General features: G+C 44.2%; 5 protein-coding genes across 13 annotated transcripts; 2 read left to right on the top strand and 3 right to left on the bottom strand.

Annotated features, from left to right (window-relative positions):
• Positions 1-43,940: 43,940 nt before the first annotated feature.
• LOC122752545 (tubulin gamma-1 chain-like) lies at positions 43,941-50,724 on the top strand. Of its 3 annotated transcripts, XR_006356194.1 has the most exons (12): positions 44,121-44,283; positions 44,665-44,777; positions 45,018-45,185; positions 45,570-45,638; positions 45,953-46,032; positions 46,579-46,705; positions 47,236-47,322; positions 47,786-47,935; positions 49,037-49,189; positions 49,350-49,511; positions 49,772-50,019; positions 50,636-50,724. XR_006356194.1 is itself a non-coding variant. In XM_043999365.1 (11 exons), the coding sequence occupies exons 1-11, from the start codon at positions 44,235-44,237 to the stop codon at positions 49,967-49,969; spliced, it is 1,356 nt and encodes a 451-aa protein (XP_043855300.1). In that variant the 5' UTR covers positions 43,941-44,234; the 3' UTR covers positions 49,970-50,192. The 3 variants fall into 3 exon arrangements, 2 of the variants coding, with proteins under 2 accessions (XP_043855300.1, XP_043855299.1); XM_043999365.1 differs by lacking the exon at positions 50,636-50,724 and having other exon boundaries at positions 43,941-44,283; positions 49,772-50,192; XM_043999364.1 differs by lacking the exons at positions 47,786-47,935; positions 50,636-50,724 and having other exon boundaries at positions 49,772-50,192.
• A 281-nt stretch (positions 50,725-51,005) lies between these two features.
• PLEKHH3 (pleckstrin homology, MyTH4 and FERM domain containing H3) lies at positions 51,006-62,468 on the bottom strand. 5 transcript variants are annotated; one of them, XM_044000791.1, is made up of 13 exons: positions 59,694-62,468; positions 57,757-57,812; positions 57,219-57,298; positions 56,917-57,108; positions 56,617-56,774; positions 56,368-56,488; positions 55,747-56,119; positions 55,010-55,217; positions 53,785-53,912; positions 53,387-53,510; positions 52,723-53,178; positions 52,197-52,388; positions 51,008-52,082 (listed from the first exon to the last, which is right to left on the bottom strand). In XM_044000791.1, the coding sequence occupies exons 1-13, from the start codon at positions 59,853-59,855 to the stop codon at positions 51,939-51,941; spliced, it is 2,394 nt and encodes a 797-aa protein (XP_043856726.1). In that variant the 5' UTR covers positions 59,856-62,468; the 3' UTR covers positions 51,008-51,938. The 5 variants fall into 5 exon arrangements, with proteins under 5 accessions (XP_043856729.1, XP_043856726.1, XP_043856725.1 ...); XM_044000790.1 differs by having other exon boundaries at positions 51,009-52,082; positions 53,776-53,912; XM_044000792.1 differs by having other exon boundaries at positions 51,010-52,082; positions 53,776-53,912; positions 55,747-56,053.
• Positions 62,469-62,588: 120 nt separating this feature from the next.
• On the bottom strand, positions 62,589-64,705 carry CCR10 (C-C motif chemokine receptor 10). Of its 2 annotated transcripts, none has more exons than XM_044000798.1 (2): positions 64,562-64,705; positions 62,589-63,822 (listed from the first exon to the last, which is right to left on the bottom strand). In XM_044000798.1, the coding sequence occupies exons 1-2, from the start codon at positions 64,583-64,585 to the stop codon at positions 62,761-62,763; spliced, it is 1,086 nt and encodes a 361-aa protein (XP_043856733.1). In that variant the 5' UTR covers positions 64,586-64,705; the 3' UTR covers positions 62,589-62,760. The 2 variants fall into 2 exon arrangements, with proteins under 2 accessions (XP_043856733.1, XP_043856734.1); XM_044000799.1 differs by lacking the exon at positions 64,562-64,705 and adding an exon at positions 63,906-64,010.
• Positions 64,706-65,278: 573 nt separating this feature from the next.
• On the top strand, positions 65,279-83,874 carry CNTNAP1 (contactin associated protein 1). The gene is made up of 24 exons (XM_044000789.1): positions 65,279-65,491; positions 66,046-66,147; positions 66,306-66,499; positions 66,724-66,871; positions 67,378-67,581; positions 68,376-68,560; positions 68,936-69,079; positions 69,588-69,849; positions 71,487-71,636; positions 71,761-71,932; positions 72,573-72,679; positions 72,852-72,971; positions 73,538-73,741; positions 74,772-74,928; positions 75,128-75,255; positions 76,263-76,448; positions 77,133-77,354; positions 79,212-79,451; positions 80,229-80,582; positions 80,789-80,916; positions 81,082-81,175; positions 81,724-81,969; positions 82,076-82,123; positions 82,701-83,874. Exons 1-24 carry the CDS (start codon positions 65,428-65,430, stop codon positions 82,946-82,948), a joined length of 4,107 nt encoding a protein of 1,368 aa, XP_043856724.1. The 5' UTR covers positions 65,279-65,427; the 3' UTR covers positions 82,949-83,874.
• A 395-nt stretch (positions 83,875-84,269) lies between these two features.
• On the bottom strand, positions 84,270-128,316 carry EZH1 (enhancer of zeste 1 polycomb repressive complex 2 subunit). Of its 2 annotated transcripts, none has more exons than XM_044000795.1 (21): positions 128,230-128,316; positions 118,601-118,652; positions 117,857-117,977; positions 117,531-117,659; positions 116,252-116,371; positions 114,752-114,872; positions 113,079-113,258; positions 111,976-112,123; positions 110,891-111,054; positions 110,028-110,119; positions 97,535-97,715; positions 96,476-96,672; positions 92,669-92,760; positions 91,445-91,485; positions 90,777-90,902; positions 89,160-89,338; positions 88,572-88,667; positions 88,077-88,158; positions 87,492-87,572; positions 87,139-87,223; positions 84,270-86,863 (listed from the first exon to the last, which is right to left on the bottom strand). In XM_044000795.1, the coding sequence occupies exons 1-21, from the start codon at positions 128,231-128,233 to the stop codon at positions 86,803-86,805; spliced, it is 2,352 nt and encodes a 783-aa protein (XP_043856730.1). In that variant the 5' UTR covers positions 128,234-128,316; the 3' UTR covers positions 84,270-86,802. The 2 variants fall into 2 exon arrangements, with proteins under 2 accessions (XP_043856730.1, XP_043856731.1); XM_044000796.1 differs by having other exon boundaries at positions 111,976-112,078.
• Between the last annotated feature and the right edge of the window lie 13,347 nt (positions 128,317-141,663).

Below are 141,663 nucleotides of genomic sequence, written 5' to 3'. Positions count from 1 at the left end.
AAGAAAGTTCAGATAGTAATACAATAGGCTGCAATATAAGTTGCAGTCAGGGTTGATTTTCCCCCCCTTTACTCTCTACTCCCCCATTTCTCCTAGCCAATGGTCAGGGGAGGAAAGGAAAGCAAAGTAGTAGTCAGGCAGCTAAAGAGAGCTTCCTTAGTGTAGCATTCCATGAAAGCAGAGGTATGAAAGCATGTAACCTTGTCAGCCCCATCTCTCCTTTTCTGAACCGAACTCTCCTCCATCCTTGTCCGCACTCCCCTCTAGTCGGCCCCCTCTCCTAGTCCATCCCTGCTCCTCCTTTTTGGCCCCTCTCCTCTCTAGTCTACCTCCCAGGTCTATATATACCTTTTCTTCTCTCCACTCAAATCTCGGGGCTTCCTGTGCCCCCACAGACCAAGCTAATCTGCCAGTCAAGGCTGCAGCTGGGGCTGGGGGGGGTGGGGTGTGGAAATGCTCTAGCATCACGTGCCTCACCAGAGCCCAGCCTGCACAAGCCCAGTATCTCTCGGATCCCTCCGCTCAGGTTGGAGGGAGCTGGGGCTTTTTCCCCCAGCTGTCTGACCTGGCATCTTGTACAGCCCACGGGGCTTTTTCACTCAGCTGAAGCTGAGGAGGAGGGGGAGAGACCCTGAGGGCCTAAGGCTTTCTAATCTCAGCCTAAAGGTAGGGTCCCCAAATCAAAATAAATTTCCACATGCAGAAAGGAGCCATGAACTAGCCTTTACTCATTTCACAAACTATCTTGTTTTTGCTACTAGATCTATTCTTGACTCCCAGTCCATTTACTAATATCAGCTCCTACTCTTGCTCTCATCTCCCTTTTTCTCCTACCTGGCTCACTAAAATCTCTTGTCTTTTGATTTTATCTGGTAGATACCTTGCTTCTGTCCCCAGCTCCCAGTATCATCACTTCTAGCTATTCCCTTCCTTTGTGGAAGGATGGGCATGTGACCAGTGCAAGCTCTCTGCTGGGCTTGGCAAGTCAAGCATGGTACTAGACTTGGCCATGCTTCCTCTTTCTTGCATCTGTAAATTTTCTCAAATAGAAGGGTATCCCAGCAAGGCCAAGGCCCTTATAATCCTGGAGAACTCTGGGTAATATAAATATCATTCCCATGTGTCACACTCTAGCCTACCAAGTCTCCAGGGCAACATCTCTGGGAAGAGGTGTTACATAAGTTTATCAAGTTTTTTGCATCCTACTCTTTGCCACTAAAGTCCTGTGCTTGAGACCAATAAACATAGATATTCATTCACTCAGAACTATCTGACTTAGCATTTGTTAAGGTAAGAAGTTATGTCTGAGGGCAGCTAGGTGGCACAGTGGATAAAGCACCAGCCCTGGATTCAGGAGGACCTGAGTTCAAATCCGGCCTCAGACACTTGACACTTACTAGCTGTGTGACCCTGGGCAAGTCACTTAAACCCTGTTGCCCTGCAAAAAAAGAGAACTTATGTCCAATAAATACCAAAATCAAGGTTTTTTAACTAATTTCTATTTCTTGTCAAATAATTAGAATATTGATTCATCCCACTGAGTTTTTTTGCCTTACAGGTGGTTGTTTGTGATGCTATGGGATCCAAACTGTATGTCAGATAGTCTAAATATAGAAGATAGAAAAATATTTTAATATTCATTAATTCATACATTAACAAATACTTGTTGAATGGTTATCTCCTTATCCCTTAACATCACTGAGGGCAGAAAACTGTGCTGTTTTTTGTTTATATCCCCAGTACCTAAGAAGTACCTCATATATAAGTTGGTATTTAATAAATGTTTACTGAATTATTCATTAGTTTCAGCAGATGAAGTTATAACAGATATTTGGGGAGAAATCCTGACTTCCATGAAAGGGATCATGGATCTTATGGTTCACAAAAGGATGGTATTCCAGATAAATAAAATTTTTCATTGATAGAGTTTTATTGTGGTTCTAAATCTATTTCAATTGATAATTTTGTGTAATGTACACCACCTTGCACCAGAGGGCACTCAGAGATTTCAGCCAGGTTACCTTTGCCTCTCAGGCTCTCAGAGTAGCTGGTTGTCACATTTTGGCTTTGCCTCTATATGGGTGGTATCTACTTCCTACATTAGTCTAGGGGTTGGGTCTTCACCATCCAACCAAATCCAAGGCCAAGGGCCCCTATCCTACTGGTTACTCTCATTTGAACTTGACCTGTTACATTTCACTTAAATTCACTTAGAACATGCCTTTAATCAAAATGGCAGAAACAAATCATAGCAGGTTAATATCAATACACCCAGCATAAGTATTTCCAAACCATGACTCTTCCAGCTGCTCATATCAACCTTAAATTCAAATCTGGCCTCAAATATTTAGTGGTCATATGACCCTAAACTCTGTTTACCTCAGTTTTTTTTAACTGTAAGGTAAGGATAATAATAGCACCTATCTCCTAGGTTGTTATGAAGATCAAATGAGATATTTATAAAGAGATTAGCACAGTGCCTGGCACAGAGTAGACACTCTGTGTGTGTCTGTGTGTCTGTGTGTGTATATATGTGCTTATTCCCTTACCCAGCTTCAATCCTTCAAAATGGCAACAGTAAAATCCTGGAAGTTCAGTTCTCTATTGCTCCTAGCTAGGGGTGGACCAAAACTGGCACCACATATTGACTCTGCTTCTAGGACATTGTAGTTCTGCTCCCTTTCTCCATCTCTTTTTCTCTCTTGTTATGAAGTACACGCATTTACTTCTGTCTCTGTTCCTTTAACACAAAGCAGGGGGGTGGCACATTTCTCCATGGAACATGCACAGTTAGCTATCACACACAGTTCCATCAAGGCAGCCAGAGGGAGCAGTGAATGGGTTGTTGTGAGCAGGGTGTCATTTTTCCATTTCTTTTCACGTTCAATTTTTTTTGGGGGGTGTGTGTGAAGCAATTGGGGTTAAGTGACTTGCCCAGGGTCACACAGCTAGTAAGTGTTAAGTGTCTGAGGCCGGATTTGAACTCAGGTCCTCCTGAATCCAGGGCTCTATCCACTGCGCCACCTAGCTGCCCCTGAAAGACTAAATTTGAACACGGGGGGGGGGGGGGGGGAGGGGGCAGCTAGGTGGCACAGTGGATAGAGCACCGGCCCTGGAGTCACGAGGACCTGAGTTCAAATCCAGCCTCAGACACTTAACACTTACTAGCTGTGTGACCCTGGGCAAGTCACTTAACCCCAATTGCCTCACCAAAAACAAACACACACACACAAAAAAACACAAACAAATTTAGTCTTTCATTTAAAAACAAACAACCTATTCCATGCTTGTGCCCTGGGCTCTGTGGGAAAAGCACCAGTGGTACAGTTGTAACATGCCGGTTATCTGAAGGATCCTAATCCGGAAATTCTAAACAAATGGAGAATGGCCAAGAACCAGAAAGAAAAAAGAAGGCCTATGAGCAACCCAAATAGATGTCACGAAGCACACGTGCCAAAACTCATGCATGTTACTCATAGGGAAGTCCCTCAGGCCCTCACTCAGTACCTGTTTTATAAACAATTCTAATAAGCTTGATTATCCAGTTTCCCAGCCCACAGCAGTTTAGAAGCAACCAATTATAAAGTTAAGGAGGAAACAGAAGAAAACTAAGAGGTAGGTATGGTGATGATAGCAATAAGTGACAAGGAAGAAGATATAAAAGGCATAGAAAGCAAATGTAGCATACCCTTATGACAAAAACTCAAAAATATGATCCACCTAAAGCATTGGAACAAACAGCCTCACACACATCTATAGTACCTAAGGGCATCAATGTATTCAACATGCTATATATCATAAATTATGACCCTGAATCAATTTAGTTCAAGAAAACATCTAAATATATACAAGACACTGTATTAGGTACTTAAAGAGATACAAGGGGGCAGCTAGGTGTTACAGTGGATAAAGCAATTGTGAGATTTAAAATTGGATATTAGATCATAAATCTCCCCTACTTAACCCTTCCCTTAATTCATCTCCCAGACTAGTAAATGGAAGAAGCTTCTGGTTTTCTAGATAGAGCCTTTATTGTATATAAGGTGTTGTTGATTAGAAGGATAGGAAAACAGAAATACAGTACAAATCGTCTTAAATCTAGGCTGTCTATATTCCTTATAAAAACTCACCAAACCGATTTAGGCCACCTTTGGAGTGAGTCAGACCGTCTGTGCCGCGCCGCCCGGAGTCCCGCCAAGCCGGCAAAAAAGGCTACTCCCGTTCTCCCCACCCCGGAAGTCAAAAAAAAACCCGGCAGGCAGTCTGACATGCGCAGCAGGCGCACTGTACCTGGCAGGCAGTCTGACATGCGCAGCAGGCGGACTGTACCCGGCAGGCAGTCTGACATGCGCAGCAGGCAGACTGTTCATCTCCTCCCCAAAAGGGTGGTCCTTGAAAAACTGGCGTCTTTCACTTATCCTAACCGACTGTTAAAAACTTTCATATTTTACCACATTTCCCCCCTTTGCTTCCTCAAGAAACGGAATGTTTCCTTGATGGAACAGTAAAAAGAATATAATAACTTTTGCTGACTAATAATATGCGAACAACAATACAGAAAAGGAAGAGAGGAAAGTTTTGTCCAGAGGGGCGATTTTTTTTCTTTCCTCATGAACCGACGCTTTGACATTAGTCTTGCAAAGGGAGAGCCTCTGCAGAGAGTACATGTTACAGATAGTATATAACAGAAAGGAGATAGTAAAAGCTAATAAAGCAAAACAGTTCATATAAAGTCTCTGAGTTCTCTTGTCTTCTTGAAGTGGTAAGATATCATCAGGAGGAAACTGGATTCTGGTCTGGAAAACTGGATTCTGGACTCTGGTCTGGATTCTGGATTCTGGACTCTGGTCTGGAAAGCTGGATTTCTTCTTTAACTGTTTGAATTGCTGTATTTTTTTTTTTTTTACTAAACCTTAGCATAGCATTTTGAAATCAGTAACACTTTTTACCACCATGTGTCTGGATCAAAGTCAAATTTAGTATGTGTTCATGACACCTGAAAATGTTATGGAAAGGTTATCATACCATATCTCATGGTTCCGATACAGCCAGTGATTGTGCTAGGCCACAGGTGAATTCAACTGAGTGAGATAAAAAGATAAGTAAGTTCAGTTAAATTAGGTTAAATTAGGAGGGAGAGAGGATGAATACTGGACTGTGCCTAGTAATTGTGCTCTACATAGTCACCATCACAAGCAAACCATGGACTTATGTATACCTGTCTCTCCTTTTGTTGCACATATATTCTCTCCAGGGCCTGCATCAGAGTTCACAGCAAGTTAGTCTCTGAAATGATAAGTTTCCATATTTCTGAAATCTCATTAATTTCACCAAAGACAATATGATGGTAAAAATGTGTGCTATGCTGCATAACTGAGAATATATTAGTGATATATACAATAATTCCAAACCATACCCAGAGTATAATGACATATAAATAATAAACGAATGTAAATAGCTGATTATATTAGACATTGTTACATAATCTTCTTTTAGACATTATTACATAATCTTCTTTTAGCAATTAGACCACATCATCTTATACATGAATTCTCTAGTATAACAGTAGCAGATACTTAAAGTGGTGATTAATTCATCAAAAAGAAATAAGACTTCAATAAGCAAGATTCAATATTCAATAGCATATACTTAAAATGCCTTTGAAAAGTCACCTGGCAATTGTAAGGAGACAGCCCCATCTGGAGCACAAGATATGGTTGCTCTAAGCTTGCAAAGGAGATCACGACCTAATAAATTTACAGGGGCATCAGGCATGAGTAAAAATGAATGTTCCACTGTTAAGGGCCCCATAGATACCATGCGAGGATTCAATTTTGCCACTCTCTGGCTCTTTCCTGAGACTCCCACTACATTCAAAAATCCTACAGGTCTACACCCAGCATCTGGTTTGCTTACTAATACTGATTTAGAGGCTCCTGTGTCTAGCAGACAATCATAATAAGTCTCCCCCACTTTTAAGGTGACATGTGGTTCATTACTCTGGGGAGGTGAATGGACTGGCACAAGTGCATTCAAAAAATCTGGATCTGGGAATATATGGCTTTCATTATCTATGTTCCATTCCTCCCCAAGACACCATCATTCCTGTGTCCTCTTCTGAGGGGGGTCTTGGTTACCATTATTCTGGTACTGCCTTTCTGTATTCCTCCAAAAAGATCTATTTCTATTTTGATTTCGCCTGTAATTAGAATTAGAATTTCTTCTCCAAGTCCTACATTCTCTCAATTCATGCCCCTCCTTACGACAGTAACAACACACCTTAGTGTCCTTGTTCCGGTGTCCACATGGCTGACTAGGAATCGCTGGTGCCAGAATGCTCTGTTTAGGGTGATCTGGATCTTCCTCACGTGAGTCAAAGACATAATTTGCAAGTTCCTTAATTCTATCTACTGAGAGATTTCTCCAGTCTGGACATTGTTTCAGAAAGTATCTGCGTATTTCTGGCAGTGAATTATAAACAAATGTGTTGAGAATGATACAGGAATCTCTTAAATCTACTGGATCCAATCTGGTGTACTGTCTAGCGGCCTCACAAAGTCTATCATAAAATCTGTTTGGTCTTTCATTAGCCTCCTGAGGTAGGCTTAAAAATTTCTGCCAGTTTTCCGGTTTTCTAGAGCAAGATTCCATTCCCTTCAGAAGTGTTTCTCTAGCATCTTTTAATCTTTGGAAATCCCTATCATCATTATAATTCCACTCTGGATCCTTTAGAGGCCATTCCACATCGGCCTTACCTTTCGCAACAAGGGCATTTCCTGCTGAGATAATATCTGTAATCTCAGTTGGGGACAGTAAAGTTTCCAAAAGGCAAGTAACATCAGCCCAACTGGGTTGATATGCATTAAATATAGTCCTTAACTGTGAAATTACAGTGTTTGGATTTTTCTCAAAACTAGGGATGATTGATTTCCATGCGCTCAAGTCACTTGGTCTAAAGGGGCTATATTTTCTGACTTGAATTGGCACTCCCTTCTTACTATGTTCTATAGCTTCCTGCAGAGGGAGTAGTTTCTGCTGATCTGATTCTGAACTTGGATCATCTCTAGTAGAAACAGCCATTTTGAGGTCTCTCTCCATATGTGAGAGTTTCCCCCACATCATAACAATGATAATAACAAAAACAATGATAATAACAAAAACAAAAAAAAAACAACAAAAAAAAATAAAATCCTTAGTCGTATGAACTATGGATGTGGTATTAAAAGGTATTTCAATTGCAGGCATAAAATTTCTACTTATATTAAACGTATTTTCCCAAAGATTCTCACGTATACTATTATACAAAAAACTTTTTGCTGCCTGAATGAGGAAAAAACCAATAATGTTATGAAGGACCATTGAATAAACTATTCCTCTAAGTCGGGATGTTATGCTGTCCCAATACATTCCGATGAGAAAAATCAAAGGGATGGTAGAATATTCGAGCATCTTGCCCTTTAAACTGGGCTGGCTTTTCTGTTTAAAGCAAGACTTTTAGAGGCTTAAAGTCTTTAAGGGAGATTAGACAAAGGGAAAGTCCGCGGGGGGGGGGGGGGGGGGGTGGTAATTTGGAAAATCCACCGAATTAGCCGGCTTATGGCCAAACTAGGGAGGGTGGGAGGGTCCTTAAGGTCCCTTCGGGGTCGCCAAACTGTGAGATTTAAAATTGGATATTAGATCATAAATCTCCCCTACTTAACCCTTCCCTTAATTCATCTCCCAGACTAGTAAATGGAAGAAGCTTCTGGTTTTCTAGATAGAGCCTTTATTGTATATAAGGTGTTGTTGATTAGAAGGATAGGAAAACAGAAATACAGTACAAATCGTCTTAAATCTAGGCTGTCTATATTCCTTATAAAAACTCACCAAACCGATTTAGGCCACCTTTGGAGTGAGTCAGACCGTCTGTGCCGCGCCGCCCGGAGTCCCGCCAAGCCGGCAAAAAAGGCTACTCCCGTTCTCCCCACCCCGGAAGTCAAAAAAAAACCCGGCAGGCAGTCTGACATGCGCAGCAGGCGCACTGTACCTGGCAGGCAGTCTGACATGCGCAGCAGGCGGACTGTACCCGGCAGGCAGTCTGACATGCGCAGCAGGCAGACTGTTCATCTCCTCCCCAAAAGGGTGGTCCTTGAAAAACTGGCGTCTTTCACTTATCCTAACCGACTGTTAAAAACTTTCATATTTTACCACACAATGGTCCTGGATTCAGGAGGACCTGAGTTCAAATCCAGCCTCAGACACTTGACACTTACTAGCTGTGTTACCCTGGGCAAGTCACTTAACCCTCATTGCCCTGCAAAAGAAAAAGTAAAGAGATACAAAGATGAACAGATAATGGTCCTTACCCTTAAAAGCTTATATTCTAGTAGGGGAGCTAGCACATGTATGCATTTTTTTATAGGTAGCTTAGAGGAAAGAGAGATCATTTCTAGCTAGAGAGAATCAAGGAAGACTTTATAGAAGAGGTGACATTTCAGATGGGCCTTTAAGGCTGGGTTAAGATTTGGACAGGCTGAAATATGTGTAAAAAGCATTCCAGGTATAGAAAATAATAGGTACAAAGATAGCTAGCTAGGAAAGCAAATGGCATAATTTGGGATGGGGGGGAGTTCACAGTCTAACTTGGTTTGAGTTCAAGGTGAACAAAGGGAAGCAGTGTTGGAAAGGGGTACTGGGACTGCATCATGGATCTTTGAATACCAGGTTGAGAAGTTGGGACTTTATTTGGTAAGCAATGAGGAATCACTGAAGACTTCTGGGAAGGAGAATGACATGACTGAACCTATGCAACAGGAAGATTACTACATTGTTCTCTTGTATGAATTCTACCATACTGCTATACTGGCTTATTTGCTGTTCCTCATACCTTCCACCTCCTTTCTCTTTTCTCTGCCTTTGTACTAGCTGTTCTCCAGGACTGGAATGCTCTCCCTTACATTCTCAAAATCTAAAAATCCCCAGATTTCTTTAAGACTCAGCTCAAGGAGCACCTCCTAAGAAGGCCTTTCCAGGCACTCCCTAGATACTAATGTCATATCTCCAAGGTTACTTCCCAGCTACTCCAAATTTTTCTTGTCTTCATGATGTCTATGTTTTTCTTTTTCCTCTACTCCCAATAAAATGTGAGCACCTTATGGGCAGAGACCATTTTTGCTTTTTCTTTGTATCCCTAGTGCTTAGCATAGTGCTACATAGTAGTCTCACAGTAAGTGGTACATATAGTAAAAGCTTAACTTCTTTTTTTTTTAAGGGGCAATGAGGGTTAAGTGACTTGCCCAGGGTCACACAGCTAGTAAGTGTCAAGTGTCTGAAGCTGGATTTGAACTCAGGTCCTCCTAAATCCAAGGCCGGTACTCTATCCTCTGCGCCACCTAGCTGCCCCAAGAGCTTAACTTCTTGTTGACTGACTCAGAACTAAACACAGCACAGTACTCCGAGGGTGTTATAATTATGTACTTGTCTCTTCCATTAGAATGTAAGCTCCTTTCAATTAAACTCCTAATTCAGTGAGTGACCATGAGACCCTCTTCCCTATGCATCAGTTTTCTCTGCTTTTAACTCCTAGGTAGGAGACAAAGGTTATAAAAATAGAAAATCAGGTCATATTCCAGGAGTTCCCTGGAGACAGAATCTCATTGGCAGGTATTAGTGCTTGAAGTGACTCTGGGGAAGGAGATGACTAAGTTTGAAGCTGGACGCTTGTTCTCTTTTCCTCAGTTTCTCAGATTTCAGTCTTGCACACTCAATACTAGGGTTCAGTGATTCCTTGAAGTCAACAGTTCTCCTCTGTACTAATTCAGAAGTGGTAACCAGGGTAGGAAAGGTTAAAGGGTCATCCTTTCTCATTCCACCTTGCCCAAGGAGCCGGGGTAAACACACTCAGTGTTTCCTAATATCAGGTAATCTGGTGCCATAGTCCAATAATCCACTGATCATTCTCAAGCAGTTAAATCAAAGTAGATCATGAAATCTGCCTGGTGAACCCTGAGGAAGGAAGGCAGGGCCCCTCACCATTCCTCACATGTTTTTGTTATAAGTTTTAGATTTCTATCTTAAAATAGGAGTTCCTAATCTTTGTTGAGAAGCTCCTTTTGAGTTCTCCCAAATATTATGAGGGATAGGGTAGGGTCTTGCTGATAGTGATTACATAGTGTACCACATTCCTTCTCAAGAATTATACTATATCCAAGGTCCTGACCACAATTTCCTGTCTTTCCATCTTTCCCAGTCCTTTCCTCACACTAAACCTAGTTTTTTATTCTTTACTGGGACCTCTGGTACCAAATGTCTGTTGCTGAATGAACATCCCTGAGTTATTCTCCTATTCTCCAATTCCATTGCCATCATTCTGGCTTCACTGACTTCTAAAGCCAGACTTTGCTCCATGATGTGCCATTATGATGACTAATCACCACTGTAGAAGTTTTTACCCTCTGACTTTCCATTCCCGATAAATCCTACATCCTGCATGACCCTCAGCCTCTCATTTTGTTACTCCTGAAATGAGGCTGCTAAAGGTCACTGGAAAAGACAAAGAGAGCTGATTCTACCCATGCTAAGCATACGGTGAATAACTTAGATTAGTCCGAACTTCTACCTAGCAACTTTTAAAATTTGAATTTTTATTGATGTAAGTGTGTGAGGCTTTACATAGTCCACATATGAAAAGATCAGGGAATGTAAATGATGAATGGCTGAAACAATGGACTTGGTCTAGGTGTGGATGCCCTGATGGGAACAGCCCATCAGTGGTGGTTGGAAGACAGAAAGCTCAGCAGGGGAAGAGAGGAGAAAGAGGAAGGGACTAAGCATTTATTAAGTAAGCACTTACTATGTGCCAAGCACTGTGTTAAGCACTTTGCAGATATTATCTCATTTGGTCGCCTAAAGCTGGGGCTACTGCTGAGACTCCTGCTGCTGAGCCATTCATTAAGGGAGCACAAGTAGGGAGGGTTCCTGATTTTCTGTGTTAGTAGTACTCTACTCAAGGACTCCAGTGGAGCCTGATGCTGGAGGTGGAGGAGACTATATCCAAGCAGTAAATGGATGGATGAATGAATGAAAAAGCACTTACGTGCTTACTATAGGCAAAAGACTGTGCTAAGTGCTAGTGATACAAACACAAATGCAAGATGGTCCCTGCTCAAAAGGAATGTATATTCACTGTGATCAGAAATGAGCAGCACCAGGATGTCATGAGAAGGCATCAGGGCTCTGTCCTTCTGCTTGATCTTCATATTTGCTCACTCTCCCTATTAATGGTATATATGTTGGGGGCGGCTAGGTGGCGCAGTGGATAAAGCACCAGCCCTGGATTCAGGAGTACCTGAGTTCAAATCCGACCTCAGACACTTGACACTTACTGGCTGTGTGACCCTGGGCAAGTCACTTAACCCCATTGCCCCGTAAAAAAAAAAAATATATATATATATATATATATATATATATGTGTTGTAGAGAGAATGTGCTCCAGGTTTTAGAGAGTGATGCTCTAAAATTAGGACTCTTACTTTAGTAAATGCCCTTACTCTAAGCTGTGTCTTGTGGCTCTCTACTGAAATGTAAAAACACTGGTCAGGGCCCATGACCTATTATTTTAGGATTGGCTCCCCAGAGTAGCTTGAACCAAGGGTAATAACCCTTGACAAATGGGAACTACATTGATATATTTGGGCTTTTTAAAAGCATATTACACACAAACTTTTATTATTGCTTGCTTCAAATGTAAATTCAGAAAAATCTCATTTCAATCATACCTTTAGTTGGAGGGAAGAAAAAAACACCTTAAAACTTTGCTTTCTGAAAAGGACAGGGAGCCTCTTCTGTTGTTGTTGTTTTTTTGGTTTTTTAGTGAGGCAGTTGGGGTTAAGTGACTTGCCTAGGGTCACACAGCTAGTAAGTGTTAAGTGTCATAGATCGGATTTAAACTCAGGTACTCCTGACTCCAGGGCCGGTGCTCTATCCACTGCGCCACCTAGCTGCCCCTGGGAGCCTCTTCTGAATAAGCAAAATGCCTGAATTCTAGGAAACTAATTTTTTTTTTGGTGAGGCAATTGGGGTTAAGTGACTTGCCCAGGGTCACACAGCTAGTAAGTGTCAAGTGTCTGAGGCTGGATTTGAACTCAGATCCTCCTGACTCCAGGGCTGGTGCTCTATCTACTGTGCCACCTAGCTGCCCCAAAACTATTTTCAAGTAGCACTAGAATGGGGGAAAGGAAGCTAGAGTGCTACTTGTACAAAGCAGACAACAAAATTACCTGAGCCTAATCAGAAAGGAAGATGAACATTCATATATTCAACAACAATACATAAGATTTAGGATGAATTTTCAGAGTAAAATGGAGCTCACTTTTGTTTGTGTATCCCAGTTTGTGTATGCATACCTGCATCCTTAGGATGCCAAAATATCTCAAAGTTGTAGCTATTAAATTAGATCCAGCTTTTTTTTTCTTTTCTGTTTCTAAACAGTGAACATAGCACCTTCTACTGAGGTTTCAGAACAAAAAAGAGGGGCAGCTAGGTGGCACAGTGGATAGAGCACCGCCCCTGGAGTCAGGAGTACCTGAGTTCAAATCCGACCTCAGACACTTAACACTTACTAGCTGTGTGACCTTGGGCAAGTCATTTAACCCCAATTGCCTCACTAAAAAAAAAACAAAAACCAAACAAACAAGAAAGAAGCATACTTGATAATGTTATTATTTAAGTGCAAGTTAAGTCACTGTCTTGATTCTGGATAAATTGAAATAAACTCTGCTTTTGTTCATTAATAAAGACATGATCTTGAGTTTCTTCCTTTTCTTCTCTGGTGCCTTTTGATCTGGGGTTGTTGCTAGGACTAGTGATAACGCAATATGTGATTCATCTTCTGTGGATGAAACTTTTCTCTGCAGAGGGGACATTATTCCTTGGTGTTATGCCACTTAGTGATACGCTCCCAACAGAACAGGTGGCCATAGTGTGTGGCTACCGCATGCCTTTGCTTCTCTATGCAAAGAGTACAATTCCAAATTCCTGGAAACAGATTTCTCTTCCACATGACTCTTCTGTTAGGAGAGATTGCAGTGTGGTTTCCATTCTTTTCCATACTGGTGCCTCTTAATGAAGTCACAGATCTGTACTTTAACTGAAAGCATCAGATGGAGCAAGGGCACCAGTTAATCAATCAATAAACATTTGTTAAGTAGCCACTATTTGCCAGGCCCTGACCTAAGCATAGAGGATAGAAAAAGAAGCAAAAGCTCCTTTTGATGAGCTTTCAGTCTAATGAGGGAGACAACATGCAAACAAATGCATACTATATACAGGATAAATAGGAAATAATCAACAGAGGGAAGGCACTGAATTAAGAAGAGTTGGTGGGGGAGCAGCTAGGTGGCGCAGTGGATAAAGCACTGGCCCTGGATTCAGGAGGACCTGAGTTCAAATCTAACCTCAGACACTTGACACTTACTAGCTGTGAGACCCTGGACAAGTCACCTAACCCTCATTGCCCTGCCAAAAAAAAAAAAAGGGGGGGTTGGGAAAGGCTTCCTATAGAAAGTGGTATTTCAGTTGGAACTTTAACAGAACCAGGAAGGTCAGCAGTCAGAGCAGAGCAAAGGAGGAAGAGCATTTCAGGCATGGGGGACAGCTAAAGAGAAGTCCAGCGCCAAGAGAGATGGAGTGTCTTTATTTGTAGAATAGCCAGAAAACCAGTTTCACTAGATGAAAGAATAAATGGTGGAAAGTAAGGTGTAAGAAAAATGGAAAGGTAGGAAGCAGCAGGCTATGAAGGGTTTTGAATGCCAGAGCATTTTGTGTCTGCTCCTACAGGCAATAGGAAGTCAATGGGTTTTTTTGAGTAGGGGGAATGACATGACTGCACCTGTGTTTTAGGAAAATTACTTTAGTGACAGAATGGAGGATGACTGGAGTGGGAAAAGACAGTCCCATCAGCAGTCTATTGCAATAATCCAGTCATGAAGTGATGAGGGCTTGTTCTAGAGCAGTGGCAATGTCAGAGGAGAAAAGGGGATATATTTGAGTGATGTTGCAAAAGTAAAAATCAGCAGGCTTTGGCAACAGCTTAGAAAAGGGGTATGTGAGACAGAGAGAGTGAAGGATACATGATGGTTCCTACATTGCAAGCCTGAGAGACTAGGAGGATGTTTTGCCCTCTTCAGTAATGGGGAAAGTGAGTAGGACAGAAGGGGGAAGAGGGAAAGATAATAAGTTCTGTTCTGGACAGATTGAGTTTAAGATACCTACTGGACATCCAGTTCAAGATGTCTGAAAAACAGTTAGAGATTCAAGATAGGAGGTCATGAGAGAGCCTGCGGCAGAATAGATAGATTTGAGAATCATCAGCATAAAGACGGTAGTTAAAGCCATGGGAGCTGATAAGATCAGTGAAGTAGTAGAGAGGGAGAAGAGTCCAGGGCAGAACCCTGAGGAATCCCTAAGATTAGGGGGCATGACCTTAGAGAAGGCTCCAGCAAAGGAGACGGAGAAGGAGCAGTCTGATAGGTAAGGGGAGAACCGGGAGAGAGAGAGACGCCCTGAGAACCTACAGAGAAGAGACTATCAAGGAGGAAAGAGTGATCAACATTGTCAAAAGCTGCAGAGAGATCAAGGATGGAATGAGATCACCTGAACAAGTAAAGGGGGTAGCCTTGGTAAAGAGTAAGGCCACTTCAACACGAGATGGGGAAAGAAGGCAATAACAGCAGATGGCACTTGAGTGATGGGGACTGAGGAAGAGAGGAGAAGAGGGAGTGCATGGCAAATGGTCTCCATTTTTTCTGTAAAATATGAGGCATGGTTCTTGGATGAGAGAGCAAGGAAAGGGAGAGACATGGGAGGTTTGAGGGATAAAAAGGTTTGGAAGAGCTGCTAGGGAGAATAGGATAGTGAGTTGATAAGAAAGGTATGGTAGAATTGTCTAGCAGCAGTGAGGGCCCAATAGGGGCTGTGTAATATAAAATTGTAATAGACCCTGTCAGAACCATTTGCGTGGTTGTTTCCCCCCCCCCACACACACACCTTTATTTAGCAGTGTAGGTGCAAAGGTGACAAATGATAGGAACAGTCTGAGGCTGAGGCTTATCTGGGCATAATTGGCTATATGATAAAGAGGCTGGGGATTCAAAAGAGGAGAACAATGTGAAGTTGAATTGGTTCACCAAGGGTTCAAGATAGGGAGGAGAGTACAGGTGAGAAGGCCTTAGAAGAGCTCATAACTTGAATAAACATTATGATCATCTGCAGGAAAATAGTACACATGGAGATAAGTGATTTCCATGAGTCTTTTGGCAAGGTGACTGAAGATGTAATTGATATAGAACATGGAGGCAGGTGATGCTTTGTGGTGATAATGTTACAAGTAATTTAGTTTCTGTAGACAAAACTTTTCTCTGCAGAGACATTTTGCCTTGGTGTTATACCACTGGGTGATTGTTGTTGTTCAGTTGTTTGAATGGTATTTGACTCTCCATGACCCCATTTGGGGTTTTCTTGGCAGAGATACTAGAGTAGTTTGCCATTTCCTTCTCCAGCTCATTGTAGAGATGAGGAAACTGAGGCAAACAGGGATAAGTGACTTGATCAGGGGTTATAGAACTAGTAAGTATCTGAGGCCAGATTTGAACTGAGGTCTTCCTGACTCCAGGTACTCTAACCACTAAGCTACCTAGCTGTCTAGGTGATATACTCCTATGAGAATGTAGCCACATTGTGTGGTTGTCACATGACCACATTTGCATTTTCAAGAAGTATAGTAGGCATGGAGGTGTCTTCTTCTGCCACTTGGTCAGGTAGTTGACCCATTTATGAACCTACCACAGCACCATTGACTTGACCCTGAGGCCAGGCATTGAACTGTTCTGTGTTTGGCTCTTCTGACCTCTGCCTGTCTCTAATGTTCTAGATGCCCTAAGGTTGGTAGGGCATGGTGGCATAAAGGAATTCAGAACCACTCAATGAAACCAAGAAGGGACTTAACTTTTGGATGGGTCAACATGGACGATATTCCCATATTCTATATCAAATCATGTACTGAAAATATAAAGGTGCTATGTCTGACAATGACTTGCTTTCTTTCCTCCATTCTGGGCATTTTTTTGGGTGGGGCAATGAGGGTTAAGAGACTTGCCCAGGGAGCAGCTAGGTGGCACAGTGAATAGAGCACCGGCCCTGGATTCAGGAGGACCTGAGTTCAAATCCAGCCTCAGACACTTAACACTTATTAGCTGTGTGACCCTGGGCAAGTCACTTAACCCCAATTGCCTCACCAAAAAAAAGAAGGAAAGAAAGAAAAAAAAGAAAAAGAAGAGACTTGCCCAGGGTCACATAGCTAGTAAGTGTCAAGTCTTTGAGGCCTGATTTGAACTTAGGTACTCCTGAATGTAGGGCCTGTGCTTTATCCATTGTGCTACCTAGCTGCCCCTGATTCTAGGCATTTCTTAGTATCCACCAGGCTATGCAGCATTTTATTCTGCAGGCCACCCTGGTAATTATCATCCCTTTGTATTGTGTGGATCACCTCTGGCTGGTTGGCAGGTGCCAAAGCCATGGACACAGAGGTGCTCACAGATCTTTAAAGCTGCCTGGCTCCAAGGTGCTCACCAATATATTTTGTCTTCCTATGACCTTTATTTCCATATATTTCCCTCTCCCAACCAGAAACCATCCTTTTTAGTAAAGAATTTTGCAACAGGGGAGAAAAACAGTTTAGAAAAACTAAACAAACACATGAAAAAAGTCTGACAGTATATCCTATATTCCATTCCTTGGTTCTTCACTTCTTTTTTTTTTTTTTTTATGGGGCAATGGGGGTTTAGTGACTTGCCCAGGGTCACACAGCTAGTAAGTGTCAAGTCTCTGAGGTCGGATTTGAACTCAGGTACTCCTGATTCCAGGGCCGGTGCTTTATCCACTGTGCCACCTAGCCGCCCCCTTGGTCCTTCACTTCTGCAAAGAAGGGAAGGAGTTGTATTTTTTTTTCAACCCTTCTCTAGAGTCAAACTTGGTTGATATAATTACATCATATTCAGTATGGAGTTTTTTTTTCTTCTTCCCATTTAAATTTTTCATGTGTATATTGGTTCAGTTTATTTCACATTACATCAATTCATATAAATCTTCCTATGCGTCTCTGAATTCATATTTTAAAAATGTATGACAGGGGCAGCTAGGTGGCGCAGTGGATAGAGCACCAGCCCTGGAGTCAGGAGTACCTGAGTTCAAATCTGGCCTCAGACACTTAACACTTACTAGCTGTGTGACCCTGGGCAAGTCACTTAACCCCAACTGCCTCACTTAAAAAAAAACAACAAAAAAACAACTGATACTGTGTGTAGATAAAATGTATGACATTTTTGTTTTAGTCTTTTTCTCAAGTAATGAACATTTAAAAATTAACATCTCCTTCCCATTTCCCCACCTCCTCAGCAAATTTTTTTTAAAATTATGTATTTCGGGGCAGCTAGGTGGCGCAGTGGATGGAGCACTGGCCCTGGAGTCAGGAGTACCTGAGTTCAAATCCGGCCTCAGACACTTAACACTTACTAGCTGTGTGACCCTGGGCAAGTCACTTAACCCCAATTGCCTCACTAAAAAAAAAAAAATTATGTATTTCCACCTAGTCCAGCAAAACAAATTCCCACATTAGTCATGTCTGAAAATTCATGGAGTTTTTTTGTTTTGTTTTGTGGTTTTTTTGGCATCTTAAGTTCACCTCTGTTGGGAATTCAGTGTCATGTTTTGTCTTTATTCTTGGAACTTGTGATTTATCACTGTGTTGATCAGAATTCTAAAGTCTTTCAAAGTTTTTTCCTCTGTAATGCTTTTGTCATTGGATAAATTGTTCTCCTATTTCTATTCCCTTTGCTCTGCGTGAATTCATAAAAGTCTTCCCAATTTTTTCTGAAACTGTCCATCTCATTTCTTGTGGCACAATAATACTCCTATTACATGCATCTTCTCTAACTGGTTTAACCCATGCCTAACTCCCTTAGTTTCCAATTTGGGGTTATTATGAAATAAGCTGCTATAAATATTTTTGTACATATAGATTCTTTTCCTTTTTCTTTGATTTCTTAAATATAAGCATGGGAGTGGAATAGCTGAGCCAAAGGGTATGTAACAGTTTGGTAACTTTCTGGACAAAGTTCTAAATTGCTTTCTAAAATGGCTGGACAGGGGGGCAGCTAGGTGGCGCAGTGGATAAAACACAGGCCCTGGATTCAGGAGGACCTGAGACTTACTAGCTTGTGACCCTGGGTAACTTAACCCTCATTGCCCTGCAAAAACCAAAATAAACAAATAGCAAACAAACAAATGAATGAGTGAATGAATAAATAAATAAATAATAAAATGACTGGACCAATTAATCCACAGTTTCACCAACAACATGCTAATATGCCTATTTTCCTACAACCCTTTCAAAATTTGTCATTTTCCACATTTATGTTCTAAGTCTGATAGGTGTGAGGTAGGACTTCAAAGTTGCTTTAATTTGCATTACTCCAACTATTAGTGATTCATAGTATTTTTCATATAATTGTTGATACCTTAGATTTCTTCCTTTGATCATTTATCACTTGGGGAATGGTTCTTAGTCTTATAAATTTGAATCAATTCCTCATATAGCTTAGAAATGAGATCTTTATCAGAGGCATTTTTTCAGAATTTTCCCCCAGTTATCTGCTTCCCTTCTAATTTTTACTACATTAGATGTTTATGGAAAAAATTTTAATCTTACATAATCAAACTGGTCCATTTTATCTTGTGCAATATCATTACTTTTTTAGTTATGAATTCTTCCTCTAGTCATAGATCCAAAATGTAATTTATTCTTTGATCCTTTCATTTGTTTATGATGTGCTTTTGCATATCTAAATCACGTATCCATTTGGAGTTTATCTTGGCATATGGTGTGAGGTGTTGGAATGTAATTATTGCCAGACTCCTGCTGTCAGTTTTCTGACAGTCCTAGTCAGTGAGTCCTTTCCCCAATAACTAGTCTTGGAGTTTATCAAACACTATGCAACTGTATTTTTGTGATTCTATGTTATGTACCTAATCTACTCCATTTACTGACCTCTCTCTTTTATGTCAGTACCAAATTATTTTAATAATTACTGCTTTGTAGTATGGTTTGCAATCTGGTACTGATAGACTTCATTCCTTCTCACTTTTTTCATTTTTACCCATGAGATTCTTGATTTTTTGTTCTTCCAAATGAATTTCATTATTATTTCTTCTAGCTCTACAAAATATCACTTTCAGAATTTTGAATTTAAGTTAATTTACGTAATGTTGTCATGTTTACTATATTAGCTCATACAGATTTCCTGGGTGAATCTTGGAAAGTATACTCCCATGTATTTTCTAGCTTTTGTAGTTATTTTGAATGGAATTTCTCTTTCTAGTTTTTCTTGCTGGGCTTTGATGGAATATAGGAATGTTGGTAGTTTATGTGGATTTATCTTATATCCTGCAACTTTGCTGAAGTTTTAATTATTTCAATTAATTTTAGTTGACTCTTTATGGCCCTCTATGTATAACATCATAACATCTGCAAGAGGCAATTATTTTGTCTTCTCTGCCTATCCTTATTCCCTCGATTTCTTTTCCTTATCTTATTGCTATATCTAGCATTTCTAGCACAATGATAAATAGTTATGATCATAGTGGGCATGCTTGTTGTACATAAGCCTCTAATATTTTTCTACTATATAAAATGTTTCCTCTTAGATTTGAACAAATATTCATTAATATGTTAATCCTATGTTAATGCTAATTCTAGGGTAAAACTGAATGTTGTATTTTGTCAATAGTCCTTTTTGTGTCTATTGATATGATCATATAGTTATATTATTATTTATTAACATGGCTTATATTTATGGTTTTCCTTATGTTGATCCAACCCTGTATTCTTGGCGTAAAGTCAACCTAATTATAGTGCATAATCTTTGGAATATGTTGTTGTAACTTACTTGCTAACCTTCTATTTAAAATTTTTACATCAATACTCATTAGGGATATTAGTCTACAGGTTTCTTTCTCAATGTTGTTTCTCCCTGTTAGGTATCAAGACCATATTTGAACCATAGAAAGATATTAAAATGATGCATTCTTTTCTTAGAAATATAAACAGTTTATCTACCACTGGAATTAGTTGTTCTTTGAATATTTCATAGCATTTCATTTGTAGCTCAATCTTTTCTTAAAGTTACTTTTCTTTTGGGTATTCATTTATAACCTGTTCAATTTCTCTCTCTTTTTTGTTTTGTTTTGGTTTTTGTGAGGCAATGGGGGTTAAGTGACTTGCCCAGGGTCACACAGCTATTAAGTGTCAAGTGTCTGAGGCCAGATTTGAACTCAGGTACTCCTGAATCCAGGGCCGGTGCTTTATCCACTGCGCCACATGGCTGCCCCACAATTTCTCTTTTTTTTGACATTAGGTTATTTAAATAGTATATTTCTTTTTGTTATCTGTGTATTTTATATTTTTGTCAGTGTTCATCTATTTCTTCTAAGTGTTTAGCTTTGTTAGCAGATAATCAGGCAAAAGAGTTTTGAATAATTTCCTTTATTTTCTCTTCAATTGTTTTAATTTTTTTTCCTTCTTGATATACGAATTTTGTTTTCTTCTCTCTACTAAAAAAATCAGGTTAGGTAATTGCTTACCTATTTTATTATCCTTTTGTCCAAAGAACCAGCTCATAGTTTTATATAACAATTAAATGATCTTTTTTTTTTTTTTTTTGCGGAACAGTGGGGGTTAAGTGACTTGCCCAGGGTCACACAACTAGTAAGTGTCAAGTGTCTAAGGTCAGATTTGAACTCAGGTACTTCTGAATCCAGAGCTGGTGCTCTATCTACTGTGCCACCTAGCCACCCCCTTCTTTCTCTTTTCACTTTTATTAATTTCTCTTTTAATTTTCAGAATTTCTATTTTATTTTTTAGTTGGAGTTTTTTATTTGCTGTTATTCAAGTTTTTAAAATTGCACACCCAATTCATTTAGTTGTTCTTTCTTTTTATTAATGAAAGTATTTAGAGACATAAAATTCCCCCCAAATTTCTCTGAATTTTTGGTATGTTGTCTTAATATTGTAATTTTCTTTGATGAAATGCTCTATTATTTCTATAATATATTCTTTGACCCACCAATTCTTTAGAATTTTGTTAGTTTCAAATTACTTTTAAATTCTTTCTTTGAGGGCCCTTTATTGAATATAGTTTTACTGCAGCATTATCAGTAAATAGATTGCTATGTTTATCATTTCTTACAGCTCATTAATATTAAATTATGTTTACATACCACAATTTGGCCATTAACTAATTAATGGTTTCCTGGCAATCCTATTTGACTTTAATTAATTTAACTCATTCCTCCTTATAATTATTCAAAACTTTACCCTCTTTCAAGCCCTCATCCACTTCCTTAACCCTTATACATAGAGTGGATGTTTTAGCCTTCTACTTCAGAGAGACTACCACAGGCAGGGAAACTCAATTCCTCTCCTCCAAAAATCTTAATATCATCATCTAGTCTCTTCTTCTGTCCCATCTCAGAGGAAGAGGTAACCCTCTCCCTCTCCCCTTGATTCCATGTCCTCCTGTTTCTTTCAGTATCTTACTTCAGCAAATATTCCTTCTCTCCTATGCATCTTAAACTTCTTTGTCCCCACTGCTACTCTCTCTCATCTACCTTAAACTCTGACTCCGACTAAGTATGGTGTCCCCAGTCCTTTAAAAAAGTTATTCCCTTGATCCTTTTACCCTAACCAGTTACTGTCCTATCTCTTCAACTCATTTTCATGGCTAAACTTCTGGAAAGAGCGGTCTATAATGACACCCCCACTTTTTTCTCATCACACATTTTCTTAAGCCACTTGCAATCTGTCTTCTGTCCCCACCATTTTATTGAAATTGTTCCCTCAAAGGACACTTGAATCCAATAGACTTTATCCCCCTCCAATTCTCAACCTTCTCAAGCTTAAAGAATTTGCCTTTGTTGTCCACCACTTCCCTTCAGATACTTTCTCCTCCTTTGGTTTCTGATACAGTGCACTTTCCTGGTTCTCCTCCTTTTCTACTTTTTCTGCTCTTTTTTATATGTTTTAGTAGTTCCTTATTCTCTTCCTAGCTCCTTAAGGTAAATGTTCCCCAAGGTTGCATCCTCTTTTCACTTCTGGGAGGGAAGACCCTCATGGCTTCAACCAGCATACACATGACTGACTATCAAATTTCTATCTTTCTCTTTGACCTCTCGCCAGTTCAAGATTCACATTTCCACCTGGAAAGACTTATATGAGCTGATGCTCAGTGAAATGAGCAGAACCAGGAGAACACTGTACACAGTATCAATAACATTGTGTGATGATCAACTGTGATCGACTTAACTCTTCTCAGCAATACAATGATCCAAGATAATTCCAAAAGACTCATGATGGAAAATGCTCTCCACATCCAGAAAAAATAACTGTGGGATCTGGATGCAGATCGAACCATACTGTTTCTACTTGTTTGGTTTTGTTTTTCTTTTTTAAGGTTTTTCCTTTTTGTTATGATTCTTCTTTCACAACATGGCTAATGCAGAAATATGTTTAATGTTTTGTTTATATATAACCCATATCAGATTGCTTGCTGTCTTGCGGAGGGGGGAGGGAGGGAGAAAAATTTGGAACTAGAAATCTTATAAAAACAAATGCTGAAAACCATCTCTACATGTAACTAAAAAATAATAAAATACTTTTATGATAAAAAAGATTCACATTTCCAACTCCTTATAGGATCTATATGTCCCAGAGACAGCTAAAATTTAACCTTTCCAAAATCTATTCTTTCTAACTTCACTATTTTTGTCAGTGGCATCATCATTCACCCTGCATCATATGTTCAAAACCTTGATATTATTTTTTACTCTTTCCCATCATTTTTTCACAGCCAATCAGTTGCCAAATCCTGTTGATTATACCTCTATGATATCTCTTATAGTATTCCTTTCTCTCTAATCATAATACCAAATGCCTTAGTTAGTTATTGCCTTAATTACCACCTCTCTAGACCTACTATAATAGTCTACCGACAGGTCTTTCTCCTGCACCATCCTTCTTCTTCCCCCTTCCAATGTATCCTTCATGTCCCTTCCAGAATCATTCTTTTGCTGCACAGACCTGGTGGAGCCTCTCATCTGCTCAGAACCTTCTGGTAGCTCCCTTCTGGCTACTTAAATTCCTAGTGGCTTTTTCTGGTATTGTACGTACAGCTCTAAAGTCAGCACCTTCTTAGTTCAGTTTCCATATTGGACAAAATGAGGCACTTGTGAATCACTGAAATAAAGAAATGTACTTTGGAGGGGCAGAGCCAAGATGGTGGAGGAGAGGCTGTGACTCCCACAAGCTCCAGATAAACCCGTCCATTCACGCCCAAATAATGCGGTAAAAAATCAAACCCCAGAATAGCCTAATGCACATAAGAAATGTACTTTGTTTTAACACAGCGAGGAATACATCGAGGGGCATGAAGCCCCTCATCACCATCTGGGTTTGGTGACTCACACAGTCTTACAGGCACCCACCAGCTCTGAAAGGTCTTGACTATATGAGCCTGGGACCTTTTATGGCCCCAAATCATGAAGGTGTGTCAGGGAAGCCCGGGCCAATCAGGATGCAGGAGAGCAGGAAGCTGTCAGGGAGGTCAGGAAAGCTGCACCAGGAAACCACTGGTGCTACAGCACTTGGCATCTAAGATCCCCTACGACTTGGTGCAATTCTTTCTTTTAAACTCATCTCATAATTCTTCTGCTTACCTCATTTTCCAGGCAAACTAGGCTATTTAGGTCTCCTGGTACATGACCTGTGTACATGACCTGTGCTTCTATTCCTTTACTAACACTACTCTTTATGCCTGGAATGTCATCACTCCCCTCCTCCCCAACTTTCTGCATGTTGAAATACTACACATTCTTTAAAGTCCAAACGAAATACTATCCCTTGCATAAAGCCTTTCCTGATCCTTCAGTCAATAATGATCTTAGTCCCCTTAGGCAATATAGAGCACTTTGTTCATACCTCTTCTCATGTACCTTTGGGTTATTTTGTACCATATATATATATATATATATATATATAAAATGTATAATATTTTATATAGATATACACACATAACTACTAAGCTGTATAAACTTTAGGACAACAGTTTGTCTTTTAAAAGAGGAGGGAGGGAGCAGCTGGTGGATAAAGCACCAGCCCTGGATTCAGGAGGCCCTGAGTTCAAATCCTGCCTCAGACACTTGACACTTACTAGCTGTGTGACCCTGGGCAAGTCATTAACCCTCATCGCCCTGCAAGGGAAAAAAAAAGGTGAGGGAAAAGCAGACCAGTAACCATTTGATAATATAGGCAATATTCCACACCCATACCACTGAACCTCTGCCAACAAGGGAAGGAGGTGCATTTTCTCAAAACTTCTACTGTCTACCAGCAGTTTGATGGTACCTGTTTCTTTTGTGTTTATTCTTTCCTAATCTTAGATAAATGAGTATCCAGGGCCAGAATAGATGAGATTATGACACTATGAACTTCAGAGAGTCAGATGAACCATAACTAGTTCCCTTAGCAAGTGGAGTCAGTAACAGAGATCACTGGTGCCAGTGAAAATAATAGCTGAGTCCAGTGAGGAGTACCCTGCTTGATCCAGCCCAGCAAGAAATTATCCCACTAACCCAAGATTCCATGTGCTGCAATGAGCTAGCCCAGCTGTGTAAGGTAGCAGCTTACTCATCATTGATGCTGCATCCAGAAATGAACTTAGTAGAGATTTGGTAGGGGAGAAAAGTCTCTCACAGTAAGAGGTGTCAAGGCATAGCTCACTCACACATGTTCCTTGCCTATGTGCTGCAAGTTTAAATCCACTCTCCTCTGGGGAGACCGAAGCCTTGAAATGATGGGGAGGAGATGTTTTTGGACTTCAGTCCTTGCCATACCTTCCCAATAAATATTCTTTTGTAAAAGATAACTGATATTGAAGAGAACGCACCAGATGGGGGCTCATGTGCAGCAGTGCTAGAAATCCCAACTCTTCAGACTTACCCCTATAACCATGAAGGGAGCAGTAGTCAACTACCCTTTGAAGTCTCAATCTGTTGGTCTTAAATGGGAAGGGAATATGCATTTATTAAGCTCCTACTATGTGCCAGGCATTATGTTAAGCACTTTGCAATACCCACTCTAAGTGGGTATGGAGAGAATGAACCCAAGTGGAATACTATACTTGGTAACTAATTAAATGCTGGATATGAGGAAGAGGGCAGAGTCAAGGAAGATTAGAAGGTTATAAACCTGAGATGTCAGAGCTTTTTTTTTTTTTTAATTTTTTTTTTTTAGTGAGGCAATTGGGGTTAAGTGACTTGCCCAGGGTCACACAGCTAATAAGTGTTAAGTGTCTGAGGCCAGATTTGAACTCAGGTACTCCTGACTCCAGGGCCAGTGCTCTATCCACTGTGCCACCTAGCTGCCTGATGTCAGAGCTTTTGACAGAAAAAGGGAAGTTTGAATAAAGCATGAATTTTGAAGGAAATATGAATTTTACACTTTGCATATGTTGAATTTGAGACACTAATAAAACATCTAGGTGGAGATGTCAGTGTCATGCAAAAGAAAGAGCACTGGCTTTGCAGTCAAAGAACCTGGCTTCACATCTCACCTCTGTCACTTACCTCTCACCACTCCGGGCAAGTCTCAACCTCTTTGCACCTTAATTTCCTCATCTGGAAAATGAACCAGCTGGACTCAGTTTCTGAGGTAACTTCCAGGTCTAGATCCGCAATTCTATGATTCTCAAAGAGCCATTCCCAGTTAAGCTTCTCCCTCTCTAGGGACCCCCTGTCCCTCAGCATCTTCAGGAGACAATCTGACTTCTCAGTCAAATTTATCTTCCCCAGCCCACCTCCCCTAGGCTTCTGTCAGGATCGGTGCCTAGAAGGAAGTGCCTGAGGAAGCTTCGAATTTAAGCCCACTCTCATCTGGAGACACTGAGCCCCTTTAATGAAGGGGGGATGTTTTCAAACTTCAGGCCATGCTATACCTTCTCAGTAAATATTCTTCTGTAAAAGCTACCTGATGTCTATTAGTTAATTGACATTGCAGGAAGGATTACACCAGATGGGGATTTATCAACAGCAGTCTTCGAAATCACAATTCTCTTTCTCTTATTCTCCCAATTCCCTCTTTTATCCTCTGCCTCAAGAATCCTAGCTGATAAGTAGGATTAAATGGGGAGGAGTAGGAAGAAGGAAGAGGGAGAGTTTTAGTTTGCTGGGCTGATGACACTGGAAAACAGTCCTCTACTTATCAGGCCAATCCTGCCTCTCAGGGGACAGATTATAGGTGGTATAGCACCAGTATACACCACATACCTTAAGTAACCTTCCCTCTTGCCAACCTCCAACAGGGAGCCAAAGGACACTGAAAAAATAAAGCCCATTATAGTTACAAAAGACTCCATGGAAAGTTGTGGCCAGTCCTGAGGGCAGTCTGTAATGTGTCCAACTAATTATGGCCAGGTAGCCCTCTGCATGTGCAGTTTTTTCTGGCATATCTTAGCTGAACACTGGCTACTCCAGACTACTTCCACATCCTGATTCTGCCCAACAACTCACCCAAGTTCCTAAAAGCCTGAAAGTGACCTAGGGATGAAAGTATACCTTCTGCCTTTGAGTGGGCTTAAAAGAGAAACAATAAATTGTTACTTCTAGTGAAGAAAGATAACTATGGGAAAAGTATCATCCAAGCCCAGCAAAAATGAAAGAATGCCAGATGAAGAAATGAAGCAATAAAATCAAAGAGGAATACCAGTAAGCTCCTCCACCCAATTCAAGACAGTACAAGAAGATGGCCTAAACCTGTAGGTATTTGGTCAGAGGCATGGAGGCCACTTGGACATCAGTCCCTGCTCACAAGGCAAACAGTAAAGAACAAAGCTAATTCTCAGTAGGCAGCTGTGCCTCAGGGAAATCTAAAGCCAGCAAGATCTTTCTTATGACTAGGACTTGTTTGGGCCATGACAGAGTACAAAGCCAACTCTCTGTAGAATACTTCTCAAGGACACAGAGACGAGGCAGAGGCCAACTCACAGTCAGGCCATGAGGAGATGGAGACAGAAGGCAGGGATTAAGGCAGAGGATGAGGCTTGGTTCTAGCTCAGGGTGTACCTCCCCATCCCTAGCTAGGTGTGTTGAAAAAGGCAGAGATGAGAAAAGGAGATGCCTTTCATAACTATAAATAGGAGATTTTGTAAATGAAACGATAATAGGAATTGAAATGGGCAATTTTGATTTAAAAAACTGAAAAGGTTTTGCACACAGACACAATTAAAATTAGAAGGAAACAAGAGGGGCAGCTAGGTGGTGCAGTGGATAGAGCACCAGCCCTGGAGTCAGGAGTACCTAAGTTCAAATCTGGCCTCAAACACTTAACACTTACTAGCTGTGTGACCCTGGGCAAGTCACTTAACCCCAATTGCCTCACTTTAAAAAAAAAAAGAAGAAGGAAACAATAAACTGAGGGAAAATGTTTGCAGCACATTTCTCCAATATCTCTAAGATATATAGGGAATGGATGCAAATATATATGTATAAAACATTCTCCAACAGATAACCAGTCAAAAGATATGAACAAATAGATCTCAAAAGAATAAAAGCAAACGTGTGCCCCCCTGCAATTTAACAAAGCTGAAAGTTGGAAGAGGCAAAAGACAGAAACATTGAAATGTAAAAGGAAGGCCCTTTCAGGCCTGAATGAAGCACTCCATACCTAAAAAAGTATGAGCTTAGGATAGCTCAAATGCCTAGGAAAAGGTCAGAAGAAATAATGAACTTGTTTCTAGGGCATAGACCACCTCTCCATGCCTTTGTCTCCAACCACACATCTACCTAAGATCTAGAGGAAATATAGGAAGAGTTTTTGGACTGATCATCATAAGTAAAGGTGGAGTCTTCCATTGAAGGAAGCCACTTCTGAACCCTGAAGGATTGTTAAACTGGAGAAACTAGACCTCTTCCATCTCCTGCTTAGGGTAGCAAGCCTGAAGGCTATAAGGGAATAAAAAAAAAGAAGACAATTTTGCCAATCTTGGCTTAAGGCAATATTGGTCTTGCTAAAAAAGAGAATTATAACACCCAGCTGAGCCAAAAGTTTGAAGTGGTGAAGACTGAATTTGTTCATCAAAGAGGACCCAAGCAGCAGAGATGCTACACCCTATAAAGAGCCCAGTGGCTAGGCTAAGCAATCTGTCAGGCCCAGTAAAGAGACAGCTCAGCAGATGAGCAATCTGACACAGCCCAAAAGTGAACTATCCCATCTGGCTATGATGCCACACCCTACCAGGAGCAAGCCCGGCTGAGCTATCCACCAAGTAGAGATGCTGTGCCCTGCAAGGAACCAGCCCAGTCTAGCAGTGAAGTGACTCATACATTACTGACACCAATACCCTGCCCCACAATGAACTTCTTCATGAGGAATTTCTGGAGAAATAAAGGGCAATGAGGCCCTGCTGTCCAGAATGGTGACTTACCAGTGCAAGTGGGAACTGGGGAGTGAACCCAGAGAGGCTGCTACTCAATCTAGCAACAAATATATGAAAAGGGTCCAGATTAAAGTAACTCTGACATTCCTGCTCACAGTCATTGGGTTGGCAAAGAAGACAAGACACCAAAAATAATTTTGGATAGGATGTGGGAGAATAGGTACACTAATGCATTGTTGGTGACTGCATCTAGCCATTTTGGAAAGCAATTTGGAACTATTTCCTAAAAGTTACTAAAGTATGATCAATAAATGACACCATCAGGCATATATACCAAAGAGATCAAAGAAAGAAGGAAAGAACCCACAGGTCTGAAAATATTCATAACAATGCTTTTTCTGTAGCAAAAAAACTAGAAACAAAGGGAGTACCCATCAATTGGGCAAATGGCTGACCAAACCATGGCATATATATGTAACAGAATACTGTACATGGTAATAAGTGCCAAAATGGAAGAATTCAGAGAAACCTGTGAGGACTTTATGAACCCTTAAAGAATAAAGTGAGTTGAAAGAGGAGAATAATTTATATAAAGACTGTTTTAAAGAAAAACAAGACTTAAGAACTGTGATCGGGGCAGCTAGGTGGCGCAGTGGATAGAGCACCGGCCCTGGAGTGAGGAGGACCTGAGTTCAAATTCGGCCTCAGACACTTAACACTTACTGGTTGTGTGACCCTGGGCAAGTCACTTAACCCCAATTGCCTCACAAAAAAAAAAAAAAAAGAACTGTGATCAACATAATGGTCAACTACAATTCTAGAGGAAAGAAGTTGAAATATAGTTCCCACATCTTATTAGATATTGGACTAAGAGTGTAGAATGAAACATACTTTTTTCAGACATGGGCAATGTGAGAATTTGTTTTGCTTCATTTTCTTGTTAATTATAAGGGAAAAGATTTTTTTTAATGTTGGGGGAGAGAAATAGAGGTAGGAATAATATAGTGATAGTGATGCAAAAAAAAAAGGGCAAACATATCAATTAGGAATTGGGGGGCAGGGCAGTTGGGGTTAAGTGACTTGCCTGGGGTCACACAGTTAGTAAGTGTCAGGTATCTGAGGTCGGATTTGAACTCAAATACTCCTGAATCCAGGGCTGGTGCTTTATCCACTGTACCACCTAGCTGCCCCCTTAGGATTTTTTTTTAAAGCACAGAAATCAACCCTGAGGTTTCACCTCACACTCAACAAACTGGCAAAGATGAAAAAAGGTTGGAAATAAATATTAGAGGGGCTGTGGAAAGACGGGCACAATAATGTATCATTGGTAGAACTATTCATTGGTTCAATCATCCTGAAAAAGATCTAGAATTATGCAAAAAGGTGATTAAATTCTGTACACCCTTTGACCCAGCGATTACACTGATTAGTCATATATTTCCAGAGTTTAGCATAGTGCCTGGCACATGATAGGTGCTTAATACTTAATAAATGCTTACTGAATTGAATATCAAGGAGGGCATTGGTAAAAAGAAAGGCTCTAAACACACCATAATATTCATAGCATAACTTTTGGGGGGAGCAAAGAACTGAAAACAAAGTGGCTGTCCATTAACTGGAGAACAGCTAAGCAAATTGTGGCACAAGAATATCATGGAATAAAATTGTGCAGTAAGAAATGACAGATATTATGAATACGGAGAAGCCTTGGAGACTTACATGAACTATAGCAAAATTTATAAAGTAAGCAGAACCAGGAAAACAATATATAATGGGGGCTTGGCCAATGCAACCCCATTCTCAAAGCACATGGATATCCTCTGCCTGTTACCCGTCCAGGTGGAGGAGGCTTGGGAGACTTCCAGATACCCATAATGTGTTATCTTCCCCCACTAGAATATAAACTTCTGAGGACAAGAACTGATTTGCTTGCTTGTATTCATAATGTTGGCATTTACACAGTACCTGACACAGAGGAAGTGCTTGAAAAACGCTCACTCACTCTATCAAATGGTAATATAAATTGTAAGGAGATATTCAGATAAAGATTCCAAAGAGATACACATATAGATTTATAGAAACAAATGAAAAGAAAGGATGGGCTCTCCGAGATTCTGTACATACGATCAGAGCTCTTGAGCTGGAAGGAACTCAGACCACATCAGGTCTGACTCATTTTCCAGATAAAGAAACTGACGTCCAAAGGGGTTAAATGACTAGTTCAAGGTCACACAGATGTCAAGTATCAGAGTCTGGGATTTGAATCCAGGTCCTTTGATATTAGAGGACCATGCTCTTAACACTGTTTTCTATTATACCACGAAATAATCTTTTTCAGAAGTACAGTTTTAATGGAAATGGAAATAACAACAAAAAATGAAATGTAACTATAGTAACCAAACTTGATTACAGAGAACACTTGAGCAAATACACCTTCCCTTCCTTCTTTGTGAGGGGATCCCAGGTGTAGAATATGTCATATACAGACACAGTTGAAATGTTGGTTGGCTTTGCCAAACTTCTTTTATTTTTATTGATTTAAAATTTGTGTTGTAGTGATGATGTGATCTAATGTTGAGAGCCATTTAAGTACTCCTATTTGTCCCACTCACTCTAATACTGACTCATTGACTAGATGGGATTTTCCTGTATATATACTTCTCTGTTCTGAGAAATTATATCAAAGGATTTCCAATATTCTCTCTTCCCCCCTACCTCTCTCTCCTGCTCTCTCTCACACGTGTACACACACATACATACATATACAGAACTCCATCCATATATTTGTGTATGTGTATAGACACAGTATACATGTGTACGTGCATGTACGAATACAGGTATGTGTGTACATATGTATGTGTACCTGTGTGGATGGATGGATGGATGGATGGATGGATGGATGGATGGACCTCTGAGCCCCTAGTCTCTGGGGTAGTTTCTACCCTCAATGTTTCCTCTCAACTGCATTTCCAATAAATAAATCCAAACAAGTAAAAGCTTGTGGTTAATACTGTTTATAAAGACAAAGTAAATGTTTAAAATGAAGAAAGATAAACAAACTTTGCCCAGGCTCAAAGGAAAAGGTTTCAGGCTTCCATGAAAAAGCCTAGGGGATAAAGGAGATATAAGATTACTTCCTTGGGATGTTTAGGGGTGGGGGGTAGGGAGTAGGTTTCAGCAACATAGCACCTGCCCAAATACTCATGCCCCATAGGTCTTGGTTCTTTTTTTTTTTTTTAATAGGTCTTGGTTCTATAGCCTCTTTATTTGTGATGAATACTTCTGACCTCTTGTCCACTCTCCCAGCTCCCTACAGAGATTTTCCTAGCCTTTTCCCCAGGTCCCTGAATCTCCTGTGTTTCATCAGGAGCTAGGTTCCTCTTGAAGTCTGACTCAGTCCAGAACTGGATGAACTAACTTTTAAAGGTTACCTGGGGGCACAGCTGATCATTGAGATAATATATGTAAAGGGCTTTACAAATCTTAAAGAGCCTTATAAATGCTAACTATTATTATTATTATTACCATCATTACTTATTCTGTGTTTGCTACCTTTCTAATTTATTCACGGAACTTGTTCCCACCTCATAATGATGGGACTGGATTTTTGCCCTCATCATTGGCTCCCTTTCTCTGATTACATCCTGGGCTTTCAAAGATCAACTCCCTTACGTTTGTTACAAAGGAGGGTTCCTTAGGTGGGATGAAGTGAGATGGATATATTCACAAAAGATAACAATAAAAAATTTAAATCTGAAAAAATGGGTATAATAGAGAATTATATGTGGAACAAAACAACATGAAATACCAATATTTAGTTCTATTTTTATTAATCAATGACCTACATAACAAAAATAACAAAAACACACATCCCTTCTTTTCTCTCCAAAAATGTCTTTAATGGGAATTACATGTAATGAAATTCAAGAAAAACATATTATTTAAAGAATGCTGTTAGCAGCAAACATTAATAATCAATCAATAAGCACTAATTAAGACTACTATGTGTGAAAGCATTACCCTAAGAGCTCTGAATGTTTTAAGACTAGAACAGTCCCTATCCTCAACCAGCTTATATCCCAGTGGGGGAAACAACATGTAGAATATACAAAATGAATACAGGGGGCGGCTAGGTGGCGCAGTGGATAAAGCACCGGCCCTGGATTCAGGAGTACCTGAGTTCAAATCCGGCCTCAGACACTTGACACCCTGGGCAAGTCACTTAACCCCCATTGCCCCACCAAACAAAACCAAACAAAAAACAAAACAAAATGAATACAGGTAGTTTTAGAAGACTGAACCTCTACAAGAAAGATTTCATAAAGAAGCCTTTAGCACTTGAGCTAAATACTGAAAGAAATTAGGGGGGAAAGAATATATCTCCAGGCTGGAGACAGGAGACCAGTATGAGAAGAGGAGTAAAGTAAGAAAGGGGCCAAGTTGTGAAGATCTTTCAGTGCCCACCATGTTAATATTTTATCTAATATCCAATAGGGAGCAATACATGAAAAGTTTGGTTACTAGCTGTGTGACCCTGGGCAAGTCACTTAACCCTCACTGTCCTGCAAAATAAATAAATACATAAAATAACGTGAGACAGTATAAAATACCTGGGAATATGCCTGCCAAAACAAACCCAGGAACTATATAAACAAAATTATATATAAAAAAGAAAAGTAACAGATGGGAATAGTCATAAACACATGTTAGAAATGATACATAGAAGAAAAAAGAAATGATACATAGGGAAAAAACTGTGTCATTATAAAATCCTGTGAAAAGCAGCATGAGACAGCACAGCTATTCTCAACCTTTGACCATATGGGGAAGCTTATGGACTCCTGAGAATAATGTTTTTAAATGTATAAAATAAAATCCATAGAATTGATTCCATAGAAAATTAATAATATTGAAATATGGTTCTCAAAATGTTTTAAAAACAAGTTTGAGGTTCCCAGATTAAGAACCCTGTATTGCATGAAGATCTGGCCTTGAAGCCAGAAGACCTGGGTTCAAGTCTCATCTCTGACAAATACTGTATGACCCTGGGCATGTCAGTGAGTGAGCTTTAGTTTCTTCTCTTGGCAACTCTATGAATCTAAGTTGCAGAGAAGGTGAAGACCTTTACTGGTCAAGGGAGTTTTGTCATCTCGAAGCTCCCTCTACAAGAAATCACAGATCCAAACCCTATCACTATGGAATCCTACATAAAAAAATAACAGGGGAAAAATCTATTATATTTTAAAAAAATTTTTCCCCATTTCACTTGATCTCATCAGTTCCCATGGATTAAACCATCATGCCTGTGCAGATGATTCTCAGATCATTTATCCAGCTCTAAATTCCCTGGGCATCTCAAACTGGATATCCCGTCAGCATCATGGACTCAAAGTGTACAAAACTGAACTCATTATCTTTCCCCCAAACTCTCCCTGCTTCTAAGTTCCCTATTACTGTAGAGAGTGCCACCAGCCCCCAGGTCCACAATCAAGGTATCATGTTCAACTCCTCACTCTCTCTCATCTCCCATATACAATCTGGTGCCAAGGCCTGTCTCTTTCACTTTTGTAGCATTTTCCCCACATGCCCTTCTCTCCTCTGGCACTACCATGCCACCACAGTGGTTCAGGTTCTCATTGCCTTATGCCTGAACTACTGCAATAGTCTTTTTTTTGTTTGTTTGTTTGTTTGTTTGTTTTTTAGTGAGGCAATTGGGGTTAAGTGACTTGCCCAGGGTCACACTGCTACTAAGTGTTAAGTGTCTGAGTCCGGATTTGAACTCAGGTACTCCTGACTCCAAGGCCAGTGCTCTATCCACTGTGCCATCTAGCTGCCCCAAAATGGTTTTTATTTTTTGTTTTGGTTTTTTTGCAGGGCAATGGGGGTTAAGTGACTTGCCCAGGGTCACACAGCTAGTAAGTGTCAAGTGTCTGAGGCCGGATTTGAACTCAGGTACTCCTGAATCCAGGGCTGGTGCTTATCCACTGTGCCACCTAGTCGCCCCCTAAACTACTTTTTAAAGAGAAACATCATAGACACTTAATATATTTCTGATTAGACTATGAACACTGGTCTTCATTTTGAAACTTAAACTACATAAGTAAAAAACCAAACCACATAACTAGCTTCCTTCCCATCATATATCCATTGGTTTCCTTTCCAACCCAGAGTTACACCCTCATTGTGCCATCTGTCCCATATACTTACTCAGTGGTGGGAATGTAACAAGAGTAATAACTATATTTTGGGCACACAGAAGGCAAGCTACAGGGAAATGTCAAATAAAAGGTAAAATGAAGGTGGGGTGTCATATCAGATGACCACTTTAGGAGATGATTTTCAACTGCAAAATTCTATGACCCAAGCCTCAGTGTAATTTCATTTTAAAAGACCCAGGTAATCCAAGAAGCTCTAAATGAAATTCTGAACACGAACTATTAGTTCCTTAAGGCAAACATAAGTGAAGCTTATAACTACTAAAATTTGATCACCAAAGGGGCCTCAGAGATCATCTATTCTAACTAACCCCCAGAGTTTAGAAATGAGGAAACAGAAGCCTAAAGGGCTTAAGTCAGAAGTGTCAAACACAAATCATCAACTAAATTAAAATGCAATTCGGAAATATTTAACAAAATAAATAAAAATACAATAAAACACAGAAAATGTTAACATGTGGTTTTCTAAGTCATATATGCTTGCAAGGAATATGGTTTAGTGGCCCTCATTTCTATTTGAGTTTGATACTACTGGCTTAAACGACAAAGGTAAGTCTAACTTGATGTTTATCAATGACCTCTGTCAAAGTACTCACTCCAAGTAGGCTACCAAATAATTCAACAGCCACGCCTTTGGAAATAAGTAAAGGGGATCACTACATACCAAGATGACATAGGTCACCTGAACTCTGAAATATCTGTTCTGCTCAATTTCACCAAAACACTGATTTCGAAATTCAATCTACAAAACAGTGACAAGCAGTTTATACTTTATAGATTTTTACATAAGTTGTTGAGAAACTTCAAAAAAACCAAACATATTTTGTTTCTTCAGAGATGACCCTGCAATAATTCCCTGACTCCATAGTGGGAGCTAACCTGACCTCTGTTCCACTTAAATGGGATCAATTAAGGCTAGAATAGGAGAAGCCAGGTTCACCACAGCTGATAGTATGTAAACAATTATGACAACAGCACCCCTATCTACTACCATTTTCTTTTTTTAAAAAGTTTGATTGTTAGCACTTGATGAACTAAAACATTTCTTATAAAAAGAAAAGGAAAATTAAGAGCCATTGGAATTTATTGAGTAGGGGGGTGACATGGTCAGACCTGCACTTTAGTTAGATCAGTTCAACCGCTGAACAGAGGATGGACTGGAATGGGGAAAGCCTTGAGGCAGGGAGACCAACGATAAGACTATTGCAATGGTCCAGGCATAAGGCAATAAAGGCCTGAACCACGGTGGTGGCATGGTAGTGCCAGAGGAGAGAAGGGCATGTGGGGAAAATGCTATAAAAGTGAAAGAGACAGGGCAGCTAGGGTCCTGGATTCAGGAGGACCTGAGTTCAAATCTGTTCTCAGACCCTTGATACTTACTAGCTGTGTGACCCTGGGCAAGTCACTTAACCCCAATTGCCTCACCCCAAAAAAAAAAGTGAGAGAGACAGGCCTTGGCAGCATATTGTATATAGGAGGTGAGAGAGAGTGAGGAATTGAGCATGACACCTTGATTATGAGTCAGGGGACTAGTGGTACCTTCTACAGGGAGGTGAGAAAGGGGGCAGTTTGGGGAAAAGATAATGAGTTCAGTTTTGGACACTTTGAGTTTAAGATGTCTATGAGACAGTTTGAGATACCCAGTATATGGAGATGAGAGACTAGAAGCCAGCAGAGAATACAGAGCTGGATAAACAGATCTGAGAATCGACTGCATAGACATGATGGTTGAATCGTTTAGTCTAGCTAATAGATATCTACTAATAATGGAAGAAGCACACAGGGGGCTCCTAAGTGAAAGGATTAGAAAAATAGCTTCTCAGTTCCAGGGAACTCATGATAGAAGAGGATCTCCAAATCCAAGAAAAAAAAAAAAAGAACCGCGGAGTATAGATGCTGAATGAACCATACTATTTCTTTTGGTTTTGATGCTGTTGTTTTTTTCTATTTTGAGGTTTTTCATCATTGCTCTGATTTTTTCTCTTATAACATGACTAATGCAGAAATAGGATTAATGTTATTGTGTGTGTATATATATATAACCTATATGAGATTACCTGCTGTCTAGGGGAGGGGGGGAGGGAGGGGAGGGAGGGAGAAAAATCTGAAATTGTAAAGCTTGTATAAACAAAAGTTGAGAACTATCTTTACATGTAACGGAAAAAAAATAAAATACTTTATTAATTAAAAAAAAAAGAAAAAGAAAAATACCTTCTCCCCCCACCTCCCACAACCCTTCAGGGTCTCCTGGAACCCTGAAAGTATCTACCTCCTGGGGCCCTCACTCAACAGTGCAAATAAGGGTTGGGAGAGTAGATCCAAAGTATGGGTTACATATACAAATTAAGAATGGGGAGAGGAGGATATTAACTACTGGGAAGGCCACTTAAAGAAGGTGACACTTGACTGAACTTTGAAAAAAGCTAGGAATTCTAAGAGGTGAAGGTGAGAAGGTAGTACATTCCAGGCACAAGGGATGATAACCTGAGTAAAGACTCAGAGATAAGAAAGAGAATGTTGTGGACGGGAAACCGCATGTAAGCCAGCTTGGGTGAAGTGGAGAATTTATGAAAAGGAGTAATGTATAATAAACCTGGAAAGTAGACTAGAGCCAGACTGTGAAGGGCATTAATTAATTTTTTTTTTTGTGGGGCAATGGAGGTTAAGTGACTTGCCCAAGGTCACACAGCTAGTAAGTGTCAAGTGTCTGAGGCCGGATTTGAACTCAGGTACTCCTGAATCCAGGGCTGGTGCTTTATCCACTGTGCCACCTAGCTGCCTCTGTGAAGGGCTTTAAATGCCAAAAAGAGGAATAGTAAAAGGAAGCCTAGTGGATCAGAAATGGCATTATACTTGGAGTCAGGAATAACAATAAACATTTTTATTTAGAGTTTTGGGTTCCAATTTTTATCCCTCTTTCCCTCCCTCCCCTGTCCCCTCCCTGAGGTGGCAAACAATTATTTATGGGTTATACATGTTTGATTATGTAAAACCTTACCATATTTGTCATTAGAGTCAGGAATAACTAGGTTCAAATCCTGCCAGCCTGGGCAGGTCCCTCACCTTCATCAGCAAAATGAAGGGGATGGACTCGGTGACCTCCTTTCCAACTCTAAATCTAGGATCCTATTTAATACTAGAGGCAATAGGAAGTCATTTGTTGGACATCTCCTGGATGAATATCCTATAGGTAACTCAAAATGAAGACTTCCAAAAGAGACTTCATTATCTTCTGCCCCTCCCGGCCCTCCCCCAACTTCTGCCTTCTCTGTTTATCAAAGGGAATCATTACGTTTCCAAGTCATGCAGATTCAAAACCTTGGAGTCATCTTTGACCCTTCCCACTCTCTCAACATACATATTCAACAATTTGCCAAGCCTTGTCAATTCCACCTCCACAAAATCTCTCCTATCCATTTCCCTCTCGCCACATACCTAGACCAGGTCTCTCATCTGGACTATTACAACTGGCTCCTAATTAGATTTCTGGTTTCTTCTAGTCTCTCTCCTTTTATCTTCCATATAAGTTTGATCACATCCCTCTTGCTATTCAATGACTAAATACCTTCAATGACTCCCTATTATCTAATATAATAATAACAAGCATTTATGTAGCACTTTAAGGTTTACAAAGTTATATATATATGTGTATATATATATACATATAAAAGCTTTCACATAGTAAGTACTTAATAAATGCATTATTCATTCATATCATCTCATTTGATCCTCACAATGACCCTTTGATGGTAGGTACTATTATTATCCCCACTTAACACATGACAAAACTAAGGCCCAGAGAAGTAGAATGACCTACCCAGGGTCCCACATCTAGTAAGTGTCTGAGTTGGAATTTGGTTTTGTTTGTTTTTTGGTTTTATTTTTTGTTTTTTTGCAGGGAAATGGGGGTTAAGTGACTTGCCCAGGGTCACACAGCTAGCAAGTGTCAAGTGTCTGAGGCTGGATTTGAACTCAGGTCCTCCTGAATCCAGGGCCAGTGCTCTATCCACTGCGCCACCTAGCTGCCCCCTGAGTTGGAATTTGAAGTCAGAATTTTCTGACTCTTAAGTCCAGCCCTATATCTACTATGTCTCACCAGCTTGGCTTCACCTTTTTAGGCTTCCTCCACTCACCCTCTATTCCAATCAAACTGGCCTATTCACTGTCCGCCAGACTCAATAACGTATCTTCTACCTCAATATTTTTATATAGGCTGTGCCTCATGACAAGAATGATTTTTTTATTTGCTTCTGTTTCTTAGAATCCCTAGTTTCCTTCAAGGCTCAGTTCTAATGGACCACCTGGTATGCTAAGCCTTTACTGTTCCTAGTTGTTAGAATTCTCTCTTTATTCAAATTATCATTCACATACTAACACTTACACACACACACACACACACACACTTACCTGTTCATGTGTGTATCTCTTCCCCTTTCCAAGTGTAATGTAAAATCCTTGAAGACAAGAACACTTTTTCATCTTCTTTGGTATCCCCAATACCTTACACATGACAGGCAATAAGTAAATACTTATTAGATGAATAGACACTATGGTTTTATTTTTATTTTTTGCCTATAAACTGTAACTTAAAATATTTCTATTCTTCTTGGAAAAGGTAAAAGTTATGCTCATAAGGACAGGATAAGGAGATCTTCCTAAGAAAATAAGGAGAGGATGTAAGGAGCAGTTACCTAGCTACTCAGTCTCACCATCTGTAAAATGAGAATAACATAGACATCGCTTACCTCACAGGGCTAGCATAGGGAAAGGTCCTTATAAATTGAAAAGTGCTATACAAATTTGAGTTATTACTGTTGGGAGAGAAAGGCAATAAAGTTCAAAGTGAATCCAGAGGATTCTGGGAGGGGAAATATAGCATTTCATGAAGGGATTTCAGAGGCTATCTAATCCAACCTGTACCTGGACAAGAATGCCTCCTATAACATACGTGACAAGTAGTCATCTAGCTTTTGCTGGTACCTCCTTCAGTAATTCTTTTGTGTATTATTTTAAAAGGAAAACAGTGAAGCTTTATCTACTCATACCAAAGCTCAAATTATATAATCTTCCTTTGGGTTAGTAATGTCCCAGTTCATTTTTGTATCCTCAGTGCCAAGCACAATGCCCTTCTTACACATACCTAGGGTTTAAATGTTTGCATATATAAGAACAAGAGCCATCTCCCAATAGATAAATTGGTCAAATGATATGAACAGGTGGTTTTCAAAAAAAAGAAAAGCAAGCTACTATCAATAACCATATGAAGGGGGCAGCTAGGTGGCGCAATAGATAAAGCACTGACCCTGGATTCAGGAGGGCCTGAGTTCAAATCCAGCCTCAGACACTTGACACTTACTAGCTGTGTGCCCCTGGGCAAGTCACTTAACCCTCATTGCCCCACAAAACAAAACAAAAAAAATATGAAAAAATGCTCCAAGTCACTAATAATATAAGATATGTAAAGTCAAACTATTTTGAGGCTCCATTTCACATCTATTAGATTGGTAAAGATGGCAAAAAGGAAAAAGGCAACTCTTAGAAGGATTTGGGAACGGAGGTACACTAATGCTCTGTTGTTGGAGTTATAAATCAGTACAGCCATTCTGGGAAAGCAACTTGGAAAAATACCCAAAAAATTACTAAACTCTTCATACCCTTTGACCCAATGACTAGGCAAGAGATAAAAGAAAGAAGGAAAGGTCTCATGTACAAAAATATCCACAGCAGTGCTTTTTTGATATAGAAAAGACCTAGAAATGTAGTGGGGGTGGGAGTGGGGGACATCCATTGAGGAATGGTTAAACAAATCATGATATGTGAATGTAATGGGATATTATGGTACAAGAAATGACTAAAGGGATGGACTCAGACAAACATGGGAAGACTTATAGGACCCGATAAAGAGGACAGTGAGCAGAACCAGGAAAACAATTAGAAAGATATCTCCTAAGACCTTCCCCTAGGATCCTAAGGAGAGAAGTGTTTACTATATGACTACAACATTGTAAGGGAAAACAACTTTGAGAGACTTAAGAACTTAGATTAATGCAATGAACAACCATGCCAAAAAACCAAAAATCAGTGTTTTTTATCTTGTGACAGAGAAATGCTAGACTAGAATGTGCAGAACAAGGCATCCATTTTCAAACATGCTTCTTTGCTACAAGGGAGGGCTTTTTTGAGGTGGAGGAGGGGAAGATAGTGATTCCAATAAAAAAGATAACAGATATTTGAAACAGTGTAATAATTCTTAGAGGAAAACATATGAGGAAGTTCAAAATGAAACAAAAACAGGCAAGACAGTTTTGGAACTATAGTTTATTATATGCTTAAAAAAAGAACTGTACCTAATACAGATCCAGTCTCACGAAGAAAATTTTTTTGTGGGGGGGGCAGGGCAATGAGGGTTAAGTGACTTGCCCAGGGTCACACAGCTAGTATCAAGTGTCTAAATTCAAATTTGAACTCAGGTCCTTCTGAATCCAAGGCCAGTGCTTTATCCACTGCGCCACCTAGCTGCCCCCTCACATAGAAACTTTTTCTGTTCTTTGTATACATAAAGAAATGATCATTTTTGTTGACATGTAAAGTTTATAATAAAAAAGACTTTTAAGAGTTTGCTAAATTTAATTAATATACCTCTTCAGAGCTTTCTTTACCCCATATCTTAACTCTGGGCATTTTTACTGTCTTCCATGCCTGGAATGCTCTCTCTCTTCACTGACCTCTGACTCCTGGCTTCCTTCAAGTTCCAGCTGAAAATCCTACCTTTTGTGTGTGTGTGTGTGAGACAACTGGGGTTAAGTGACTTGCCCAGGGTCACACAGCTAGTAAGTGTCAAGTGTCTGAGGCCAAATTTGAACTCAGGTCCTTCTGAATCCAGGGCTGGTGCTCTATCCACTGCACCACCCAGCTGCCCCCCAAATCCTACCTTTTAAAGGAATCCTTTCCTGATTCTCCTTAATCCTAGTACTTGTATGCTGTTGATTATTTCCAATTTGGTGTGTGTGTGTGTGTGTGTGTGTGTGTGTGTGTGTGTGTGTGTGTGGAGAGAGAATATATGTATATAGAGTATATATGACAAATATGTGTGTATATGTGTACGTGTGTGTGTATAGATATATATATATGTCTTGTTCTTACATCATTATTTACGTCTCCCCCACTGGAATGTAAACTCCTGGCGAGCAGGGACTAACTTTTCTTTGTATCTTCAGCCCTTAGCACAGTGCCTATGAGCCCTAGTACACTATGTGCTACTAAGCATGTAGTAGGTGCTTAATAAATGTTTACTGTCTGGTTTACCCTCTCTTGGGCTTGGTGCCACGTCTATAAAATGAAGGAGCTGGACTATGTAACCTTTAGGGACCTTTCTAATTCTAATCCTAGGATGCCCTCTCTGATGATCAGCTGTGAGACTGAAACTCTGTATAGGCAGCAAAAAGAATCAAAGGGCATGGGCTAGTCCCAACCCTCCACTTGGTAGCTTCTTATTTTAACTATTCTTGCTAAGTTCAGTTGTTGCTACACTGCTGAAGGACATCAAATCCTTATTGTAAGCACCCTCTAAACTCCTTGCTTTGGAACAGATCACTGCCCACTCTGGTTGCATGTCTGAGGAAGAAGAAGAGAGGAAAACCTCCAAAGCAGTGTACTTATCAACTTCAGGACCTGGAGGGAGATAAAGAGAGGTTGTAAGGGGCAGTTGTGTAATCTCTTGGTCTCTCTATTGGTAAAATAAGGATAATACATGCATTGCTTACTGCTTAGTGCTAGCATTGGGAAAGTTCTCTGTAAATTTAAAACTGCTATACAAAAATGTGAGTTTTATTATGGGAGAATAGCTATGGAGAAGAGTGGGGGGAAAAGGAATGGAGTTGGAAGTCAGAAAGAAAAAGCGTTTATTAAGGGTTTATGATGTGCCAAGCCCAACTCTAAGTGCTGGGAACACAAATAGAAAGGCAAGAGGGTCCTTCTGTTCTCAAGGAGTCCACATTCTAGTGGGGGAGGGTCTTGGAGGGGGTGTGTGTGACAGTTCATATTGGAGTTTTCAGCTGCAAGTAAGATAGAAGAGTCCTATGGTTCTTCGGGCATAGAGGCAAGGCAGATAAATGCAGATGTTATATACTTTGTTGTTGTTGTTGTCGTTGTATACTTTCTATTTGATGAGGCAATTGGGGTTAAGTGACTTGCTCAGGGTCACACTAAGTGTCAAGTGTCTGAGGCCAGATTTGAACTCAGGTCCTCCTGAATCCAAAGCTGGTGCTTAATCCACTGTGCCACCTAGCTGCCCCATTTTTTAAAAAATTATTATTTATTTATTTATTACAGGGCAATGAGGGTTAAGTGACTTGCCCAGGGTCACAGAGCTAGTAAGTATCAAGTGTCTGAGACGATATATATATTTTTTTGAGGTCATATTTGAACTCAGGTTCTCCTGAATCCAGAGCCGTGCTTTATCCACTGCCCCACCTAGCTTCCCCTTGTCATTTCCATTAATAAAATCTTTATCTGTTTATGAACTGATCCATCTGACAAACTCCAGGGACCTAAGTTTAAATTCTGTCTCTATCATTATTTGATCTATAATTTAATGCAATTTCTATAGTGTCATTTTCATTGATAAAAGCATTTGTTTCTGAAGTGGATCCACCTGTCAAACTCCAGAGACCTGAGTTTCAATCCTGCCTTTATCACTATTTGGTTTATAACTGTGTCGTTTTCATTGATAAAAGCATTTGTTTCTGAAGTGGATCCACCTGACAAACTCCAAGGACCTGAGTTCAGATCCTCTTTTTTTGAAGTGCTTTAACCCTGCTACAGAAATCTCCAATAACACTTCCTTTTGGAAATTATTGTTATAATACTTGGCCCTTGCGGGGGGAGGTTCAGGGGTGACTGCGTCTCAGTTTCCTCATCTGTAAAACACAGGAGTTGGTCTAGGCTGGACTCAGGGTCTTTTCTAACGTGAGAGGACCCAGACGATGGGCGGAGGGGATAGGGCACGTCTCAAGAGGGGCACAGGCAAGGCTCGAGGCCTTCCCCCCCTCCCCCTCCCCTTCTTCAATACCTACCGGGTTGGAATCGCGAACCCTAAGAGTCAGGCCTGACCCCCTCTTCAGCCTCCACCCCACGCCCGGCGTTCCCACCATCGCTATTGCGCAGGCGCCGACCCCAGTCCACGTTCTCCTAACCGCGCTTGCGTGGATCCTGGCCGGTCCAGGATATAATTACAGTGCGGTCCAAATATATCATAGACAGGAAAAGGAAAGAATGGGGGGAGAGGGAGAAGGGGAAGGGAGAAAAGAGACTGACACATGCGCAGTGAGTCACCTTGGGTCTTCTTCCCCTGGCCTCTCGAACTCATCCTGACTAGCTGGATGAGCTAGTCAGCTTCTAGTACTTTGCAGCTGGAGGGGCGGCTGGTTTCGGCGCATGCGCCCATCGAGCAGCTGGCCGGGGGCCCCGCGGGCGGTGGCTCCTTCAGACCCGAAGCGCAGGGATGCCACGGGAGATCATCACCCTGCAGCTGGGCCAGTGCGGCAACCAGAGTGAGGACCAGGCCCCTTGGTCATCCAGCCGATTTCCTCTGCCGGCCTGCTCTGAAATCGGCCGGGTCCCCCTAAGTCCTTGGGAGCCTCCTAGGCAGCATCCATCAGTGGTCTCTATCCCATCTGCATTCTGCCTCCCCCCACCCCCGCCCCCCCGGACTCGAGAATCCCGAGTCCACCCCTAGGGGGAAGCATTCGTCCTGCACTTGGGTACCTTGTTCCCCCGGTCCCTATTAACTCAAGGACCCAGCATCCCATCTCTCAGTGGAGGGAGAGGGGAGGGAGGAGGAAGTGTGACTGGTCCCATCAGGACCCAAGGGTCCTATATCACAACCCAAATTGGCCCATTCAGAGGATGTTGGTATTCTGTCATACCCACAGTTGGGTTCGAATTCTGGAAACAGCTCTGCGCTGAGCATGGCATCAGCCCGGAGGGAATCGTGGAGGAATTTGCTACTGAAGGCACTGACCGAAAGGATGTCTTTTTCTACCAGGTGCCTCCCCAAGTGCACTGGGACAAAGAACTGGGCACCTAGTGGGCATCGGAGTTTAGAGGGGAAGGAGGGTATCTGACCAGAGGGAAGCAAAGCATCTGCCTTTTAGGTGGTTAAGAAGTCCAAAGTGGCTGACATAGAACAGAGAAGGGCCAGAGCTATAAAGGAATTGAAAAGATAGAGATTAGGCAGGTCCTGGATGATAAGGGTCTCTTTTGTCTTGTGTTTTTTCTGTGACAGGCAGATGATGAGCACTACATCCCAAGGGCTGTGCTGCTGGACCTGGAGCCGCGAGTGATCCACTCCATTCTCAACTCTCCCTATGCCAAACTCTACAATCCTGAGAACATCTACCTGTCTGAACATGGTGGAGGGGCTGGTAACAACTGGGCCAGTGGCTTCTCACAGGTACCCCATGGAGGATCACATAGAAAAGTTATACATGGCCATCTTTTCTGGGGATACTTCATATCCTTTCCCTAAAGCTAGATGTCCCCTAGTAACACCTCTCTATTTAGGGGTGGGGGAAAACCCAACACATTGTTCTCAGATGGACTTAAAAGCCAAATGGGGATTTTGCCAGACCTGCAGGAGGCATAATACTATGGGAGAGGGACAGACACTAAGCTGGAGTTTTCTGCAGTAAATATCTCCTACTAGGGATCAACAGCTCAGGCTTTTGTTGCAAGGAACTCAATTGTGTCTGAAGGAGGTGCTCTGTGTACTGTGAGGAGAAATTGAAGATGGATACTCTGTGTCCAAAAGCCTCTGACCTTCCCCATGTCCCTACAGGGGGAGAAGATTCATGAGGACATCTTTGATATCATAGACCGGGAGGCAGATGGCAGTGACAGCCTAGAGGTAAGGGTCCCCAAAGAACCTAGTAGAAGCACAACAACATGATAATGGCTTAGGAGGAATGGGCAACACCCAGTGGTGTCATCCCTGGACTTGCAGGATCTTTCTTGGGACCCCCAGAGATGTTCTTGAGTCTCCAAACCTTTCCCACTGAGTAGGGTTAGAAACAGGGCCATGTTCCCCATGTACTTTGAGGCTTGCTAGAAGTAATGTTGGGTTTTGGCATAAGATCAAGAAGCTTTTGGAAGGACCATGATTTAGGTCCCCTCCATTTCTTACACAGAAGATGATCATCTCTCCAATCCCTCTACATCCAGGGTTTTGTACTGTGTCATTCCATTGCTGGTGGAACTGGCTCTGGCTTGGGCTCCTACCTCCTAGAACGGCTGAATGACAGGTTAGTATGTGTAAGGGTGCATCTTGTCCTTTTATGGGTAGCTGGTTGGGGAGAAAACCAAGCCCAGACCTGGTTCATTGAATGACCATAGGGGCTGGCACATGCCAGGTTTATCTTGGATTAAAGGAATAGTTCTCCCCTTTCCAAGTAGGGGAGTTGAAGTTAGCAACAGAAAGGTGGGCTGGGGCAGCTAGGTGGCACAGTGGGTAGAGCACTGGCCCTGGAGTCAGGAGGACCTGAGTTCAAAGCCAGTCTCAGACACTTGACACTTACTAGCTGTGTGACCCTGGGCAAGTCACTTAACCCCAATTGCCTCACTTTAAAAAAAAGAAAAGAAAAGAAAAGAAAAGAAAAGCAAGGTGGGCAGTCCCCTCCAGAAACTCCCAGGAAGCAAGCTTTCCAGGAGGGGTAGATGACTTCCAATTTCTCCCCTTTCCTTGGGTTTCTGAATACTTCTTTCTGACCTCCCTTAACCCTTCTCCTCTAACACAGTCAGGGAATGTAGAAGTTGATCTTTACTTACTCTTCCCCACCACTACCTCCCAGATACCCCAAGAAGCTGGTGCAGACATACTCAGTATTTCCCAACCAGGATGAGATGAGTGATGTGGTCGTGCAGCCCTATAACTCACTGCTAACCCTCAAGAGACTGACACAGAATGCAGATTGTGTGGTGAGCCTGGGGGAGAGAAGCCAGGGGCTTCCTATCCATCGAGTCAGCAGTGCCCCCTCTCAGTAGTCACTGAAGCAGAAGTTTAAGATTCAACTTCCCTCTCTTCCCCCCACCATAAAGAGCTTAAAATCTTGTATGAGAGGCATAATACAACAATAGAGAATATATATAAGTAAGGCGGCCCTGTGGGTAGAGTACCAGGCCTGGAGTCAAGAAGACTCAACTTTCTAAATTCAGATCTGGCCTCAAACACTTAGTAGTTGTGTGACCCTGGGCAAGTCACTTAACCCTGTTTGCCTCAATTTCCTCATCTCTAAAATTATCTGGAGAAGGAAAGGGCAAAGCTTTCTAATATCTTTGCCAAGAAAGCCCTAAATGGGGTCATGAAGAGTTGGACAAAACTGAAAAAAAAAATGACAACAACATTTAGTAAGCCTTCACCATCACCACCGTGGAAGAGACCAACATGCTTTCTGTTAATTTGGATTTAGCCCGAAGTAACTTTCCTCTGATCCTCCACCCCTCCTCAGGTGGTCCTGGACAACACAGCCCTGAATCGAATCGCTACAGACAGACTGCACATCCAAAACCCATCCTTCTCCCAGATCAACCAGCTGGTAAGCCCTCTCCTCCAACCACCCACATAGAGCTGCTTGGTTTCAATTGTTCCATGTTGTGGGATGGTGCTAAGATCCTTCGTGGTCTGTGGCCAATACTGCAGCTCTCCCTTTATCTGAAAGCTCAGCTCTTCCTCTCCTTCAGCTCCCTTGGTTGTTGCCTTCCCCACCCCCATTAGAATGTAAGCTCCTAGAAGGCAGGGACTGTCTTTTTGTTTGTATGTGTATTTTAACCCCCACCCCCACCCCAGCACTTAGCAGAGTGCACCTAATTAAGTGCTTACTCCTCCCTCCTTTCCTTCCTCCCTCCCTCCCTTCCTCTCTTCCTTCCTCCCTCCCTTCCTTCCTTCCTTCCTTCCTTCCTTCCTTCCTTCCTTCCTTCCTTCCTTCCTTCCTTCCTTCCTTCCTTCCTTCCTTCTTCCCTCCCTCCCTTTCTTCCTTCCTTTCTTGTCTATGGCCACAGGTGTCCACTATCATGTCGGCCAGCACCACCACCCTGCGCTACCCTGGCTACATGAACAATGACCTCATCGGCCTCATCGCCTCCCTTATCCCCACACCCAGGCTTCACTTCCTCATGACTGGCTACACCCCCCTCACCACTGACCAATCTGTAAGCAGCTGTGCTCGATCTTGACTCCCCCTCCACTCTCCATCCCATCCTCCCCACTGTATGTCAGGATCATTGCCCAATAGGCAGAGACTGAGTGGGCCTGAACACTGCTGTTCTCCTCCCTGCTGTGTACCCTGATCCTGCCTCTGGAAGCAGACCCTAGTGGCTATGGGCTCAAAGCCTGGAACAAAGTGTGCGCCTTTCTTCCCATCCCCTCCACCTTTTTCCTCCTTGGCAGGCAGAAGGGCCACACTGGGGAGTTTGTCTTTTCCCTTCTAGTTTCTGAGTCTCAGACCTTGGGCTAACTAAATTTCTGTCCTATGCCTGACTCCATGGCCTACAGTACCAGCTATAGGGAATCTAGTCCCAGTAGAACACTTGGGGGCCTTTGTTACTTAGTATCTGTGGAACATTGGGCGTCTTTTTTTTTTTGGTGGGGCAATGGGGGATTAAGTGACTTGAAAGTAGACTAGAGCCAGACTGTGAAGGGCTTTAATTAATTTTTTTTTGTGGGGCAATGGAGGTTAAGTGACTTGCCCAAGGTCACACAGCTAGTAAGTGTCAAGTGTCTGAGGCCGGATTTGAACTCAGGTCCTTTTGAATCCAGGGCCAGTGCTTTATCTACTGCGCCACCTAGCTGACCCCTAAATATCTTATTTGATTCTCACGACAACCGTGGGAGATGGGTACTATTATTATCCCCATTTTACAGTTGAGAAAACTGATTCTTGGAGAGGTTAAATGACTTGCCCAGAGTCATACAGCTGATTAAGTGTCTGAGGCTGAATTGGAACCCAGATCTTCCTGACTCCAGGTCCAATGCTCTGTTCACTACAATACCTGGCTACCTCTGACTGTTAATCCACTAATACTGGGCCAAGGGACAAATTGAAGATACTGGGTTCTGATGAAGTCCATTTTCCAAATCCTGAGGTCTGAGCCTCCTACCACTACTTATGTATTCTGAACTGGGCTTAGGTAAGTCACAGGAACTCTCACCCCAGTATGTACCTTTGTTCAGACTGCACTTAGATTTCCTGGCCAGCCCCCCATATCTCTTCCCATACTCCTGGAATGGCCTCTTATAGCCTCTTCCCTCAGGTGGCCAGTGTGAGGAAGACGACAGTGCTGGATGTGATGCGTCGGCTGCTGCAGCCCAAGAATGTGATGGTGTCCACGGGCAGGGATCGCCAGACCAACCACTGCTACATTGCCATCCTCAACATTATCCAGGGAGAGGTGGACCCCACCCAGGTGAGTAATTTCCTCACCTAAACAATGCCCCCTAGCCCCTCCACATGATATTGTATAGAGCTAAGGAAGAGTCTCAGGACCTTCAGGATATTCAGGGGCTGAGACCAGCAGCTGAAAGTACCTCCCTCATCCCTTGATTCTCCCCCATTTTACGCCTCAGGTCCACAAAAGCCTACAAAGGATCCGGGAACGAAAGTTAGCCAACTTTATCCCTTGGGGCCCAGCAAGCATCCAGGTGGCACTGTCTCGGAAGTCACCCTATCTGCCATCTGCCCACCGAGTCAGTGGACTCATGATGGCCAACCACACCAGCATCAGCTCTGTGAGTCCCATCTCGATCTCTCCCTCTGCCCATACCCACGTTTCCTCTAATGATTCTGTTTCAAGCTACCTTTCTCACCCTTCTTCCTTTTACCACCTCACCCTCCCCCCACAAAAAATGTTTGGTTCTGCTTCCTAAATTGTGGGAGAAGGGAGAACAAGATAATTTCAGTCCCACCCTTCCCACCCTCCCAGACCAAGACCAAGACCATGCTGCCCACTTATTTCTCTGTGCCCCTTTCTCTACTATTCCCATCTCAGCTGTTTGAGAGCACATGCCACCAGTATGATAAACTGCGGAAGCGGGAGGCCTTCCTGGAGCAGTTCCGCAAGGAGGACATCTTCAAGGAGAACTTCGATGAGCTGGACACATCGAGGGAGATTGTGCAGCAGCTCATTGATGAATATCATGCCGCCACCAGGCCCGACTACATCTCCTGGGGGACCCAGGAACAGTGACCTCCTCACTACTTCAAGGACAACGGTCCCCACATTTTATGGATTTTAGTGTATGTGCCATTGTGATCCCTTCAGAGACCTTGAACTCCAGCATGGACACATCAATTTTTTCAGTTCCCCATATCCTTCCCCCTTAAAGATGGATACAGGAAAAACCCAAGAGTACGATTACGTAGTCTCCTGTGTTGATCATCAACAATAAAACACTTACTGAGAACTATGAGGTGTCCATCGATGTGCTTTGCAGGAGGGGTCTTTGGGTCCTGTCTTATCTGTCATGCATAAGTATTGGGTTTGTATTCAGAAGGTCCCTATCTGAATCTAAATTCTGGAAGAGGCTGGGCAAGTATCTCCCCTTTTCCAAGCCCCAGTTTCCCTTTTTGTAACAGAACTAACCTCAACCAAGCCCAGAATTTATTATTTTTTTGGAGATAGAGCAGGTCCATGACCTTCAAAATAGTCTAGTCTGGGCTTCAAAAAAGAATCCCCACTCGAATAAATCCAACAAATGTTCATTCAGCCTTTGACTGAAGACTTCTAATGAGGGAGAGCCCCCTACCTTTTGAAATGACCCATTGGGGTTTGGAAGAACTAGAATTGTTAGGAATTTTAATTTTAAGTTGAATCTAATTTGCCTCCCCTCTGCTCCTATTTGTATCTTTCCAGGTCAAATGGAACACATTCAGTCCCTCTTTTACAAGAAAGACTTTTGAGTACCAAAACTCTCTCTAACCTCCCAGCTTCTTCTTCTCCAGGCTCAGCATCCTCAGAATTCTTTCAATTGATCTTCTCATGGCAAATCCTCAACTATAAATTCTATGAGCCAGTGATTCTGCAGGGATGAGGATGTGGACAATGTGGGAGTAAGGGAGAATGGGTTAAGTAAGAGGCAGCCAGCTGAGCCCAGACTGGGAGTCAGGAACACAGGCCAAATCTGGCCTCAGACCCTAGCTTTATGAGCCTGGGCAATCACTTAATCTTGTTTGCCTCAGTTTCCTCATCTGTAAAATGAGCTGGAGAAAGAAATGGCAAAGCACTCCAGTGTCTGCCAAGAAAACCCCAAATGGGCTCATGAAGACTTGGACATGACTGCAAAACAGCTGAACAACAACAAAGGGGAAAAGGCTGACCACATACCAAGCGAACTTCCTCTCATTGATGGGGCTACCCACTGTGTCCCCATCCATGCCTTTGACACCCCTTCCCAATCTAGTGTTTCCCTTCAGCATATGGTGTTAGTACTTCCCTGACCTTTTTTCTAATAAGGAGAGATCAGAGGTGCTAGAGATGGACCAGCAGGGATGCTGATCATGATCACAGGGTGTGGGGAGAGACTGGACACCTGTGCAGGAATTTGAAAGTGTCAATGCTGGTGACTCAGCCTCCCTCCAGCCTCGGGGACGCCAAAATGTCGCCCCCACACCCGAGGAGAGGGGAAGGGGAAGTAATTATCAGCTTCTGCTACTGGCCTATTGCTCCACCCACTACCCTTGAGGCAGCATCTTGGGCTGTCAGGGGTTAAAGTCAGAAGGTCAAGATGGGTGGTGCCCCAGTGGTGTCCAGGCTCCTGGCAAAAGCCCAGAACATGGGGGTGGGAGGTGGGGCCTGATCCCAAGGGAGGAACCATGGGTCACAGCTTAGACTAAGGCAGTCATGGGCTACTGACATCACTCATAGGAAGAGTTTGTGTAAATAAAGATTTTTTTTCTTTTCTTCTACAAATAAATTAAGAAACATACTAGAAAATTGTCCGTGCCTGTCAAAATCCTGGCCCCTGAGTGCAGGGAGAAGGAGATGACAAGGGGGCCCTGTCCCCGCAGGGCTAGTGTGTGTGGTAGGGTGAGTCAGTGGTTCTCAAATCCCAGAGCAGTCCAAAGCTCAGGTACTATGATAGATATTCATGTATAGGCAAGCCATGATTCTACCACATCCCCAAGTCTCGCAGCTGCTGCTGACCAAAACAGCCAGATTATACTTGGTGGTCATCAAGGCCTGGATTCTGGCTGACAGGAGAGGGTGTTGTTGGCAGGTCTGGTGGGGTGACAAGATTGCAGGATCTGTCAGGAGTGGAGCTAGCCAGGTAGGCATTCACTAGGTGCATGATCTCTTCCACCTTGAGAAAATCAGAAAGTTAAGGGCATTAGACACCTGTCTTTCCTCCTATCTTTCTGTACTCCCATTTCTTGGCTACCTTTGCATCCCTTTTATCCTTTCGCTTCCAGTTTACCTGGGGGCTCTGTAGGAGCAGTTGACTGTCCCCAACCTTTAGTGCCAGAGTGTGTGGACCAGTCAGCTGGCAGGCTGCCACGTGACCATAGCTGACACTGTGGATGGGTTCGGTCTCCCCTGGTCTAGACAGGGACATGGTCTTGGCCCCCACTCCAAGGCAGAGCTGCTGTGGGACACCACCCCCAGTCTCCTGTTGGACAAAAGAGGGAGTAAAGTCAAGGATGAAGGAACTCTTTTGTGGAGGCCGCAGCAGGGAAATGGCTGTCTAGAAGTGACAGATTCAAGGAGGAAGTAATCCTGATCCAAACGGAGAGGGCTCTTACAGTAGGGTGGGTACCCAGGCAGGAGTATTCTGGGGACAGAGAAGGACTTCTTGCTCGTTCCCCCCCCTTTTATGAAGGAAAGGGCATCTCTGGAAAGTAGGTACTGGGCACCCATGGGACTGTGGTGGGAGAGCGGGAGTCTTGAACAAAGTAGAGAAGTCTGGGTGAACTTCAGGTGTTTTCTCCGCCCTCTCTTCTCACCGTGCTCAGTTCCAGGACGTCATACCGGGCAGCACCGAAACCTGGACACTGTGCGGCTACAGCCAAGTAGGTCGCCATCGCCTCGGCCTGGCCCATTCCCCGCAACTGCTTCCACCCTCCCAGGACAGCCGCAGCAGCCCCAGCGCTTCCCCCATCGCGGGCCCCGGGACTCCCACTCCGGACCGTGCCCCCACGTCTGGCCCGCTCTGCCCTCCTCTTGGCTAAGCCTGGACTCCAGAACGCCCCGGCCAGCAGGGCGGCGGTAGGAGGAGCTCTAGGGGCTGGGCGGGGTGGGCTTTCTCGGGTCAGGGCTGAAGCGGGCAGCAGGCGGTCTAGACGAGGAAGAGGAGCCAGAGGAGAGAAGTCACGGTGGAGACTTTGTAGGCGCAGGGCGGCCAAGGCCCTCAGCGTGTCTTCGGGTGGGGGCGGCCGGCCCCGCAACAGCAGAGCGTGGGCCTGTAGAGGTGACACCCGTGAGGGGATGGTGAGGATCTAGGAGGCGGAGGGAGCCCGAGAAGCCAAGCGTAGCAGAGGTGACCCTTGGGTAGAATGAACTACCAGCTAAAGGGGAGCTTAGGGAAGGGTTCTCTGATGTGGGTGTGTGTGTATATGTGTGTGTCCACGCGTGCTTACGCGAGCGGTGCCAACATTCAGGGATCCACACCTGCTCAAATAGGAAAGGTAGTTCATGCCCGTCTGGAGGCAGGCCCTCGGGATGCAGAGGTCCGTGGAGGCGCAAACACAGCCTCCAGCTCGAATCCGAACATTCTGCGTCCTCTGCAGTCAAACTGCGAAGCAAGAGCCAAAGACTTAGGCGGCGGAGTCCAGACGACCCCAACCGCAGAAAAGAGCAAAGCCAGGAGTGGGGGCGAGGGGAGGGGCCTACCTTGGATGAGGGTGGGGTAGATGTGGAATTGAAGGACCGGCTAGTGATTTGGAAATGTGATTGGTCTAGGGGAAGGCGCGGATGGGGGAGGGAAGGAGGGGCGTGTGATTGGGAGGAGGGGCGAGGACTGGAAAAGGCAAATGCTAGGACAAGCACTGGACATTTACTTCTCAAACCTGGTGAGCACGTCAGCCACTAGGGCCCCTCCAGCCAGGGCCCGCTCCTGTGAGCCCCTCTGTTCGTAGAGCGCGAACGCATTTCGGCTCCGAGCCAAGCCAAGCCGCCCTACGAGCTCCCGCGCCACCTGGTGAGGGGTAAGGCAGGCGAAGAAAGGTGGGCATTCGAATGTTTTATCGCAACCCAGGACCGGGAAGTCGTACGTCATTAACAGGAAGGTCCAACTCCCTCATTTTACAGAAAAATAATGTGAGACCCCAGAAAAGTTAAGTGACTAGACCAGGGTCACACAAAGTACTTAAGAGGAAGGAAGAGACAGGAGGACTCTTTCTTCATGTCACCTAACCGCCCCAGTCTCAGAGATCAGAAGTCCTAGGGTTAACTGACTGACAAGGGAAGGTAGTGTGAAAAATCAGGTTCAGAGATTTATACCTGGAAGGGACCTTAAAAATCATTTAGTACAGGGACGGCTAAGGTGGTGCAGTGGATAAAGCACCGACACTGGATTCAGGAGGACCTGAGTTCAAATCCCGGACATTCTGCGTCCTCTGCAGTCAAACTTTACTAGCTGTGCGACTCTGCAGTCAACCTGACACTTAATGGCTGTGTGACTCTGGGCAAGTCACTTAACCCTCTTTTCCCGGCCCTCCAAAAAAATTTAGTACAAATTCCCTCCATTTTTCAGATGAGGAAACTAAGGCAGAGAGGCGACAGACACAGACACAAACACAGACAGACACAGACACAGACACAGAGAGGAGTCAGTCCACCGGCTAGTAAACAATAGAACCAAAATCTTAAAAATATATTCAGGGGCAGCTAGGTGGCACAGTGCATAAAGCACCGGCCCTGGATTCAGGAGGACCTGAGTTCAAATCCAGCCTCAGACACTTGACACTAGCTGTGTGACCCTGGGCAAATCACTTAATCCTCATTGCCCCGCAAAACAAATATCTATTGGGGGGGGGCGGTTCTTGGACTCCAGGTTGAGAGAGAGAGAGAGGAGTCAGTCCACCAGCTTGTAAGCAATAGAACCAAAATCTTAAAAAATCTATTCAGGTGGGGGGGGAGGGGGTTCTTGGACCCCAGATTAAGAACTGTCAGTCTATCATCTGTAAATTTCCTTCCAATCCAGAACTTCAGGAGTGCAGAACTTCAAGGTAGCTGCTTCCTGTTGGGTTAAAGGGGGTTCCGTCAATCCCAGAAAGCTGTCCCAACACTCACCTCTGAAGCAGTAGTGTGTGAGTCAATGGCCACGCTACAGGCTCCTGCTCCTGGACAGTGCACCGTACACAGAAGCTCCTGACGCTGGCTGAGAGCTGAGATTTCGGCCAAAGACGGCACCAGCTCCCTGCCCCGAGTCCGCCCCAGAGCCTTCCTGATGAAGCGCGTATACTCAGCCAGCTCGGTGTCAGGAAAGGCTTTCTCTGTCCTGGGAAGGACATTCGGGCTCAGAGCACTGGCAGGGATCCATTCCCTCCTTGCCCACAGGGTCCCCTCATTCTCTCTCTCTCTTTTTTTTTTTTTTTTGGCAGGGCAATGAGGGTTAAGTGACTTGCCCAGGGTCACACAGCTAGTAAGTGTCAAGTGTATGAGGCCGGCTTTGAACTCAGGTCCTCCTGAATCTAGGGCCGGTGCTTTATCTACAGTGCCACCTAGCTGCCCCCACACACACCCCATTCTCTATTATGCCTGCAACCTTCATGGTCGGCTCTCACCCCAGACATTCTTGTTTTCTCTAAACTTCCCATTCTCTCCGTCTGTCTCCCTGACACCCTCCTCCACATTCCCAAACCTTAGTATGACATAACCATTACATGGGGGCTAGATTCTTGTTCTAAGATTAGCTGAGTGGCCCTACCTCAAGGGTCTCCTTTTATTCAGCCCTCATCGTGCCTCTAAGGTACCTATCCTTCTCCGGCTGCCCTGTCCCACCCTCAGTCTCCTGCTCCCTCCCTCACCTCTCCAGGTGGCCCAGTAGATGCCCCCGAACGGCCCCCCCAGGCCTGAAGGTGCAGCTCATGCAGCAGAGTAGCTGCCAGTATCGCAGGGCAGCCGGGCTGTTAGGGGCGGGGGACTCTGGGGGCCCTGCGGGGCCCGAAGTCTGCTTGGCCAGCTGCAGGAAGAGTTCGTCCCGGAGCGCCGGCAGGTCCCGGCAGGTCTGGAGCACGCCCTGCATCAGCGGCCCCGGGCGCCTCGCCCCCTCGAGGGCCTGCAGGGCCAAGAACAGCCGGACCGCCTCCTCTCGAAGTGGCGCATAGCCCGGACCTGGTGGGGAAGCGAGGGGGGTGGGGGGTGGGGAGGTTGGAGGTAGATCAGACTGGCCTTGGGGACCTATAGGAGGAGATACAAGGGATCTGAAGGAACGCAGGGCGAAATCTGGAACAGACTATACAGGACTGGGCAGGGGTGACACCCTAAGAGAAATCAATCATTTCCAGCGACTATAATCGTAATAATTCAACATTTACAAAGCCTTTCCCTAACGTCTCTGTGAGGTTGTCCCAAATTGTGCAGTGCCATTTTTTTGGGGGGTGTCATATTTCCCTGTCTCCCACCCTTTGAAGCCCTAACCAGCTCACCTGGAGGACCAACCCCATAGGGCAGAGGCAGGAGTGGGGCATACAGGGCACTGCTTGTGTGCCTCAAGATTGGGTTCCGTCGATAAATCAGGGCCACAGCCTCAGAGTCTCCACCACTCTCCTGGGGATTGGAGAAAGGAATGGATCACTAGATGGGTGTATAATGGGGAGGGGGGGTCACTTTGACCCTTCCTTACCCTCTCTATTTGGCCTCGATGACCCGAAAGATCGGTCTGGATTCTCCCATACCTGAATATCCCGAAGTAGGAGCTGGGTGGGGGTCTCTAGGGGCGCCTTCCCTGCAATCACACTCCGAAGTGCTGCACCCCAGCGCGCTGCCTCGGCTAGCCGAGAAGAGCAGAGCCGGACACTGTGTTTGCGGCCTGACACCGTCACTGACCAGAGGCCTGAGAGAGGAGGGTAAAGAGGGATCAACATCCACTCACTCTTCATAGAAGAGTGCTGGGAATGTTCAGGCTGAGAGGGAAGGGTCCCTGGGGAAAGGAGGAAGATGTTTGGTAGGCGGAAAGTATCTCTTAAGGAGCTCACCTGTTTCCTTGGGCTTTCGCTCAGGGCCCGACACAGAACACAGACTGGTCAATACCAGGCTTCCCAGTCGCCGGGCCCCGCGGCCGCTCCCACTAAACTGGTCCAAGGAGTCACGAGTGAGCACGAACCAGGACCTGCGGGGGGGCAGCCAGGGCCGCGCCCCCCCTCCCCGAGGCTCCCGCTGCAGCCAACCTGGTGGGAAGGGAGGAAATCAGAAGGATGGGAATTCACTGGTGAAAGTGTTGGGAATTCAGTTAGGAGTGTTGAAGTCGGGGTTCCGACTGATGGAGGGGATCCCCCACCTTTGACGATAATGTCCGGCTCCTCTTCAGGGGGACCGCGCTCGGGTATAAGGCTTCTCGTCTCCTCTGATCCCTGCAGCCTAGGGAAGGTGAGGGGAGCGACTAGTAGGTCTGAGGACCTCCCACCTCCCAAAAAGAGGTCGCACCTAGTCCAGTCGGATCCCATCCAGACTCAGTGCTCCCTTGGCAAGAAAAGGATCTGGAATTCCCGTAGTGGGCGGGGGAGGGGCGGAGACAGCAATGTCTCAATCCGAGTCCCTCCCCTCCCAGGCTGTGGGAACCGCTAGGCAGTTCTGACCTCGCTCCAGAAATAGTTCAGACCACCAGCCCCCCTTTCTATATCCCCCGCCAGACCGCCTGCCTTACTACCCGCCCACCCCCCTCCCGGACCCCAGCCAAAACCACAGCGTCCGGCTTGGAGCAGTTTCCTTATTGCGTAACGCAGTGGGAGGGTGAGGGCTAAGAGGAATGGGGGTCTCGGGGATCAGGGATCTTGGAAAGATAAAATGGAAGGACAGTGCGAAAGGAATGCGCTTACCTGTCCGAACCCGGCCCGCTTCTCCCGGGCTGTGTTAGCGTCACCTCCAGTGGGCCCTGCAGCGGTGGGAAAGAGATGCCGAGGGATCAGAGGCCTGGCTACACCGCATCCCTAGACTTTGCCTCAGAGGCTCCACAAGTTAAGGGATTAATCAACGAGAAGTACGTGGGTATCGCTTCTCCCTGGGTAGTGCGGATATGGAGCTCCTCTGCTTCCCCCCTCCCTTCAGTCAGAATATGCTACAGTCGTGGGGTCTGGAGTGGGACAATAAAAAGAAAGTTTAGCCCACTCTGCTCTTTAGCTTTCTAAGATATATTCAGTTACCCCTTTACCAGTCTTCCCTTCCCTCCCTCTGAATGGGTCGGTGCAAGTTGCTGTTCAATCTCAGGGAAGGGAAGAAGGCAGACATGGGGAGAAGGGACTCTTTCATATAACCCTTTCAGCGTTTCTTATTTCACCACCTTCCACCACCCATGGCCCAGGTCTGGGAAGGATTCCTCTGCTGGAGACAGCAAGTGAGCATTGGGTTGGGACAGTAGGAGTCCCCCCCCCTCCCCCGCCATGAGTCTGGGCTTCTAGCTCACCGGCCCATGACACTTCCCTCGGTTGTTCCTGGCGCTTCTGTCAAGACAGGGGCTCAAGAAAGAGTCCATAAACCCGCCCGGGAACCTCGCCAGGCGGGAACCGCGCCACGGTACCAGTGCGCCCCGGGCCTGGCAGCAGCGAGAGAAAGGAGGGAGGGGGGAAAGGGGGACGGATAGGGGTGGGAGGGGGGACCTGGGACACCTGTCCCCGGAGCTCCAGGGGGTGGAGGGTGGAGAAAGAGAGTGGAGAAGGGAAGAGGGACGACCCCATCCGAGCTTGGGGACTTCTGGCTCGATCCTCTCTGAGATTGCTTAGGTCCCCTATCCTTCTAGGAGGACTCCTTTCCTTCTAAGGTTCTGGGTGAGGATCTCAGCCGTGATTTTGGGGGGCAAAGCACAACCTTGCCTTCAGTTCACAACCTCTCTCTCTCTCTCTCTCCCCCTCTCTCTCCCCCTCTCTCCCCTCTCCACCCCCTGTCACTCCCCGCCCCTCTATATTTATCCTCCCTCCGCCTCCGCCAGGTGCTGGCGCCGGCCCCGCGGTGCAACCCGCCCCACCCGGGCACTCAGCCACCGGGCCTGCCGGGGACCCCAGGGCGGGTGGGAAGAAAACACTGAGGAGAACGGGAAAGACTGCTCGGACCCCCATTGTAGAAGGGAGACTCTTGGTTTATGGCAGTGGTATGGGAGTGAAGATTCAGTCTACCCCTTCCTTGCCTCAGTTTCCCCACTTGGGGAGAGTCAAGTGAGTCTTCCCTCATTCCCTGGAGGTTTTCCACTGGCTCAAGGAGGGAGAGGTTGGGGGAGGAAACCTCTGTACTGGTTGGACCAAGAGTGTCCAAGGACCTACGATAGTAGGACCCTAACTCAGCACAAAACTCAATCTCAAGTTCCCTCCTACCCCGCCTAGATTCCCCAAGGGAATTGCTGCTTCTGGCCCCAGCCCTGGCAGGCTGGGAGCGGAGCGGACTCAGGAGTCCGAGTCGCCCAGCCGGACTCTCCACATTCCTCTGTGCTGGCGGAGGCGGAAGGAGACGGGACGGGACGCGGGCCAGGAGAAGGGAGAGGCCGGGCCAGGCAGGGCCACGCGTGACGCCTCCCCTGCCTCTGGGCCCCAGCAGGTGGACAGCGCCCCAGAGTGCCGCGTGGGGCCGTCAGAAAGGTCCCGCCTGGGATTGCCCCTATGCCCCCGTGAGTGAAGAGGACAGAAACCCTGAGGCTGGAAGAGAAGATTCCCTTCCCCCGCCCACTTTGGCCTCTCTAAAGCGACCGGGATGGCACAAGGGTCTGGAGGAGTAGGAAAAGACGCCCGGCTGGAGAGAAAGAATAGAACTGCAGGCCTCCCTAACTTACTCTCCCGCAGCTAGCCGAACCCGGGGTCCGAAGCTCAAAGGTCTCCTCGTCTTCGTCCTCGTCCGCGTCGCCGCCAAGCTCCCCGTCCCCGTAGTCCCTCCGCAGTAGTGTGAAGCCCCGACGGCAGCAAAGGAGCCACCAGAGCCCCCCCGGGAGAGGCATCCGGGCAGCAGGGAGCTCGGGGGCGCAGGCGGCCTTGTCCAGCCGCAGGAGGGGTTGGTGGTGGGGGGTGGGGATTCGAGGAAACAGTCAGGTCGCGGGACTTGAGCCAAGGAAGAAGGAGGCAGCGTGCGGGGCCAGGAGAGGTGGAGGTATAGGGCAGGGTCTGAGGTTGGGGTGCAGTAGGACTCTATCCAGAGCCAAAAGGAGATTCAGTATCTCGGTCTGGGGGGGGGGCACTCCAGCCCGGGGGGGAGGAGGTAGCAATGTCCGGGGCTGGGAAGTAGTGTCCGTTGTGGTGTCCGGCCCAGTGGGGGGCAGTGTCCGGTGCGGTGTCCAAAGTGGGCAGTTATCCAAGCTCCAGGGACGGTCGTGTCCGGTGCAGCGTCCGGTGTCCGGGGCCCGGGCCGCGCGCGCTGCGCTCCCTGCAGCCCCGGGACTGGAGCGCGGGGGGCGCGAGCGCAGCTCCTGGGCTCCGCCCCCCCCGCCCCCCCCCCGCGCGATTCTTTTTGCCTCCCCCCTCTTCCCTTCTTTTTTCTCTCCTCCCCTCTCCCAGAACAAGGCAGGGTCTGGAAGTCGTCACAGACTCTTCCGACCAATTCCGGTGCCTGGCGCCGGGAGCTTCAGCCAATTGGGTGTTGGAGGTAGCGGCGGGTTGCATCATGTGCCCCCTGGCTTAGTGACAGCCGGGAGGGGCGGGCAAAGGCGAATGAGAAAAGGAGCGAAGAGATGTTAACCACGCCCCGGTCTCTGAGGTCCTGAGCAGGGAGTTCGACGCCAAGACCGCCCCGCCTCCACGCTCTCCTTTTAACCCTTCAACTTCCCTCTCAAAGAGCTTGAACTTGATGAGGGGGGCGCGAAAAGTGATGGATTCAGGGTGTAGATTGAGAGATATTTTCTGCACATGGCAAATACAGCATTTTGTTTATGAGTATTTTTCATTATGCATATTTGTTACAAGGTTTTTTACCCCCTCTTTTTCAGAGGGGGAGGGGAGGAGGGAGAGAGAGAAGGTCGTTTTGCTTTTTTTTTAAATGGAAAAAATTAAATTAAAAAAATAAAATGACAAGCTGAAAAAAAAAACATGGAAGAGGGCTCTTCTTGCAGTAGCTTCCCCAGTAGCAGGGGGATAAGGCGCTTGGGGGACAAAAAGATAGGTAGCCTAGAGGGAGTTCAGGGTACTTCTTTCTGATCCCACGAGAGATCTGTGCCTTGGTCCCAGGGGCAGGTGTGAGAAAGCTTTCTCGGTACTACGGCCGGCCTAAGTAGGAAGGGTGTTTCCCTCGATCTTCTGCAGAAGGAAGAAAACATTGCTCTCTGCCCATGCCTACCTCCTTTCCAGACGGGGGAAACTGAGGCAAGCACTTAAGGCTACGGAGGGCAAGAATCAAAATCAGAATTTTCAAGTTCAAAACTCCCCCTAAAACTCGGGCTGGGAAGTTGAATCCTGGATGGCGGAGGGGGGGGTGGAGGGAGGGAATGGAGGGACGGGAAGCCCGGGAGCTCTAGGCTAGGCGTAAGGATTACTTCCCCGTACCTCCACCTCTACTTCCACCCCTGATACCAATTCTGCCTCCTCCTCCCCCAGCCTCAATCGGTTCAGGGTAAAAAGGGGTTAACCAAGTCGCTCTGTTGGGAGAAGGGGGAAGGAGAGGATTCTGAGGGAGGGACCCAGACAGAGACCAGGAGTGCACAGGCCGAGGGGTCGGGAGCGCGCGCTGCTGACTCAGCAGCGCTTCCCGCAGTCTCTGGGTGAAGGGTTCGGGACTCGAGCCCCCAGCGGCTGGAGTGCTGTGCCCTCCCTGGGAATCAGCACCGCCTCCCCCAGTCTTTATCTCTCTCCCTCGTGACCCCTGGAGGAAACTGAAGCCGAACTTGGAGAGACGCAGGCTCCACTCCGCCGTAGGGGTTCCCAGGAGGATAGACTGGCGGGGGTGGAGAGGGAATACTGGGGAGGGGCTCCGCCGGGGCTCCGCCCAGACTCCACCCCAACCCGACCCTCCTCCGTCCTCTGTGGAGAGCAGGCTTGGCCCTAAGCACTGAAAAAATACCCCTGGGGTCGGTCACGTGTACCTTGGAGATTCGCCTCTGGTTAGAAAGAGCAGGATTTAAAGGGACTTTCCCTAGAGGTCACTGACTGACCTCCGCCAATAAAATCCTTTCTTAGCTTGGACAGACAGAAGGTGGTCTCCTGGGATGGACACACTCCTCACTCTTCCCGCCCCACCCCCCTTCCAGACCTTCTACTCTTGACAGTCAGGAAGTTTTTCCTCTCTCCTGCAGGCTCATCCCGTTTCCTCTGGCCCAGTGCACTGAAAAGATGGAGAAAGAGCCGCGGGCACTCCGGCCCTCCCTAATTAAGACTTTGGAAGCTGGCACTTCCCTCTCTCTATCTCAATTTGCTTCTTTGTGAAATGAGAATGGAAGACCCTTTCCAGCTCGAATAGTCTATAAGGCAGTCTATTCTAGAAACTTGAAAGCTCCTAACTGTAAACTACTTGCTTTCAACTTTACTATTTTGTTTTCTAGATGAAGCAATCTCTCTCCCTCGCTCATTGCAGTTTCCACCCCACCTCAACAGTTTCTCCGGGGAATTTACACCTTGGTGCCTTTCTCTACCGGGAGTGAGGGGAGAGGGGCGGGGCAGTAACCTGCCAGTAAATCATTTCCAAGTTAGTGAAAGAAAATCCTGACAGCTGTTGGTTACATCTAATTTTCAGGTAACCTTGCGCTTAATCAAGTTTGAATTAAGTTTTAATCTCAGAATAAACAGAAGAAATTGCCTTCAACTCTTACCTTTCTCCCCATCCTCTCCATTGTCATCTCCGTTTCCCCATCCCATCCAATCCCTTGCCCTATTCTCCATCTATATCTATACGTCCCCAGTTCCTTGAGAACAAGAGTCCACTTAAAAGGAGAGGCTGTGGGTCTCTGTGTGAGCTGAGCATGAAGAAAGACGGGGTCGGCGAGGACATCGGCCTCGTTGACTGGCGCTGTGTCGGAAGCACCCACCTCGAAGCAATCTCCTGAGGTCCTGGCGAAAGCGTAACCCTAGGAAGGCGTAAAGTACAGGATTGAGGCCACAACGAGCCAGGGCCAGGCCGCCGGTCACCAAGAGTGCCATATCCTTGCGCTGGCTAGCGGAACAACTTCTTTCTCTGGCAGTCAGCAGGTCTGTGGTATCCAACAACAAGGCCAGGCTGTAGGGTAACTGCAGGACCACGAAAGCCACCACCAAGGCCACCACGACGCGCAGTGCTCGGCGACGCTCTGGCCCTCTGGCGGCCAACAGTGTCCGGCCCAACAGAGCGTAACAGGCCACCATGACTGCGAGGGGCAGCGCAAAGCCCAGGATCACTTGAGCCACAGCGCTGGCCCCCTTCACTGCTTGGGTCAGCCCCTCAGGAAATACCAGTCGGCATCGCCTCTGCCCATCTCGCTGCCCATCTTGACCATAGAGGAGAGAGGGCAGCGCCAGGAGCAGGGAAAGCAGCCAGATTGCAACGGAGACCACATGGGTCCTACCAGGAGCTGGGGGTCTGTGGCCCCCTGGCGAAGCCTGAGCTATGGCCACGTAGCGATCAGCACTTATGCAAGCCAAGAAGAGGAAGCCTGCATGGAAGGAAGCTGAGTAGAGGCCCGAGACTATTCGGCAGAGAATGCTGCCCAGTGTCCATCCCTGTAGGGCTCCGACTGCTGCGAAGGGCAAGGTCGATGCCAGAAGCAGGTCCGCTAAGGCCAGTTGGAGCAAATGAGCTGAGGTTGGTGAGCGGGCTGCCCGGTGGGCAGCGAGGTGAGTGGCCAAGACAAGGCCATTGCCCGCCAAGCCAAAGGCTGCTACTATGAAAGAGATACTTGGCTGAAAGGTCCGGCTGAAACTCTGGACGTCAGTTTTATGGCATAGCTCTGGTAGAGACACCGAAGGGTACACGTCATCACTTTCCCCAGAATAGAGGGTCCACAAGGTGACCTAGGGAAGAAAGGGAAGGAGATAGGGATAGATCCGATAAGACATCCTCCCCCAACATATTTACTAGCCCTTAAGAGATGCACCTGACACATTGTAAGGTAGGGACAGTATTAGGATATTCTCAAAACTAGTCCAAAACAGAGCCCCCTTTGCCAGACCACTGGGTGACCGTGTCTAGAAACATAAGGCTGTGGAGCAAATAGGACTCAATTAGCTCTTGTTGATTTGGCTTAATGTTCAATCTCCTTTCTTGATAGGGGGTCAATGACGCCGGGTTACTCATTAAATTTCAGGCAGGAGGCTCACTGTGGTCTTGGAGGGGGTGGGGAATTATGCATATTCTGTTTTTGTCTCTGGTTGGCTTTGTCTTTCTGCTCCTCCCCTCACTCTAACCCCAAGACAGCTGTGCTGACCGCTCTTGGCCTGGTTTTCTCCTGGGAATCACTTGACCAAAATGTTAGGGGATTCCCAGGGCTCTGGCCTCTTCAGATACCTAACTGCTGTCTTGATCAGGGTTCAGTGGCACCTCTCACTTTCTTATAACCCTTAGATCTAAATGGTTCAAGTGTCTGGGAGCAATACTGGTGTCCAGGATCAGGAGGTGGTGACAAGAAAAAAAGTATCCACAGCCCCCTGCCCAGCTGAGCAGCGCGGGGAGCACCAATAACCAACCTCTGATCCTCTCTATACCCCAGCCCAACCCCCATTTCCATCCCCCTAGCCTCACCCCGAGTCCCACCTGTTCCAATGGCTCAGTCCCCATCTCCCCGCGAAACCGGTTTCCGAGGTGGTCCGGTTGGGGGAGAAGTTAAAACTTGTGGGACAGGAAGGAAGGGGCGGAGAGTGAGGGTGAGGGCGGGGAGGCTAAAGATGAAGGGCCCTTTGGTCCCGTTGTCCCCATCTCTTTCTTCTTTCCCCCCTTTCCCCTGCGTTATCCACTCCCCCTCCCCTTCCCCTTCCTCTTCCTGTCCCTGATCCTGGCAACCTGTTCTCCTTCCAAACCTGATCCCTTGTCACCCCGCCCCCATCCCACCTTTTTTCTGAGCCTCCTAACATTGTGTGTACTCTGCTTCTATCTCGCAGGTTTTGCCCCCTCAAGTTGTTCTTCAGGAACAGAAAGTGCTATGAATCCAGCTATTATGGTTCTTTTCAGAATCCCATGCACTGCACTTTGACAGGGATGCTGCTCTCTCCTACAACTTCCCCTATTTTCCAATTCCCTTACGTGCCCCGGTCTTTCTGTTTTTCTCTATATTGTTGTCTTCAGAGATTTCCCCGCAGCAACTACCCTATCCTTCTCTCACCCGGTTTCCTGCTAGTCCGCGTTGCGTGCGCGCGCGCGCGGAGTCCTGGGAAGCGGCGCGTGAGGTTGGAACGCGAACCGGGCGGGGGAGGCTGGGGGGTGTAAGAGGAGAAGACGGGGAAAGGCTGGGAGGGGGGAGAGAGGTAAGGGTGGGCAAAAAAAGGACAGAGAGATCGGAAGAGAGGGAGAAGGGGAGAAGGGGAGAAGGGGAGAAGAGGGGAGACGAGAGAAGATTCTGGACCCTTAAAAATCGCGGGGGAACAACTGAGAGCTGGGCAGAGCCCAGGGCCCTTCTGGGCACTATGGGCACCCCGTTCTTCTGCATTTTGCTTGCAGCGGTCACTGGAGCCAGAGGCTGGGGCTGGTGTGAGTATCCGGCCGAGAGGAGGTGCAGGGAGGACCAGCAACCAGGGAACCGAAGGATGCTGGCGGGCGGGTCTGAGATCCAGCCGCATTGCGGTTGGGGGTGGTGGTGGCGTGCCGATAATATAGAGGGGAGTTCTTGAGTCTCTTTCCCAATTTCGGGGCCCTTTCCCAGTGCCTCCGCAATGCAGCTCCGAGACAAGGACCCCAGTTCTTCCCCACCCCTCTATTCTCTTTCTCTACCCTTTCCTATTGCTTCCAAACCCCCTGAGTCCTGGGGCTCTCAGGTCCTAGGTGTCGGGTCTGGTTGGGAAGTGAGATGACTGTTAATCCTCCCAGTCTGTAGGGGTTCTGCTGCAGCAGCGACCAGGGTAGGGTGGGGCAGGCAGGTAGGGCTCCGATCTCAGACTGGCACTGGACGCAGGGAAGTAAGAAACTGCCTGACCCTTGGAGCAGCAGCACTAAGGGAGGAAGGAAAGGGCACTGACTGAAAGGAGAAAATTCGGTTTGGGAGTGGAGGACTGACACTGACTGTCTCCGATCTCCGGGTCCCCTAGATGGCTGTGATGAGGAACTGGTGGCCTCGCTGTATTCTCGATCGCTGGGAGCCTCTTCTTACTACGGTTTCTTCACTGGGCCTCGCTTCGCCCGGCTCCACGGTGAGGAGTACCGGGGCTTGGGGACACGGAACCTCTGGTGCATGCAAAACACCTAAGTGCACGTGTGGGAAATCTCCCTGAGTGGGGCTGGCGGGGCGGGGAGGGAGAGAATCAGGTGGCCTCCTGGTTTGTGACATGCACTTTCTTGGGGTCTGCAGGGACAAGTGGATGGTCGCCTGCCATTGGAGACCGGAACCCCTGGCTACAGATTGATTTGATGAAGAAGCATAAGATAAGGGCTGTGGCCACGCAGGGCGCCTTTAACTCATGGGATTGGGTCACACGCTATATGCTACTCTATGGAGACCGCGTGGACAGCTGGACCCCTTTTTACCAGCGAGGGCACAATTCGGTATGGGTGGTGGGAGCAGAAAGGCAGAGAGGGCTGTCCAGGGGAAAGCATTCCGGTGTCCCTAGTCCCTAATTTCGGTGCCTCCCTGCCCACCAGGTGGCCCCAGGGTGGGGTCTGCTGGTGGAGGGTAGATGGAGACTAGGGTCGCCTGTAAGACTGTGAGGGACTACAGACTCCGTTATTAGTTCTCTCAGGGTTCCGCTCCTACTCCCTCTCTCCCCCAGACATTCTTCGGGAATGTGAACGAGTCCGCGGTGGTCAGGCATGACCTCCACTACCACATAACTGCCAGGTACATTCGGATAGTGCCCTTGGCCTGGAACCCACGGGGCAAGATTGGCCTGAGACTTGGACTCTATGGATGCCCTTACAGTAAGGGGGAACTGAAGAAACGAATACTCTAAGGGTCTCCAGACTTATGAGCCATGGTGGGGGAGGGGGAAGGAAAGAGGGAAAAGGCAAAAAAGAATCCAGCGGAAGAGGACCAATTGAGGGCCCCAAGGCCTTTGAGAAATGGGAGTTCCTGGGCTAAGATTGGAGACTCTGGGTGGGTGGGGGATGGGGGAGAAGTATAGACAGTGGATTGGGTCCCTGTGTTTAGGAATGTTGCAACAATTAGGGAACAGAAAAGGCATGGGGGAGTTGGAGAGGACCAGCTGCTGAGGCAGCCCTAGGCTTGGAGTCAGGGCAGACTAGCTTCCTAGCTGAACCTACATACTTGTATGACCTGTATGGGCCCGTTAAACCTCTCAACTTTCTCATCTGTAAAAAGGATCAAACTTCTCTCACTGAGTCGTTGTGAGGGTCCAAGATTAGGTCCTGAAAACATGTTGTAAACATTCCAGTGCTAGATGAATTCAGTTTACTGTTCCTTTCAGAGTCAGACGTGCTATACTTTGATGGGGATGATGCTCTATCCTACCGATTTCCCAAGGGCGTGAGCCGGACCCTATGGGATGTCTTCGCATTCAGCTTTAAGACAGAGGAAAAAGAAGGGCTCCTTCTGCACTCAGAGGGCATTCAGGGCGACTATGTGACTCTGGAACTCAAGAATGCTCAATTGTGGCTGCATATGAGCCTCGGTGAGCCTACTACACTGCCCGTTCAGGACTGGCTTCCCTAGCTCATCCCAGAACAGCTGAAGCTGTGTCTTCTCTACCCTCTCTCTCTCAGCTTTGACTGGTCACACTTGACCTCTGACCTCTGACTCAACCTCCTTCATCCAAAACCAAACCCCTGTTTTTCACTCAGTTTCTGACCTTGGCCTCTTTACTCACCTTTTTTTTTTTTTTTGGTCACTCTCTAGGAACCCCATGGTCCCAAATAGTTCAGGCAACAAGTCAAGTGTAATGGAAGGAGCATGAGGTTTGGAGTTAGAGGACCTGGTTACAATCCTGCCTTGGTTCCTTATAAGAGTTTGGCAAAATCACTTCCCAGCTCAGAGCCTCAGTTTCCTCCTCTGTAAAATGACAGACCTGGACTAAATGATTGCTAAGGTCCTTTCTAGTTCTACACCCTTTCTCTCTTTGTATCTTCAGCACCTAGCACACAGTTTGGCCCAAAGCAGGAGCTTAATAAATACTTATTGATTGATTAATGGAATGTGAAACAATTAATGATAATATCTAGTATTTTTCCTTTCAAGATTTGCAAAATGCTTCCCCGGCATTTTTGCATTTGATCCTCACACCGACCCCAAGAGGTAAGTGCTGTTTTCCACATTTCACAGATAAGGAAACTGAGGTTCAGAACTGTTAAGTGACTTGCCCTCAGGCTGGATTGAAAGCAGGTCTTTCTGGCTCCTATCTGCCATCGCGGCTGTTTTTCTTCATGTCTTCTCTCCCCTCTTCCCGCCCCCCGCCCCCACTTCTTCCAGGGAGCAACCCTATCCATACCAGGCCCGGCCACACGACTGTATATGCGGGTGGCGTTCTCAATGACTTGCATTGGCACTACTTGCGGCTGGATCGCTTTGGTAGAGACGTCAACTTGACGCTGGATGGCGAAGTACAGCGATTTCAGCTCAATGGCGACTTTGAGAAGCTAAACCTAGATACAGAGGTAATGGAGGAGGAAGGAATACTAACGAATTGGAGAGAGGGGAGGGGTGAACTACACTTTCCGAAAGTGGAGAGAGGTTTGAAGATACTGATGGGGGGGGGGGAGCAGGTGCATGGAGAAAAGACACGAGAGGGTCCCTTTTGAGAAAGGAAGTGGCGGGGACGCCCGTAGAGTTGGGTCATAATGTGTGTAAACATCAGAGTTCGAGTTCGCGTGTGACAAATCGTGTAAATCTAGGATGCTATTGGAGCGAAGTTTGCTCCGCTGAAGGTTCATCCTGACTGGGTAGAAATCCTAGACCTGGGATGGGTACGGACACTAGGGTTATTTGAGGTGACTGACACCCTGGCACCCCTACGCATCATTTTCCTGCAGATGTTTATAGGAGGGCTGGTCAGGGCTAGGCAGAAGAACCTTGCTTACCGGGAAAATTTTCGCGGCTGCATGGAAAATGTAATCTTTAACCGAGTCAACATCGCCGACCTGGCTGTCCAGGGTCATTCCCGTATCTCTTCTGAGGCCAGTATGGGGGAGAAGTGGAGAGGGCAGAAGAGTAGGGGACACATGGGATCCCATATCAGGCTTGAGGCCAGTAATGGGGATATGGGGGATATGGGAAGGAGGGAAATGGGATCACGCCCTGAGCTGCTCTACCCCCACCCCCGGGAGGCGGTCTCCTAGGCTACCATATCGATCTGCGATCAGGATCGATGCAGGCTGACTCAGCTCCGTCTTCTCTCTGGCCACAACAAATAGCAGATGGGGAGAGGGAGGAGTGGTGGTGTGAATGACCTTCCCCTTCCCCCCCCCCCCATTTTTCCCATGGAGGGTATGTCCAGAAGCAGGCAGTGGACCGATTTTTCCCCTTCCCACCCCCATCCCTGACCAACTTGGGGAGGGGGGGAACTGAGTCAGAGGACAAGGGGACAGGAAAAGGATGGAAGCCTCGTCCAGGCCCTGCCAGTTGTCAGAGCCTCGCAGATGCCTACGTTGATGCGGCCTGGTTTTCGCATTCTCCCCTCTATAGGGCAAGGTGGCTTTCCGGTGCTTGGATCCGGTCCCGCACCCTATCAATTTCGGCGGCCCACACAACTTTGTGCAGGTGCCCGGCTTCCCTCGCCGCGGCCGCCTCGCTGTTTCCTTTCGTTTTCGGACTTGGGATCTTACGGGGATGCTGCTCTTCTCGAGCCTGTCTGACGGGCTGGGCCACGTGGAGCTGATGCTCAGTGACGGGCAGGTCAATGTGTCCATTGCTCAGCCTGGGCGCAAGAAGCTACAGTTTGCTGCGGGTGCGGGCGGCAGGGGAGGGGTATGGGCGGGGGAAGGAAAGAGAGCTGGGGTGGAGGGGGAAGGGAAGTGCCCCAAGACACTCTCCGCCCCAGAGTATTCCTACCCGGTCCTGGATGAGGGGGCGTGGTGTCCTCTTAAGTCCCTAAGTGGGGAGAGCGCAGGTATCAAAAGAACGAGCTTAGAGCACTATCCGTATGACCTTGAGGAAATCTTTTAAACTCTCTGAGGCTGACTGGGGAAATGGGTATAATATCTCTTGCATTATTTACCAGAGTTGTTATGAGGAAAGCATTTTAAAGATGCCCCGTAGGGGCAGCTAGGTGGCGCAGTGGATAGAGCACCGGCCCTGGATTCAGGAGCCGAGTTCAAATATGACCTCAGACATTTAACACTAACTAGCTGTGTAACCCTGGGCAAGTCACTTAACCCCAATTGCTTCGCCAAAAAAAAAAAAAAAGATGTCCCGAGTGCATTGCTATTATTGTTGTTAACATTATGAAAGGCAGTCCGGTGTGGGAGGGAATGGAGGGCTGACCTTGGACTCAGGAAAACCTAAATCCAAGACCTGCTCCCGATTCGTATTGGTCTCAGGAAACTCTCTATGACCTAGTTTTAGAGAAGTTGCTGATTAATAGAAGAGTTTTCTATGCTGGGAGTTCCCTAAACCAGTGAAATCATGGGTCTGGTTTTTTGGGGTTTTTGGGGTTTTTTTGGTGGGGTAGGAAATCTCTGCCTTGTTTACGGTTTAATCTCTGAATAATACTGTAAGTGCTGCTATGCACGTCCTCAAGAGTGGGGGAAGAAAACTGCTAAGACTCAGGGCAATTTGGGGCAGCTAGGTGGCGCAGTGGATAAAGCACCAGCCCTGGATTCAGGAGGACCTGAGTTCAAATCCGGCCTTGGACACTTGACACTTACTAGCTGTGTGACCTTGGGCATGTCACTTAACCCTCATTGCCCCGCCCCCCCCCCAAAAAGAAAAAAGAAAAAAAGAATCAGGGCATCTGGCTGTTCAAACCTTGTCTCTGTCAGTAAGTAGTTAATGTGAACTTACACAAAACTTCCCCAGGCACCATAGATTTAGTGCTTTAAAGAATCTTAAACACCATTCCCCCACCCCTCTCAATTTAGGTGAGGAAATCGACCTAGAGAGGTTAATTCAATTGCCCGAGGTCAGCCAAGTTCAGGAGGAAATGAGTCTGGAGAGTTTGTGTTTTATCCTTGAAGCATAGGGGCCTCTGAAGGCTTTTGAAGGGAGGAGTGACATGGCCACATCTATGTCTTAAGAAAATTATTGTGGTAGCTATGTGGAGGATAAATTGATGAGGGAAGAGACTTGGAACAAGAATTGTGATTAGGATGTCGTTCCAATAGCCCAGGTTGAGGGCCTGAACTCCAGTGGGAGCTATGTGAGCAGAGGGAAAAGACTAGATTCAGTCAGGAGTTGTTGCAGAAGGAGACCCAACAAGACTTTAAGCTGATTGGACACGGGGAGGGAGGGAGAGGACCTTAGAAATCGTACTTGCATTGCCTGCCACAAGGGGCTGTTGGGTGACTTTGATGAGATGATGAATATAAAACACCATCTAATTGGGAGCCTTCCCTTCGACTTGTGGTCTCTCCCCTCTGCCTGAAGGGTACCGCCTCAATGATGGGTTCTGGCATGAGGTGAATTTTGCAGCACAGGAAAACACAGCAGTCATCAGTATAGACGATGTTGCTGGGGCTGAATTCCGAGTCTCTCATCCCCTTCAGATCCGTACTGGGACTTCATACTTCTTTGGGGGTGAGTGGTAGCCAACATTCCCAACCTGTTGCTCCCCACTCCCACAGACACCAAAGAGAATTCACGAGTAGGATCAAGGGTCCTTTACCCCACAGGGTTTTCTCCCCCAATTTGGTTGCTCCAGGTTGTCCTAAACCAGCTGGCCTCTGGGGCTGCCATTCTAACCAGACAGCATTCCACGGCTGCATGGAGCTGCTGAAGGTGGATGGGCAGCTAGTCAACCTGACCCTGCTGGAATTCCGTCGGCTTGGAAGATATGCTGAGGTCCTATTTGACACATGTGGCATCACTGACAGGTGCGTGGAAGCCTCCCTCTCACGGAAGAAGTCAACTTCCCCAAACCCTCCCCCGACGTCTCACAATGGAAGTGACCGACCGTGCTCTCTTCCTGTCCCCACTACCCCCTCCCCTTACAGGATGATTCTTCTCCTGTCCTGCTCCTACCCTGAAGTGATATATGCAATAGGGCCAATGGAGCATATGCCCTATTGGACCTGGGAGAGAACTGGGGGGCTAGGAACCTGTCTCACTTGTCCTTTTGGTAGGAATTAGATAGGAGCAGCAGTTGCCCCAGATTCCCAGATACTCTGTCACACCTTGTCTTTTTTTTTTTTTTTTGGTGGGGCAATGAGGGTTAAGTGACTTGCCCAGGGTCACACAGCTACTAAGTATCAAGTGTCTGAGGCCAGATTTGAACTCAGGTCCTCCTGAATCCAGGGTCAGTGCTTTACCCACTGCTCCACCTAGCTGCCCCTGCCACACCTTGTCTTGGCCCTGGGCAGAGTGTTGTTCTACCCAGGCTGTTTATTCTGTTTGTAGTGTGGAAATAGAGAAGTTGTGTTGGGTGAAGGGAACCTGGGGAGAACCTTCCCTTTCTCTTACCTCATTCCCCATGATGACCCTACTTTTCTGTCTGATGCTATCCCACATCTCCAGGTGCTTCCCAAACCCCTGTGAACATGGGGGCCGCTGCTATCAGTCCTGGGATGACTTCATTTGCTACTGTGACCTGACAGGCTACAAGGGGGAGATCTGCCACCAGCGTGAGCTGGGGGCCAAGGAAGGGTGGGGTGATGGGGGCGTTAGAAGACGATCTGTTTTTTGATGGGTATAGCAGATGGGGAAGGGACCTGGGAATGCACAGGGTTGCTGGGGGTGGGCGGAAGCTGCTTCTCTAGGCCTCCTCACTCTAGGCTTGCCTCTCCACTCTACCAGCCCTGTACAAAGAATCATGTGAAGCCTATAGGCTCAGTGGGAAGACCTCCGGGAATTTCACCATTGACCCTGACGGCAGTGGTCCACTAAAGCCATTTGTGGTGTACTGTGACATCCGAGGTAGGTGGGTCATTGGGCTAGCCAGGGAATCTGAAGTGGAATTATAGTTCAGGATAGGGAGAAGGCCAAGATGACTTCACAGATGGAGTGAGGTGGGGTGGAAAATGGTGGTTTGGCTAGGATAGTTGGGTTAGATGGGGATTAAACTGGAAACAGAGAGGTAGATTCTGGAGGGTGTCAAGATTTAGTAGTCTACTTTTTTTTTTTTTAAGTTGGGCAATGAGGGTTAAGTGACTTGCTCAAGGTCACACAGCTAGTAAGTGTCAAGTGTCTGAGGCTGGATTTGAACTCAGGTCCTCCTGACTCCAGGGCTGGTGCTCTATCCACTGTGCCACCTAGCTGCCCCCAGTAGTCTACTTTTGCAGATAACTTGCTAGTGTTTCAACCCTTTCCAATCCTATTCCCAGCTCCAGCCATGTAATAGGCCCAGGCCAGGGAATTGGAATTCTATCCTTGTTACATTCCAATTATCCCTCTATGACCCTGAGTTTGGGGAATGGAAAGGTATCAAGAAGCCTCATGTCCAGGGAGAGGCCACCCACTCTCGCTCTCACCCCAACTCCCAGAGAACAAGGCATGGACAGTGGTACGCCATGATCGGCAGTGGACGACCCGGGTGACAGGCTCGAGCCAGGATCGCCCATTCCTGGGGGCTATCCAGTACTGGAACGCATCCTGGGAGGAGGTCAGCGCGCTGGCCAATGCCTCTCAATACTGTGAGCAGTGGCTTGAGTTTTCCTGCTATAACTCTCGGCTGCTCAACACTGCAGGTGAGAGAAGATATAATTAAAAGAACAATAGCAAAAAAAAAGAACAATAGCGAGTTAATGGAAGAATCTTAGTGGTAGTCTAAGTCAGCAGTTCTAATTTGTGGGGTTTTTTTTTGGTGGCATGGCCTCTTTTGACAGTCTAGGGAAGCCAATGAAAGGAATCCTTTTCAGAATGACATTCTTATGTACATAAAATAAACTATATAGGATTACAGAAGAAACCAATTACACTGATTATATATTGATATAGTAATATTGTTAACTGTATTGGAAATCTACTTATCAAAATATTAAAACAAACTCAGAACTCAGGTTAAGAACCCCTGATGTAGTCCAACTCCCTCATCTTATAGAGGAGAGGGAAAGTTGAGTGACAGAGAGGTGAGGTGATTTTCTCAATCATATATTGCCAGTTAGTAGCCAAGCCAGGAGTAGAGTCCAAGACACTGACTCCTGTTGCTTTTGTCATTCAGTTGTGTCCAGCTCTTAGTGACCCCATGGATTTCTCTATTGAGTTTTCTAGGCAAAGACACTGGAGTCGCTTGCCATTTCCTTCTCTGGGTGTGCCTCAGTTTTACAGATGAAGAATTGAGGCAAATAGGGGTTAAGTGACTTGCCTAGGGTCACACACCTAGTCTGAGGCTGAATATGAACTCAGGTCTTCCTGACTCCAAGTTTAGTGTTTTATGCACTGTACCATCTAGCTGCTACTACTCATCTAGTGCTTTTTCCACTATTTCTTCTCGTGGAATGTTAGCAGGGGTGGTGGCTGAGTGACTCAATATGATTAGTGATGTGACTAGGAGGGTCATAGGAAGGACTAAGGGAAGATTATGGAATAAAGGAAGTGTGTGTTTGTGTGTAAGCGTGTGTGTGTGTGTGTGTGTGTGTGTGTGTGTGTGTGTGTGTGTGTGTTGTGAGGAAATATGGTGGCTAGAGAGGAGGAGGCTTGGGTGGGGATATCTAGGGAGACCAAAAGACAACAACAGTACCTGGAGAACTCACCCTCACTCTTTCTCTACACCTCCAGGCGGCTACCCCTTCAGCTTCTGGATAGGTCGGAATGAGGAGCAGCATTTTTACTGGGGGGGATCTCAGCCCGGGATCCAGCGCTGTTCCTGTGGCCTAGATAAGAGCTGCGTGGATCCCACACTGTATTGCAACTGCGATGCTGATGAGCCCCAGTGGTGAGGGTGGCAGGGGTGGCTCAGAATCCTGAAGAGTTTCAGGGGCTTCCAAGGGAAGGTCTAGAGCTCACTCACTCAACAAACATTTATTAAGCACTTAAAAATACAGTCCCTTTCCTCAAGGAGTTCACCTCCCCAAAGGGGGCTAACCTGACATCCCCTGCCCCCCACTTCTAACCCTTGCTCCCCTCCCTTGCAGGAGGACAGACAAAGGACTGCTGACCTTTGTGGACCACCTACCCGTCACACAGGTGGTTGTTGGGGATACTAACCGATCCAATTCTGAGGCCCAGTTCTTCCTGAAGCCTCTTCGTTGCTATGGCGATCGTGAGTGACAGGCCTCACAAGTGGCCATTTCTTCAGCTTTCAAAATCCACCTGTCTGACCCAAGTTTCATTCGTGGTCCCCAAGTTCTCCTTCCATGACTCTCATCTCTGTGCTCAATACCCCCATGATTTTTCTGTGCCTCCTTCTACTGATACCTCTCCCATCTCTGGGGCCCTTCATTTATCTTCTGTTTCTGCCCATATATTGATGATGATGCCTTCTGACATTTTTTCCCCCTGGAGCAATGAGGGTTAAATGACTTGCCCAGGGTCATACAACTAGTAAGTGTCAGGTATCTGAGGCCAGATTTGAACTCAGGGCCTCCTGAATCCAGTGCCAGTGTGCTTTATCCACTGTGCCACCTAGCTGCCCCCTCTACCCATGTATTGAAACACTGTGCTCTGAGGGCATCCACCCTCCCACCCACCCTCATAATTACCGCACTCCCCATTTCTCCTTTGACTCTGGTGTCTCTATCCCCCTCCCTTATCTTCTATGTCCCTCTCCTTATAGTTCTCTCTCATTCCTTGTTTCTCCATGTGTTTCTCTCTTTTATATAAATAGTATTTTATTTTTCTAGTTACATGTAAATGGTTTTCAACATTCATTTTTATGGGGGCAGCTAGGTGGCACACTGGATAGAGCACTGGCCCTGGCTTCAGGAGGACCTGGGTTCAAATCCGGCCTCAGACACTTGACACGTACTAGCTGTGTGACCCTGGGCAAGTCACTTAACCCCCATTGCCTGCAAAACAAACAAACAAAAACCTTTCCCACAACTCAACATTCATTTTTATAACATTTTGAGTTTCTGATTTTTTTCTCCCTCCTTCCCACCCCCCTCTCCTCCAAATGGCAAGAAATCTGATATAGGTTATAGATGTGCAATCGTGTAGATATATTTCCACATTAGTCATGTTGTGAAAGAAGATCTCCATGTATTTCCTAAGAAACTCTGATGGTTCGCTGCTCCATCACCACTTTGCTCTCCTCTCTGTGCCCCTCAGGGAACTCCTGGAATACTATCTCTTTCCACACTGGTGCTTCACTGCTCTTCCCTCCCATCCGGGCCAACTACAGTCTTGATGTCTCTTTCTATTTCAAGACCACAGCTGACTCAGGTGTCTTCCTAGAGAATAAAGGAGGCCGTCACTGCCAGTGGCGACGACCATACCTTCGGCTAGAACTCAACAGTGAGTGGGTTATGATATGGGAAGAAGTATGTGAAGGTCACAGGGAGGGATGCAGGCAACAAGAACAAGGGCAATGTTAGGGATCTGACTGAGGCCTTGGGGAAAGACTGGGTGGGGGATGTAATGGGGGAAAAGGATTTTAGAGTCAGAAGGGAGTAGAGAGATTATCTAGTACAATGGTTCTCAAATTTTTTGAGTATGAGAAGCGATATAAAATTGTGAGGCGCCAATATCTCAGAGGTGCCAATGCCTCACCCAACTGGGAGTATTCATACATGACAGTAATTATTATATTGGTTAACTGTTGCTTGAGAAAATACTTGACTGGATAGGAATTTCTTCTAATAACTCTTTGACCTAGAAATTGAGAACCAAGGATCTTGTCCAATTTCCTCATTTTAGAGATGAGGAGAAACTGGCCAATTTTTGGTCCAACTCTTAACAGGTTAGAGACTTACCCAAAGTAACAAAAGGGAAATTAAACTGAACCTAGTTCTAGATAGAGAGATGCCAAGATGGGGAAGGGTGGGGGTCTGGGTTTATGAATAGGTCTGGGAGGATTTTGCAGGGTGTTTAGAGAGATTATGGGGTGAACATTGATGAAATGTTCAGAGGTCTGGGGGATTGGAAGGGGATGGAGAGGTAACTTGATTGTGTTCCCTTCCTCTTCTTCCCATGCTCTAGCCTCTCGAGACGTAGTTTTTGCCTTTGATGTGGGAAATGGTGATGAAAACCTCACAGTCCACGCTGAGGACATGGAATTTAATGATGATGAGTGGCACCTGGTGCGGGCTGAGATCAATGTGAAACTGGCCCGGCTCCGAGTTGACCATCGCCCCTGGGAGATTCGGCCAATGCCCCTCCAGACCTACATCTGGCTAGAGTATGAGCAGCCTCTTACTGTTGGTGAGCAGGGACCCCCATTTCTAGAACCAAAGTGGTCTCTCGTCTTGCTCACAAACAAGTCAAGGTCCTACTCCACATTTTCTAGCATTTCAGTTCTCAGATTCTTCTGCTTTTGACTAGTTAAGAGTCCCTTCTCATTCTGTAGAAGTAGGGTCCTTCCTTCTACAATGCCTCTGTTCTCTACTTAGTCACCAACTCCAGTCCTCTTAGAGGGTCAAAGAATCATAGATTTATAGATCAGGAAGAGAACTGAGACATCATCTAGTCCAATTATTTCACTTTATAAATAGGAAACCGAGACCCAGAAAGGTTGTGGTATTTACCCAAGGTCCCATGGGTAGTCAGATCTGGGATTGGCTCCATGCCATCTGACTCCAGATACAGCTTTCTTTCCACAGTACATATTGCCTTCTCTTGATCCTGTCCACCTTGGGACATGGGACTCACCAATTCTATGGATCATTTCCAGATTTATTCTAGAGGACCTGTCTATAATTCTTTCTAAAACTCAATTTATATGTGGAACTGGACCCATTTGAATTCCAAAGATTCTGTTGCCTTTTTTACATCCCCAGAGGAGGGTAGCCACCCCCAGAATATCTTGAGCTTTGGACACCTGGGACAGCCCTTTTTTTTGGGAGCACAAACCATAGGTAGACTAGCTAGGTGGTACTGTGGATAGAACACTGGGCTTGGAAGCAGAAAGATTTATCTTCATGAATTCAAATCTGGCCTCAGATACTTACTAGCTATGGGACCCTAGGCAAATCACTTAACCCTGTTTGCCTCAGTTTCTTCATCTGTGAAATGAGCTGGAGAAGAAAATGGCAGGCTACTCTGCCAAGAAAACCCCAAATAGGGTCACAGAGAGTTGTACATGACTGAACAACAAGAACAAGCCACAGTTGGATTTTTAAAAGGGCAGAGCTATTTACAAATATGTGGAAAATAATCCACAAAGTTAATGGACATTGACTAGCTAGTTAATTGGCTACTCTGGCTGACTGTTAATAAGCTTCCTGGTCTTAGGTAAGGAAAGCAGGCCTAGGAGCCATGAGGCTAGACTAGCATCTTTGGCCAGGAGAGATATGAAGCAGCTAGCTGCCACAGTGGATAAAGTGATTAGGCTTGGAGTCAGGAAGATGTGAGTTCAAATCCAGCCTCAGACACATACTAGCTGTGTGATCCTGGGCAAGTCAATTAACCTCCTTTAGTGTCAGTTTCCTCATCTGTAAAATGGGAATAATATTACCATCTATCCAGGGTTGTTGTGAGGATAGTATTTGTACACCTTAATGTGTTATATAAATGTTAGCTGCTATTATTATTAAGTTCCTTCCTTTTCCAGTTTCTCACTGGACTCTTCTTTTTCTGCCAAAGATGCATATAGGAGTCCTTCATTCTGTCCCCTTTAACCCAATTATAGTTTGTCCCATATGTCGTCACTGATATATCATATTTTCATCTAATCCAATCCTCACACTTTACAGATAAGCAAACTAAGATCCATAGAAATTAAGTGACTTCCCCATAGTCACGTGGTTAGCATGTAGTAGAACAGGTATCTGGACCCTAATTCTCTCACTCTAAAGCCAGTGCTTTTTCTATTACACCAGACTGGCTTTCCATTATTATTTCCATTATTATTATTTCCATTAGTCCCTCAAGAGGCTTCAGCCCAATTAATTACCATGGCTCTCTGGGAACATTCAGAGGAATATAAACCACACATGTGTTTCTTTCTTCTATGCTTCTGTCCCAGAAGCATAGAAGAAATATCTCACCGGGCCCCTTCACTCTTTAGTTCCTAGCTCCCTCCTCCTTCCCAAGCTGAACTCATGGTTCTTGCTCCTGTAGGCTCTGCAGAGCTTAAGAGGCGTCCCTTCCTCGGCTGCTTACGAGCAATGCGTCTGAATGGAATTACCTTGAACCTGGAGGGCCGTGCCAATGCCTCAGAGGGCACCTCACCCAACTGCACAGGCCGCTGTCTTCACCCCAAGCTCCCCTGCTTTCATGGTGGACGGTGTGTGGAACGGTACAGCTACTATACATGTGACTGTGATCTCACAGCCTTCGAAGGGCCCTACTGCAACCATGGTCAGTGGAGGGGGTCAGGCTGGGATCTTGGGGGAATGTGGGGGTAGCCAGAGAGGGTTGGATGGGTGGGGAGTTCATAGACAAGCATCCTTTTTGAGAATTGAGTGGATGGAGGGAGTTAGAGCCATTTGCAGGATAGGGTATTTCTCCCGAGACCCATGCTCTAGGAAAACCTGTTATAGCCATTTGGTGATGTGGCAGCAGTGGACTGGGGGTGGGACAATCAAATGCTTCCCTAAAAGGCCTAAAATCTCATATTCCACTCCCCCCCAATAAATACATATCTTCAAATTCACCATCACTGAGGCAGAAGAGTAGGACTGGGGCTTATGGAGTTTGATTGTATCTCCCTTAGTCTACCTGTAAGTGGCCATTGGGGTGGAGGGATGTGAGTTGAAAGTGATATAGGTGGGGCAGCTAGGTGGCGCAGTGGATAGAGCACTGGCTCTGAGTTCAGGAGGACCTGAGTTCAAATCCAACCTCAGACATTTATTTGATACTAGCTGTGTGGCCCTGAGCAAGTCACTTAACCCTTATTGCCCCACAAAAATTAAAAAAAAAAAAAGAAAGTGATATAGGCAGGAGGAGATTGTCACTGATGGCAGAGAGAATTGATATGGTAGAGGAACATAAGGGGATACAACAAGGAAAGGTAGAAAGATTAAGAGAATTAAAATGGGGGTGGGCCATAAGAAGTATCCTAATTTAAGGAGCATGGCACCCTGTGCTCCATGGTCTGGGGTTATGAGAGGCCTCTGACATGCCACCTGTCCCTAGACATCGGCGGGTTCTTTGAGGAAGGCACCTGGGTGCGTTATAACCTGCAGTCAGCCCTTCGCTCCGCTGCTCAAGAGTTCTCTCACATGCTGAGCCGCCCAGTGCCGGGCTACGAGCCAGGCTATGTCCCGGGCTATGACACCCCTGGCTACGTGCCTGGATATCACGGTCCTGGTTACCAACTCCCTGAATACCCTCGACCTGGTCGGCCTGTGCCTGGCTATCGGGGGCCGGTCTACAACGTCACCGGGGAGGAGGTCTCTTTCAGTTTCAGCACTACATCTGCCCCAGCAATCCTCCTCTATGTTAGCTCCTTTGTCCAAGATTACATGGCTGTGCTCATCAAGGAGGATGGTGAGTTCTTAATGGGCATCCTGCATGTCCCTCAATTATTCCCGATGCTCCTTAGTATTTCCGGTCATTGCTCCATCTGACCCAGGGACCAATTTCCCCCTTCTCCCTAGGCATTCACAGGGGTTGGGGACAGCAGGGCACGGGGAGGGTGTTGGCTACCCAGGTTGGGGGAGTGGTGTTATGTTGGCAGCTCCCCTCCCCTGCAGGGACCCTGCAGCTGCGTTACCAGTTGGGTACTAGCCCTTATGTGTATCCACTGACCACCCGGCCAGTCATTGATGGTCAATCCCACAGCATCAATATCACCCGTGTCTACAGAAGCCTCTTCATCCAGGTAGGCGAAGGAGGAGGGGAGTGTCACAGGGGATGGTGAAGCATTAACTGGGATCAATTTAGGAGAATCTTTCAAATGGGTAGACATTAGTTGGTCTCATCATTGTCTGGTTGATAAGCAGTGTCTATCCCTGAGATCACGTGTGTTTTGTTTGCCCTATTCCAGGTGGATTATTTCCCACTGGTGGAACAAAAATTCTCATTGCTTGTAGACAGTCAGTTGGACTCACCAAAGGCCTTGTACCTGGGGCGTGTTATGGGTAAGGTGTTATGGAGACTTTGTAGTTAGGAGATGGATGGCCAGGGAAAGTCTGAGAAATCTTGGGAACCTGGGGAAAGTCACAGGAACATTGAACTAAATGAGTTTGAAGAGACCAGAGAGAAGAGGCATGCCTAGGGTAGGGAAACTGGGACCTTGCCCCAGGGCAACAAAGTTTAGAAGGCTGATAGAATTGATGTTCTTTTAAAAGCATAAAAATCAATCAGCTTAGCACCTAATTGGCAAGAAAAATTAGTTAAAATACAAAGTCGTCTGATAGTAGGTGCTTCCTTGCTTCTGCTGCTATACGACAGGTGAGTTCCACATACCTACCGTGGTAGTACACTTATTGGGTTTTGGGGTCTTTACCCAAAGGGTATGTTGTTTGTGAGGTTGTCTCTTCAACATTCCAACTGAATGTCTTTAAAAGTTGATTTGAAGGTGCTTTTTTTTGGTTTGTTCAGTGCTGAGTCTGAAAAATAGTGGTTGCAGTTCTGCCAGGAAGTGACCATCCCCCGGATTTGCCCTTTTCTTTTCTTCTATCTCCAGAGACAGGAGTGATAGACCCTGAGATTCAGCGCTACAACACCCCAGGCTTTTCAGGTTGCCTCTCAGGTGTTCGTTTCAACAATGTGGCCCCACTCAAAACCTATTTCCGGGCCCCTCGCCCATTTCCCCGTGAGATTTCCGAAGCCCTTCGTGTTCAGGGGGATCTGGCTGAGTCCAACTGTGGTGCTATGCCACATTCTGGCCTTGAGGTGCCACCTGAGCTTGATCCTTGGTACCTGCCACCAGGTATGTGTCCCAGAGCAGGGGAGAGGGGAAGGGGCTTCCTCCTGAGAAGGATAGTTAGTGATGGAGCCTAGGGTTTCTAGTAACTGGGCATCTTATCCTCTTCCAGACTTCATCTATTATCACGATGATGGCTGGGTCGCTATCATCATAGGCTGTGAGTAACAGTTACTCGTTTCAAATATTACCTCTAACGTGTTCCCTGTTCCTTAGTGCACATAACTTGGAGGTCTGGGGATGCTCATATGGGAAGAAGCTAGAGAGGGATGCAATAAAAGTTCAGGCAGTAGGATCACTGGAGGGTTGGGGGCTTTTAAAACATGCAAAGCTGTACTATTAACCTTTACTACTCAGATGAAAACCATCTTTAGCTAGGAGTGAAATGGCATGGAGTAAGAAGCTGGGATGGTGGGGAAAACACCAGAAGTTGGGGGGAATAGAGATTTTTTTTTTTGGTGAGGCAATTGGGGTTAAATGACTTGCCTAGGGTCACACAGCTAGTAACTGTTAAGTGTCTGAGGCTGGATTTGAACTCAGGTCCTCCTGAATCTAGGGTCGGTGCTCTATTCACTGTGCCACCTAGCTGCCCTGAGAATAGAGATATTAAGCCTCCAAGTGCTAGGAAGTTCTTCCAAGGATTAGGGAATAGTTACACATAGCTTTAACACAGGTTGGGCAAAGACATGTACATATAAAATGCCTGGGACCCACATTCATCTTTCCTTTTCCTCTAGTTGTGGTGACTCTCTTGCTGCTAGGATTGGTGGGGCTGTTGGTCCTCTTCTACCTGCAAAATCATCGATACAAGGGTTCTTATCATACCCATGAGCCCAAGGCCACCCATGATTACCATGCTTCTAGCAAGACACCTTTACCCCCTTCTACTCCTGCCCGGCCCCCTGCTCCCCAACCCCCGGCCCCTGCACCTGCCATTCGGGACCAGAACCTACCCCAGATCCTGGAGGAGTCCCGTTCTGAATGAATCAGGGGAGGGGCCTATGCGATAAAGTCCCTCTCCCCAAGTCCAGACTCTTCCTCCTTTTGTCCTCTCTCCCTAATCAAGGGCATCAGGACTCCTTCCCTGAGTTGGCTCTGTCTACCTAGAGGATACCTCTCCCTGCCCACTTTCATAGGCAGAGCTGTGGTTGGGACCAAAGGGAGAGGCAGAGTCTCACTGCCTCGAGCCAAATGCCCATCCCTTTCCTTCTCCTATCCACCCTCTCCCACCCCCCACTCACTCAGGCTCTTGGCCCAGTGCTTGCCTGGTAGATGGGCCTAGGCAGCTCCCACCATCTCTGCCCTAGCCCCATCTCCAGCTGCTACAAGGGATTAACAACTGTGTGCAGGGGGAGATTATCTGCTTCTCCCCACACATACACAGTCTCAGCAGGGACAGATGTGCGGGTTACCCAGGATATGGGGGGAGGAGACTGCTAAATCATTTCCCCAAGCCTCCCCTCTGTCCTGCAGGATGCCTTCCATTGGCTTCCAGTAGAGTAGGGAGTGAGGAACACTCCCTTCCCCAACCTGCCCCCCTTTTTAAATGGAGTCCACAAGGCTTCAGCTTAGCACCTTAGCACCCCTGCTACTTCATATGCTTCAGCCAAAGCCATAAGTCAAAACATGCAAGGTAGAGAAATTTAGGCAGACCCTTCAATAACCTATCTCCCTCCCACTTTCCCAAGGATGTGCAATAACTTTGGTGTCTGCTTAACCACCCATATTGCTCTCCAATGCATGAGAAGCACCCCTCCCTCGTATGCTCAAATGCTGCTTCATGTGCCCAGGAGATCATATTATTTATACTTTTTTTGTTGTTGTTGTTGCAAAGTCTCTCCAGAAGATCTCTATATTACAGTGATTTTTTAAATTCTTGGTTTATATATTAAAAACAAAAACAAACCCAGAGTCAAGTGTTCTGTCCCATGTTGTATGTACCCTGTGGTCTGTAGTTTGCTCCTCTTATGTTGGATGTCTCATAGGCTCTGCTGGTCACTCCCCCAACCTGGACCTCTCCTGTCCATACTAAGAAAGATCCTGTTGTGTTGACAGATTCAGAGAGCTGTTCCAATAGAGAGTGACAGAGATGGTCTTGGTGTGGTAGCAGATGCTACAGTTGTTGGGGAGTGGAAGCAGGATGTCATCGATCCTCTTGTCAGAACTGTGAATGGGGACTCTGCTCCCATACAATCTCTTGAGGACTTCAGACCTTACCCAAAGTCAGAGGATGCTGGAATCCACCAATGTGATCTGTGCACATATTCGACACCATTTCCCTCAGACCAGAAACAAATTGCTCAGCTTACTACAGAATAGTTTCTACCACTTTATTCTGATGAGGGGATCACAAGCCACAGGATTTTAAAGTGCGTGAGATTCACTGGCAACAAAGCCACACTGACATCAAGCCCCTCTGCCCCATTCTAGATAATAGAAAGGAAATTCAAATGGACATTGTGGGTGGAAGAGAATACTAAGGATGCAAGAAGGATTGAATGAGAGAAGAGGGATAAAACTTAGTGGCTTTGAAAACCAGAGAAAGCCTGAAAGAAATGTGGAAGAGCTCCTTCCTTCCTGAACACATCACAAAAACCATAGCCCAGCCCTTCTTCTTGGCCAGCATATGGCTGCAAAGATCTAGAGTTTAGCCCCCGAAAAAACCCACTCCCAAAACAAAAAAGTTGAGCTGTTCAGGCTTTCTGAACTGATGCCAAATGTCTCTGGTTTTCCCCTCTAATCTATGAGCAATTCAGTGCCCATAGCAGTTTGTGGCTGTGGGAAAGGGAGCATTCCCTTCACACAGCAGGAGTAGACTTCAGAATCACCGTGGAGGCTGGCTGACTAAACAGCTGGCCCCTGCCAAGAGCCGGCTGGGAATGTCTGAGGGGCAGCTGGAGATGGGGGTGAGAAAAGGGGGCAGATGGCCAGCTGAATTGGCTGGGAAACTTATTTGAACACCCTAATGGAAAGGATGGTAGCCCTTGGCTAACATGACCAGAAAGAACTCCACCCCAACCTCACATGACACGCCTTAAGGGTATGAGGACAGGAAGAGAATGGTCAGGCCAGATCAAGGAGAAAGGCACTTACTCCCTACAGAGAGAGGGGGAAGCCTCGCACCCTTGTTCTAGACACTCCCTAGGCCAGTCTGGACTTGCCCATGTCCTTTCCACCTAAGCACAGGCACTCCCCAGTTCCCTGCCAACTCAGCAAACCTGCCAGCCACAGATCTTCCTGGTTGGCCCCATTCTCACCGTGACAAGATCCCTCTGTCAACACAGCTACTCTAAGCTCCTCAGGGGAATTGGATGCAAGGAAAGCCACCTCCCTCTCCTCAGAAACTAGGTTTGGGGTGGGATCCCAGAGACCACAGCTTAATCCCAATACCCGCCCATAACTTCAGGTCTTCTAAAGGAAATAGTTAAAGTGCTTTGCTGGAAAGTTTCCCTAGAGAGGGCCCAGCTGCCTCGAGGCTTCAAAGTGGCCCAAGGTCCAGTGGCCCCCCATGCATGCATTGCCAGTTTATAATTACATGTATGGTCATCTCTACACACATGCATGTTCAGCCCCCAGCCCACCCCGCTATATACCTACTAATACCAAACAGAAGGTGCCAGAGTTAGGAAAGCAAATTACATCTGCATCCTGTGTGTCCTACTCCCCTACCCCCAACCTGCAACTGTGCCTTTTCACCCTGAAGGGATACTTAACATCGGCCCCTTTAATCTGGTGGGGGGGGAAGGGAAGGAAGCTAGAACAAAATAAGTACCCAAGAGACACAGACACACTCTCTCTCTCTCTCTCTCTCTCTCTCTCTCTCTCTCTCTCTCTCTCTCTCTCTCTCTCTCTCTCTCTCTCTCTCTCTCTCTCTCTCTCTCTCGCGCGCGCGCGCGCGCACACACACACACCCTCCTTCCTCCCACTCTCTAACATTTCAGCAGCATGACATCTCCAAGGGCCTGACAGGTGGTGAAGGAGGTAGCAGGGGACCTTACGCTCCTTCCTGCACATCTGAAAACACCAGTCCATCTGCATGGACAAAATCTTCTTCAAAGGCTCCTGTCCCTCAAGCCCTGAGATCTTAACTCCTGCCTTTAGCACGGTTCTCCTTCCCTGAACAGTGAGGAGAGAGAACACAGTCCCTTTCACTTTAGCCAAATTAGTCAAAGTAGCAATAGTTTATGTTTTCCTTTGCAACTTCTGACTAGTGGTCAGATTTAGCAAACCTCTGCCACTGGGCAACGGGAAAGTTAAGGAGGAGTGAGAAGACCCATCCCCCTACTTAGATCCAATCTGTACTGTCACGATACACTTTGTCATGAACTCCCATTCCAATGACTCTGGTCCTTCAGCCCATTCGCTGCTACCACCCTTCCCAGGTTCTACTGTCAGAGATGGTGTCAGGCACCTAACTATATGAAGGACCTTGCTTTAAGGATAGAAGATAAGAAGGTGTCTTTGCTGACTTTCTAGTGCCCACAGATACTGCCCTAGGTCTGGCCCCCAGCATAGAGAGCTAACAGGAAACCAAGTTATCAGATATCAGCCCCTAACCTTTATGGTTTGCCTCTGAGCTGAGAGGACACACTACCCCACCTCCCTGCCTTTGTCTCTCTCTCTCTTTCCTGAGAACCCAAGCCCTAAATGCCCCTAGATTTCACTCTGAGACAAAGAACTTCTCCCCCACTGCCCATAGCCTAGGCTTCACTACAAAGGGGGTAAGAAGAGAGGGTTTCTGGGTATAGGAGACAGTGCAGGAGACTGAAGCAGCCATGATGTGAGCACAAAAGCAGAGACAGCGCTGCTAGAGGCACTGGAGGTTGGGGCACAGGAAGACTAGAGGACATCTGTCTCCCTCTCGATCCCCACATACTTGAGGGCATCAGCTTGGCTGTACCTGTCAAGGAAGGAAGAGAGGAGTTTGGTTAACACCAGGACTTTAAAAAAACAAAAAACACTAGGACTTTTGTGCTTGACAAGACAAAGCCCCTAATCTTCTTTTCCTTTCCATCTTCAATCACCAGCCGTTTCGCTTCGCTAAGGGTTCTTCTAAGGAAAAGCATGAGCACTCAAACCAAAAAGGGAACAGGGCCATGATCTCTCCAGCCTGGCCCTCAGTCCCTTCAGACTCCTCTCCCAAGCTATGAAGGACACCTCTATTAACAGCCTCACCTGTAATCAAAGAAGAGTTCTTCCCCAGCCTGAATTGCTCTTTTAGCAAAGATTCCAATCCGATGATCTCCATTCACCATCACCACTGAAATAAAACAAACCAAAGGCTATTCCTTTGGCTCTTGGCTAGCCTCAGGCCAATCCCTCTAGCTTTTCAGTGAGATACAGGGGCATTTTCTCACTCTCTCTGTCTTCAAGTTCTGCATATGGTTCCTTAAAGTGAAGACTGATCCTACAGTCTAATCTTAGGCACTTCTCCAAGTTAAGAAGTGGCCAATGAAGGTATCTGTTCTCAAGTGTCCTTAGACTTGCCTAGAATTCAACCTGTCCCACAATTTACCCGATAACCTTACCTTTGGCATAGCAATTGGGATTCACTGAGTGGTTCGCAAATCGAATTTTATTTCCTTTCCGGGTGGCATCCACCACAAAATCTGTAGGACATAAACAAAAACAAATCATGGGTTCATCATTCTGTCCTCTGTAGAGAGAACAATCCTTAGGGCCGTTTATGTTTAGGTCTCAAGTAACTTCCCCAAAGCAGCAGAAATTCAGGTTCAATGGGAATTCCATACGGAGGTGCGCCTCTCAGGGTGGAAGAAGGCATCCTACCTTTTCTGGAACCCTTTCTGGGTTACTGCCTTTCTCACTTTAAATCCCTGAGACCCTTATTGATGGTAGGGAGGTTTCTACTGTGTGTAATCATAGCCATAATCAGGTGCTGGTACCATACACACAATTGGGGAAACATTTGTTTCAACCAGAGCTGGTGAGATTTGGCATTGGTGCTATACCAACTGAATCATCTCAAGACCCTTTCCCAACCTGCTCCCTGTGAGAGTTTAGTGGGTAGGTCTATGACCAAATAGAAGCAGGGACTGTGAAGGAGAAGGGCTGGACCAACACCACTAAGGATCAGTGGTGACAAGGTCTCATACCATTATTGAGGTTGAAGAGAAAGCTGGACATGTACTTGTCATAGACTTTTCCCCGCCGGTCAGCCTCGTCCTGAGAGATAAGCTAGTGATGGGAAGAGTGAAAAATGAGGATGTAAACTGGGATGCCTATGCAGGAGAGCCCCTCCTCAGTGAAGAAGGTGGCCAGGATGCACACAAGGAACTTGAATCCTAGAGAACACAAGGAGCTATTGCTTAGGGTGATTCGGTTCCCCACCCAGGCCAGCTAACAGCAAAATTAATTAACCTATCTGACACCTCCCACCACTTCTGCTTATGAATTGGGTTGCTTGGGAGTTGATGAACACTGTTTGATGAACAGTGGTTTGTTTCAGGGCTGCAGATGGTTCACTGGAATCCCTAAGAGAGGCCACATGAGAGCTAAGCTGAGACATTTAGGGAGTAATTCACAGCTGCCCAACCCACAGAAAAATTAGGGGGTGTTGTGAGAATTTGAGTCAAACCTGCAGGGCTCACCTCACCACAATATTCAGAAATGAATTCATTCTTCTGTACAGACTCCTTGATGAAAGTGCCCCATCCAGCCACATCTGAGGGGGCCAGCAACAGGTGCTAGGGAGGAGGCAATCAAACCTCAGGATACATGTCAGGCATTGTAAGGAAGGGCAGGGGGTTGTGACATAGGGGACAGTACTGGACAACTGTCGAAAGGATTTGAAAGACAAAAACCTATCCTATTCCATGTGGGGGACAAGGAGGAAGAGCAGACAAAACATAAGGGGAGTGAGTTCTTTTACCCCACAATGGGTAGGGGGAGTGGTATCTTTAGTTCTGAAGCCACAGGAATGTACTGCCATTTGTGGAGCAGAAACAGAAGGAATAAGCAAGACTCCACCGCCCCGTTCCCCTCAGTTTAGTCTGCTGTCTCTGAATGATTCCCCGCTTTGGAAGAAAGGAGATAGAGAGAACAGATGGCTTTCAACATTCAGCTCCTGAGGTACAAGATGCTCCAGGGAGTTGAGAAAGGGAAGCTTTAAGAAACCATTTAGTCTCTACCCCCATGCAACCCCCAGCCCCTGAAGTGTCAGCCCAGGGAGCCCACACCTTCTTAAGACCACGCTGGATGCTGCAATTCTTGCAGGAGACCACCTTGCAGTCCCAATGCTCTGAGGCCCCACAGGTGAGACACAAGTCGGGGTCACATTCCCGAACAGCGAGGTAGCAGGGACACTGTTTGGTGTTACACTGGGTCTTGCAGCGGCAGCCTGGGAAGCGGTTTTGACCTGGGAGGGGCAATGGAAAAGCTGCTGGGGTCAGGGTCAGCCAGGTCACTGGATAAATCCTGAGAAATCATGGCCCTCTTTAGAGTTGTGGTGAGAGTGCGTGGTTTGCAGAGCAGCAGTGAGGCGAATGGAATGGGTCTGAGGATGCTGTGGGAAGAAGGGTCTATTCCCCATTCCAATATCCATTCCACAAAATAGCTTGGCCAAGAGAAGAAAACGTGTAGCCCAGTGGAAAGATTACTGGAGCTGGAGTTAGAGGACATGTGTTTAAAATCCAGCACTGCTACTTACCTACCTATGTAACCTTGTATATGGCCCTTCTTCCTGAGTAACAGCTGTATTCCTCAATTATAAAATAAGGGGAGTCCAATGATATCATTTCTCAGTTCTATGATCTAGCATCTATGTGTGGGACAATACAAAGGAAACTGGGTTTGGAGTAAGAGGCCCTGAGTTCAAACCCTGGCTCTGCACTTATAACCTGAATGACCTTGAGTGAATAATTTTTACCTCTCTGAGCCTCAGTTTCCTCATCTGTAAAATGAAAGAATTGACCTCAGAGACCCTGAAGGTCCTTCTAGCCCATAATCCACGATTCAGTGACTTAGACCTCCCTGAGCCAATGCCTAAGGGGGGGTGTGCTGTTAGTTCATTCCTCTGAACCATCTCCCCCACTGCTTGTGAGGACTGGGAAGGGGGCCATATACCTTGGAAAGAGCACAATCAGTGCTCCTCACTGGCAAATCCCTGCCTGAAGAGCAAGTATCATTTTGACAGCACCATGTTTGTGCTCAACACCCCTGTCTCCTCCACCTACTGCTCTACTCAGAATGATCTGCTGTGGCTAAGATGTGTATCTTTTGTGGGTAGAAGGTACTCATATCTCCAACTGCCTGGCCTCCAAGCTCTGCAGGCTCTGGCTTTGATATCTATCAATCAGCCCATTGTGGTCAGAACTGATGGTAAACTACGCCAACAAGGGACAGGGTGGTGGAGGGGAAAAAGCACTGGGAGGAGAGGTAAGGGGAAGGGCTATGCAAGCAAGCTATCTTCCCTCCCTTGCCCACCCTCCACTTTGTGCTGTCACCACATCCCTGTCTCCTACCAGATTATGCTGAAATGAGTTTAATTTTAATTAGACTGTAAATGCACAGATTTGAAATTAATTTTTTAAATGCCTGTGAAAACAGCAAGACCCCCAGATGGGGGGTTGTGAGATACAAGAAGTCCAGAGTCCCCACGTTACCAGGGGAGGGCAGGCAAGTACCACAGAGCCACAAACTCAAGGCTTTCCAGTGACTTTCAGTTCCTTGTTGAGCCCAGGCAGAATGCCTGCCATATGACCAATACTGAATGTGAGAGGGTCCAGAGGCAGCTCAGAGAGCATGAAAAGGAGAAAAGGAAGGGACCAGTGGGAGTGTGTGCAGTGCAGGCTTACAGTCTGGGTTGCACTGGCAGAACTTCTCACAGAAATTCTGGGTCATGATGCAGGGGCAGGTGCTGTCGCAGGGACGGTCTGGATGGTCACAGGGTTGGTAGTTGTACACCTGTGTGGCGGAGTTATCTAGGAGACAGGGAATAGGCCAGTAACACAGCTGTGACTATGCTTGCTGCCCCCCTTCCCAGTTCCCAACATCCTAATGCAAAGAGACTGGGGCAGCTACAGCCCTGGAGAATTCAACTTAACTCAATAAACATGTTAAACACCAGCTAAGTGTGCAAGGCACAGTGCTAGGGATACAAAGAGCAAAGCTAAAATAGCTCCTGCTCTCAAGGAATTTGCATTCCATTGTATGCCCCGAGGTAAGAAGAAACCAAAAGAAAGGGTGACTGGGGGGGGGGGGGGGAAGGGAAGAGGAGACAAAGAACTACAGAGCATCTATTGAAAAATGAGAGCTAGACCCTGGCAGGTACTACCCCACCACTGAGACAAAGGCCACAGCACCAACTCCTAAAAGCAAGGCCGTGGCCTTCTCAACTGCAGCAAGAGGCTGAGCTGCACTGCTCAGGGTCTACAAGTGCAGCTGCCTAAGGGGTGATGTGGGTGGGTGGCCACATGAGAGGCTGATGACTGAACTGATGGAAGAAGGCTGAGAGACAACATACCTTTCTTGAGCTGAATCTTCCTGCAGTGTGCAGCCCAGAGCCTGGAAGAAAAGAAAAAGATAGGAGTAGGGTCTGGGCCATGGGCCTGGGGGGGCTCTGCAGATGCAGCTGAACAAAACACAACCTACTCTGAGAGGCTGTGGTTTGACAACTAGGAGCTCCCTGTGAAAATCAGACACAAGGCCTGGGCTCCACCACATGAAAACTAGAGACCTTGATTTAGCCTCTGCTGACTGAAGATTAAAAAAAGCAAGATAAAACCAAAACCTTCTGTCTCCTTCATTTTTTATGCTAGTAACTCCCTTTGTGGGGAATGGAAACAAAGCTGGAAAGTGGGAAGGGTTCCAAATCAAGAGGCAGAAGGGGAGAATGTGTAGGAACTTCTGCCCTATGGAGTGCCCTGCTAGCCATTATGAGAGTGCTTACTTTAAGGGAAAGAAGCTGAGAGACAGTATAATAGAAAAAAATACTGGACTTAAGAGTCCAAATAGCTGGGGTTTGAATCCTGGCTCAACATTCACTTAGCTGTGTGACCATAGGTAAATCACTTCACCTTTCTGAACCTCAGATTCCTAATCTGTAAAATGGGGCTAATAATATATTTGCACTACTTACCTCATAGTGTTATTGGGAGGAAAGTGTTCTGTACAGCTTAGTGCTGGAGAAATGTGGGTTAGTCTTATTTCTTCCATACCCAGAACTGTTTGCTTCTACTGGGTAATGGTCATCAATCAGGGCACCAAGACAGAAAGAACATTTAAAAGAAGATTCCAATTCTAGGCAAATGCTAGAAGACAGTGCTATTATACAATCCAGGAAGAAAACAACAAAAGTTGCCAAAATCCAAGAAAGAGAATGCACTATGGACAGAGTTGAGGAGGGGCTGAATTGGTAACTGATCATCCAGCTAGGAGGGACTAGGGGAACAGAGCCAGCTCCTGCCGCCTCATTGGCTAAGAGTTTAAATGTGAAGCCAGGCCTACCTAGTAAAGCCTAGAGAGTACCAGTGAGGAAGGACTTGGAGAGGCGGAGGAACTGCTCCAAGGCCCCAGGGAACATGTGCACGCTCTCCTAGTTGTACAATCCTAACTGACTGAGAACATGCCGCTTTTCCTGACTGTGGGGAGGAACACATATGGGAAGTCCAAGGGGAGGCCCAAGCATAGGGAGCAGAAAGGAAAGATACCCATCCCAGCCACAAAAAGTGCTTTGTTCAACCCTTGCCTGTGTTTTCTTTTCTTCTTCTGCGAGGGGTTCATGAGCTCATTTGTTGGCAACTTCAGGATAAGTGACTCTTTGACTGCAAACTGAAAGACCTGGAAGAGAAATCCAACAGGCCCCATCACTCTCCCTCCGGCCGAGTGGCCAGACAAAGGGCCGCAGCTGGTAGCTGGCTCTAGAGGGTTCAGAGGCAGCTGGCTTCACTGCCCCCTGGGGGTCCCAATTGCTTGGGACATGAGGTCACATGGCTTTACAGTTTAATTCTCCAGCTGGTGTCCTGACTGGGAGGGAGCACTACTGACCACAGGCATGCCTGCCTGATCACTGGCTTTCCCCTAGGGGGAATTGCTCCAACTGAGCAATGTTTTGGGGGGGAGTTTTCTTGGACCCTAAACTCTCCCCCTGCAAATGCCTCTCCTCACCTAGGTAGCAGCTTTACAAAATGATTCTGGCCTTAGAACAAGGGGCTGGTATTCAAAGCAGTACCTGGCTCTGAGCACACGCCCCCTCTGTTGGAGGAAAGAGGTAGAATCAGACCATGCTACCACTGGAAGATATCTTAGCAATCATCTAGTCTATCATTTAGTGAAAAAAGGAACTGAGGCTCAGAGAGGGAGAGTCACTAGTTCTCACCTTTTCCTGGGGTCACAAAATGATTTAGTTGGTAGGAACATCAGAGGTCACCTACTCCAAACTCCTCATTTCATAGAAACTGAGGTCCAGAGAGCAGAAGCTCCTTTTCTAAAGTCACACAGCTAGTTAGTGACAGAACTGAGACCAGAACTCAGGTCTCCTCAGGCCTACTCTGGAGCTTTGTCAACTCTAACACATTACCTTAATATCCGATTAGCTTTGGTAGGCCATCATCCCAAACTATGACCTTTGTGAGTGATAAACTCCAGATTAGAGATGGAGAAGGGATTTTGAGTATGTGAACCCACTACTCATTAAATAAAGGAATTAGGAAGAAGATACCAACTAGGTATTTCCAAAAGATAAGGAACCATAACTTTGGACCCTGTTTCTTCCTTTGTAGTCCAGTTGACCAGCATAGGATGGGTACCTATCTTCCTAATCTTCCCCAGTCTTCCTGAATCCCAACCATTAGTAGCTGCTACCACAACTATGTTTGAGGATGCTATGGAGCATGGCGTATGCCACAGCCCTACTCAAGGGGAAACAGGGAAAACCAAAGAGAGCAATCTGTGAAAGGAAACAGCTGAGGGGGTTGATGGGGCAAGGGGACAAGAAGCAGTCTAAATGAAAAGTCCCTTAGCTACTGTCTAGAATGACCCAGAAAGAGCTCTCAGGACAGTTTCTAAAGCCAACGATAAGGTGATTTCAGCAATATTTCAGGAAGGTTAGGGTAGCTTGGTAGGGACTGTTTGAGTGCAAAGATGTAAGACAGAAAGGAGGTATGAGTGCAGAGCAGATTCCTCAGGCATCCTTCAGGACTTGCACAGATGGTATCTGTCCAGGCCCTCTGCCTTAGGACAACCTGTGGGTCCATAAGACCTTGTCTAGGAGGTGAAAGGGCCAGTGGCCCTCTATTCTCATCTGCGCTCATCAGGGTAAATGAAGTAAGTATTCTTTGAAAGAAGTGCTTCAAAAAAAAAAAAAAAGAGTGCTTCAAAGAGAAAACGAAGAAAACAAGGCAGATGAGAATTCAAAGCTATAGCAGGAGGCTGGATGAACATGATCTAGAGAAGGGTACATGGGCTTTCACATGAACCAGGCCATTCCCAGGGAGCATGAAGGGGGACCCTCTAAGGAGGAAGCAGCTTTCTGTGTGATATCTAATACTGATAAAAAAAAAAATCTAATATTGATTCCAGGAAGAAACAATGAGTTCTGGAAGTTGTAACTCCCTGTTGGAGAATGCCGAGGAAGCCCTATGTCAACCTGATGTGAACAGTCAGAAGGCATGTTGTCTTCAGTTGGTCAATGAGCATTTAAGTACCTACCATGTGCTACTCACTACGCAAAGTGCAATAAAAAAAGAAAGGCATGGGGGCAGCTAGGTGGCGCAGTGGTTAAAGCACCGGCCCTGAATTCAGGAGTTCCTGAGTTCAAATCCGGCCTCAGACACTTGACACTTACTAGCTGTGTGACCCTGGGCAAGTCACTTAACCCTCATTGCCCCGCAAAAAAAAAAAAAAAAAAAAAAAAAAAAAACAAAAAAAAAAAAAAAAGAAAGGCAAAAGACAGTCTCTGCCTTAGAGGAGCCCACAGTCTAATGGAAATGGAAGTTGGGGTAGGGGGTGTCAAAGAACTTTCCTAAGCTCACACCAAGGCAGAACTCAAACTCCAGTCCTCTGGCCCCAGAGTTGGTACACTTTCCATTGCCACCTCCCCAAAACATGTCTTCCTGGGGCATTTATCTAGGATATGAAAGAGAACCTCTGAAATCTCATCAAACCTAACAACCAATATCAACTTCTGATGATTCACATGGAGACAAAGGATACTGCCAGAAGGAACTCAGGAGGCATCTTTATAGATTATGTCTCAGGGCAGAGTCAGGGGTTTTCTTCAGTGTTGCTGACTGAAGACTTGAGGAAAGAAAGGCCTATATAAGAAGCGAATGGTTGGTTAAGAAGATGGTGATGGACAAATGAGATTTAAATTTCTAGACTAGGGCTAAAGATATATTAATGACAGGCTCATGGTTAGGCTTCAAATGCATCTAATGAGAGCCAATAAAATATATATCTGCCTAGAGAACTTTGGACTCATCAAGAAGGCTTTAAGTAAAAAATAGATAGGGAGAGAGAAAAATGCCTAAATACATACATTAAATCTGATACCACAGAAAGCAGACAGAGTAAAGGAAGAAGAGCAGAAGGGCCTAATAATTCCTAAGAGCCCAAAAGAAAGAACAGAATATTTTTCATAGCCTTGGTTGTATTGACAAAACTTCTTGAACTGTGGGTTATGACTCCTTATGTGGTCTTATAATTGAATGTGGGGGTAATGAAAAATTTGGCAACAGTCAAAGGTTACATAATACCTATTTTATATACCTATATACCCAAGGTGGCATAAAAATGTCTCTGGTGAAAAAGGGTCATGAGTAGAAAAAGTTTAAGAAGCCTTGGAATAGACAGAGTTGCACAGAGTATAGATAAAAATGAACTAAAAATTTTAAAGCAATGAGATAAATATGATCTTATATGCATCACTAAGACTTGATGGGATGCAGCTCATAATTAAAAGGGTATACTTTATTCAAAAGGAACAGATTAGACAGTAGAGGCGGTAGAGCTGCATGGAATATCAAGAAGATATAATCACGTGAGGAAATCTATTAAGGGGTGGCAGAACATAGTCAAGATGACTGTATGAGTTCCGACAGAAGAAGAAACAGCAGCAATACTATGATAGAATATACTACACATCCCCCAGCTAAGCATGGGCGATGAGTCCCAGGCGGAAGTTGCGGAGAAGCAAATTTTCTTCAATATAAGGAAACACTTTCTGACAATGAGCTGTCCAAAAATAGAATGGGCTACCTCAAAAGAAAGTAAGATTCCCATGGGTGGAGGTCTTCAAGTAGATGCTGAATGACCACTACTGAATATGAGATAAAGGGGATTCCCATTTCAGTACAGGTTGGATTAGATGATCTCTGAGGTCCCTTCCAACTCCCAAGATTGTGTGACTCTATAACGCTATACGTACAGACTCTGAGATAACACCTGAAGGAATCTTTCTCTGGACACTCTGTCCTAGTACACAGCCTGGGGGCTGGCTGGCTGGCTGGCTAGACAGACTCACTTATTGCTCTTTTTCTCCATTGTCAGACGGTACCTGCTTGCACGTTTTAGTTCCCAGGAGCCTGGCTATTGAACAGAAGTTGTTGAAGTAGGTACCATGGAACACTCTGAAGAGGGACTCCTCAGCCCCAGTCCATTCCACGGGTTCTAAGGGTGCTTCCACTACACAGAGCTGAGGTGGGGCAGGGCTGGCCTTCTGTTTGGTGGGTGTCTGGCATCGAGAGTTGGCCTCTGGAACAGGAAGAGAGGAAGAAAAAAGGAAGCAAAATGGAAAGTTAGGGGAAATGCCATATAATCTCAGCATCTTTATCCTCTTACCAAGGAGATAGACTAGTAAGGAACAAAAGTGCTTCCTGTGTATAGCGATACTTAATGGTAAATCTCCAAAAGTCAGTATTTTCCCCAAATGAATTGATATACTTGAGGGTAACCAGGAATTTTCTGGGCAGGCTATATAATGAGGGCTCACACATTCTCTGTTTGGTTACCCATTTCATAAGGTTGTTGTGAATAAAGTACTTTATAAACCTTAAAGCTTTATATAATTGTGTTCTTATTACTGGCAATAATAACATTACCAATCCCCATGTTGCAAATACAAACTGCCAAATATCCTTGAGAATTCGACAGATAACTTGAACTAGAACTGGAGCCTCATCATAAATAAAGCTGTTGCCCACAACTGCCTGGATTTATAGAATACTGACCAATACAATTTTTTTTTTTTTTAGTGAGGCAGTTGGGCTTAAGTGACTTGCCCAGGGTCACACAGCTAGTAAGTGTTAAGTGTCTGAGGCCGGATTTGAACTCAGGTACTCCCGAATCCAGGGCTGGTGCTTTATCCACTGCGCCACCTAGCTGCCCCTGCCCCTCCCAATACTTTTAATCACTGATAAAAGCAATCATTTCATGTGCCTGGACGATATAAGTCTGCCTAACATTAAACATAAAAGAAGAGCAGGAGAGTCATTTTTGTTCTCAGACCATTTTTACCTAAAATCTGTAGAACAGAATATGAGAAGGATAACATCACTAGTAATACTAAGGAAAGGAAGTAAAAGTGTATTATAAGTCCCCAATCTGCTCCTTTTACCTGAAGAGCTGGAGGCCCAGTCATTTCCTGTGTCCCTGTCACTGTCCCCTTCTTTTGTCTCAGTCACAGCAGAGGTGGAAGTGTTGGAGGAGGAAGCATTGATCACCTGGTGCCGACGTCTTCGACGGCCAGCACACTTGGAGCGTGGATTGTGGAGCATTGCATATTCCTTTGCTCCTTCCTGCAAGGGACACAGTGTAGATATGAAATAAGACCTTTTAATGATAGCTTTTCTGCCTTTTCCTAAAATGCTGTGGGCCCTCTGTCCTAATACATACAACTAATCACTTCAATTCACACATTTAAGTGCACTCTAGTGTTTTCTTTTCTTTTTCTTTTTTGCAGGGCAGAGGGTTAAGTGACTTGCCCAAAGTCACACAGCTAGTAAGTGTCAAGTGTCTGAGGCTGGATTTGAACTCAGATCCTTCTGAATCCAAGGCTGGTGTTTTATCCACTGTGCCAACTGGTCATTTTTTATAGATCTATACACACACATATACTATAGAGTATATAATAGAGTATTAATAGAGTAATATTCAGAGTATATATAATATACTATCTATAGAGTATATAGAGTAATAATACTGTTTTTAAATAAGCATAACAGCCTTGTCTGCTTCATGGACTGCTATGGCCAAAAGGAATTCATCTCTTCTGGGCCAAACCCTTGGGGACCCTTTCTGTATTAATTGCTGGCCCCTAGACCGAAAGCAGTTTGTCAATAGGTTTATATTAAAAGCCATTCTTTGGTGTAATCTGCCAAAGCTTGTCCTCTTTGGCAAAGGCTTGGGGGGAGCCTAGGTCATCTCCACACTGTGGTACTGGAACAGGACTTTTTGAACTGTCCCTTGGCTGGCTGTATAAACTTAGGCAGCATTCAGTTTATAATCAGATTGTATTCCAAAAGCTCATTTGTAAGTCAGATGTTTGGATATAAAAAGGCATTTTCCCATAGAAGCAATCTTAAAAATGCTATAGCCTCTGGTTTCCAGGCCAGCCAACAAAATCCTCTTTAATCTATAATGTTACTGATGGAAATAGTCTGAGTTTGGGGTTCTGGAAATTGGCTCATATAGAACAAGGGAAGAAGTCTGTTTTGTTTTTTTCCTGATGCAAGGCCAATCCTAGGCAAAATTTTGAAAAAAGGGTTTGGTTCCTCTCCCTTTTACATCTAGCTCCCCTACCTCCTGTCGTCCCTTTTCCCTTGGCCTTCAATGCCTTCATCCTTTTCTAAGTCTCCCCACTCAAGTGTCCCTTACTTTGATGGGAAGGGGGTGGGCAAGTGCCACAGACTGCATCCTGAACCACATTAAAATGCAACTGGGAAATGGTTAACAAAATAAAACCACAATAAAACATAGATAATATTACATCCTAAAACTAAGTCAATATGTGGCCCAGAGGGATCTTTATGTACAGATTAGTGGCCTTTATTGATTCTGTTTCTATCTAAGTTTGACACCACTGACCTGGGGCATAAAAAAGCCAAGCCCATGAAGGATCAGTGCCTCTCAGACTTGGTGGATGTCCACTGTTGTGTGAGTCATTATATCCACCTGACTCAACAAACCCTGTAAAAATGTTTATTTATGGAAATCAGGGGGGCTATTACTCCCTAAAACAGTGCTATAGCTTTTCTACACTACTGCTGAGCAAATTTCTTTTTTTGTTAAGCATTAGATGGTCTACAAGTATCTCATTTCATTTCAATCCCAAACCCGAGTCAGGCCTGGCCTACAACATTTGGTGTTAATTAGCAAGGCTGGATTGCAAAGAACTCATGGTTTAAGTGGGGAAAGGGTAATGGGGAGAAAGTGGGGCCTTTGGTGAAGGAATGGCCTTCAAATAGGAGCCTGTCACTCTATGACTGCCTTGTGCAAGCCCTCTCAATGGGACAAAAAGAGGATCCCAAAAGGATTAGCCCAATATGTGATAAAGACGGTGACTAACAGTGATAAGGAAAACATTCCTATGCTTATTCTTAAAATTTCTTGAAAAACTGGATCACTTATATAAGAAAGTCAAAGTAAATAGCCCCTATGTGTTTGAGCAACTAGAGGCATCGAGAAGCAGCTGATGGATTTACTAACAGCATAAGAAATAAGGACAACCCTGGTATGGGGTAAAGACCAACAGGCTATGGGACCTGAAGTCACTCTAGAAAATGTTCTGAATACCACTGAGTTCAGGGCTATAATGGAAAAATGGGAATGGAAGGGGAAATGAGAACTAAGAATCTGTCTTGGTAGTATGAAAAGCCTTGGGGTAACCCTACTACCTCTACAAGTAGCTTAATCATCCTGATGAGTCACTGGAACAATGGCTAAGGCACACACTGTTCACTGGAACCAATTTGGAGCATTTCCCTTGGATAGTGTTATATCTGTTTGGAGAGCTCAAAATGACATTTTTGCAAAGCCAGTTAAATTGGAGGCCCTGGATGGAGACCTTCCCTTGTCTCATTTTAGGTGGCAATGATGGAAATTCTTCATACCTGGCCCCATAAAGATAAGTTCCTATCAAAGCTGATTCTGCAAAGTAGGACTAAAAGGGAGGATATGAAATTTCTAAAAGAGATGGGCTTGGTAGATTAGATCTATATCACTTCCCTGCAGCTTGTCCATGCCTTATGATCAGCCTGCACTGATGGGGCCTATCTTTGGGATTTTGCTATGAGTTTGCCCTTTTACACATATGGGCCAGGATAGAACAACTGGTGAAATCTGGAGACTGAGACAGCTGCAGTGGTCATGTGGGCTCTTGTAAATAGGTGTTCCAGGGGTGGCAGAAGGCACAGTGCTCACTAACATTAGGTGGGTAGAGACTTATGACACCTTCCTCCCATAAGGGTCTTTGGGTGTAGCTCCCAAAGCAGAGTTGATAAGACATTCACTTGCCAGCCTATAGGGGGTGCAAGTAAAATTTTACCATAATATACAGTACTAGGGCCTTCTCTCATCTCATTGATACCTAAATTATCTCCTAAAACCTGTGTCCCATTTTGAATATAAAGGGCAAATGAACATCAACGGCCAGGTTAATTTCATACCAGGAGACCACCAATGCCTCTATTAGGCTATTTAGGCTTCCATGGGAAGTTCTGGAGGACAGGCCACGGAGGAAAGAGCTTCATGAGTTCCTAGGATTTGGTATATGTATGGCCACTATGACAACTTCTGTGCCATTTAGACATGCCAATTTTTGCTATTACCTGAATCATCTTTCTTTAGTTAATATCAATCAATCAAGATAAAGGAAGCTGAAATAATTCATCACGCCAATTTTCCTTATAACCCCACACTGACGGTGGGGAAAGCAAATGACACTTCCTGGCTTACAGTGAACTTTAGGGAGCTGACAGAGTTGGCAGCTGAGGTCTTCCTTCCTAAGGGCATTGGTGATAACACTAATTAGGTCAGACCAGGCGGCAGGGACTTAAATCTGATGGTGGCCCATAGGAAGGACAAATGCAGGATGTCAATCCAAAGAAAATCCAGGGTACAGGCAACTCAGTCAAGTTTTGGGAAATACAGCAGATAGGGAGAATTTTGATGATTCCAGACACTATCCAAACAAATTATCAACAGCAGCTTCACCAATCTGAAACACTGTTAAGTAGTTGTGAAAAATGTTAATTGATTGATTGATTTTTTTTTTTTTTTTGCGGGGCAATGGGGGTTAATTGACTTGCCCAAGGTCACAAAGCTAGTAAGTGTTAAGTGTCTGAGGCCGGATTTGAACTCAGGTACTCCTGAATCCAGGGCCGGTGCTTTAACCACTGCGCCATCTAGCTGCCCCCCGATTGATTGATTTTTTAAAAAGTCCAGAGGCTTATTGATTCTTTAGATTTTGGAGAAATCACATTCCTCACCTGGACATCCTGATGACCCCAATTTGCTGAGTCACCTTAAAATCTGCCCTTTTGAGTGGGGTGCAAAACAGGCTACAGCGTTGGAATAAAAATTCTAAAATAGGAAATCCAGCAGTCTCTTCTGCTGGGCCCTTAGAACCCCATGGAAACCCATGTTTTTGGAGGTTTTAGTCTATAAAGATCAGGCTAAGTGAAGGTAGCTAGACCAATCAACTGTTAGGCTCCTGTGACTGAAAGCTCCATGCAGTAGGCAACCGGTACTTTGAAAAATACTTCTGAAAAGCAGTTCCTAACTTGCTAAGTCCCAACTGTTACCGAATGGATGATGCAGAGTCATACCATTACCATTTGTCCAGTTACCTATCATGAGTTGGACGATGGAAGATGGTACCTCTAAAGTTGGGTAGGAAGTCCTCTATTGACAAATGAAAATGGGAATTGGCACCTTCAGGAAAAGGTTGCAATTGTGAAAAAGGCTGAGGCCTCTAGTTCTACCCCCAGTACCCTGTTTTCTTCCCTAGCTCAATGGGCATGGCTCCTTAAGAACATTCTGAGAGAAGCATGAATATACTGGACTTCATGGATAATGAATCTGGCAAGTCTTCCAAGTGAGCTAAGCCTCATGGCTGGTGAGGGAGGAAGCCTTGAGGAATGAGACAGGTAAGATCTTCATCTATAATAATTCCTGGATGGTGGCCATGGGTCTGGTCAAGTGGTCTGGGGCTGGAGAGAACAAAATTGAACAACAAAAAGCTCTCTCATTCAAGGTCAGGACGAGTAAAGGAATTCTGATAATTCCTTTGCATAGTTGTTTGTGAGATATGTTCATATTCATGAAAAACATTATATGCCCTCTGCTGAATTAAACAAAATGATGCCATGTTGTGGTAGGTTAGAGACCATATGATCCCCTGAGGATGAGGCAGCTATGTTTGCTCAATAAGGCTCTTTGTGTCAGGCAGAGTACCCACCTATTCTATGTGGGCCTCAACCTGCCTCCAAATGGTAAATTGGGTCTTCACAAAAGATACACCCCTGTTATGCAACAGCTTCATCATCATATCCCTGTCTACTGAGGTTGGGTATCTCACCTCCCAGAAGCTATTCCATGAATTGCTGCTATCCTGGAAAGGGAGAGGCCTCTCTGGTCCAGTGAATTTTTGGATCCAGCTTCTAGAATGTCTTACCCAATAAGGACAGACTGTTTTTGATTGATCCTCTCTAGCCCTTCCTTATTTTACCTCTGGAACAGCTATAAAAGCCCTCTTCTTAACCCCCACCCCCTGCCCCAAGAGCTCCATAAACTCTGAGGGAAAGGCTCAGACTTCTTCCCAGAAAGGGGTTGGGGTAGTACTGGTAGGAGTTGCCTTGCTCTCTAATGACACAGGGGAGATGAAACTATAATAACTATGATGAATGAGTATTTAAAGGAAAAGTGATCTCCTAGCTTATTGGGTAGCAATCCTGCATCCCTGGATGAAAGTGAGAGTCCTTACACAGCTCCCATAGAAGGGAACAGTCTTGGGGGCAGCTAGGTGGCACAGTGGATAAAGCACTGGCCCTGGATTCAGGAGGACCTGAGTTCAAATCTGGCCTCAGACACTTGACACTTACTACCTGTGTGACCATGGGCAAGTCACTTAAACCCCATTGCCCTGCCAAAAGAAAAAAAAAGAAAAGAAAAAAAAGAAAGCAGTCTCTCAGCAGAAGAGTCTAAAGGGACAAATATTTGGTTATCACCCTCTCCAGGAGGCTCCCAAGGAGGTAACAGTCCTGGCCTATGGGCTGGGGGATACTGAGAGGTTGGTGGTATAAGGTAAATCTTGGTATTGATTCTTATATTGAAAGAGGTCAGCGAGATGGTAGTGACCTCTTCTCTACCTTACTAAAGATGACCCTAACCATGACAAGAATTAGCAACTGTGCCATCATCTTCTCTGTGGTTCTGATGTTCCTGGTGCTGTTCATTCTGTTATTCCATTAGGAGAACTCCTTCATACTACCTCTAACATAATCTACCACATGACAGATCCAGGACATGGTGCTTCTAAAGGAGGGGATGAAGTCTTGGCTATCTGGTCTTTGTTCCCTATGTTTAGTTTCCTGGATATTGCATTCTTTTAGGGGATCATCACACTGCTTGCTTCCTACCCCCCACCTCCTATCTTTCTATTTTTGTTTTAAGCTCTTATTGCAGGCTTCTCGGATTCCCGAAGTCCATTTAAGTGCTGGAATGTCTTTTAGTAGATATTTAGGACTTTGTCATGAAGGAGTACCATATAGACTAGGCAAGTTTTTTCCTTAAAAGGCAAGAAAGTAAGGGGCAGCTAGGTGGGGCAGTAGAAAGAGCACTGGCCCTGGATTCAGGAGGACCTGAGTTCAAATCTGGCCTCAGACACTTAACACATACTAGCTGTGTGACCCTGGGCAAGTCACTTAACCCCAATTGCCTCACCAAAAAAAAAAAAAAAAAGCAAGAAAGTAGTCCAGGGAGTTAAAGCTATTTCTGGATGCCTAGACCATAAAAAAGGTCAATCCATGAGGAGTCAGAACCCTTCAGATATGGTGGATGTGCCACTCTTGTATGAGTCACCACACACCCACCAAACCCTGCCGACAAGATGAGTTTTTGTTTTGTTTTGGTGGGACAATGAGAGTTAAGTGACTTGCCCAGGGGTCACACAGCTAGTAAGTATCAAGTGTCTGAGGCTGAATTTGAACTCAGGTCCTCCTGAATCCAGGGCCAGTGCTTTATCCACTGAGCCACCTAGCTGCCCCCAAGATAAGTTTCTTTATAGAGATGAGGGGGACTACATCTATCTGAACCAGCCCTCCATCCTAACCGAGTATCCTTTTCAAGGCACTGTTAAGTAAATTTCATTACTGTTAAGTATTGGATGGTCTGCAAGTCTCATTCCATTCCAATCCCAAGCCTGAACCCTGGGACTAGAGTGAGCCAGGCCCAGACTACAATACCCTTCTAGAGGTATTGACATTATAAAAAAAATGTTTTTAATCATATTTCTATTGATACCTTGTGGTTTTTACATCATATTCATTTTTAATACCTTTCCCTCTTTCCATCCTAGTAAATATATAACAAAGATTTTAAAAAGAAAAAAAGCTGTTCAGCAAAAAATAACCAACACAGCAATTGTATCTGACAGTATATGCAGCATTATACAACCACTGTCCTCCACCTCTGTCCAGAAGGGAAGGAGATGAATTTACAATTAGAAGTTTACGTTTTGGGGCAGCTAGATGGCACAGTGGATAGAGCACTGGCCCTGGAGTCAGGAGTACCTGAGTTCAAATCCAGCCTCAGACACTTAACACTTACTAGCTGCGTGACCCTGGGCAAGTCACTTAACCCCAATTGCCTCACTAAAAAAAAAAAAAGTACGTTTTTAAAAGACAATATTTGTTACAATACTTGTTAGCTCAAATAAATTTCTAATTTAGCAATGTAAAGAAGTGAAGTAAAAAAACTTTCAGCTATGAGTGGAAAGAGTTAAGTCCACCCAAAGGTTAGCACTGCCAAGGAGTCTGTTCATAGAGGCAGCTTTGCTAAAACATTTCTATTTTGACAGGTTCACATATTTAGTAGAAGTAAAAGGGACATTAGAAATCATATCATCTAACCCTCTCATGTTACAGATACTGAAATGAAGACAAGTGAGGTTAAGTGACTTGTTTGTCAAACATCTAATTAGCGTAGAAGCTGGGATCTGAATCCAAGTTTCCTAAACACTCTTTGTCCTCCTTGCTGCTATGACACATTTCCTTTTCTCAACTTCTGAACCCACAGGTTCTTTAAAAAGCTTCAGTTTTTTTCACCATAGTTTTTATAGCTGCAGCATTATAGACTCCAACAGTGAAAAAATGACTAGCACTAACCATTTTTACAGGTCTGTTTGCTAGTTAGGAAATGCTGACAATTACAATGATACCACAACTTCTCCTTTGGAATTGTCTTAAGAGCTGGTGAATGGGTCATATAAGAAAATAATTTTCAATGATCAAACTCCAATAGGTCTGTGATCTCATAAATCTGGATGTTTCCCCCACTGATGAAAATCACAACCTATCCCTGTGTGCCCATGCTGTGTTGTGACTCCTGTTCACATCTTCACATAAGATCAACACAGAGGGTCTACCTCATGTTCTAGAGATCTTTCTCCTTCCTTCTAAAATCTTGAGGATACCAGTAGAGTGAAAGGAGCATTGGACTTGGAGTCAGGAACTTGAGTTCAAGTCCAGTCTCAGACACTATGTAGCTGTGTGACTGTGGGCAAGTCACTTAATCTGTTTGCCTCAGTGTCCTTAACTGTAAAATGGCGATAATACTAGCACCTACTTCACAGGGTTGACCAAATGAAATCATACTTGTAAGAAGGGACTTCATGCAGTGCCTGGCTCCTAGTAGGTGCCATCTAAATTTATTTTCCACCCTCCTTCTCCTCTGATTGTCAATCAATCAGCCATTGCCCTATAAACAGTCCATCTTCTTTTCTGATCACATTTCCCTTATGACATCTCTGACACCCATTAGTCTTGGATTCTATGCTGCAGCTTGCTCATATCATCATGTATCTACCTACCAGTCCATTGCTCTCTGTGTTATATGCATTTTCAATTTTTCAAAAAGCTTTTGTATCCAAGTAGAATACTGTTGTTTTCAAATGTGTCTATTTCCAGGAGGAAGTTTGGCATCATTAAAAGAGTTAGGAAGTTTCCTGAAAGTAATCCAACGCACTCTCCTCCTCCTGTTCAACTTTTGGACCAATTTATGGTCCATCTGTCTGTCTGTCTGTCTCACACACACACACACACAGATGGACAAACTCTACAGACTGTCCATCTGAATGCATGTTGGGGCAATAGGCACTCTTCACCTGCTTGGTCTTTCTCAAGTGGATGGTCAAGGCCAGACTCTTAAGTAATTATGGATTCTCTTCCAAGAGCCTCTTCGATGTTCCATGGCCTGATGCAGCCAGCATAATATCATCCACAAAGAGGAATATCTAGAAGACCTGACCATACACAGAAAATCTCCCTTCAGCTTGGACTCTGCTAAATCTCCTCCATCACAAAAGCAAAAATCTTTGGCAAAACATACCTCTCCCTACTTTATGCCTCATTTATTGTTTATAATCAGAGGATGGTTAAGCAGAGTTATTTCTATTGTTATATCTTTTTTTTTTTTTTTGCGGGGCAATGGGGGTTAAGTGACTTGCCCAGGGTCACACAGCTAGTAAGTGTCTGAGGCCGGATTTGAACTCAGGTACTCCTGAATCCAGGGCCGGCGCTTTATCCACTGCGCCACCTAGCTGCCCCTTATTGTTATATCTTTTAAGCAATCTTGAATGACTTTGATGTATGGATGGGAGACACCCTGTTGGAAAAGAGCCTCTAAGGCAGCATTTTGCTCCACTGAATCAAATGCTTTTTCAAAATTAAACAATAATCACAGTGAGATCTTGCATTCACTGTCTCAATCAACTGTAAAATGGTACAGGTTAATTCATTGTTGGGAATATTGCTTGTGAAAGTCTGTTTGTTCCTTATTAATACCCTTTTCAAGGATGTTATCAACTCCTGTATAGATCTGTAAATGCAGCAAAATACATTTTTAGGTTTGCTATACTTAACAATTTCTCTGTTATCTTTTTTTTTATATTAATACAGTGTAAGGTTTTTTTTCACCATGCTTTTGATATTCTTTTCCTTGTATATCAATTCCTTAATGCCCTCACCATTGTGTTTTTTTCCAATATTGATCTCTACATATACTTAGTTCAATCTGGCTGCTTTTCCCAACTTTTTTCTATTTAGTGCCATAAGAAAATCATTATCATTATTTTAAGAAGCAGTAGCATGTATAAGGTAAAAAGCTATTCTTAAAGCCAGGAAGACCTAGTTCCTAGTCTTTCCCCTGACACACACGAGTGCTGTAACCCTGAAAGAATCACAATCTTTCAGTGTTCCAGGAAATTTTCTAAGACCATAAATTGCAGGGAAGGTGTAGAGGAAGTTTCTCCACCTTCAAAAGTCTGAATACCAATGAAATCATGAGTCAAGTCATTATTCTTCTCATTATTTTATAGTTTTACCTTGATTCTGACTAACAACCATTTACCCAGCTTGATTATCCATTAGTTTACTAAATTGGGCTCCAAAAGTTTAAAAAAACTATTCCTCAAATTCATATCTACCTTTACTTTCAAGGGTGCTCATTATCATGGACACTCTCCACAGACTGTAATCCTTCCACACCTTCCCATCCTATATAATGCCTATCCATGTTCTATTATAGATCCTTCATAGAGAATCTACCAAACATGCTCAAAGCTCTCCAGTGGATCTTTTTTTTTTTGGGGGGGGGGGGGTGAGGCAATTGGGGTTAAGTGACTTGCCCAGGGTCACACAGCTAGTAAGTGTTAAGTATCTGAGGTCAGATTTGAACTCAGGTCCTTCTGACTCCAGGGCCGGTGCTCTATCCACTGTGCCACCTAGCTGCCCTCCAATGGATCTTTATATCTGCTTTAAAGGATAAAAATATGTCATCACTGAGGGTATTCAAATGATTGTGCTCCATGCTCTACAGCAGGGCTTCTTAAAACTTTTCCCATTCACAACTTTTTTTTTTTTTTTGGATAAGGCAATTGGGGTTAAGTTACTTGCCCAGGGTCACACAGCTAGTGTCAAGTGTTTGAGGCTGGATTTGAACTCAGGTCCTTCTGAATCCAGGGCCAGTGCTTTATCCACTCCACCACCTAGCTGCCCCTCACAACTCCTTTTTGCCCAAGAAATTTTTACATGATCCCAGGTATACAAGTATATAAAACAGGTATACAAATAAAACATTTACTGCCAAATTTTCTTTCAACCTCCACACTCAGTTATGTGACTCCATATGGAGTTGCAACCCACAGTTTAAGAAGCTTTGTTCTAGAGTAATCTCAAAGAAAGAATTTCACAAGTGTGAGAAATGGCAACATTGTTGGAATAAGTACCTAGCCTTTGAAGTGGACAAGTCTTGTTTGGATATCTGAACTGTAGCAGATTGATTTAAAAAAATCAATTGTATTACTTTATAATCACATTTCAAGTATGTATACACTCCAGTATTTTTTTTCACTATTACTACATAAAGAAGGCCAGATTTATTCCATCTAGATGCCTAATAATCTCAGCTCTTTGCTCTCCTTCCCCATACAATCCCTTGGGGAAAAGGGCAAATATAACATTATCTAACTGATCCTTGGATACAGATTTCACTGTTCTGAAGTAGACCCTGTGACTTGCCTATGCTTGTCACACTTCTCTTCTAGGGCCAGATTGAGGCTAAGTAACCTAAGGTAAATTTTGTATTTGGCATGCCTCATCTCCCTTTTCTGCAAGCTTTCTCCTTTTAGGGCTTATTATATTCTTCTAATGGCCTGGTTCTTCCTTTTTTGGTCAGAAAGCCTTTTATTTTAATTCAATCATGCTAAGGTATCAAAAACTTAATGTATTATTCTTGCGGGGGTATGTGTGTGTATGTGTGTGTGTGTGTGTGTGTGTGTGTGTGTGTGTTACATTTTAAAAGAAAAAGCAATGCTTAATCCTAAAGAATGTCGTTAATTTTAATTATGGAATTTCAGCATTGTGGCAGCTGGTCAGCAGATATTTTGGGGCAAGGGGACCTTCAAACTTTACTGTAGAAATGACTACCTAGGGGACAGCTAGGTGGTGCAGTGGATAAAACACGGGCCCCGGATTCAGGAGGACCTGAGTTCAAATTCGGCCTCAGACACTTGACACTTACTAGCTATGTGATCCTGGGCAAGTCACTTAACCCTCATTGCCCCACAAAAAAACAAAAAGACTACCTACTCTATCTATCCACATTGGCCCTAGCCATTCTGTTGTAGGAAACTCTTTGAAGATAGGATCCAGGTTTAATTTGCGCTGCTCTATGAATGCGATTCATGGAACACTATACTCTCTGAAGAATTAAAGCTGGGGTTCACTAAAAGAACAGTGCAGAAGCATATGGTGAGCATGACAGGCTTTAGTACCCTACCAACAAAGAACCACACAGACGAAACTGTCAAAGATGTCATTAGGGACCCTGTTTCTCTGGAAAAGGAGGGAGGTGTGCCAGTCACAATTTCAGAGTGAGAAATCACCTCCAGACCACTCATGAGCTACATTGGTATTCAAGTTATATCACGAAAACTAGAAATCCTTTGGAGGATTTACTCAGTACCACAGATCTAAATGACACTAAATAACAATGCGTGGATGAATTGTCAACTGTATGTTCCACAATAATGAGATCAGATAATAATAGTGTATAGAAATCACACAAGAATGTGCAAGAGGTCACTTTGTTCTTTAGAAGAGTGCTAACAATTATCACTGAAGCCTGAAACTCACTAGAGGGAGTACCCTGTTGCTGAGACTGCCTTTCAGGTACAACTGCCATAATTTCCCCCACAAGTAGAACTTGCATTTGAAAAGATAACACGGTGTGTGCACCTAGGGGCAGGAAGAACTATACTAAGAGCACAAGCTCTCTGGTCAGCTTAAGAGAGAATGACAACAAGGCAAGGACAGCCTTGAGAATGTACCTACCAGCCATAGGAAGCAGTCCAATCCACATGGGTCTGGCTCAATCTTGATTTCTTTATTCTTGCGTTTGTACACGTTAGGAGTGGCATGAAAAGCTGGAAAACATAAAACTGTCCTGTTTCTCATGCTCCATCAAGACAATGGGAAAACACCAAACCAAACTAGGTTATGCAGCTATTAAAGGATGAATTTGGCTGTACCAACTAATCATCACCAGGGTAAGCTGAGTGTAACTATCCCTGACATAAAGAGAACACCATCATTCCCACTCTAGTAAGGAAGTGATAAGAGGTGCTTGTTGTGATTGTTTTCTTTTCTTTTTTTTTTAGTGAGGCAATTGGGGTTAAGTGACTTGCCCAGGGTCACACAGCTAGTAAAGTGTTAAGTGTCTGAGGCCGGATTTGAACTCAGGTACTCCTGACTCCAGGGCCAGTGCTCTATCCACTGAGCCACCTAGCTGCTCCGATTATTTTCTTTTCTTTTTTTTTTTTGGCAGGGCAATGGGGGTTAAGTGACTTGCCCAGGGTCACACGGCTAATAAGTGTCAAGTGTCTGAGGCCGCATTTGAACTCAGGTACTCCTGAATCCAGGGCCGGTGCTTATCCACTGTGCCACCTAGCCGCCCCTCCGATTATTTTCTTCAAATGAAGATGACTGGAGACCAAAAATCAGAGCCATTGCTAAACAGAGGGAAATGGAACTGGCTCTTTGTATACCAAAATTCAAGGGAAAAACTGAAGGCTCCAGATGGATGCCTGGTGCCTCCTACAAAACTCATACATGGGAAGTTCTTAAAGTCTCCTGAATGCAGTAGAAAGGGAAAGGGGAAGAGTGGGAGCTAGGTCAGAGGAAGCATCCTCACTCACGATGAAGGAAGCAGTCATATTTGAAGCAGCGTCGGCAGAAGAGCGTGTGGAAGGAATGCAGTGACTGTTCTCGCTGCACAGACTTGGCACAGGGGCCATCGATGTTTGGGGTGCACTGGGGAGGCAAAACATTGGGATCCGATACTTCTGTGAGTTCCCGATACCTATGTGAGAAAAGGGAGTAGAAGTTCTTTCCAAGGGTCAGTTTCCTGGACAGAGGCAAAAGGACTCTGCTGAGGGAAGGCTTGGGGATGAGTTTTGACAAATGCCTCAGGCAGGATCTGCCCAGGGAGGATTAGAATCTTTCTCCTGCCTAGCTGAGAAAACAATGAGCCATATCTAAATGGGTATAAACTAGTATAGTTGCAATATACATAGAACTGTCTGGGAATGGGGGGGAAATGTGCTACATCAGGTACTATAACAGTCACAATAAAAAGCTCACTGTGTAGATTTTTCAAAAGCCTACAGAAAATGATCCTTCACAGATGAGGGGTTTTATAAGTCTATTATAGGGGGATGACAAAGTATGCCTTCTCTTCAATTCATCAGAAGTAGGAGATTATGAGTACTGAATACTGCCTACTGTCTGGCAGATACAGTCCATGTGTTGATTGATTTTGAAGAACTACATTTTTCTCCCCCCCGCCCCTGGATAGGGAAGGGTATATCCCGAAATGAACACAATATAAAAACAAAAGACAACAAATTTCAAAAGTCTGTTGTAAGCAAGGAGGTAATTGTGAGGAGGAGGTAATCAAAAGTGTTAAGAAAATCATCTATTTCAGCCATGTGAACAGGGCTTGTTGCTTTGTGAACATAGTTAGCTAGAAACTGCCACAACTTTCAACTGTCAGGGTACCTTGGCTAGATTGATTCTCCATGCTGATCATATTCTAATTTGTATTACAATAACTTGTATTCATGTCTCATCTTCCCTACAAGACTGAAATCGCATTGAGGGGAGAGGCTAGATCTCCTTCCATTTTTGTATCACCATCCTGTACATGGGAGGAACTAAATAAACATGATGAAGTGTGGATTGGACTGTCATTCCCAAAGAGGCCCAAGGCAGCTTATCCTACCTCTCTTTCATGTCATCAGGAACACCATTCTCAGGGAACATGGAAGAAATTGCGCTGAAGATCATGTCATTTGGAAATTGTTTCTTGGAACTCTTTTTGTTGCCTGAACCAAAAATGACAGAAAGCTTCTGGGGGCTATTATCAGAACCTGGAAAAAAAAAGCCCTTTTCCCTTTCACAGGTGCTTTGTGATTGGAACTACTAGAGTAAATCTGGGTCCTGGCTCCTTTGAACCATGTAGAAAACATCACTGCTGTCTGGACTTTTCAAATACTATACTATACTGCCAGCAAGAGTTGCCCCTACATAAGCAACACCTCTGGACAGAAATTAAGTTACAGCTAAAATAACCCAAGTTAAGTCTGCAAAAGATTTTAGAAAAACAAGACTACAGATGAAGCCAATTAAAAGGGTGATATAGGGAGGTCCAGGAGGAAAGGACCTGGATCAGAATCTTGGCTGGCCTATTTACTGGACTGTGAACCTGAGCAAGTCCCTTTGAGCTTCAGTCTCCTTACCTGCTCAATAAAGGAGTAGGATTCAATGGATTTTTAAATGATTTTCTAGCTCAAAAATCATATGATCGTAAGAATGACACCTAACAATAGCTAGCTAGCATTTATATAATGCTTTAAGGTTTGCAAAACACTTTACAATTATTATCTCGTTTGATCCTCACCACAACCCTGGGAGGTAGGTTCCACTATTATCCCTATTTCACAGATGAGGAAGCTGAAATGGCAGGGTTGTGAATTGCCCAGGGTCACACAGCTACCAAGGGTCTGAGGCCAGGCTCGTACTCATCTCTTCCTAGCTCCAGGTCCCCTGTCACTGTGCCACCTAGATGCCAACCACAATATTTCAAGTTACTTTACAATAGACTTTTTCTACTTTTTTAAAATGCCAAGTATTTTCCTCTGAATTTTGCCTCTTTCATTCCCTGAAGGGTAGTATACATTGTTTTATGTTGCCAGGAATGTTGAGCTTCCTTAAAATTAGCCCAGTGAGTAGCCCATTAGCTTCTGGTGAGCAAGGACCCTTCTTAGGTCCTCTATCTTCCTTATCCTAATCATCGTCTTGGTGGAATGCAGGACCCCTACCTACCTTCAATGGTGAGTCGTTTTCTCTTCCTAAGGACCGGCAACTCCTCCTTGTTGTCTTCCTGTTTCCCTTCAGAAGAGTCGTTGTTATGCCCCTCCTCTTCCTCCTCTGAGTACTGATTCAGGGCATCTACCAACTCCAGGAACACAGCATCACTGATCAGGACAGAACCTGGGATCATCTCTGAAAAAGGAGGGGGGGGGGGAATTCTCTCTTACATTCCATCTGTGGGCCTTATTAGAACAACCCTCCTGAGACCTTGATGTTCTGGTTGTCCAAGACTGGGCAGCATTCTCATTACAGTAACATATCAGACACTTTACCCTAGGTAACACAAATTTAAATTCTGATAGGAATTGTCTGAGAAATTCAATCTCTTAATTAGTTGTTTTCTCTTTTCTAAGTACAGTGTGGTTAGCTCAGCTGGTTAGAACATGATGCCAATTAAACTAAGACCTGATCCCCAATGGGTTTTAGATAGCCTTGATTTAAGACTAAAGACTACATTTCTGGGGCAGCTAGGTGGTGCAGCGAATAGAGCACCAGCCCTGGATTCAGGAGGACCTGAGTTCAAATCTGACCTCAGACATTTAACACTTACTAGCTGTGTGACTGGGCAAGTCATTTAACCCCAATTGCCTCACCAAAAAAAAAAAAAAAAAAGACTACATTTCTAACTTCAGCCAGATATATCATAAATATGTATCCTTGGGCACACAGTGGATCAGGCAAAAGAGTTTGAATGAAAATTTATCCCATACTTGGCATATGTCCTAACAACGATGTAGTAATCAGTAAACCAATCAGTAATATCAAGTATCAGAGGACAGGATTTTTTTCTTAATGGAAGAAAATCTATTTCAGTTTGCGAGCATCAGTATTTTAACAGTAGGGGGAGCTATAAGGCAGGAATGAATTATAATAACAAAGCTGGTGCTAGAAGGCAAGTACCATGATAGGTGGTAATACAAGCCCTTCTTCAGCTCCTCCCTAGCCCCTATCATCCTCCTAATTCACAGCTAGCTTTTTCTAGAACTCCAAATGCCTTCCTTTTAAGAAGTTCAGACCACCATGTCAACTTCCTTATGTATATTTGTTCTACAGGTCACTGAAGAGATGCCTAGATCAAAGTAGCATGATAGAAGGTGCCTTCTCATCATCTTGCACAGGTGAGAAGAAAATCAGACCCAAAAAAAGTCTTAGAAGTTTTTTTTTTTTCCAGCTATAGAAATCTCTTGATATTTTTGTGATAAATTGCTTTTAATTTCCCTAGCCATCCATTAAACAAAACAGTGTCCTCTAGTGCTTAAATTTCATTTGGGAAATGCCTAAATAACCTAAAGACTTCTGGGCCTTGCCACCCACACCATTACCGCATCCTTAGGGCTTCCAGGCCTTTCCATCTGTCCTATACTTGAACTTTCTTTTATATGGATGTTTGTCCTATTTAGGGTAGGAGCCCCTTGAAAACAGGAGCTATCTTTATTCTTCTATTTGTATTCCCAGAACTTAGCACATAGTAAACACTGAATACTTTTCATTTAAAATTTTGTCTCCTGGATATAATGCCCCCTAAATGCAAAATAATGACTGCCCCATCTATAAAGAAGGTTATGAGACCAAGATGGTGTGTCCTCCCAAACCAGGCACCTGACCCAGAGATCCTATGTATCTACCTTCTTCCCCATGGACTTTCCCATCATAGTTATTGATCAGTTCTTCAATGAAAGTTTCATCTTCTTCTTTAACCTCATCTCCCATGTAGGGAATATTGCACAAAACGGTCTCATCTTCCACCTGCAAACAAACCAGACCAGGCTTATTCTACTAAGTAGGCATTTCTGTCCCTGTAGCTACTTCTTCTTATGTGGGAATCTGCTGAACCTCTTCAATAGAAAGGAGGGGTGTGGGAAGGAAAAGGGAGAAAGGGAAGGAAGAGAGCTCCCCAAAATACTTTTGGTCACTCAAGGTTTTCTGTGTACAGAGAAATGGTTACCTCACATGGTACTGAATGGAGCTGTCTGGAAAGGGAGTATACTGCTACCAAAAAAGCATATTTACTTATACACTGAGGGTTACCCAATGGTAAGTTTATAATCAGTATTAATATTATTAGTAATACTGCCACCCAAGTGTTCTTAGGTAGACACTTATTTTTTAAAGTGTCTCCACCCGGAATCTCACTTTATCCTCATATATCTGTGTGGCAGGAAGGTAGTTTAAGTTCATAGACAGAGAAGTACAAATGGTTCACATAGAGATCTTTCAACAAAAGAGGGAGACAAAAGGAAAGAAGCCCCAAAGATCTGAAGCAAAATGGGCATTCAAATGGCAAGAGCTGGGTAAACATACAACTTCTGAATTATATATAAAATAATGGAGGAAAGCTAATCAGACCACAGTAAAATACTTATTACTACTCCTATTAAGCACTGCAACCTGAAAAGCATTGTGTACACCAGAGAGCTACAGTTATTTTCTACTTATGAACAACACAGACGGGCCACTTGGGCTTAGGAATGAATAATTATTCTTAAACCATTTCCTAAGTACTGAAAAGTATTCTCTTAGGTTTTGATTTTTTTCTCCCAGAGTATCCTCCTAAATAGAGTACAATATGGATTTACAATCTCTTACCAGACAGATAAGCAATTCTGGTAACTAAAAACTGACTACAAGATTAGTGTTATAAATTACCTGAACAGAAATGGAAGCAAAAAGACAGATGAAAGGATTATAGACTTACCTTCATTACTTTCAGAGCCTTCAGCCTTTGGGCAGCTCAGAAAGGATTGCCCCATCAAGAGTTATTATTTATCCCTCAGGAATCTGATTTTTTAGGAAAAATTAACCTATACCCACTTCCCTCCTGTGCCATATAATGCTATATAACATTGCACCAGGAAAGCCAGAGAAACAGGAATATTGTTTAGTGTTATTCTTCCCAGAAAACTACCTAGAATAGCAATTCTGAAGTGTAATTCTGAAAGTACAGAATAAAACAAGTTAAAAACAGTTTGCAGTTCTGCTTTCTTAGGAAGTTAATAACAACATTCTGTCTTGTTTTATCTATGGTATGTTAAATATTAGGAAAACCTTCACTTTCAGAGGAGCTCTTTACATTAGCAACAATTATTTATATACTTTAATCATGTCATAATGCTTTTACTACATACCATGAAATTTTGCTGGAGAGGAGACCAGGAATACATGATAGGCACCAGTGCAACTGTATTCAGAGATCTCATTAACATATCCTGGCTGTCAAATCCTGGAAAATTGCTTTCTACAGTACACTGCAATACAAGCAAGTAAAGGAAGAGGGGAGATGATACACATAGCTCTGAGTGGACATTGAAGTTCCCTTTCATACTGACCCCTCGAATCTTCTAATTTTCCTGAATGTATCTGTAAGAGGTTTTGAAACAAACTGTTCCTCATGTGTAGAGGTTTGCTGATTCAAATATCAATAAACAGTTTCCTCCTCAGTGACCTAATAAGCAAGCAAAACTGGGGATAGAGTCTTATCAATATCTTAATTAACCTAAACTGGGTGCCTACATTGTACTAGGTATAGGGAAATACAATTTATAATGTAGTGTGCATACCAGCAAAACAAAGGATTATAAAAGTATATCCCTGAGTGTCCCAGGAGGTCAACTTTGAAATGTTTTCTTTGAAATCCAAAAAGCAAAGTTGGCACCATCAACAGAGCTACAAAATAGGCACACCTATTGTTACATATGTTTCTGGTAAGTGCCACTCATAAATTAAGTTACTTTTAAAAAATGTTCTCTTTTTATATGATACACTCTGCTATTCATCCTAATGGAACTGAAGAATGCAGAACTAGACTGGATTATCAAAAATCAATTTCTATTTGTTTTGGAAAATAGTTATTCCTTCCTTCATGCCATTCTAGTTATATTTTGCTTAAGTAAATACAATAAAAATTAGTTGGCAGTTCCTAAACATACTTCAACTGACAAGAAAAAAAAAGTGGATTAAGTGGTAAGAGGAAGTTAACTTGTTAAAACTTTGTTTCAGAAAAATGCACAAATTGAGACTTGAATATAGTAGCTGCCAATAAAGTATTTCTAGCTCACTGATTCCTCAATAAATTATATATACAGACCATCACACAGGACCATGGGATCGAATGTCGGAAGGGATCTTCAGCTTTCTAAACTTTTTCATTTCATATCTAAGATAACTGAAGCCCAGAGAAAGAGAAATGATTTACCCAGTCACAAAAGTTGTTAAGCAGCATGTCTGGGAGTTAATGAATATCTGGCCACTCCCAATCAGTAAATTTTCTTTCTATTATACTATGCTGTTCCCAGCAGGACGGCTGAAGAATAGGAATGGAGACTAAGCCACCATTATATGGAATAAAAGGGAAGATTCCCTTTGGGAAACCCAGTAGGCTGTATCGGTCAAGGGCACCAAAAGTACCTTTTTGAGGAAAGGATGCCCACTCACAGGCTTCATCAATTGAACAGGCTGGATTCGGAGCCTCTTCCAGTCTTCATTAAGGATCTGAGTTTTTTCTTGAACTTTTGCAAAATTGGCCACAAACAGAGCCTAGCAAAGCCAAGGGAAGGGCTCATTACTTGAGATTTCAAAATAAGAGGGAAAAAAAAAAACAAAAAACCAAACACCCTGCAACCACCCAACACTAGCTCAGTAACTCAAAATTTAAAAATAAAACCTTAGTAGCCATCCAAACATAACTTCAAGATTGACTTTTTAAAAAGGTCTTTTTAAGTACTTTCCCTTACCTTTGCACCCATATTTGCCTGAAACCGTTTGAGCTGTCGAAGTCGCATGTACTCAGATTTAACTTTTCTCTTCCAATAAGTGATGCATTTGGAGGTGGGAGAATTTGGGATATCCATTTTGCTGTAATGAAAAAAGACAAGTATGAGGGAACGGAACATTTTCATTGCCTGAAAAATAGAGTACTCCCTAAAGCTAAACAGATGTGGTCAGTTCATGTTTTCATTCCTAATTAAATCTATCCCCCCCAAAATACTAATTACAGACACTCAATCCCATGGGTCCAATTAAAACAGTTTCCATTCATAGAGCTATCCTTTAACATTCATGTCATAGGTAGGGTTAGTTCACATTTTTTAGGAGGCTCTGTTCTTCCTTTCTTATTTCAACTGTTGTTTCTTTCCATTTACCTCTCAAGAGTTTCTCTCACAGTAAGCACTCAAATTATTTTTAAGTTTGAGGACCCACCCTCCTGAATAACAAGATTTTTTAGTAAGCATGGATTAAATATCAAAGCAGACCAGTGAAAGAATATGAAGCTGTTCATGCCATCATCCTCAGAAAACACTGATATTAACCCCTCAGATGTCCAACAATAAAGATAGATTACAAAAATGATATGATTTTACTTCTCAGTCTGAAGCTTTACATATGACAGTATAATTCAATGTATTGAGGTAGAAGGGGTATGGATTCACAACCAAAAGGTCAGGGTTTGATTACTAGCTATGCAGTTATTGATTTACCTGTTCAACTTTGAGCAAGTCACTTTCCCTCTGTGGTCATCAGTTTTCTTACCTACAAAACAAGGGAGCTTGAATTACCTTTAAAGTCCCTCTAGGTTACTTTGGAAACTGGTATCAGGGAGCAGGCAGAAAGTTAGCTGCCAGGCAGCATAAGAAGTAGCAGTTTAGGGATGTTGGTTACAAAATGCAATACATTCTATTTGCCTCACAGAAGGGCTACAGGAAAACTAGGAGCTTTTATAGGATGACTTGGGATCTTCAATAGCAATATAAGACAAGAAGACAAATCAAAACTGAAAGAATTCAACTCTTGTAAAAATGGAGTCCAGTCAGATCCTCAGGATAGGGCTAACTCCAGTATTCACCTGATTTCAAAAGTTCTACCATCATTCTTCTTGCATGTAAGTCAAGACCTCAAAATAGTCTCTTGGGAACTGGCAAACATATCATTTTCTTATAACAAAAGCTATTTCCAGCCATATGTGACTAACCTGCTGCAACTACCAGCCTGGCTATATTTCTTTAATCCAGGTCCAGCTAGTATGCTCCATTATCATTTTAGAGCAGAAACAAACATGAACAGCTAATGTGACTGAGAGAAAGATGATGGCTAATTAGGTTTCTCAACAAGTTAGTTCATTTCATGCTTAAGTACCCCAAAATACTGTCTGCATCAGTTTCTGGAAGGTTGTCAGACTCAGAACCACGAAGATTCTTACTACATCAAGGTACTTAGGCTGAATGGAAGCACAAGGGTAAGGACATTTCTGTCAGACACAAATTCCAAAATACCACAAACTTCAAAGGATATCAGATTTTTAGGTCTATTTTTGTTTTGTTTTGTTTTCTTATAAAGTTTTTTTTAAGGATTTAATTTCCAATTTTCCATAAGGTTTTGAAATTATTAGTACTTCCTCCCACCCAGAAAATAATTAATACTCAACAAAAGAGTAAGATTTAAAGCACGTGTCCCATTCAATGCTTCAAAGACACAATTTTATGTACTCGGATTTTAAAAGAAATATAACTATACTGATCAGTCTAATATTATGGTAAACCTGCTGAATTGTGAAGAAAGCAAGGAACTATTTTTTAAAGGGTACCAATTTAAATCTACCTATCATGAGCTCAAATTAATTCCTGAGTAAAAAATGTAAAATAACACAATCAAATTTCTGAATTCTATGACTTCGCTTTCCAAGTCCTTCTCCAAAAGACAGAATTCGAATAAAGCAAATAAAGATTGAAGTAGCTTTTCCCCCCAAGTTATGTAATTATTGAAGTATGAAAATATATGCCACTCACAGAAACTTCCAGTTCCCAGAATAGGTTGTCATATACTTCCTAACAGGAACAAAACATACTGACAAACTGCTCTGAATAGTGCAATAGTTAGAACCTGGGTTCAAATCCTAACTCTACTGTTTACTAGCTGTGTGATCTTGGGCAAGTCACTTGACCTCTTTTAGCCTCAGCTATAAAATGAGGGGGTTGGACCAGATGATTTCTAGGCTCCTCCAGTTCAAAATCCTATAATTCTTGGTTCTGAACCAGTACAAAATAGTTTCCCTCTAAAAACACAGGCAATTTCCACTTTAAACCACATTACAGAGCTTTAATGTCACCAGAATGTAACACTAAATAGACACACTGGCTTCCCAAAGAACTGATTTCAAACTTATATTTCACTGCTGCTCTTTTTGAAACTCATTAAGCTTTCTGAAGTAATATGATTAATTAGGGATGCATAGGCTACCAGGGATCAAGTCTCTTAAGGAAAAATGTGCCTAGCACCACTGGTGCTAAAGAAAAGTTATCTGGAAGAGATGGTTGTTAGAGATGATCCCACAAAAAAACAACAATGACAATATTAATATTTTTGCTGGGGAAAGATGGTGGTTGAAAATTATGTGATAAAAGAAATATGGCTTCCCATAGTTAGGGAAACAGATAATACATAGTAGACACAATGCAGTATCCAACAATGAGTATCATCAGTTTTATTTTTAATAACGTATTTTATTAGATCTGAAAACATACAAATATGTCACTGAGCTTTAACTTTTTTTTTTGGTGGGGCAAGGAGGGTTAAGTGACTTGCCCAGGGTCACACAGCTAGTAAGTGTCAAGTGCCTGAGGCTGGATTTGAACCCAGGTCCTCCTGAATCCAGGGCCGGTGCTCTATCCACTGTGCCACCTAGCTGCCCCCACTGAGCTTTAACCTACCACAATATAAATTTAGCCACATTTCCCCTTTCATAACTAAAGTTATACTTGAATCTTTTGTCCTTGAGCCAATATTAATTTGATTTGTGTTTTTAACTGGGTCCTCAATTTCCCAATGTCCTAAAAGTTGATTTGAAAATTAGTACCTAATGTTCTAGAGAGGTAAAGCTATACAGCTTGGAGCAAACAGATTAAAAAATGAAAAAGTTAGGAAAAAAAAAGAACAAAAAGCCATCAAACTAGTCAAGGTAAAAAAAATCAAAAGCCCAAACTCCAAAACTGTCACTAGGACAGGGCTAAAAGAAACAGGCACACAAATAGTGCTTCATATTTCAATTAGAAATTTTTTTTAGTCATAAAGACTTGCAAAAAAAAAGCTCAGATTCCAGCTGAGTGCTAGCCTGAGAAGTCTTTAAAAACAATTTTTATTCCTATATTGCAAGTGTTCACTTATCAAATTAAAAATAATCTCCAAAATACAGTGATTGTGGCTATTAAAGAATCCTTTTTTTTTTTTTAGTGAGGCAATTGGGGTTAAGTGACTTGCCCAGGGTCACACAGCTAGTAAGTGTTAAGTGTCTGAGGCCGGATTTGAACTCAGGTCAGGTACTCCTGACTCCAGGGCTGGTGTTCTAACCACTGTGCCACCTAGCTGCCCCTATTAAAGAATCTTAAATGGAAGTTTCTGTGTTATTTCTAGCCAAGGTTTTCAAGAAACATTTGATTTTACTGTTAAAAACCTGAAGGTGAGGCTACCATTTATAATGCCAGGTGAAATGCAAATTAGAAGTGCTAATAAGACCTATAGTTCTAATTCTATCTACAAGTCAACTCTTTATAGGAAAAATAAATGTTTCATTCCCCATCTTGTAAAAACTCATGACTTCTCAGCCAAAGGCTAAATCTGAAAAGGAGTCTGTCTCGCCTAGAAAGACTTCTTGAAAAAAACAAAAACAAAAACGACTTCTTGAAATTGTTTGGGGGCATACAGTTAGAAAGCAATAGTATAGGGGGCAGCTAGGTGGCGCAGTGGATAGAGCACCAGCCCTGGAGTCAGGAGTACTTGGGTTCAAATCCAGCCTCAGACACTTAACACTTACTAGCTGTGTGACCCTGGGCAAGTCACTTAACCCCAATTGCCTCACTAAAAAAAAAAAAAAAAGAAAGCAATAGTATAAAATTTTACAATTTGTAAACACATACAAGTTTCAAAACTGTATATTTTAAAAAACTTTTAAAATATCCTTTGTAGGAATACTTGTTTGGCTTCAGGAGAAGTTTAATGGTATCACTACTTTTTCTTAAGTAATTTTATTTGTTCATCAAGCTAAAGTTGGGGGGGGGGGGCAATTTGTACTGTCAGACTTAAAAAAAATTTTCCATCTCTTTCTTCTTCATTTCTTGGTAGAGTTTCTGTCCAAGGATCTTTCTTGAACCAAACAGACATGAGCCACAGGGGACAACTTGTACCTGTAAAGAGCTCTAATAGCACACAGAATTAAATTATTTTTGTAGCAATCACTAATTACAGTGTTCCAGTTACAATTGACTCTGTGGCTGTGTGTCCAACATATCTTTAAAATTTATTCTCCAATATATGTTAATAGAGGAATCTTTCAAAATATATAATCTTCTTCTGAAATCATGCAATAAAGGCACTCTGCAAATGTATCTCAAAATTTAAGCTTGTGACTTCAAAAAACAAAATAACGCTTTACTAAAATGAAGCATGGACTAATGGAGACATTACTACTTGCTGCTTACAATCGTCTGTGCTTCCTTTTCTTCATCTGTAAATGAGACAATATATACATCACTTGCATCACAGAACTGTTGTGATGAAAGAGCTTTGCAAATCTTAAAATGCTTTGTAAAGAAATTATAGTATGCCATGTGCACTAAACACTCCTACACCTGAAATAAAGATACTGAGTTTAAAGTCAAATTAACATCAGATAGGGGCAGCTCGGTGGTACAGTGGATAAAGCACCGGCCCTGGATTCAGGAGTACCTGAGTTCCAAATCCGACCTCAGACACTTGACACTTACTAGCTGTGTGACCCTGGGCAAGTCACTTAACCCTCATTGCCCCGCAAAAAAAAAAGAAAAAAGAAATTAACATCAGATACAAAAGTTCAGAAAACAAGAGTAGGGACATCTTGGCAGGTACCTGCCAAGTGATACTCAGTACAAAGTTTAATATTTACTGAGTGTCCATTATTATTTACTGAGTATCCAAAATACAATAATGAGCAAAGAGTTTTAGTAAGTTCATCATGCAAAGTAAGTCATTGTGCCAGAGAGTAGAGTACAATAAATTGCTAAAACTAAACTACTTTCTAAGCATAACTCTGAATCTAAGGCTAAAACATTAAAGCTCCAATTAATAATAGAGAAAAGGCAGGATGATCAGATCTTTTTGTTAGGCCCAAAGTACCATTTTCTTGCTAACACCTCTGTAAAAAGACAGTCCAGTCCTTGGAGGTAGTTTTAGTCGATGGCCCCTCTTCCTTCCTCTGGTTCTCAATACCACTGCTGCTGCTTACTGCTCTAGCTTCCAAACTGGACTCCAAAAGCTATGCCTGGGAGACCTAAGCCCCTCTTCTCTGTACTCCCTTGATCACAGGTCCTCATCTTCACCATCACATGGTAAGTGCCTAGCAAATGCTTTTCATCAACTTGGATTTTCTAACTTTACTTAGAGAATAGCATGAAATTTTGGCTCAACAGTCTTGTTAAACCAAAGGGAATAGATCTGACTAGTTTTCTCATCCTCTATTTTCAGATAGCACACGTAAAGCACTTTACAAACCTTAAGGTTCTATATAAATCTTGGCAATTATTGTTATCATTATTTTTCTTTAGATTTTAAACTCATTGTGGGCATGGACTGTCTTTCTTTTTCTTCTTCTTTTTTTTTTTTTGCAGGGCAATGAGGGTTAAGTGATTTGCCCAGGGCCACACAGCTAGCTGTCTTTCTTTAAATTAATTGTATCCTCAGTGAGACAGCTAAGTGGTACAGTGGATGGAGCACTGGTGCTGGAGTCAAGAGCACCTCAGTTCAAATCTCACCTCAGACACTTACTAGCTGTGTGAACCAAGGCAAGTCACTTAACCCTAATTGCCTTAAAACATCTAGGACTATCTCCAGTCATCCTGATCTTTATCTTACCACTGGACCTAGAGAGCTCTGGAGGAAACAGTGGTGACCTTGCATAGCCCTCCCTCACTTCAATCCAATTCAGTACAAGTCATGACATCACCTCCTGATGTCATGGTCCTCTTCAAAGAACGAAGGACAAACAACAAGAGGATGAAATGTATCTCCAGCACTTAGCACAGTGTCTGGCACATAGTAGATACTTAATAAATGTTTACTGGATTGGATTTTCTAGCTGTCTTAAAAAGACACAATGGTTACAAACTACAAAATAAACAACCCCTCTCCCCCCCTCCCCCACTCCCAATAGTGAGACAACTTGTCATTCAAAATGCAATAAAATTTTAGGGCTGAAAGGGATCTTGGTGTCACTTAAGAATACTAAGCCAGGAGCCAGGACAGCTTATGCTCCAACTCCAGCTCAGTCAGAAATGAATGTATGACTGGACATGTCATTTCACCTCAAGTCCCAGTTTCTTCATCTGTAGAATAAAAGGATTAGATTCAACATTCTCCCTTTTGGTTCTAAAATTCTATCCTATCTAGCTTGGCCCCTTTACTTTTGATGAGAATAGCAAAGACTGGCTCCCCTACACCATTCATAAAGGCATCTAACACAGGCTTTGATAATAACAAGATTACGTTTCTGTACACAGCACATTCCTGGACATTAAGAGCCTCCCCTCCAAATAGAAATACATCTTCCTGTGTATAAGGACTCCCTCTAGTGCCACCTTCACTATAATCTTTCCAGGGTTTGAAAAGGGAAGCATTCTTACAAAGACCTCAGATCACAGCACTTTTCAAAAGGATTAGAAAACTGATGAAGAATCTCTCTCTTTATCATCTAAAGCCCTGGAAGAGGGTAATTGTTTATGTGAAGGGACAGATTTCCTAAGCAAATCTAGGGAAGGGGCTATACCATTACAATCAATCACTGCTGAGCCAGTGTTCTAAGGAAGGGGCTCACCTAGCCTCCCATTTTAATAAACATTAAGTTCCTGCTATACACAAAGCAATGTGCTAGTTATCAGCAATATACAGACCCTCATCATCTCAAGACACTCTAGTAAAAGACTGCAGCATTCTGGTGGGTCCTGCTGTCTCACATTCCTCCCCAGGACAATCCATCCTAAAGCCCATGTTTGACAATGTAACCTCCCTGCTCCCCACCTCCCCAATAAAATCCTTCACAATCTGGTCCCTTCCTACTTTGCCAGTTTTTTTTTTTAAACTTCGGTTTTCTCCATTCATCCTATAATCCAGCTATATTGGCCTATTTGCTGTTCCTCAACTACAACAGGCCACCTCCAAATCTGTGCCTCCTCCCTGGAAGAGGAAGCTGTCCTCCAAGTCTGGAATGCTCTTCCTCCTCACCTCTGCCTCTGGCCTCATTCCGGATTTAAATCAAATACAACCGGGAAGCCTTTTTGGGTGCCCTCAGTCACTAGTACCTTCTTTCTGGGAATTACCTTGCAGTTACAGTGTATATAGCTTCTATGTCAATAGTTACTACTTGATAGTAAGAACCCTGTTTTAACCTTCCTTAGTATTGTTATGGGCCCAGGGCACCCCAGAAGTTCTCTAGGGGCACATCAAAGAACCTTCTCCTTGAGAAACTAAACCAAAGGGCAGACACACCTAAAGAGATAAGTGGAACCAGATCAGACTGAGCTAGCTATGGGACCTCCACCCTTCATTCTAGTCTCCCTCAACCCTGGGGAGATAAATTTGGGTGTGCCTGCTTCCTTTGTGTCCTGAGGAGATTGCTTCAGAGATCTGCAGCCACCCCTCACCCAATTCCTCCAGCCACCACCAGTGGGGGATGGTCCTCTCTCACAAAAGGAACTTCCCACAGTCAGATGGTCACCACCATCAATCCTCCATAAAAGTACCTGCCAGTCTCCTGCTCGAGGAGATTGGTATCTCAGAGCCATGCCTCTGTGCCATGCCTTCTCCCCATGAGAAGTCTAAGGATTTCTTTCATGGTTTCTCGTCCCTTCCCTTCCCTTCCTCTAAATAAATTACTATCTTATTCTAACTGGTTTTGTGTGCAAGAGGGTGTAATTCTTTAAAGAGGAATTCCTAAGGACCCCAAACCGCCTACCCCATCTTCCCCATGACAGTATCTCCAAAGATACACTGTGCTCTTGGGATAATGTCAACTCAGAGTAGGCACTTAATATATGTTTAATGACCAACTATAAAGAAAAAAAAAGCAACATAATCCCTGCTCTTAAATACTCAATGTTCTACTGGGGGAATACACAACGTATTTTAAAGAGAGAAAGAACAATAACAACTTGGGGGTTCCACATAGCCTATGCAACCTCAAAAGGGCCACGAAGGAAGATGATGCTTTTGAGAGACACAGTACAAGAACAATCACAATCCAGTTTGTGGAAATACACAATAGTAGAAGATGAAATGTTGAGTTTGGGAAGCAGGTAGGAATAGTCCAATTTGGCTCTAATGTAGAGTAGATGAAATGTGGCTGGAAAAGTATGCTGAAGTCAGATTGTGGAGGGTATTCAACACAAGGTTTAAGAGTTTGCATTTACTGGGGCAGCTAGGTGGTGCAGTGGATAGAGCACCGGCCCTGGAGTCAGGAGTACCTGGCTTCAAATCTGGCCTCAGACAGTTAACACTTACTAGCTGTGTGACCCTGGGCAAGTCACTTAACCCCAATTGCCTCACTAAAAAAAAAAAGAGAGAGAGAGAGAGAGAGAGAGAGAGAGAGAGAGAGAGAGAGAGAGAGAGAGAGAGAAAAGAGTTTGCGTTTTATCCAAGAGGCATCAGAAACATTTTTGAGCAGAAGAATGATCTAATCTTTAGGAAGGCTGCATAGAGGTCCGAGTAGAGGACAAATAACTAGCCTTAGGGGTTATTCAAAGTTCTCCCCGTCTTACTTATCCATTCACATGTTGCATGTCTTAGTATAGTTGGAACTTCTTGAGAGCAAGAATTGTTTTTCATTTTATGTCGGGGTAACTATAGTGTCCCGAAGACTTCTTTGTATATTTTATATGTGGGTGGAAGGAAAGATCCAGACCTATAACTTCACTTCCGATTATTATGATTTCATCCGTGCAGCAAATTGACACAATGTAAGAGATCCTTCCACCAAATGTAAATCAGCTACTCTTCTGCACAATGAGGTTTATTAAGGGAAGTTGCCTATGATGACCCAGCCAGCAAACCGTCAGAGGCAGTGCTTGACCAAGTTTTCCTGACACCAAGGCTTGTTTCTCTCTTATGCAAAATTGCTTCTCGCCTAACACACAGTACGTAAAGTTTGTAGAGGAAGACCAGTTAAGGTAGAGAGCTGGACCTGCAGTCAGGAAAACCTGAGTTCAAAAGTAGACTCAGCTGTATGACCCTGGGCAAATCACTTAATATAGGTCGGCAAAAAGGGCATAATAATAGTGTTTACCTCCCAGGGTCCTGGCAAGAGATAATCAGGACCTTTTAAAGTAAGGTGGTCGTAATTCAAGCGGAGGTAAGGGGGGGAGGGGCCGCACACATACATATCCTTTAAGGATTTCAGGCCCCCTTTCATTCAAAGTCTAAACGTACACACCCATTCCCGGCATACATTCATCTTTTACTGTTATGCACCCCAACCTGCAAAGTGGAATTCCCCTCAGAGAAAACTCCCTTATCCCCTAAAAGAAGCCCATTTTCCCATATACCCCACTTCCCCCCCCCCCGCCTTGCTCGCTCCACAGGGATTTCTCTCCTAAAGTTACCCCACCCCCAAAAACCTACGACGACTCTCTTAAAACACACCTCCCCTTCCAAGGGATGCCCCAGTGGCAGGACACCTACTTGCACCTGGCGCGCCCCGCCCATCCCCCCCTTCGTGGACTCTCAGCACCTCCCCCCATTCTCCCTTCCTCAAAAGTCTCCTTCCCCCCCAACCTCACGCGCCCCGCCTCCACTAACTCATTTCCCCCCCCCCCTTCCAGGGTGCTCCCAGAGCCTAGACAGCTCCCTCACGCCCCTCACAAGCCCTCCTCTCCTAACGCCTAAGGGGTTTTCCCCCTTCCCACTCGCAAGATCTTCCTTCCTTCCTCACAGCCCGGAGCCAGGGGTCCTCCCCATAAACGCGGCCTGGCTGGCTGTCACCCTCGTCCTACGTCTCCACCCCCTCTTCACCCCCGGCCCCTCCGCTCCAGTCGACAGGCTCCCCAGCCCCCCCGCTGAGCCCCAGCTCGCCCGGCCCCCGGACTTGTTTACTCACTCATCTTCCATCCCTATGTTCGGGAACCCAGCGGCCAAGACGCATGCGTACTGCTAGCCGCCTCGCCCCGCCCCCCGCGCAGTCTTTTTTTCTGCGCTTGCTCAGGACCGCAGGCGCACAGTGCGCCTGCGTAGGCGGGGCTGGCTTCGCAGGCCTCTCAGCGCGTGCTCCCTTTGCGCTCTCCAACCTCTGTCTGTGGCGCGGGCGCTTGGCGCCCCCACTCCCGCCTTGGAAGGCTGGACTAAGTGAAACGGGATGGGCAAGTCCTTCAGGTTTCCAACTTACTGGAGACCCTAGTCACTAATTCCACATTAACCTAAAACATCATTAGAATGAGCTGTGGACTGGCATATTACTTTTCTATTTATAGAAAAAGCTCTTACTATGTGCAAAGCACCAAGAGCTTAAGAAATGTTTGGGAGGGGTGGGGGTGGGGAGGAAGCTAGGTGTTGAAGAGGATAAAGCACCGACCTTGGCTTCAGGATGACCTGAGTTCAAATGTGGCCTCAGACACTTGACACTTACTAGCTGTGTGACCCTGGGCAAGTCACTTAACCTTTATTGCCCTGCGCAAAAAAAGAAAGAAATGTTTCAGGGAAGAGATGAGTGGAGGTCCCCACATGTATAGAGGGACCTACTTGTGGTGAGGTGGACGATGTCCTTGTGTGGCTGGAAGGGCAGAATGGGTACATCTAGCCTTTCCTTCACTGCACCCGGCCTTCTCCAAGGGAGACTTTCATTCTCTCCAGGAGGGGAAGCAGGAGGTTGGGACCTGAGGCCACTATTCTGCTCTCCTCATAGAAAGGGGGCACTAGAACTACATCTATCTTCTACCTAAATAGTGTTTGGTTAAAGGATAGCTTTTGTCATTTTGGGGGGACAGTTAACCCCCAAGCTCTATAGTTAAGACTTGACCCCTTGCCCAGGCAATAATCAATTTCACAATGAACACACATAGCAAATAGCAAAAAAAGTTAATTTCTCCAAATCATTATCAAAACAGAAACTAGAGGAGGTACACAAAGGAAAATACATACCAGACAATAAATACAGACTGAAGGAGCTCTTCCATTGGGAGCAAAATAACTCAGGTCAACCAAGAAAGAGGTTCCTGGATCTCACCTGAAGGAAAACTTCCCTAAAGTCTCTAAAGCAGGGCTTCTTAAACTTTTCCCACTCTGGACCCCTTCCCCACCCCCCCCACCCCCAAAATTTACACGACCCTGGGTCATATATAAAATATAGGTATATGAAACAGATATATGTGTACATAACCTTTTACTGTTGCCAAATTTTTCAGGACCCCCACAGTTTAAGAAGCTAGACTCTAGAGCAGCAAGCTGAGAACAGGGACATAATGAAGAATATGCATTCTTCTCATGTCTTCCTAGAGTCTTTTCCTTCAGCAACCTGCTGTGGTATTGGTTTCTCCCATCTTCTCTCAGAAGCTGGAAGCCAACTCAGCCTGACTCGCTTGAAGGAGAACTGTTACTGCTTGAAGAGTCCCCAAAGTGGGGACTCAAAGGGGACTTTTCCTTGGAGAGTCCTAAAAAGGACTCAAAGGGGACTTTCTCTGAGAACTGAAACTCTTGCCATTCTTGCCACCCCTCATGAAGGGTAGGATCTTCATACCAACTAGTGGGGACAGGGGTTAAATTTCATTCATCCATCCATACACACATTCAAGTCCTCCTTTAACAGTAACACTCACTCACCCACTTCACCCCCTGCCCCCTTCTAAACTCTTTATAATGGAGCTGTTCTTGTATCATTGGACACCTGGATTCAAGCCCTTCCCTTGACACACACTGGCTGTGTCACCCTGAACAAATCATTAAACCTTTCAGTGCTCTCAGCAATGCTCAAAGACTATAAATTGCAGGAAATGTGCTGATCTGTATTGGTAGAGGGAGTTTCTACGCCAATAAAATCACTGGTTCAATCCCTAACCCTACTGAGTAGTTATCTATGCATCATTAACCTATTACTGCTTCTAGCACCACAACAGCTACAAATATTTAAGTACCTATAACACTCATGCCCTAGAGTTTATAGTCTAAGAAACATGCTGAATGGGTCTACCAAATTAATTTTCCTAAAGAATGATTTTGCATTCATTTTGCTTGGTAAACAAACAAAAAATCAGCTCCCATGGATTTAATTGTCATCTCTATGATGATGATTCTCAAATCTTCCCCACCTCTTTGCTGACCCTCAATCTCAAATTTCCAACTGCTTTTCAGACATCTCCAACTATATGTCCAAAAGACATCTTTTTTTTCTTTTTTTTGCGGGACTATGGGGGTTAAGTGACTTGCCCAGGGTCACACAGCTAGTAAGTGTCAAGTGTCTGAGGCCAGATTTGAACTCAGGTACTCCTGAAGCCAAGGCCGGTGCTTTATCTACTACACCACCTAGCTGCCCCCTTCCAATAGACATCTTAAACTCAACACTTTCAAAACCAAACTCATCTTTGCCCCTTAAAAAAGCCCCCTCCTACCTTCCCTATTACGGTAAAGGGCAACACCATGTTCCCAGTCCTTCAGGCTCACAATCTAGGAGACATCTTGGACTCCTCACTCTCAGCCCTGTTCCCACCCCCATCCCCCATCCAAACTGTTGCCAAGACCTCTTGATTTCACCTTTGCAACATGTCTCCAAAATACCCCCTTGCGGGGCAGCTAGGTGACACAGTGGATAGAGCACTGGCCCTGGATTCAGGAGGACCTGAGTTCAAATCCGGCCTCAGACACTTAACACTTACTATCTGTGTGACCCTGGGCAAGTCACTTAACCCCAATTGCCTCACAAAAAAAAGGGGGGAATGCAAAATACTCCCTTGCTTCCTCTGACACTGACATCAACTAGTACAAATTCTCAGCACCTCATGCCTGGTTATTGCAATAACCTGCTGGTGAGTCATCCTTCCTCAGATCTCTCCCCATTCCTGTCTGTCCTCTGTTTGGCCACTAAAGCTCCATGCTGACCTTGTTACCCTCTACTAAATAAACTCCAGTAGCTCCCTATCACCTCCAAGATCAAATGCAAAACCCTCCATTTGGCACACAAAGTCCTTCATAACCTACCCCCTCCCACCTTTCCAGTACTCATACTTTATTCCCCAGCATGTACTCTTGGATCCAATGACACTGGCCTCCTGGCTGTTCCATGCACAAGACACTCAATCTCTCTGCTACAGGCATTTTCTCTGGCTGTCTCCCATGCCTCAATTGTTCTCTCTCCTTTTCTTTACCTACTGCTTTCCTTGACTTCCTTTAAGTTCCAACTAAAATCTCATCTTCTACAGGAAACCTTTCCCAACTCCTCTTAATTCTAGTGCCTTCCCTGTTATTTCTGATTTATCCTATATAGAGTTCGTTTGCATATGTTTGTTTCCCACTACCATCACACCAAACTGCCTTTTGCCTCTTTTTGTATCCCCCAGTACTTAATACAGTGCCTGAAACAAAGGAGCAACTTAATAAATGCTTATTGATTGGTAAAGTGAAGCTCTGACCAATACTCAAAAGCTTCAAAGGCTCCCTGTTGCCTATGGAGTGAAGTCCAAATTTCTTCGTAAAGCATAAAAAATTCTCCACAGTTTAACCCAATTTATTGACCTCACTTCCCCTTTATCTACTGCAGAACACTATGCTGCCTTTCCTGTCCATGCTACTATCGTTCTCCACCCCACACCCCATGCTTTCTCTTCCATCTTCATCTATCATCCATTCTTCAAGACTCAGCTCAAATGGTACCAAAGAAACGTTTATCTGTTGTCCTACCCAAAAGCAATTTCTCTCTCCTCTGAACTTATGGCTCATCACATTCTACTTTACGTTATTACAGTTATTTGTTGTACTTTACTCATTAGATCAAAGCTCCTGGAGAACAGACACCTCTCATTCGTCTTTCCATTCTTCAGAGTGCCTAGCACAGTGGTAGGTATGTTTATTAACTGAATGAATCTACTGTCTTAGAGGATAGTTGTGAGTATATATGAAAACTTCTCAACTCCTAGAGATCAGTGATTATACCTTATACTTGGTTATATCTTACACTTGATTATATCTTATATAATGCCTAGCACAGTGTGAAATACTTGTTAAATGAATCACAATTGGTGATTCATCTAAGTGGTTTGCAAAAAATTTCCAGGAGGAGGAAAAAAAGATAAAATTTTAAATCTTGGCTGTTGATTCTTGTGGATTTAGACTGGGTCAAAGGTGTGGAGAAAACCAGAGGATGATCTCTAGCTCTTAAAGAGATACCCTGTGCTATTACATCACCAAATTCTTTTGAAATCAACAGGGTGGTGATTCAGATCAGACTTCTATGTGTGCTACCCAAAGTTTCCAGACCTACTGCAACCTGCTTGTACTTTTCCAACTCATTGCCTCTTCACCGCCCAGAGTTCCTTATCTCTATTTTGTTGGTACATTTTGTTTTGACACAATTATTTCTAAATAAACACCTCTCTTCCTCCCCCTACCACCCAAGTACTTTTTCTTAAAAAGACAGTTAAGCAAAACTGTCTAATCATAGCAGTTGGAAATGATAGCGGAAGTAATTTTCCGCTCTGAGCAGTTACCATTGGTTTGTTGTTTTTTTGTTTTTTTTAGTGAGGCAATTGGGGTTAAGTGACTTGCCCAGGGTCACACAGCTAGTAAGTGTTAACTGTCTGAGGCTAGATTTGAAGCCAGGTACTCCTGACTCCAGGGCTGGTGCTCTATCCACTGCGCCACCTAGCTGCCCATACCATTGGTTTTTAACTGTCTCTGGAATAAACACTGACCTTTGCATTGGACCTGAATTCTGTTGCTTTTCATGTAACCTTCATTTACATTATTGTAGGCACTATCTTCCTTCTGCATTGCTTCATCCCAGTCATCCCATATTTCTCTGAATTTCTCAGGTTCTTCATTCCTTGCACTGCAGTGATATACTACTGTATACATGAAATTTGTTCAGCCATTCATTCCCCAGTTGACAAATCCCATTCCTTCTTCCTTGATTTGCTAACTTTTCTTTTTAGTTTGACAGTAAAAAGTTTGTTATAGAACATTTTAAAAGAAACTGAGTTTCATGATTTGAAAGTACACATACTGGGGCAGCTAGGTGGCGCAGTGGATAGAGCACCGGCCCTGGAGTCAGGAGTACCTGAGTTCAAATCCGGCCTCAGACACTTAACACTTACTAGCTGTGTGACCCTGGGCAAGTCACTTAACCCCAATTGCCTCACTTAAAAAAACAAAAAAAACAAAAAAAACAAAACAAAACAAACAAAAAAAAGAAAGTACACATACTATTAGTACTGACAGTCCTAGCAGGGGGTAGGGAGACAACCTTATCTGGATTGTCACAATTCTAAATTAAGTGTTTGTCATCACCATCAACATCACTGGTTTAGGTAAAAGCATTCATTAACCAAACTTAAACATGATACAATAACTTATAACCATTAATTACCCTCTCTTGGGAGGTTAATAAATCAATCAGCAACAATTTTTAAAAATTATCTACTATGTGTCCAACCCTAGGTCCTTACAAATGAACACCATGATCACTTTTACAAGATTTTTTTCATTTTAAAATTTTATTGCTATCTTTGTTTTCATCAAAACATGAAACATTTCCCTTTCCCCTTGGCTCTGTACAGGAATACTAATACATGTACTTTCAGATCATGAAACCAAATTTCTTCTAAAATGTTCTAGCTGTCTGAACAGGCAAGCCAGGGCTTGGGCCAATCCTATCGGTGTTTTTCCCATAGACTTCTATGGCTTCGTTTACCATCTTTATGCAGATGACTACCAATCTGTATCTCCAATGTTAACCTTTCTTCTTCTTCTTCTTTTTTTTTTTTTTTGCGGGGAAATGGGGGTTAAGTGACTTGCCCAGGGTCACACAGCTAGTAAGTGTCAAGTGTCTGAGGCCAGATTTGAACTCAGGTCCTCCTGAATCCAGGGCCGGTGCTCTATCCACTGCGCCACCTAGCCATCCCCAACTTTCTTCTTTACTTTACACCTTTTCTGTGTGTGCGTCTCTCTGTCTTTCTCTGTCTCTCTCAGTCTCTCTGTTTCTGTCTCTATGTCTGTGTCTGTCTGTCAGTCTGTTTCTCTGTGTGTGTCTCTCTCTCTCTCACACACACATACACACACACACACACGGTTGGGTGAAGGAATATGTTAAAGTTAACAGGGAAACAGAAAGAGATAAGGAGAGGGGAGTTTAAAAAGGAAGGTAGAGGCATAGAGGGAATAGTCAGAAGCAAAGCAAACTTCAACTTTGGAAGGTAGATGATCATAATGGGAGAATGTGTAAGAACTAGCAATTGGGGTCTGGACTTGGTGAAGAGAAGAAGGGCAGAGGAGTAGGAACAGACCACTTCAATTACAGACCACCCGTATTAACTAGATAAATTCTTTTTCTCATCTTCTTCTTTGCACAAAGGAGGAGAGGGAAGGGAATGATAGACTAATACAGAGAGGTGAGACAGCACTCAGGAAAGCAAACCTGCAAAGAGGTCTAATATACAACCTTAAACTCCACTTCCACATATATTAATCTTGAGGCCACCACAGTTAGGCAAGGTGAGGCAAATACTAACACAGATGGAGGAACACAGTACTGTTGCAAAGAAGGGCTCAACCTTGACTAGTTAAGGAATACCTTTCAGGTGAGGACATGAAGACAAAGCAAGGGAGCAACATAGAAGATAAAGCTTTGGAGGCAGAATCCTGCCAAGGATCAGATGAGAGAGGAAACCGTAAATAAAACTCTTCTTAGAAAAGCAAAGGAAGGGGCAGCTAGGTGGTGCAGTGGACAAAGCACCAGCCCTGGATTCAGGAGGACCTGAGTTCAAATCCAGACTCAGACACTTGACACTTATTAGCTGTGTGACCCTGGGCAAGTCACTTAACCCTCATTGCCCCACAAAAAAAAAAAAGAAAGAAAGAAAAGGAAAGGAAATGTAGGCCACTACCAATCAACAAGCATTTATTAAGGGCCTGCTATGTGCCAAGCATTGTGATGAGCACTGGGGATTCAAATACAATAAATAAAAAGATCTTTTCTTTCAAGATGATTACAGTCAAATGGGGGAAACAGCCAAGACATATGTAACTATGTAACAGGGCTCAGGCAATGAGCCCCATTCTAATGAGCATGGGCAGGGCAGCTAGGTGTCACAGTGAATAGAGCACTGGCCCTGAAGTCAGGAGGACCTGAGTTCAAATTTGACTTTAGACACTTGACACTTACTAACTGTGTGACCCTGGACAAGTCACTTAACCCCAATTGCCTCACAAAACAAAAACAAAAACTAATAAGCAGGGACAGCTAGGTGTCACAGTGGATAGAGCGCCGGCCCTGAAATCAGGAGTTCATGAGTTCAAATCCGACCTCAGATGCTTGACACTTACCAGCTGTGTGACCCTGGGCAAGTCACTTAACCCCAATTGCCTCACCAAAAAAAACCCAACAACAACAAAAACTAATGAGCATGGGCAGTGTGCTTGACTGTTGAAAACTTTGGAATATGTACAGACATTTTGCAACTGGCTGTGGTCAGGAGTCTTTTTGATGGGCTGTGGATTTAGAATTGGAATGTATTCAAAGGCACTAGGGTCAGGGGTCTGACTTTTAGGGAAAAAGCATACTTTTTCCTAAAAAATGACAAACTCATTCAAGTGAGGATTCAAGGGGGAGCTCTTAATGGGAAGAGGGGCCCTAGAACTTTCTCTCCTCACTGGTATCACCACAGTGTGGTCCATGCATAAGTGCAAGGCCCTGTTGTTGGTTTTGCAGCTACTGTGTCTGTTCTTCCTGCTTTTAGGTGAAGGAAATTGGAGATGGTTATAAACTTGTGAGTTTTGAGTGGTCAGAAAAGAGAACCATCAGGAGGTCTGAGAGTTGAGTCTATTCTGGGTTTTGTGGAAATCTAGCCCAACATCAAGGCTCTGAGAAATGACCTTAGGAACCCAGTCTATCAGTAGCTGAGACAGACTTATCCAGCAGTCATGCTTAATTTGGACATGAGGTTTGGTATGACCACTGCTATACAGAAACTGTGTTAAGTCTAAACCCACTGTCCCCAAGGACTGAGGGGGTAGACAGGAGAGGATGTCCCTAGATGTGTGTGTCCCCCTTGGGGGGTGTTGGATATTTGTACTTCTATTCTTGCTATAGCTATGGAGTAAATACTCCTTTATATAAACTAATTGATCTTAATTGGCTAAAGAGAACTATAGAGTTGATCACTAGCAGTTATCAGTGGGGGTGAGGGGTGGGTGAGAACTATACTATAATGGGGGCTAGAGCTGAAAGCTCTAGAGAAAGACATTCCTAATCTTTCAGGGTACCACTCAGAAGGGGAGAGATATAGCTATCCTTACTCTGAAAGCATGAGTTCTCAGTGAGTGCTGCAACTATATACAAAATAAATATAAAGAAATAAACACCGAATAGTTAAATACAAGGTAATTTGAGGAGTGTGTGTGTGGGGGTGTACTAGCAGTTGAGGGGTTTCGGGAAGACTTAAGGTAGAAGGTAAGCTCCTTGAGCTTGAACCATATCTTGATGAAAGAGATGAATTCTATGAGGCAGAGGTGAGGAGGGAGGGCATTGCAGGCATGAAAGACAGCCAGTGCAAAGGCGTGGAGATGCCAAGGCAACTGCATGTGAGGAACAGAGAAAAAGCCAGTTTGACTGTATCACAGATTACAGGAAGGGAAGTAATATACAATGGAGTTGGAAAGATAGGCTGGCGCCAGATTATAAAGGGCTTTAAAAACTTAACAGAAAAGCTTGTATTTGATTCTAGAGACAATAGGGAGCTAATAGAGTTGACTAAGTAGGAGTGTGACATAATTGGATCCTGAATTGAAGAAAATCACTTTGGCAACAGTGTGGAGGATGAATTGAACTATGGCCAGATACAATACAAGAACCTCAGCATTAGGATTATAACCAGAAAATCAGATTCATCTTCTGTTACGATTTTTGATTAGGTAGCTATACACATGTTAAATGTTAGGGATAACAAAATGCTATTTCAGTCCTACAGAAGCTAAAATCTACTGAACTAGCATTGAGAAACAGAGATGTAGCCAAAGAAGGAAGTTTCACTAGATCCCCCAAACAGTAAGATGCTTACTGTTTCATCAGTTGGGTTTTTTAAAATTTAATTTATTAAAAATGTAATAAACATTTTTATTTATAGTTTGGGGTTCCAATTTTCTATCACTCCTTTCTTCCCTTCCCTTCCCCCTCCCTGAAGTGGCAAGCAATCAGATATGGGTTATACATGTAACACTACCATATTTGTCATTTTGTATAAGAAAACAGTTAAAAGAAAAAATGAAAGAAAATGAAAAACAGCATGCTTCAGTCTGTGTTCCATCAATATCAGTTCCTTCTTTGGAGGTGGATAGTATGTTTCATAATGGGTCCTTTGGGATTGTCTTGGATCATTGTATGTCATCCACAGTTCTTCATCAAACAATATTGCTGTTTCTGTGCACAATATTCTCTTGGTTCTGCTCACTCCACTATACATCAATTCATCCAAGTCTTTCCAGGCCTTTCTGAAATCATCCGACTTGTCATTTCTTATAGCACAATAATATCCCATCACCAATGGAAAGAATTCATTGTTATTCGAGGTTTTTATGACCCCATCTTTTGGCTAGAATTTGAAAGAAAAACCTCATTGTGCACTGGCCTGGGGCTCTGCAAACTGAAGGGTGCTCCACCCACTGGTTGTAGCTGTTGCCATGGTGCTGGCACCTCACATCATCACCACTCGCCAATGCCTACATGGGCCTGGAAAAATTATAATGATTAGAAGCCTAGTGAGGGCAGTCATGTGACTGTCAGAGCAGCCAGCCAATTGGCTGGGGGCTGTGTGGGGTGTGCTGGGAAGAAGGGAGTCCCCCCCATTCTAACTGGAAGCTGGAAGGCATTGGAAGACACTGCTGTGTATTCTCAGCTGATTCCTGAGTGGTGGTTTCAGGTTGTATAATTTCCCTTTCCCCATTTTATTTCCTTTCCCTTAATCCTACTGATCCTGTTTGTGTGTTGTTGTTTTTTTTTAAGTTCATTCTTGTTAAATAAATCCTGCTCTGTTTTGAGGGAGGCTGCCGTTCTCCTTCCTTGACCCAATATTGCAGCGAGCCGCTTAGCTAACACTCCCCAAATAAAAACTGGTCTCCACACCATCATATACCACAGCTTGTTTAGCCATGCCCCAATTGATGGGCATTCCTTTGATTTCCAATTCTTAGCCACCACAAAAAGAGCTGCTATAAATATTTTTGGACAAATAGGTCTTTTTCTCTTTTGGGGGATGTCTTTCAATAGAAACCTAGCAGTGGTATTGCTAGATCAAAGGGTATACACAATTCTATAGCCCTTTGGGCATAGTTCCAAATTGCTCTCAAGATTGGCAAATCTTTTTACAACTCTTCCAATAGTGGATTAGCATCCCAGGTTTCTCACATCCCCTCCAACATCCAATATTTTCTGTTTTTGTTATATTTGCCACTCTGATAGGTGTGAGGTGATACCTCAGAGTTATTTAAATTAGCATTTCTCTGATCAATAGGGATCTAGAGCATTTTTTTCATATGATTATAGATAGCTTTGATTTCTTTGTCTGAAAACTGCCTGTTCATATCCTTTGACCATCTATCACTTGGGGAATGACTTGTATTTTTAAAATTTGACTTAGTTCTCTATATATTTGAGAAATGAGACTTTATCAGAGATATTTATTTCAAAATTCTTTTCCAGTTTTCTCATCAGTTGTTTATAGATTCATCCCATCCTGACTTGTAGGATCCCACACAAATGTGATAGTGAATATTGAGAAGGAAATGGGAAATGCAATGCCATCCTAGAGAATAGATCTGAAGTTACAGTCACATTCCAATGATTGTGTTCAATATATATGAGGAAAAATGCTTTTTATAGACTATGAAAGGGCTAGGACTTGGTAGTAAAGGTTACCCATCAATTACCTGTCATCATAAGCTTGAGGTTTTCCAAGGAAGTTAGTTGTGTGAACAAAGAGATAGATACCATGGCTCTGGTATGTCCAGACCAATTAACTCTCACTAAAGTGTTAGCACTGACTAGAATGAATTCCAGGCCATTCAAATACTAGCAGGATACAGCATTCAACAAGCTAGGATCCACTATGGATACACTTTACTAGTCCATAGATCTATAAGCAAATAGTAGCAAGTGGTGGCAGTTGGCATCATGACAAAATTGTCTCTTCAAAATCTGTAATGGTTCTTGAATTATTTGATTTTGGTGATTCCCAAGTACTAGAAGAATAGAAGAATTGGCAGAGGGGAAGGGAGGGGACAGGTAGGTTCATGACTACTAGTAGGATGTGGGATGTGCCCAAGGAGCAATCTACAGAATCCAATTCAATTATATTGGTATGGAAGATGAGTCAGTGGATACAAATGTGTTGGAGGGGCCAAGGGAAAGCAGGCACATTGAAGCATTATTGTTTGAGTTGCAAACTGGCCCAGTCTTTCTGGAAAATAATTTGGAACTATGCCCCAAAAGTTACTAACTTGTGCATAGTGTTTGACCTAGTTATGCCAGGACTATGACTATATCCCAATGAGATCAAAGAAAGAAGAAAAGAACTCATGAGAATAAAAATATTTATAGTAGCTCTTTTTGTAGTGGCAAAGAACTGAAAACTAAGGACCTGTCCATCAATTGAAGAATGGCTGAACACATTATGGTATAAGAATTATGGAATACTATTATGTCATTAAAAAAAAAGATAAAAGGGACAGTTTCAGAGAAACCCGGGAAAACATGTTTAAATTGATGCAGAATTAAGTAGGCATAACCAGGACAACAATTTATACAATAACAATAGCATAAAAACATATAACTTTGAAAGACATTAACTCTTTTCAATGCAGTGATTATTATAATTCTGGATGACCCATGATGAAGCATATTATCCACCTCCTAACAGAGAAGTAACAGATTAACATGCAGAAGGAGACATATTTTTGGACATGACCAAGGTGGGAATTTACTCAACTACACATATTTATTACAAGTATTTTCTTTTTCTCTTTCAGGGGTGGAGGAGGGGGAAGGAGATGAGAGGAAAAGAAAATAAGTACTTATTAATTGAAAGATAAATATGTAAGAGTAGAGAGAAAGAATACTGGAATTGGAGCATAAGTACCATAGTAGACTAATATATTATGCTGTAGATTCAAGATGTCCTGGACTTGCTTCCAGGAAGTTAGCAGTTCTTAGTCTTGGATTTATGCAGTGGTTACTATTGGTTCCATGAATGAGGAAGCCAAAGAAAAGATCACTTACAAATGCTCAGCTAAATTTTACTAATTTGTGTATACTACAAGAGGTCTTGGTGGCACCTGCCATTTTTTTTTTAAGCGAGGAAATTGGGGTTAAGTGACTTTCCCAGGGTCACACAGCTAGTAAGTATTAAGTGTCTGAGGTCAGATTTGAACTCAGGTCCTCCTGAATCCAGGGCTGGTGCTCTATCCACTGCGCCATCTAGCTGCCCCAGAACTTGCCATTTTCCATCAGCTTATGGAGAAAATAATTAAACATGTATATAATACTTCCCCCTCTCATATTTGAAAAGTTTGGTTGCTAAGAAAACACCTGTTTATGGAAATCTGATAAAAATCAGATAAAATGTTGAAGAGAGACACAGACGGTTCTGAGAAACATATAGGGAATAGCCTATCAGATGAATATACCAGGAGGATATGCTTGACATCTTTGAATGCAGAGCAATGATTGAGGAAATGAAGGTTGAAGGGCATTGTGGTCCATCAGTTCACTTGCATGATTTAAGAGTTTTAAAGGTTATACTTGACAGTATTAGAAATCAGTTAACTACTAGCTGTGTGACCCTGGGCAAGTCACTTAACCCTCATTGCCCAGCAAGAAAATAAATAAATAAATAAAACTTTTTTTTTTTAAAAATCAGTTAACTGGGAATTATGGAAAGATTATTTGAGGATTGTTGGGCTCATATTTGACAGAGTGGTAGGTTTCTTGAGTTTTACATCTTAAGGTAAAGCTGAGTCACTGACCATGAAACAGTTCACATTTGAGGCATTGGGAACTATAAGAAGTCAGAAAAAGAAGTGGAAGAATAAACTAAGCACAGGAATTGAGAGAGCATGTTTTATCATGACTTCTCTGGAATTGTGGTTGGTCTTTGCATTGATCATAGTTCTTAAGTCTTTCAAAGTTGTTTATTTTTACAGTACTGTTGTTATTGAAAACATTGGTCTCCTGGCTTTGCTCATTTCACTGTCCATCAGTTCATAAAGGTCTTCTAAAGCCATCCCTTTCATCATAACTTGCTCAGCCATTCCTCAATTGATGAACACCCCTTCAGTTTCCAGT

This window comes from Dromiciops gliroides, chromosome 4 (genome assembly GCF_019393635.1).
Source record: "Dromiciops gliroides isolate mDroGli1 chromosome 4, mDroGli1.pri, whole genome shotgun sequence".
Taxonomy (NCBI): Eukaryota; Metazoa; Chordata; class Mammalia; order Microbiotheria; family Microbiotheriidae; genus Dromiciops; species Dromiciops gliroides.
The sequence above is the reverse complement of the archived record's forward strand: the minus strand, read 5'-3'. Positions and strand labels throughout refer to the sequence as shown.

What these genes read in the sequence shown, in the direction of transcription:
- LOC122752545 (XM_043999365.1), top strand. Translation starts at nt 44,235, where the DNA reads ATGCCACGGGAGATCATCACCCTGCAGCTGGGCCAGTGCGGCAACCAG. An exon ending in AGGATGTCTTTTTCTACCAG is followed by an intron (nt 44,778 to 45,017) that starts GTGCCTCCCCAA and finishes TTTCTGTGACAG; the next exon opens with GCAGATGATGAGCACTACAT. An exon ending in CCCTCACCACTGACCAATCT is followed by an intron (nt 47,936 to 49,036) that starts GTAAGCAGCTGT and finishes CTCTTCCCTCAG; the next exon opens with GTGGCCAGTGTGAGGAAGAC.
- PLEKHH3 (XM_044000790.1), bottom strand. Translation starts at nt 59,855, where the DNA reads ATGCCTCTCCCGGGGGGGCTCTGGTGGCTCCTTTGCTGCCGTCGGGGC. An exon ending in CTACTGGGCCACCTGGAGAG is followed by an intron (nt 55,218 to 55,746) that starts GTGAGGGAGGGA and finishes TGTCCTTCCCAG; the next exon opens with GACAGAGAAAGCCTTTCCTG. An exon ending in CACACACTACTGCTTCAGAG is followed by an intron (nt 53,913 to 55,009) that starts GTGAGTGTTGGG and finishes ACCCCTCACCAG; the next exon opens with GTGGCGCGGGAGCTCGTAGG.
- CCR10 (XM_044000798.1), bottom strand. Translation starts at nt 64,585, where the DNA reads ATGGGGACTGAGCCATTGGAACAG. An exon ending in GGACTGAGCCATTGGAACAG is followed by an intron (nt 63,823 to 64,561) that starts GTGGGACTCGGG and finishes TTTCTTCCCTAG; the next exon opens with GTCACCTTGTGGACCCTCTA.
- CNTNAP1 (XM_044000789.1), top strand. Translation starts at nt 65,428, where the DNA reads ATGGGCACCCCGTTCTTCTGCATTTTGCTTGCAGCGGTCACTGGAGCC. An exon ending in TCGCTTCGCCCGGCTCCACG is followed by an intron (nt 66,148 to 66,305) that starts GTGAGGAGTACC and finishes TGGGGTCTGCAG; the next exon opens with GGACAAGTGGATGGTCGCCT. An exon ending in GACTTCATACTTCTTTGGGG is followed by an intron (nt 71,637 to 71,760) that starts GTGAGTGGTAGC and finishes TGGTTGCTCCAG; the next exon opens with GTTGTCCTAAACCAGCTGGC.
- EZH1 (XM_044000795.1), bottom strand. An exon ending in AAAACGACTCACCATTGAAG is followed by an intron (nt 112,124 to 113,078) that starts GTAGGTAGGGGT and finishes TTTTTTTTCCAG; the next exon opens with GTTCTGATAATAGCCCCCAG. An exon ending in GAAGATTCAGCTCAAGAAAG is followed by an intron (nt 90,903 to 91,444) that starts GTATGTTGTCTC and finishes CCTGTCTCCTAG; the next exon opens with ATAACTCCGCCACACAGGTG.